General features: G+C 36.4%; 1 protein-coding gene and 1 pseudogene across 1 annotated transcript; both read right to left on the bottom strand.

Annotated features, from left to right (window-relative positions):
• Window positions 1–46,632: 46,632 nt before the first annotated feature.
• Window positions 46,633–66,053, bottom strand: LOC149254989 (endoglucanase 2 pseudogene; annotated as a pseudogene).
• A 118-nt stretch (window positions 66,054–66,171) lies between these two features.
• LOC149254988 (endoglucanase 8-like) lies at window positions 66,172–127,305 on the bottom strand. Its single transcript, XM_089454906.1, has 7 exons — window positions 127,087–127,305; window positions 126,628–126,725; window positions 78,515–78,535; window positions 66,993–67,069; window positions 66,646–66,857; window positions 66,458–66,535; window positions 66,172–66,333 (listed from the first exon to the last, which is right to left on the bottom strand). The coding sequence occupies exons 1-7, from the start codon at window positions 127,303–127,305 to the stop codon at window positions 66,172–66,174; spliced, it is 867 nt and encodes a 288-aa protein (XP_089311032.1).
• Window positions 127,306–144,179: the final 16,874 nt, after the last annotated feature.

Here is a 144,179-nt window from a genome sequence, read left to right as displayed (position 1 = left end):
TTTCCCGATCGAGGAAAAAATCTGGTTGGTAGTGGAAATGCTTCACCGTCGCAAGTGCTTATGTTATCGATATCGAAGCAACAGAATGATGCTTTGATTTCGACAAGGAACAAAGATTACGGGAATCCACAGGTGTCGAACGATAAAGGTAAAGATCAACCTAGCAGTTCGACAACAACTTCGGCAGAAGTTGTACCCCCCATCACACATGAATTAACAATAAAACCGCCAAAGGGAGTAGTACACAAGTCGAAATTTAATCCTCGTGCCAGAGCGGCACAGCATTATAATATAGTGGAAGATTTGGCGCAATCACCGTCTGCTATGTCGACTCTTGAAGTACTACAAAATTGCCCATCCCAAAGGCAGGCATTGTTATCAGCAATTGGTGGGGTGGATCCTAAAGATTCCAATCTTGTATCCTTTGATCACAAAGGATATGATCCTCAGTTACCAGCTCAACTAGCTTTCCTCGTCCAAGTGAAAGCCCTCAACAAAACTGTTCATCGAACAATTATTGATGAGGGGGCATCCACATGTATTATGTCGATGAGTTGCTGGAAAACTTTAGGATCTCCAACCTTGTCGCGATCATCGACAACATTAAAAGCATTTGACAGAAGGACATATACCCCTTACGGTATCCTTAGTAACTTGAAAGTTGAACTAGGGGGCAAAACAGTAGAAATAGATGTTGAAGTCATCGATGGCAATCTTGACTATAACATCCTACTGGGAAGACCATGGATTTATGCCATGGAAGCTGTTGTGTCGACCTATTTTAGGAAAATCGCATTCCCCTTTCAAGGAGGGATTACGATCATTGACCAACAAAATTTTCTCCCTAATGGTTCACAAGTTACAGGAAGCATTCCTATGATCCATGGAAGCGACCATTCGTTTCAAAATATCGGAGTAGGCCTACTAAAAGATCCTACATTGATGGGAACTTTTGCCCTTCCGCCACCATTCATTGTGGGAGAAGTGGCGACGGTAGGGGCCTGCAATATGATATCTTCCGCACAAAAGATGTCAGAAAACGATATCAGCATGGATCATGCAAAGGTTTTGTCCCCAAGCCCAATGGAAGTATTGTAGCAATCAATTTTCTTGGCCTGGGGGGCAACCCCAAATCAACGCTCATCAAGCGTTTGGATAAATAGGTCTAGAGAATATGGCACCCCTTTAAGTCTTTGGTCGCGAGTGCATGGAATCGGCAAAGGAATAGTCCGATCAATGGTAATTGACGGGGCACCATGGAATGATTCCCACCATTGTTCCCTTCTCCCGGGTTGTGGGGAAGATACTCAAAATAACCTTTATCATCCTTCAGTTTTCGATTTTCTATCGAGTACTGTAAATACAGTGGGAAATGAGGATAGTTCTTTTACTATGTCAACCTCATTAAAAAATGAAACGATCCCCTTTCCAGATCTCAATGGTAAACCTTCATTCCAACCAACAAAGTTGAATGCAATGAAGCTTGGGGGGCATGCACCTCGATTTGCGTTATTATGTTGGGGGCATGCAAACATATCATCGAGCAGTTTTAGCAATGTTCATGCTCGTTAAAAAATAAACGCAAGAATCGAGCAGTTTTGTACAAAGTTCATGCTCGTTAAAAAATAAACACAAGTTGTGAGCAATCTTTCCCTAGCAGTTCAAGCTCATCCAGAAAAAATGAACCGGTAAATAACCTGGAGAAATGTAACCTTTGAAAGCCATATTAAAAGCCCTTGGTCGTGTTTATATGCCATCACCTCCATCCGTTCATTTGGCCAATCGTTCACCTCCATATGTGTGTTTACCCATTTTGAGGAACAGCTGCGAAGAGTGATTTCACTTAGCCATCCTTGTGACACTGCCATGATTGGAGAATTCCAACCCGTACCTGGAATCTACTGCTATCCCTATTTATCACTCGTTCCTCAAAAGACGAGTCTTCTTTGAGCTCTTTTCACTGACTCGTAAAATATGAAAAGTTTGCCGAGTTTTGGCCTTCCAGCTCGTTAAAAGGACCGGAAGAGCTATCCCTCTTCTAGATTTTAATCTTTTTGGACCTGAGGGATTATTGCACAAAAAGATCGAGCGCTTGTTTTGTTCGGCTCGTTAAAGAAATCAAAAATTCATCCCTTCTGTATGGTTTTATACTTTTTCGGACTTAAGGGATTAGAAGACGAAAAAGGAATTTTGGAGTTAACTTTTCGTACCTTTTCAGACTCTCTAAAAATGAAAAGGACCGATTTTTCCTTGTCGTTAGACTCGTTAAAATGATTAAATAGCGACAAACTTGTCTTTAGACGAGAACGAGTTTCCCTATCGCTAGGCTCGTTATAACATAGCGATGGGCTTGCCCGAAGGGCAGGTTATAGAACAAGCATATGTTATCCTCCTCAAGCTTGACAAAAATAAAGAGGTACTGGTCAGCAATGACTGGGGAAAAATTGGGAGAACCTCACAGCATTAATGGTAGCAAGTCACTCTTGAACATGACACTTTGTCCTCCGTATCACATCGGGTTGGGTTGTTTCATTCACCGGTCTCATAACCATGGTCCTCGCCACACCATCCACAATTGGGGTAATGCTACCAATCCATCACATCAGTGTCGTTATATGTTCAAGAGATGTGGTTCTGTAAAGAGTCAACCGTGTTCCATCCACTGCCATACATTATCCTTCATCCACTTCATGATCGCCACCCTGAATCATACATCAAAGTTTGTTTTCACCTCATCACAATCACTAGCTCCGTTCCATGTCACTGATGTGGGATTCATTAAGGCCCTCCTTTGACGGATCGCTCCTTGTCGACATCAGCTCATTATCCAAGGAGTTGATCTAGGAACAACCCCCTCAGTACTTTGAAGCTTGCATGCCTCAATGGCAAGTTTCTCACTTCCGGCGACAGGTATACATCAATGACCTTCGACCAGAAGATTTTGCATGGTGGTCGACGCCAAGTCCTTTATTTCCACCATGTGGATTGTACTGCCGTACCTTGAGGGTCATCATCCTTATCGGTGATTCCTCTCGCGCTTGTTAACGGTTTACATCATTGACCGGTAATCAGGCGATGTCTTTCCATGTTCGACTTCAAGAAATTCTCACATGGATCGACTTGTACATCGAGTGAAGATCGGAAGAGATTGAAGACCCCGGATCTAGTTTCATCCATCCGGGCTACGATATATATTCAGGACATAAAGACATTTGATATGTACATCATTACAGCAGATGATCATCCTTCTCAAAGGATGATAATTTCAGCAGATAATTATCAGTCTACAATCAGACGATCGTCTGTTCTATGTACCAAAATGTATTTATAAAGCTGAGCATGGGAATGCCCGCCTCAGCTAGATCATGAAAATGTATGAAAAAATAATGTATTGTATTGTATCTTATTACAGGACACTTCTCAGCAGATTGAATGAACTTCGGATCCTCTCAATAAAGCATTTCACCCGATAAACGACCTCATACTTTAGGGGGCATCTGTTATAGACAATTTTGTGCCTTACAGCAATAAGCATGAATTGTCAATAATCCAAGGGATCCAAAGTTCCCTAAACATGATGTTCCTACCCCTAGAGGAACAAGGTCAGCAAACCAACAGCTCTCAGATCAGTTCTCCACCTGAAAACACTCAAAAACAAGCAATCCTGAAATCAAAGCAGGTGCTCCACTAGGTTTCTGCGCTGAAACTCAGTTGCTCCATGGTGTACCTGCGTTGCAAAGCAAGTGGAACAAAGGCCACCTGCACTGAGCGGGATGGGACAAGTGGCACAATGAGTCATTGCTTTGGAATCTTCCAAAAATGACACTTGGATCAGGGATTTCGCCTTGTGATGAGTCAGAGGCTCTGTTTCTCCAAGTGGAAGCAAGGTTCTCCAAGTGGACTCAAGAACTGAAGATCAACTAAAGATTAACTGAAGAGAGAGAGGACACAAGGCAGCTACACATCAGTTGCAAGCTGACTCATCCTTTCTCAATTCATCTATATATTGAGCTCTCTCCTATGAGCTCAGGAGGCTGGAATTTTGTGCAAAGTAATGATATGCTGTTGGTTTCACTATTGAGTTATTGGGTGATTGTTTGAGAGAGGTGAAGAGGAGCAATTCTTTCTGCTGGGAGGTGTTGCTGGGTTGGAGCCTTCAATGGTTGTAATACTCTCAGAACCTTTTCTTCTTCATTAATAAAAGCTATTAAGGTTCTTCTATGTGCTCTTGTTTCAATAATATATTGTGATGATTTCATGTTTGGTTTACACTAATCCATGAACCAGTTATGATTGCATGCCTCTTGTAGTTTCCTTCTTTGTTATTTTGCAGGATCTCATTGTAGCTGGGCAAGCAAAAGAACAAGGAGCTAGGAGCAAGCGGCCAAAGAGAAGAGTTTGGATTCGACATTAAGCGCAAGGCAACGGTTAGTGCATTTCTCCATTCTCTTGTGCTTTCATAAAGAAGTAAACCTTAAATAGTTTGTTTTACAGTTGTTGCTAAGGAACTATCACCCTTAGAGTGGGATAGGGTCATCCGAGTCAGATACTTTTCCCTACAACATATAGGCGAAGAACCTGAAATATCTGAGCCTGTTACTCCAACTTCTAGTGTTCCTGATTCACCTAGGATTGAAAGAGTCATAACCGAGAATCTTCCTTCTGGTTTGATAGCTATTGAAGAACTTACTCCAGAAGAAGAAGTAGGCCCTGTTCTTGAAGATCAACCTACTCTTGACTTAAGAGAGCGTGAATCTATCTTTTACAGTCCACCTAGGAGTACTACTTGGTATCTTTCATTAACTAATTATCTGGACAACTCAGGGATAAGTTTTTCTCCACCTCGTACTCCTTATCCATCCGGAGGTATTTATACTCCTATAAATATGTCTAGTTCGTCGTCCGTGTCTACTCCATCTCCTGAAACTTTCTTGTATGGTGGTCCTTCTGTTCCTACTAGGTATTAATCACTTTCTGGTACCTTTGCGGGAGCATCTCCTCAACCATTTGATCATGGGCTATTAGCTGGAAACAATGGTAATATACAATTGGGTGTAGGAGACATTTACATGATGTCAGGTTCAGTTCCCGCTTCTCAACCTCAAGGTGGTCAATTTCCGCCTGGGGGCAGCCTCAGTTAACGCCTGGGGGGCAACCTCAAGGTACACAAATTGTGTCTGGGGGGCAACCTCAAGGTCAGTATGTACCTATGGTGCAATACATGCCTCAAGGCCAACCCCAGCCTCAATATGTACCCCAGGGTCAACCTCAGTATCAATATCAACCTCAAGGGTATTTACCTCAAGGGTATCAACCTCAAGGTCAAGGTCAACCCCAGTATCAGTATTTACCTCAAGGTTATCAACCTCAAGGTCAATACTTGAGTCAAGGTTATCAACCGCCTCAAGGTCAGTCATATGTTCAAGGTATGGGAACTGCACCTTTCAATTATCAATCCTATCCTCAATCCGGTTATGGATCTCAGTATCCTCAACCTGTTACGGGTCAATACCCCGGAATGATAGTGTGGAATCCCTCACAAGGTCAACAGGTGTTGCAGCCAAGTATACAGTCGTTACCTCAAACTGGACAACCTGTAGTTTCTGGTCCACCCCAGCAACCGCAACCTGTCCAGTCAAGTGTTCAAACTTCTGTAACTTCGGTAGTTACTCAGCCGCCAATCGCACCTAGTACTCCATCTCAAACGGCTGCTGCAACTACCGCAACATCTACCACACTTACTTCTGGAGTATCGACAGCTCCGGTTTCTACTGTCTCTGCAACCACCCCTCAGACATCTGTACCGTTGTCTGGATCCACGATTCAAACCACGGTCCAGATGCCTGTAGGGCAACCTGGTTTAAGTACTGTTGTAACAAGTCAACCACAATATACGTATCAACAGCACCAGGGACAGTACCAATACGGGCCTGCTGTCCAACAACTGGTTTACCAGTATCAACCGTATCCTGGGTATACTTATCAACAACCTCAGCAACCCTAGTACGGTCTGGTTAATCCTGGTTTTCCAGGAGGGTATAATATCCCGAATGTGATTCCTGTTCCAAGTTATCCTGGATATCCTCCTCCTAGAGCTGGTCTTGTGACCCAGAGTTTTAGAGATCCTAACCGGCAATTGCCGTTTATTGCAACTTTGGATTTACCCGACTTGACGCGCCTAACGAACGATCCAATAAATTATCTTTCGTTCTGGCCGCCAATGCCAAATAAGTTGCCCAGCGATATACCCAAGTTCGAAGGTAAGTCTGGAGAGGATCCATCAAATCACGTGATGACTTACCACCTCTGGTGTGCTTCAAATTCTATCTCGGATGATTCGATCCGTTTACGTCTTTTCCAGCGTACGCTCATTGGTCTCGCGGCCAAGTGGTACATTGAGTTACCATGGGCCTCTTTTTACAATTTCAGCCAGTTAGCTACCTCGTTCTTAACTCACTTTCAGTTGCCGGTCAGATACAATAACGGCACAGAGTTATTAACTTCACTAAAACAATCGACGTCCACGTATATTTCTGATCACATTCATGAGTGGAGGCGTCGAAGAAGGTTAGTGAAAGTTTTTATCCCGGACCAAATCTTAGCTGAATGGTTTGTCAAATCATTATTACCGAAGATGACTGAAGATGTAGCTAAGGCCGGAGTAGTTACTAAGGAGCAATTCATTGCTCAAGCCCAGTATCTTGACTTAGTTTATACTCAGTTGGGTACGTTACACGAGAAGATTCCAGATCTTCCAAAATCAAATCAAATCGTTGCTGCTCCTTTGGGATCTCATGCTGTTGATGGTATGATTGGTACGGTGAACACAAAGAGCAAGAAGAAGTCTTCCAAGAATTCTACTACTCCTATAATCACCTTGCCTGATTCCCCGACAGGAGAGTCTTCTCCTGAACTTTCCGCTGATATTCATGCTGTGGAGTCATCTACGGCCAAATCAAAAAACGGTGGAAAGAAGAAAGGAAAGAAGAAGGCTAAAGCTGACAAGGCTCCAAAGGAGAAAACAGTAAAGTCGAAAACCAATGACGAAAAGCGCAAACCTCGATATCCTTGTCTTATTTGTGAAGAAGATCATTTTACAAGAGATTGCCCACATCGGGCCGAGGTTGCGAAAATAGTCAAAGGTTCTTCCACTCCTGCTGTGTTGAAAGATCCTTTTCCGAAGCAGGAGAGTAAGATGATAGGTTCTTCCTCGACTACCAGTGAAGAACCCATTTTGATGGTGTCTCATGTGAGGATTGCGACTCGGTCGCAAGATTATGGTAGTAAGAATCCTGTTGATGGTAAAGAAGCAGAATCTTCTCATTCTAATCCATCAACCTCAGCTCCTGGTTCAGATCCACTACAGATCAAAAAACCTAACCCGGACTTAGTAATCAAACCGCCCGCCAAGGGTGTACTTCGGAGGTCTGCTTTCAATCCACATGCGAGAGCAGCCCAGAATTACAACATTGTTGAGGATTTAGCTGTTTCACCCTCAGCAATGTCGGCTTTAGAAGTGCTGCAATCATGCCCAGCACAACGAAAATTACTTTTGTCGTCTATAGGAGCTATTGATATTCAGGACCCGAATCTGATAATCTTCGATCTAGAAAATAGTACACTGCGTCTCCCTCATCAGATGGCTTTCGAGATTCCAGTGATAGTCAAAAACAGGCCTATTCATTGCACTGTGATTGATGAAGGAGCGTCTACGTGTATTATGTCAATTCAGTGTTGGAGATCGCTTGGTTCTCCTTCACTGAACCAATCCCCGACCATCCTTAAGGCCTTTGATGGCCGTAGGTTCCGTCCGTTTGGTATTCTACAGGAATTGCCTATCGGGGTAGAAGGTAAAACCGTTAGTCTAGATGTGGAGGTGGTTGATGCCCCTCTAGACTACAACCTTCTTTTGGGTCGAAGTTGGTCATATGCTATGACAACGGTCGTGTCATCGGTCTTCAGAGTAATCAAGTTTCCACATAATGGCAAGATCGTGACAATTGATCAGCTGACATACTTTTCATCCGACACAGCCTCTTCAGAGAGTATCCAGCATGTCGGTAAAACGACAATCCCCTATAGGGACGTTGGCGTAGGTTTAGTTAAAGATTCCGGTTTACTGAGAACTTTTCCTTTCCCTCCAATCAACGCAGACCCTTCATTTGCATCAATTCATATGATTACATCAGATAACGTTATTTACGACGATCCTTGGATTGTCCCATCTGAATCTGAGATAGAATCATTCGGTGATGCTATGCCTTTGAGTCCATATGAGATTGCTTATGAAGTCGTCGTGTCTTTTACCGACTCACGTTCACCCGAAATCGACCAAATGAATGTGGTCAGTGAGGAATCACTTTTCACACCAACCTTAGAACGGATAGCGTTTCCCGAAGTCGTGTCATCTGACGAGCAACTTCGCGAAATCCTAAGTGTAGACGATCTACCATGGGAAGATCTTCATCATAGATCTTCGTTTTTACCTAAGGATGATGTTTTTGAAAATGATTTTTCATTAATCTTTACCGATGAATATGTCAAAGAAGCTCAAAATCCAACGAAACATCCTGATTCAGAGTTGAATTTAGGGAATATTTCTCGCACTATTCCCATTGATATTTCAGTGAAGCTCGGAATTGTTGAGAACATTCATATAGGTGCCTCATGTACAAATGAGGAAATTCAAAGTTACAAGGCCCTATTCCAAGAATTCTGCGATGTGTTTGCCTGGTCCTACGAGGAAATGCCAGGAATCGATCCCGCTATTGTTGTCCATGAAATCAAGACCTACCCGGACGCTAAACCCGTTCGACAACGGTTGCGTCAGATTCACCCTCGAAAAGCAGCTGCCATTAAAGCAGAAGTCGAAAAGCTGTTGAAAGCAGGTTTCATTTATCTGATCCCGTTAACGGATTGGGTATCAAATATTGTTCTGGTTAACAAGAAACAAGGAACAATAAGAATCTGTATCGACTATAGGGATATCAATCGAGCTTGTCCAAAAGACAACTATCCTACGCCCTATATCAATCAAATAATTGATGATTGTGCCGGAAGTGAAATGTTTTCCTTTATGGATGGTTTTTCGAGCTATAATCAAATTAATATTCTACCTGCTGATCAACCAAAAACGGCATTCATTTGTCCATGGGGGACATTTGCTTATTGCAAATTACCTTTTGGGCTTAAGAATGCCGAAGCCACTTTTCAACGGGCGATGTCTTATGCATTCCATGACATCAAACACATTGTGCAACCGTACCTCGATGACTTGCCTTCTCATTCTTTACATCGAGCTGATCACCTTGTCCACTTACGAGCAATCTTCATGAGGTGTAGGCATTATCGTATTCGGTTGAATCCGCACAAGTGTGTACTTTGTATAGAGGCGGGTCGATTGCTGGGATTTGTTGTTTCAAAAGCCGGCATTCGTGTTGATCCCTCGAAGGTCGAAGCTATCATCAAATTGCCTCCTCCTTCGAGCTTGCACCAACTCCAAAGTTTGCAAGGGAAAGCAAACTTTTTACGCCGATTCATTCCAAACTACGCCGAGGTCACTAAGGGTTTTACATGGTTGTTGAAACAAAATGCTCAATTCTTTTGGGACGAGATTGCCCAACAATATTTTGATGCACTTAAGCACGCGTTGACCCATGCACCGTTGTTGCATCCTCCCAACTACAACCAAGACTACTTCTTATACCTCACGGCTTCGCATTCCACTATTGGAATGGTGTTAGTTCAAGAAGATGAATTCGGAACGGAACATGTGATATATTATCTTAGTAGGACATTAAACCCCACTGAGCTAAAATATTCACATGTGGAGAAATTGGCCCTAGCAGCTGTTCAAGCTGTCCAGCGTTTTCGTCACTACATTCTTCTCCGTAAAACTATAGTTATTTCGGATTGCAACCCTATGATTTATATTTTGACTAAACAACTGCTAGGGGGCAAGTACTCTAAATGGATCGTTATCCTGCAAGAGTTCGATTTGGAGTTTGAAAAGTCCAAGTCTAAGAAATCCTTAGTTTTTGCGGAATTGATGTGTGATTTCCCACATGCTGACACAGAAACTATGGCAGAGGAGTCCATTGCGGACGAATCTTTGTTTCTTATCAGTACTTTAGATCCGTGGTACGGGGATATAATCATCTATCTCCAAACCCAAACCTTTCAGCCTGAAGCTTCAAAGACGGAACGTCGAAAAATTCGGTTTCAATCCCAGCAATACAAGATTATTGGAGATACACTTTATCGCCGGGGGGCAGACTTGGTTTTTCGACATTGTTTAACCCACGAAGAGGCTGAGAGAGTTTTGAATGATTGTCACTCTGGAGCGTGTGGCGGTCATATGTCTGGGTATGCCACAGCTTAGAAGGTGTTGCGTGCTGGCTATTTCTGGCCGTCCATGTTTAAATATTGCATCATTGCGGTCCGAAAATGCCACAACTGTCAAGTGTTTGATCGCAAGATGCGCGCACCACCTGCTCCTCTCCACCCTATAATTGCCGTTGGTCCTTTCGCCAAATGGGGTATCGATTTTATAACTTGTAACCCTCACTCGGCCGGGGGGCATGCGTATATCATCCTCGCGGTTGATTATTTTACTAAATGGGCCGAGGCGATGCCTACATTCGATGCAAGCGGCAAAACAGCTGCAGTTTTCGTATTCAATCACATTGTAACTAGGTTTGGTGTCCCACAAGCGATTATCACTGACCATGGGAGCCATTTTCGAAACATCATGATGACTGAGCTTACAAGCCAGCTTGGTTTGCACCACGATAGCTCTACTCCTTATTATTCACAAGCCAACGGTTTGGTTGAGTCTATCAACAAAGTTCTCGTTATCATGATCCAACTAATCATTGGCATTCATCGGTCGAATTGGCACAACATGTTATTTTCAGCGCTATGGGCATATCGAACTTCAGTGAAAACTTCTACAGGGTTCACTCCTTTCCAACTAGTTTATGGTTTGGAAGCCGTGTTACCCATTGAATGCGAAATCCCATCACTTCAAATGGCTGTCGAATTACTTCCAGCTACTTCTGAAGAGGAGAAGCGTTTATTATACTTAGCTAAATTAGATGAGACTCGACATGACGCTGCATTGGCAATCGAGACTCACGCGAAGCGAATGAAAGCTCAGTATGATAGAAATGTGACCCCTTGAAGTTTTTCGGAGGGAGACCTAGTGTTATTATATGATCAAGCTAACGATAAGCTAGGTGCTGGAAAATTTGTTCCTATGTGGCATGGACCCTACATTGTAAAGCGAAAGCTAGCAAAAGGGGCCTATGAGCTAGTAGATTTCGATGGGGACTCTTTGGGTAAACCCAGAAATGGACTTTACCTAAAGAGGTATTATGCTTAAATGGTGGGTATGGAGAATTTTTAGTTAGGTTAGGTTTTCTTTCTAGCTAGTATGTTTGTTAGTTTAGATGGTGTGCTTAGCTTAGATAGTGTGTTTTTGTCGTTATTCTGGCTTATCTTGGTTTTACTCTTGATATTGCAGATGTCGACGTCTCTCCAAACGTACATTGGATTTGCTGATGGTGCTTGTCATAGTACACGGAATATCTCTTCCGCAACTTGGGTTATCTATTCGCCCTCTGACGAACACCATTGTAGAATACAGTGCAGTGGTTGAATTATTTTCTAAATCTATCTCATTCGGAATTCGACGTTTGATAGTGAGGTTAGATTATGAACTCATTGTATTACAGCTTAACAGAGTATATGCCATTAGAAATCCTGTGTTATTAAGGTTGTTTTTGAGAGTGCGTCTCTTGGAATGTGAATTTGATTACATTGAATATCAGCATATTCCAAGGTCTTTAAATACATTAGCAGATGGAATTGCTTCTCGAAAGTTGGACAGACATTTACAATAATCATGCAAGTAAATTTAAAAACATTTCATCACATATGTTAAACAAAATAAGCCGGTAATAATGATATATATATATATATATATATATATATATATATATATATATATATATATATATATATATATATATATATATATATATAAGTAGGAGTGTGTCAAAAAATATACATCGTCTTCGATCATAGGTTGAAAAACACCTTATGATCGGCAAAATGATAAGTACAAAAAACCAAAAATGACATATGTGTCTACAAAGTGACTAGCCAATCACTGGTGGTGCTCTCTATACGAGACCACTTCCCGCGCTACCCTACACAGGAACCCTCTGATAGGTCCTGGGACTGCAACCACATAGCGCTGAAGTCGAATAGGAATGTCATCTATGGTGGTCTCTGGTATATCCGCCGTCAGACGCTCTAGATCCCGTTCCAGCTCGACTAAGGCCTCTGCGGCCGCATCCTGTGGGGCGGGTGCTGGTACAGCTGGTACTCTTCTCTCAAAAGCCCGGAGATTGGCTGGACGCCGTGGACCTACATCTGCATTTTGAAAATTTGCCACTGTCAGTTTTGAGACGATATATATAAAAAACAAAAAAAAGTAGATAACTTAAAACTTGTGAAAAATAAAGTACCTCTGTCATCCCATTGTTCTCCCGGTGGAAGAACCATGTCCGGATCATTCCGAAAATCCACTCCGGCATAAGGAAAGTCCTGAATAGCAAAGACCTGGTCCTCTAACCAGTGAAAATAACCAGCAGGGAATCGAACAACTGCCGCGCCCTCGTCAGGATGCCGGGCCATCACCGTAACCCATCGTATCAGCTTTGGCTCTCGAGGACCCAAGATATCAATAGTGAGATGCTGAGGGATCAACATCGGAACTCTCTCTAAGGCAAAGCTCACAACTAAAGGCCCATATCCAAAGGTCTTCAGTTGTCCGTTCTTTGCCCTAGTCAGTTGAGCCTTTATATTGGCTGACACAGCATCGCACCAGTTGAAGATGGTGCCTCGAAAACAGTCAATCGCCATATGCATTTGGGACCCGGTGGTAATATGTAGAGCGGCTGCACCGCAAATTCTGGTAACCGTGAAAGCTATAACCTTGAGTTCACGCCGAGAGATGTATTTGATTTCTACGCCTTTCGCATGGTTTTGATTGGGTATGCACCAATCTGCCCGGAGACTAGCAAGGGATTGGCCACCCGGCCTAGTCCCGGCTAGATTGAGTTGCTCGCCCCTATTTGGCAAGCCAGTGAGAAAGTATATGTCAGAGGGCTCTATCTCGAGCTGGTGCTCTCCGATGTAAAAGCATTTCTCATGAATGTTCCATCTCTCAACCAGCCACTCCAAGAATCTCACCTGAGCCCTCATGCCAGGTATGGCCCAGTATTTATATAATCCGCATGCTTTTAGGGCATCAATGGAAGGTTGATGATTGATTGCAGCTAAATCAACGTCCTCGTGCTCTCTTTCTCTCCAATCCAACATGGTGAGTGCCCTACACACCAAGAAATAAAGATTAGAATTAATTTGGGAAAATTCAAATGGTTATTTTTGGGGTTTGGGGTTTCAAATTCCGCCCTTCGCGGGGGACGCACCCCACATTTAGGACACAGAGCGTCGGGACGCAGCTGGCCTGAAGGTGGGCTACGTACCCCAACCTTTTTCCTATGTAGGAAAAGGTCGGGGGACGCAGGTCACCCTTGGGGCACCTGCGTACCCCGCAGAGCGGTTTTTAAAACCTAAAACCCCCCAAAAAACCAAAACTAAAACCTAAAACAAAATTTTAATCGGATGAAATTGAAGAGGAGGATGTTGTGAAATACCTGGAAGGGACGGCGTTCGATTCTGACGGTCGGATTCTCCGCAACGACCACGGGAAGTTTCTTGCCAAAAGCCCTTTTCTCAACCTCAACAGTAAAATGGTAAAAATGACATGGTAAAAAGTCTTTTTATAGGTTTTTTGGATGAATGAATGCTAGGTTTGTTTATTTTTCACCATGGAAGGATATTTTTCAATGTATTTTTGCCTATCTTAAACATGTATGAGTAATGTGTCTTTTTTGTGCAGGACAAAGGGATTTAGAGGGAAAATTGTCATTTTTCACCAACCAAAATATCAGAGTCATCTTTTAAGCCCTTTTCTGACTCCTAAAATATGAAAATATTGCCGAGCGTTTCTTTTACACTCGTTAAAATGGAATTAAAAGACGGTCCCCTTATAGCCCTTTTCTGACCGTAAAAACAAGAAAAGGTTGCCGGGTTTTTGTCGTTTCAAACTCGATACTGGAAATAAAACGACGTGTCCTTGATCACTTTTTAATTTTCAGGTCAGTGGCACTAATTATGAAAGTACTCCTTGGTCGCAAGATCAAGCGGTTCCCCCAGGTATTATTTTATACTTTTTCGGGCTTGAGGGACACAAATCTACGAAAAAGTTCAACTTGGAGTCTTCTTAAGTTTTCCAGACTCTCTAAAATTGAAAAACACCGAGTTTCTCCTATACTGGGCTCGTAAAAATTTCACAGTGAAGGACCTGTTCAATTACAAATAGGAACGAACCACTCCTTCCTAGGGTTCGAATCAAAACTAGGTTGGACTCGTCCGAAGGATGAGCTTATAATCAAGCATATGTTATCCTCCTCAAGCTTGTTAAAAATAAAGAGGTACTTTCCAGAAATGGTGGGGGAAAAGAGAGAAGAATGAGCCTGTTTGCTATCCTTTGTCCCAAAAGAAACTTTATTACCACTCTTGGACACGACACTTTTCATTCACCTGGGTTGGGAAATCCTTTACCTCACAGTTGATCAAACCACTTTGAAAGTCTTCAGCCGGGTTCCGGGGATTAACTTTGAGTCGTTTATCACCAAACCATCTGTTGTGTCGTTATGTGTTCAAGAGGTCTGCAAGCAAAACTTTCATCTGCAAAATACTTGTCATCCATTTGACCATCCCTGAGTCAGTCCTTACAGCAACATTTCTTCAACTTGAACAAATGATTTCGTGTTGTGGGCTTTCCTGCAACGGGTCGCTTTCTATCGACATCAGCACATTATCTAGAGAGTTGACTTAGAAATCGTCAGTACCTTGAAGTCTGCATGCATCAATGGCAGGTTTCTCGCCTTTGACGTCAGTTTACATCATTGACTTTCGATCGAAGGATTCCGTGAAATGTTCGACATCAACTCATTCATTCACATCTCATGGATTGTACTGGGTACTTTGAGAACCATTGACATTACTGGTGGTCTCTCTCACACTTGTTAACAGTTTACATCATCGACTGGTAATCAAGTGGTTTCTACCATGTTCGACATCAACTCATTTAATCGCATGGCTAGAATCGTACCAATTCGAGAAGCAGAGATGAAGACCCTGGATCTAGTTTCCACCATCCAGGCTGCGAGGAGTTTTGTATTCATTATCTAAGTAGACTAATCATAAACAGATGGCTGCGCCCATACTGTGTCTACAAAAGTCTATGATTATGATGTATTGCAAGATCATTCCTATATCAGAGTAGTTAGTATGTTAGTTAAAGTTTTGATCTGAGTATGGGAATGCCTACCTCAGTGATGATATAATCTTATACATGTATTTTGTGTTGAAAATTGCAGGTTCTGACCAGGCTCTCCACGAGATAATCCTTGAAATGATAAAGCGCTTCACCCTTCCTAGATTTACAAAACCCTAATCTACTACAGGCTTCGCACTTTAGGGGGCAATTTGTTACACTAAAAAATGTCACCATGGCTATGTACAGTTAGTATGGCTCTATCAACAGTCATTCTATCCTCCTGGGCAAGTCTTAAGCCTATGATCTCCATGTCAAACTTCAAAAGAGAGAGAAAGTCTTTATAAATGTATTTATCTCTGGGTACGCAGGTTCTCTCAACCTTGCCTGCGGGTACGCACCTAATGTTCACAATAACTGCGTCCTTGGACGCTCTGTATGTAAAGGGGCAGGTGCGTCTCCCTGTAAAGGTCAAAATGCGCAAGTTTCATCTTTAAAAAGTTACTTGTGGTCATTTCTAGAGCATTCTAGAAGGTTTTTTGATGAGTATGGAGCGCCTCCAGATGGTTCATGTATCCCTACCAAAGAGGAACTTATCCCATCAAGAGAGGAGCTATCCCATCCAAAGAGGGGATTATCCCATTGATGGTGGACCTGATTAACTTCCTCTTGAGCACTATAAATACAGGCATTGGGCCAGAAGGAGGGGAGGTTGAAAGCTAAACATTTCTAAGGGTAGATGCTGTAGGAATTAGGACTCCCATTTAGAAGCTTGTGAGGAGAGATTGTCATCTTTGCTTGTTCTATTTGGAAGTGGGTGAGCTTTGTCAAAGTAAAGGAGAACTCTTGATGGACCCTGGGAGGGACTTGCACAACACCAAGGCTCAGGTTGTAATTGTTCCTTTTGTTTCCTATTAATGCAAATGAGTCCATTCTTCTCAATAACTTGTTGTTTATGAGTTGTTTCATATACTCCTTGGTCTATATGTTAAATATGTTTTATCTTATGAGATTATCAAGTGCTATTTAATCGTTTGATTGTTAGTGGATGCAGGTTTCGAAGTGAAGGAGGAGCTCATCCGGATCGGCGAGGCTGGACTACTACAACAGCGCTGGACTACAGGTAGGATCTAAACACTTGATTTCTTGTATAGTAAATGCATGTTTAGAGAAGGATTGCTCTTGTTTGTCTTGTTTCTCACTAGAGAGTCTTAGGCTCCTAGGGAGGTTGATTTGTGTCCGCACTATCGACTCTTTCCACCTGATAGGAGGACGACCAATTTTTCTACCAACTTAACTGTAGGTTAATTAGTGAATAAAGAATATTAATTAACAATAAACTAGTGGTTAACGCTAATACCGTGGGTTTACTAGCATTTAAATCATAAGCAAATAATTTAAGGGGTAGTGGACACATGTTGTGGGTAATGCTACAATTAAGTTTGGTAGTTTTTGGTTAACCATAAATTGCAGCTTCCGGATGGTGGTATTCACATCGGAGGGGGTTGGCCTACGGGCTGGCCCCCTCCTCCCCTAAACCACCAAGTGATAACACAATATTTACAATATGTGACCATTAACTATTAAGTCACAACACGATGATGTAATGGTGGAACTTGGAGTTTATTCAAGAAAGGTTGTAGTTTTGACTCCGCCAACCTGCCCAAAAGTTTTCCACTACAACATTGACACTGGTCCTCTGGGGAGGGACACGTGGCGGCCTTCGGGCTTGCCACCTTTCCCCTCCTCATTGGCCCACCTCCGACTAGTAAAAACATGCCACATCACCAACCTGCAGACCAATAAAAACATGAAACTTGGTGAAACCTAATTGGACATTGACCAATTCGTTGACCTTCTCAATCACCTACCATGTCAGTAGTACACACTATTGATTGTGCAGTGACTGTACTTTTTTTTGCAAAAATTCCTCTATTTGGCAAAGTGGGCAAAACTTGATATCTTCCTCCTATGAACTTGGTTTTGAGTGAAACGAGTTACATTGGGATTGTATCACCGAGACGAACACGGTCGTTCATGTTTCAAGCAATTTTAAGAACTTTTATTTTTGAGCTAAATACTGAGCACCTGATCATTCCTCCCCACTAGAAGCCTTTTGGACCCCAAAAGATAGTATCAATTGTTCAACAGGTGAGAATACAACTCCCTCACCTTCCTGATGTTCAACCATTTGGCCTTAGAAGGTTTTTGTCCCTTGAGTCCCACTCTAAGGTATTCAACATTCCCTCTCTTCGAAGTTCTGGTTCTTTTGTCAAGTATGAGATCTTGTTGAAGTTCATCAAGATATTCTGGCAATAAATCATCTATTTATGGTAGCTGAATATGCTCTCCTTGATCATCAATCAAAGGAGTCTCAAACAATCTCAAATTCTCAACATTAACAACATAGTATATTTGCATATAAAGAGGCAAAATCTAGCTTAAATGCATTGTTACCAATATTTTCTAGAATTTTAAAAGGACCATAATGGATTGGCTTCAACTTTTTACCTTCCCTTTGAAGTCTCTCTTTTTTAATATATAACCAAACTTCATCTCCAACTTGAAATTTATGATCGACACAATATTTGTCATGCCTTGCCTTGTAGCTGCTCTGACTCTTTTCGAGTTGTTCTTGCACTGTGTGATGTATCAACAGAATTTTCTCTATGAACTTCCTTCCCTTATCGATGTCACTATGACCATAGATGGCGACATCTTTCTCAAAGATGACGTCTAATGGCGATCTTGGCAAGTACCCAAAACATGCCTCAAATGGTGATGTGTTTGTGGAAGAGTGTTTTACCTTGTTGTATGCATGGTGTATGTAATGCAACTGTTCATCCCACAACTTGGGATGTTTGCTGCAATATCCTCTAAGAAGATGAATGAATGCCCTATTGACCACCTCGGTTTGTCCATCTGTTTCTGGATGAAAGCTTGTACTCTTCTTCAACTTAGTTTCCATCATATCCCACAAATTTGACCAAAAATTTCCAACAAATCGAGAATCTCGATCACTTACAATGGATGTAGGAAGACCAAAATGAACCCAAATATTTTGAAAGAAAAGATGAGTTATTTTTTCAGCCGTAATTTCTTTTTACATGGTGTTAGAATACACATCTTGCTAACTTGTCTACAACTACATACAAGTAATTATGACCTTTCCTTGAAAATGGAAGACCTCCTGCAAAATCCATTGAGATACTCTACCATGGACGTGAAGGTACCAGAAGTGGAGTGTAAAATCCTAGTTTTCTATCGCTAGGCTTACTTGTTGCACACAAAGAACATCCTCTAATGAAACGAGATACATTATCAAACATATGTGGCCAATAACAATACCTTTGGAGATTCGCTACTATCTTGCCTACACTAAAGTGTCCATCAATCATTGAAGTGTGCGCCTCCCTTATGATATTGTTTCTTTCTCCCTATGGAATACATAAATTTCCCAAGTGATACAACAAACTGTTATGTACATGGTAATCTAACTCCTCAATTTGGTTACCTTTGCTCAAGCTTGCATACACATCTTGAAAGTCATTGTCATATGCATATTTCTCAATGTAACTTTCATGTAAAACAAAATTGTGCTTGAGTAAAATAGATGAATTTACAATAGGCCTATAAATCATATCAACTGCCTTATTGTAGATTCCCATTTTGTACTTGGTAACCAAATGAAATTGTTGTAGAAAACCCATCCATCTGAAGTGTTGCAATTGCTGCAACTTTGATTGTGACTGTAAGTACTACAATAGTTGATGGTCGGTATGGATAACGGTCTTGTTCCCCATCAAGTAGTGTTTCCATTTATTGACACTTTGTGCCAATGCGTAAATTTCTTTGTCATAAGTGGGATAGTTAGTCACAACTCCATTAAAAATTTCAAAACGAAATGAAATGGGCTTACCATGTTGCATAAGAACTGCTCCCATGGCATAATCACTAGCATCCGTTTGAATCTCGAATGGTTTTCTAAGATCCGGAAGAGATAATACCCGTGTTGAACTGATCTTTTTCTTTAAAGCATCAAATGCTTTCTGCTATACATCTCCCCAATGGAAGACTTTCTTGACACTAGTCAATGCACATAGTGGAGGTGCAATGGAAGAAAAATTAGCAATAAATTTCCTCCAATATTGTGTCGCCCCTAGAAAGCTTCTTACCTCTGTAACTGTATTAGGCTTGGGCCAATTCACAATGACCTCAGCCTTAGAGAGGTCTATCTTCAGCTCACCTCCTCTAACAATGTTTCTCAAATACACTAAATAAGTCTTGCCAAATTCACACTTTGACATCTTTAAAGACAACTATTCTTCTTTGAAGACATGTTCATCTCTGGATTTGATGAATATGAGAATATCATCTAAGTAAACGATGAAAAAATCATCTAGAAATGGTCTCAATACATCATTCATAACACTCATGAAAGTAGTTGGAGCATTTGTAAGACCAAAAGGCATAACAAGCCACTCAAACAATCCTTGTTTAGTTTTAAATGAGGTTTTCCAAATGTCCCCTTCAGCTGTTCTAACTTGATGATAACCACTTCGTAAGTCTAACTTAGTAAAATACTTTTCATACCTCAATTGATCAAGCAAATCATCAATTCTTGGGAGTGGATAACGATTATTTACCGTTATTTGGTTCAGTGCACGGAAATCCACACACATGTGCCAAGTCCTGTCCTTCTTTGGCACCAAGACAATGGGTGAACCACATGGAGAAGTAGATGGGTATATGATACCTTTGTTTAGAAATTCTTGAATTTTCTTCTTGGTTTCCATGCTCTCCATAATCAACATCTGATACATGCTAATGTTTGGAAGTGGAACATCCTGTTGTAGCTATATCTCATGTTGAATTTCCCTCTTGGGAGGTAACCCCTTTGGTTACTGAAACATATCGCCATGCTTACTTACCACATCAGACAAATCAAATTTTAATTTTTCATCACAACCTTCAAAAGATTGATAATCAATATCATTATTTTTCTTGATCATGAGAAGCACAAAATTTTTACTTGCATTTACTAGTCTCTTCATCTGCCCTGCATTAACCAAAGTAAGTGTTTAACTTTTTGGGATGGGCTCTCACAATATACTCCACTCCATTCTTGAGCAATAGATATTTTTTTTCATGGTGATAAAATACTGCTTTCCTATCATACAAATAAGGACTTCCCAAAATGATTCATGAGATGTCAAGTGGAACTACATCTAACTCAACTTCATTAATGAATTTTCCAGTAATGGCAAACCTGAATAAGAATTTCCTTGTAACTTGTAAATTTGCATTATTGACTATCCAACCCAAGGGATATGGCTTGTGATGAGTTATAATTTCAAGGTAAATCTTTTTGATCAAGTCTTCTGAAATTAAGTTTGATTGTGACCCACTATCAAATAATGCATCAATCTTTGTATGATTTGAAATTACCCTCACATGGAACAATTCTATTCTTCATTCTTCATTTGGAGGGTTGTTGTGACTATGTGAGGAAAGAGTGCTTGCAATAACTTATTTTCCTTTTGCGACCATGGATGAAATCTTGGTCTCATGACCAGAATTTGATCCAAGATCATGTTGTGTGATAACTGTCGTCTTTTGTTTTCCCTTATTGTTTGGTTTCTTAGGCCTTAGTTCGGGATGCAATTTCCAATAGTGAGTTTCATCATGCCCTGATTTGTAACAATGTTGGCATATAGTTTTCTCCCCTTCTTTCTTCACACTTTCATTCTTCTTTCCCTTCCATTTTCCACCCTTCTCTTTCTCGTTACCCTTTAATGCCTTCTTCTTACTACCCTCTTCCTGAATGTTCATTCCTCTTGCTTCAAGGTGTGTGGCTTGCATACATACCTCATCCAAATTTCTTGGATTGAACATAAGGATAATATGTTTTAAGTAGGAATGTAAACCCCTAATATATTTCAACAGTGTATCTTGGGAATTCAAGTTTATTCCTAACAACAAAGCCCTCTTCCTAAAGTCCTAGGTATAGTATTGAACTGTTTAGCCCTTGAGTTGCCTAAAATTTTGCCAACTCATAATGGTTTTTTTGCATATAAGATAAAGGATACACATGTATTTTAATTGCATAAACAAATTCAACCGAAGAAATGGATATCTTACCATGAATTCACATTTCCTCTTGGGTCATTTCTTCCCACCAGACTAATGTTGCTCCTTCTAGCCTCAGTGAAGCCCAATGGATCTTTATGTCATCTTCTTAAAGGTTCTAAATTATGTAATAAACCTCCAATTGTCGAATCCAATTGTCTAACATTTCTTCATTGACCTCTCCATTGTACATGGGAAGTTCAAACTTAATTTCCAATTTGAGTAAGGGAGTTTTTTCCTTTGGGGTTTTTGAATGAGTATGAACAGTTTTTGTGGTGGAAGTGGAAGATGATGTTGTTTGAGATGCCGAGGATGATGAAGATGATGAGGAAGATGAAGATTATGAAGATGGAGGAGGATTTCCTCCATTACCCTTTGAATCCTTCTTTTCATCTTTTTTATCTCCTGAGCTTCCCTCTCCATGTGGGGACCTAGAAATCTCTCCAACCATTCTAGTATTCCTCTCTTCATAGAGGAATCTAACTACATTAGTTAAGTCATAGAAAGCTTTCTTGAATGCTTCCTCTTCTAAAATACCTTCAATCTCTCTTGCTTGAGACATGATGGCTTTGGATTCAAGCTCAGCTTCTGGTATTGCTTGTACCTCCTCAATCGCAATTGAAGGTAAAACTTGAGGTGCTTCACATGCAGCTGGGATTGAAACTTTGGCTAGAGATTATGGCCTTGTGTCTCTCCTTCTTCTGGGCATTACCTCAAGAGTTGCAACCAACAATTTCTTGTAAGCATCACAAATTTGCAACCATTAAAACCCTACTTGCACAAAACTCAAGCAATCAAGAAAATAACCTTTTCTCTGATACCAACTTGATCTGTTGTTGAATGTTATTTTTGTTGTGCTAATTTCAACTTCAAATTTAAAAAAAATGCTTATCGTTTGCTTCATGTGCATAGGTTTCCTTATAGTGTATGTGAATGATAACAGGTAAAGTTATCAAGTTGAATGTTAAATTCATGAGAAAAATAGCATGAAAAGCAAGTGTTGAACAGTAGCAATCAAATGTACAGAAAACCATCAAAACGAACACTTAACACAGTGCTTTTATCAAGGGGTTCACCCCTCCTGGGCTACATCTCCTTGGTTCAGCTTCCATGGCTTGGGCCTTTGTATTAGTTCAATAATTGAAAAAGTGATGTTTACCATGATCTACTACTCCTGAAACCTACTTCAATATGCTCAAAACATAAAATTCATCTAGGAACACCTATTCCTGATCCCAATTTGGTCGAATTTTGCAAAAGTTATGGCAAAAAATGTTTCTCCTAGTAAAACTCCACTAAAACTGGAGGAACTCCAATTAACTCCACTAAAACTGGAGTTACCACTGAGTTTGGAGGACCACCGATTTTTTTGCCAACTTAAATGTGGGTTAATTAGTGGATAATGGAGATTAATTAACAATAAACTAGTGGTTAGTGCTAATACCAGGTGTTTAATGGGAAACCATTAGCATGCAGTTTAAGTGGTAGTGGACACATGTTGTGGGTAATGCTACGGTTAAGTTTGGTGATTTTTGGTGAACCACAAACCGTAGCTGCCAGATGGTAGTGTTCACATGGGAGGTGGTTGGCATGCGGGCTTGCTTCCTCCTCCCCCAAACCGCCATGTGATAACATGATATTTACAATATGTGACCATTAACTATTATGTCACAACGCGGTGGTGTAATGGTGGAACCTGCAATTTATTCAGGCATGGTCATGGGTTTGACTCTGCCAACCTGCCCAAAATTTTTCCACTGTGCCATTGACACTGGTCCTTTGGGGAGGGACACGTGGTGGCCTCTGGGCTTGCCACTTGTCCCCTCCTCATTGGTCCACCTCTGACTAGTAAAAACATGCCACATCACCAATCTACAGACCAATAAAAACATGACACTTGGTGAATCATGATAGGACATTGACCAATTCATTGAACTACCCAGTCACTTGCCACGTCAGTAGTACGGACTACTGATTGTGCAGTGACTGTACTTTTTTTTGCAAAAAATCGTTTATTTGGCAAAGTAGATATAACACGATATCTTCCTCATACGAACTCGGTTTTGATTGAAACAAGTTGCATTGGGATTGTATCACCGAGATAGACGTGGTCATTCAGATTTTGAGAACTTTTATTTTTGAGCTAAATTATGAGCACCTGATCAATATAGGACGATGTGTGAGAAGTTGACAGGACAAACCTCGTTCAGGTTGGTCTATGAGATAGAGACTTTGATTCCCATGGAGTATATTCTGCTAAGTTTGTGAATTACAGCATTGACTGATATGGCAGACCGTGAGACTATGAGGAGCACCTCACGCAGTTGTTAGAGTTAGAAGAAGACAATTGTTTAGTAGGATTTCACCAACAGGTGCAAAAGGAGCGTGAAAAGGCATGGCATGATCAACATATTAAGTTGTGCACCTTACAAGTGAACTATTTGGTCTTACTTTATGATAGAAAGATCACAAAGCTCCCTAGGAAGTTTCAAATGCACTGGTTGCGACCCTATGCCCTCAAGGAAATTACAGATGGTGACACAGTTTAGCTCGCGAAGCTGAACGGGGTATTATTTACAGGAAGAGTTAATGCAAGTCGACTGAATTTATAACAAGGGGATCCTTCCCTTACGTAATGACTACATGATGGTTGGCAAATCTTAGTACTCTAGGTAGCTGCAAGGAAGTACGGGACTATAAACTACACTGACTAAAGACTGGGAAAACGAAGTAAGGGGGTTGCGCGAGGTAAGCCAGAAGTGCGCCAGGAGGAATTGCCCCAAGAGAGTTGTGCCATTGAGGATAGTGTCACATAGATGAATCTAAAAATAGTCGTTGGATGCATTGTAGCTGATTGGATGGTGAAAATACCATTAGGAGGATTGGGTAGGTTGCATTTATGGCGCAAATATTTATCAATTTTTCACCAAAGATGCATTTCTTATTAGAAATTGGAGGGAATGGTCAGATTTGAATTTGAAATCACCTATAAATCTGACATGTTGACCTACAATAGAACACTTTTTCTTTTGAAAATCACTTGTGAATTTTCTTGCCTTAAGTCTATGAACCGAGAAGATTCGGAGGAACTTCTTTCACAGTCAGAGTTCACAAATTTTCCTGATTGGAGCCATAAGATCATCCTTGAGAAAATGACTGATCTTATAGAAGTCGTTGTCTCTGAAGTTGCAACCCCTAAAATTGCATCGGCAATGGAAGCTACACCGTCTGTGTTTTTGGCGTCAAGGTCAACTAGGCCTAAACCATCTGTTGCTAAGGAGAAACAAAATAAACCACAGTCTGTTCTAGTGAGGCAGTCATAGAGGAAGAACCCTAATGAGGTTCAGTAGAAAGGGAAGATGGACAAGTCAAAACAGCCACACGAACCCATGGATCTTGACGAAGATGAGATTCGCGAAGGGGTTGAATAGTTGGATGCTGAGGTGGGAGAGCCTATCACTAGGCTCCCGAAGTATATCCCTCTGCGAAAGGGAAAAGTGAAGGTACCCAAGGATCCCGATAATGCTAAATTCATAGTCTCTACACCTCTATTTCCAAAGAAAGTGCCATTTGAAGGTGCACTCTTAGGGCGCATTCCCACACTCAAAATGGAGGATTTGAGATCTAGTTGATCATGAGAAATTCCTGCATTTGGTGACAAACAAATATTTGGCGAATATATACTATGAGGAGAGCGGAGTCACGCTATGGGAACCCATGAAGTGGGTTATGAGGGTTGAGAAGGCTGGGTTGCTAAATATGCTATGGGTACCACATTTTAGTAGAACCGCTATCAACACGGTGTGCATATGCCAATTTCTTACACTGGTTCATAGTGGGAGTATTTGGTTGGAAGAGCCCATCCCCATCATAGATATGATGATCCACCATATCACCAGGTTTCCATACCAAGGGGTGGATCCCACCGAGGAGTTTGGAGGCAAGAGTAAAGAAAAACAACTCGCAAATAGAATTAGGAACAAGTTTGGCTTAGTGAAGAAGTCACACAGATACTCTATCTGTTCCACCATAGATAAGGTGTGCAGTTATCCACCCATATTTTGGCTTGCAAGGTCATGAGAAAGTGTTGCAGGGATGAGATGTCACCCCTAGTCATTTCATTGGCTGCACAATGCGCAAAGGGGTGCAGTATCTTTGCAAAGAGTTTTTATTGAATTTTCGTGAAGCAAAAGATGACGACAAGGCATTCCACTGTGTCTGGTTGTTGTTGTTAATTGCCCTAGTTGTGTGGAGACTTCTAGAAGACAGTCAGTTCCCTCAACAGGATGCTGATTTACCTAAGGCCATGAAGTTCACTTCGCTGTGGGCTACAAAGGATCCGTAGAGGGTCATGGAGACGAAGATATTTTTGGTGTTGGTCGAGATGGACCTCCGCATGGTGATCGGCCAGAGGCCGAGTCTCTCACCTACCCTGTTTGAGTAGTTGGAGGCCTATGAAGAGTTTAAAGTGGATTTTCACAACGTATCCATTCACACGAGATGAGGTCCTAAGAAATTATGGTACAAGTTAACATACCTAGTCAATGAGGGCGATGTGCGGGAGATTGTGGGAAAATGGCCAGGTGAGTGGCGGCAACCATCAGATCTCAGCGCACGAACAAGCATAGGCAAAGAAATCTCCTCTGCGTAGGCCACAATAGTGTAGAAGAAAAAGGAAGATGCGTTGGTTTCCACTCGAGAGAAAGCAACGCAGAAAAAGAAAGAGTCTGAACAAGCAGCAGCCCAAGAAAAAGAAACACAGAAAAAGAAGGAAGTTGCTTCTAACAAGGAGTGCGGTGCGAAGGAGGACATAGTGGAGGTAGAGGAGTCTGCTTCTCAACATACTACGAACAAGGAAGGATCCGAGGAGGAAGGAGATGGTGGTGAGGAGTAGAGCACTCCTTTCAGAATCACAAAGCACCAGAAGGAGACCACTTTCGGACCTAGGAAGAGGCAAAAATTGGACAAGCATGTACATGCAGATCCAATGGTCCTCACTGAGGGGGAATTGGATGAGATCGGAGACAAGGCCCACGACACAACGACGGAGCTATGGACATAGTTTGAACAATAGTACATGTAGACATTGAGGAGCGTGCAGAAAGATCTGCACAACTCACAGAATCAAACAAGTTGACTTCAAGCGAGCGTGGATAGGTGAGTGGGATTCAAGCGAGCCTGCAGCAAGCGAGCATGACTGTGATGGAAACCAAATGAAACTCTAGACCTCATGGTCATCCCATTACCAGAGAGATCACTGCGCATAGAGGCAGATGAAGCAAACACCCATATCAGATAGATCAAGGATGTGGGTGTCAACTTAGTCACATTGCCTATTCATACCCTCCATGCACTTCATCAAGGGGTATTAGACGAGCCCGGTATCAGGGAGAAACATACACTATCAGTTATTAGTGAGGTAAAGATGAACAATGAGCATGTTTTTGCAGAAAAGGATTAGGCACAAAAGGAAAAGGAAGAACTGGCCACGTGAAGCCAGAGCTTGGAGGCAGCAATTACACAGGCATGTTAGATGCTGCCAAAGCTTCACATTCCAAAAGATGTAGCACCAGCAGCGAAGATTCGGAAGTTAGTTGTCGGAGTTAGAGAATCAAAGGATGAGATAAGCTGAGTAACATTTGATTTCCACATGAAGATCTCAGAGCTCGAGTTGAAATTGCAGTCAACCACTCCACTAGAAGTCCCAGAGTAGCGCAGAGTATCCATCAGGGAGAGCATGGCCACTTTGGATGCAGCAGTCATAGGCTACACATTGATCTTTGAGCAGGCAATGGAACTATGGAGGACTCTGCAAGAGGACCCAAACCTGTAGAAACTTGGCACATATATCCGGGAGATGCAGTAAAATTTTGATGAACTCAGGGTGACTATGTGCACATTGGCACCAATCCAGTGCTTCACTCACTTGACAGAAGGAAAATAACTTCAAACGCAGATTGAGGAGCTATAAAGGAAAGAGTTCGTTTTAAAGGCCATAATATATCCATAGACAGAGGAAGCAAGTCTGCTTACTCTGTCAGTCCAAGATAAGTTGAATACACTCTAGAAGACACAAAGGACGATGCGCTTTGTGATGGAAGGCCCTACAACAGAGAAGCTGGTAGAGGAAGTGTAGCAGGCCATAGTGTAGGGAACTGCTGACTTGCAAGTGTTGAAGGTGGAGTTTAGCGACCTCCACAACAAGATAGATGCACCAATTAAGTGACTTGAGGGCGAGTCACCCAACTTGTGTTGGGGGGCTGTTGGGATGGGGTCCCTGGGATCAATTTTGTTAAGCTTTGGGAAAATCTTGTAATATCTTTTGTAATAAATGTAAAGTCTCTGTGAAATGTGGAAGTGGAGTGCGAAGCTAGTAGAAGTCAAAGGGGATTTAGTTCCTTAGTTGGGTAGGTGATAGAGTTGTTTTGAGATCCTCCCATGGTCTGCAGACCATGGTATTGTAAAGCAAATGCTATATAAAGTTGAGTCATAACGAGTCTTAGAAGTTAATGTTTGTTGAAGAATCATTGTAAGGGAAAGGTGCTAAGTAAGGAAAGGTTTGTTTCTAGTATTTAGGCAAAAGGGGAAGGCTCCTGCAACTAAGTGTGTGAAGACCTTGGTAAGTCCACAGGCTGAGTGCGTGGGCCCCTACAGTTAAGTGTGCAGGGAGAAGAAGTCTGTAATTGAACATTTATACTTAATAAATATTGTTTTAAGCTGAAATTGATGCGTCTATGTCTTATCATTTACTTCTGCAAAGTTTATGTATATTCGCTTTGTGATATATTTTATATGAATTAATTCTTGTTACTACGCAAAAGTGGTAGATCTGTAATCTCTATGCATGATAAGTACAATTAAGTACCTTCATGAAGATCTGAAATTCGTTTAGATAGATTTATAGTAGTTATCTATTCAGAAGGGTTAGCGTTCTGTGAAGGTAGATCTAAGCCGTAAGGATATCAGGAAACCATCACACAAGCCTCTGGATGCAGAGACCTAGTTCTAGCATCCCCCAATACTACTTCAATTGATACTGCAGCTTGCGCTATGCAGGTTGTAGCCAAAAGGGCCAATAGTTAGGGTTTTGTTGGTTGGTGTAGTTAAACCTGAACCTGGGTTAGGCCCCATCAAGCCAACAATTACGCAAGGAAATAGGAGTAATATGGGGACTTGAATTGCCTAAGTGTTGGCTAGAGAAAGACAGTCAACATGATAACAGGTTTAAAGTGCAGGGTGTGCTTCTAGATTAAAGCAAGATATTATAATAGTTTCTCATTCTCATTTGATTAATGAAAAGTGGTGGAGGGGATTTTTCCAATTGGGTTCCCCTGTAAATAATTTTGTTCTTGTGGTTTCGATTGTCGCATTCCATTACATGTATTTCTAAACTTTGATTTACATTCTGCACAATTGTAGAGGAAATTTGTAATCTCTTGTTTTTAGTTCGAATTCATCAGTAGTAGCAAATTTTTATTAATTTATAAATAGTATTAGAGCCTAAAACCACAATAGAAACTAGTCAATAGATCTTCTCCTTTAGAGATTCTGATTTGCAGATTCAGTGAAGAAATTTTATTCTATGCGGGAAAATTTCTTTCAACGGATTGAGATTAGAGTATTCGCTAGAGGGAACATCGAATTTCATGTCTTGGAATGATAGGATGGAAGTTGTACTCGATGATAATGGAGTGTTGTAATATACTCAAATATATATTCTTCCATAGTAAGCCTAGTGGAAGAAGGTTACCACAAAAGATAGGAAGATCATCCTATAGGGTGTGAGAGACCACATAGTCTCAAATTTACATGGAACAGATACTCTATTGTATACGTTGAAGAACCTCACTGAATTATTTAAAAATAGTAGCGATGTTAGGAAATTGACATTGAGGGACAATCTCAGAAACATCTGCATGCAAAAAAATGAAATCATTACACACTACCTCTCTTAATTCACTCATGTTCGAGATGAACTTGGAGGAGTAGGATAAAATGTCCCATCCTCTGAGCTACTGAGCCTAGCTCTCCTTGGCCTTCCCAAATCTTGAACAACTACCAGAACTTTGTAAATGGAAGGGACAAAATACCAAATTGAGAGAGGATTTGGTCTAATTTGGTGCAGGAAGAAATTTGAAGGAAGACTAAAGATGGAGTAACATCCAAATCTGAGGAGAAATATGATTTTTCCTTGGTTAGGAAGGGTAATAAGGCCCAAAGCAAGCTAGAGCCTAGTTAGAAAAATGGCAAGAAGAACAACCTAAGCAAGATAAAATGTTTTCGCTACCAAGAATTTGGGCACTATGCAACAAAGTGTCTGTAAAAGAAGTCTAACAAAAAGCCTTTAAGAGGAACAGGAGGTGAAGCACTTGCCTCATAGTTTGAATTAGACTTCACCCTGATTTCATGGATGGTAAGCATTGTAATGGAGAGTGTGTGGTATCTAGATTAAGGTGCCTTATTCCATATTACAGGATGCAAGGAATCCTTCAGTAACCTAGAGGAGAATGATCTCCAGATGCACATAGAACTTGGGGATGCTGGGGGGTACAGTCCCAAAGGAATTGGAACTGTAACATTTAAGAGGGATTCAGGTTCCCATCTTCATTTGAAATATGTTGTGTATGTACTTGGGCTAAAGAAGACTTTCATCTTTGTAGCCGTATTGGATGATAGAGGCTATGATGTTGTTTCTAGTAAAGGAAAAGCCTTTCTGAGAGTAGCTACTGGGAAAGTGAAATAGATTGGAGTTAGAGTGAAAAAAATATACAAACTTGAGGTGGAATCTTGTGTTGCATTGAGAAATAAGGAAGAAAATGTGCAGAGTTGAGATGTTGGAGAATTTTGGCACAGGCGCATGGGACACTTACACCATGGAGCCTTAAAAATCATGCAGCTAATTAACACTGGTCATTAAAGAAATTTTGAGCTCTAAAATTGGCCTCCTAAGAAGTATCATAAAATAATAATGGAAATAATTAAATAATATTAGATTACATCATAAATTTTTAGAGCGAAAAAAAGAAGAAGAAAAAAACTACTTTTTCAAATTGTATTTTCAACTTATCTCTCTATGGTTTTACACAAATTTTGAGAGGGAGCACTTGTTAGATTTGGAATTTAATTATTCATATAAGGAGCAGCCATGTTTCACACTTTCAATGAACCTTGCTATAAAAAAATGAGAAATAGATGTTCAAAGTGTGATTGCAATCACACTTTTCATGTATTTCTCATTTATCATGTAGAAGGGTCCATCAAACGTATGGAACATGGGTACTCCTTGGATAAGGAATTAAATTATGCATCCAACGAGTGCTCTCACTCAAAATTTGAGTAAAACCATAGGGAGATATGTTGAAAATGTATTTTTTTCAATTTTTCAAATTTTTAATATTTTTACCTTTTTACTCAAAAAATGGTGAGTCATGCCCCATGGTTGAAATCATCATCTTGAATCCCATTAGTTCTTATAAACTTGATTTTGGTTGTACAATTTTGTTTTGAGACCCATTTTAGACCTCAAAATTTCTCTAATGCTCCCGAAATGTACCCTTGACCAACATGATGTCTGCAAGGGATGCACATTGGGGAAATATGTCAAATCCACCTTCCAGGGCCGATATAGAAAAGCTGGACTAATCTTGGAGCGAGTCCACTTTGATTTATGTGGACCATGTTATATAGCCTCTACAACAAAACATAGGTATTATGTAATTTTTGTTGATGACATTTCTAGAAAATGTTGGATCTTCTTCATGCAGAAGAAGGGTGAAGTTTCCTCAAAATTTGTTAAATTTAAAGCATTGGTTGAAAAGGACATTGGCCAGAAATTGAAATCCCTGATAAGTGACAGTGGAGGAGAATTTATTTCTAACACCTTCAAGGAACACTAGTACAAAATGACTAATTAGTTACTAAAAAAAAACTAAAATTTGCATATAAACAACCATTTTTCAGTAGGTGACCAATAATAGCTAATTTACAGTATCTTATAACGCAACCAATTTTTAGTCATTTTTAGCTTATTTATTAATTGGTTTCCTCAATTTTACCATCTAGTAGTATATTTATTCATTAATTTTTCATTGATTTAGTCATTAATTGTCGCAATTAATGACCAAATATATAACAAAATATATTATTATATGAATCCTCGAAAAAACCAATTAATGACCAAAGAAATATGACCAAAACGTTGGTCGTGTTATAAGATACTGTAAATTAGCTACTAACATTCATAAATATGCAAATTTTAGTCATCATTTAAAACCAATTAATGACCAAAAAAATATGAATAAATTTTAGTCGTGTTATAAGATGCTTTAAATTAGCTAATAATAGTTGTATATATGCAAAATTTAGTCATCATTTAATAATATAAAAATTATCATTTGCAGTAGTCATTTATCTTTTTTTGGTATTTTCATATTCATTATATAAATGACTAATTTAGTAGTTTCTATTCATTTCATTTAATTTCATTCATAACAATTATAAACGACTAATTTAGCCATATATTCATTTTATTCGTGTTCATCATTAATTAATATAAACTACTAATTTAGTAGCTTTAGATTGATTTTATGTGTTTATTATTAATCACCATAAATTAATTAGTATGATTTTGCGACTAAATTTTAAGTGTCATACAATGTGCATGTTTATCTAATATGATAACGCAAAGTTACATATGTTAATTACAAGACTAAATAATATCAAGTGCAAATAAAAATAATTTCAACCATATAAATTTTATTACATAAAATATCAAGTATTACAATATGAGTTTCCAACTTAATATGGGTTGGACTACAATTTACACATGAAATATTGTTTCATCATTTCAAAACATTATCACTGTGTTGCCAAAACATTGCAAGTGAATTCACCAACTCTAAAGGCTTGGCCATCAGTCTCTATGAGTGTGTCTTATGCAAGATTTTGGCTCTAAGGGTATAACTAGATAGATTCTCTTCTTTCTCTCATTTTGCATTTGTCACTCGAGTGTTATTATTCCCCTCTTTCTTCAGTTGTTACTTCTTACCATCAATATTGAGTTCCTCTCCTAAGAACAAAAGAAGATACAATCTAGAGTATAAGACATGAAAGACGATGAATACTTGAATATAAAATAGAGTAGAGAATAAAATATTTATATGACATATACCTCAACATTCGATAGTGGCCACTATGTGGCTATATGACCTGTATAAACAAAGCAAATAAAATGTCACTATAGAAAATGGAATTGGAGGGGAATTCATCATGCATGCTAGGATTTTTTGTGTGTACACACATCATATTGCTCACTTCTAATTGTATCAAAAACAAAGAGTATGCATAATGACATGTAGTGACATGTGGGTGTCTATTTGACTCAATGATATGCTTTATTTTTTAACCCATTCCAATCATACCACTATGAAATTAAAAGAGACACAAACACAAGAAGGACTATCAATAAATCAAATTAGAGACTTTAGAATGAAACTCAATTGTACCTGAATGCAACGATAAGTATTTGTAGCTTCTTGGTCACCGATGAACATCAAATCACACTATTAAAAATTCCTTGCATTATGATAATTTAGTTGCACTTGCACTAATCCTCTGTAGTAGTCCCTTGACTTGCCTATAGATATAATTTTAGAAACAATCCTACTCCTACAATTATTCCCTATATGGACCATTTTTTCCCCCCTATTGATAGTTATTTTTCAAGGAAACAGAATAGAACTCTCCAATTGCATCATCACCTTTCAAGCAATGCTTGAGTATTTCTAGGTGATTGTTGAACCAGTCTCTACTCAGGTCCATGAAATCCTTGAATTGTCTCCATCACAAAAACCTATTTTCGTAATAAAATTATAAATCCCACGTCTACTTTTCTCGTCCCTGACATACCAATTCTTTACAGTGGAATACTTTATCATTTCTCCCTCGGTGCAATAGATATCCACTTCTGTGGCATGGAGATGATTGGTGTCATAAAATGGTATAGTTGATCCTTCAATATATGTCACAAAAATCCTCTCACCTTACAAAACTCCTCTCATCTACAAAAATAAGAGTCCTCTCAAAATTCCTGGTCTCCATCTCATTCATCCTGAAATAAGTGGGTATTTCCATGAGTCACAAACTGTGCTTGGAGATTTAATAGAAGGAGCTATCACTAAAAAAATAAAAATACAATGCAGCATAATAGTTATCAATAGGAGCAACAACCCTGCCAAGCTACTTCCTAACCAGATAAAGATACTCCTGAATTAACTCTTATAATGAAAAAAGATAACCTCAACTACCTATATAGTCTACCTATGCATGGTAGCAATGAAAACAACATCTACAACAACGTTGGTCAATCTATTCTTCTAGTCAAGGGCATGCCCAACTTTTGAAAAGTATCAAGTAGGTCAGGGTCCACCTAATACAGGCTCCTCTTCTTCTTCTACTCTCTATGTTTAGGTTCAAAATAAAACCAAAGGTCTTTGAAATTGATGGGTGGGTAAAATTTATCAGACCATTGAGTTCTTCCATTTTTAATCATTGTCTGTAAGAATTCAATTTAAATTGCAAAAACCGTTCAGGTTCTTTTTAGCTTAAATTAACCTAAGCTTTGGAGAATTGTAAGCTTTAATGGATCTAAGTATATTCTACTTAAAATATAGTAACATGGTTTAAAACTATAGGCATTGAGATCAAAATCTAGGGATGAAACATAAAATATTTTATGTTCATGATTACAAGAAATTTTAATTTCATGTAACAAAGTTTGAAGAAGGTCTAACATTTGCATCCTACCAAAAAAATTTCTTGCATCACTTAATCCCTTTTAATTTGGGCATGGTAGAGTCCATTACAAAAACAATAAACCACTAAAAAAAAGGTGAAAAGAAAAAATAAAATTTCATGCATTTTGACCCTATAAAAGTTAGGGAGGAGCAAATTGATTTGTACAATAAGGACATGCAAAATAATTACTTGTCCATTGTCTTTTGATGAATTGTTAGCCGTAATCAAGATCTGCATTATCATAATCATTAAACCCTCTGTACAATAAGGACATGCAAAATGCTTACTTGTGCATTGTATTTTGATAAATTATTGGTCGTAATCAAGATTTACATTATCATAATCATTAAACTCTCAACTCTAGATAAAATTTATGATTTTATCATATAAACCTCAAAATTATTTACCCATAAGAACAAAAATCCTCTTTAGTAAAAGGAAGAAAAGAGTCCAAATTCATACCCATGTACAAATTACCAAAATATCATAAGCATTAAACCCTCAATTCTAGATAAAATTTATTCTTTGATCATATAAACCCTCGAAATTATTTACCCATAAGAACAAAAATCCTCTTTAGTAAAAAGGAAGATTAGAGTCCAAATTCATACCCATGTACAAATTACCAAAATATCCACGCCCAATGACCTTTCCCTTATCATAATCATTAAATCTTCCACTGTAGATAAAATTTATGCTTTGATCATATAAACCCTTGAAATATCTGCGTCCAATGACCTTGCCCTTATCATAATCATTAAACCTTACACTCTAGGTAAAATTTATGCTTTGATCATATAAACACTCGAAATATCTTCTTTAGTAAAAAAGAAGAACGGGTCCAAATTCATACCTATATACAAATTACCAATATATCCACGCCCAGTGACCTTGCCCTTCCTCCATCTAATCGTTGATGTTTTCCTAAGTTGTTTCCCATGCAAACTCCATCTGGGGTGGTTCGAATCCCATGAATTCCATAGATTCGGATGATGGTCTTCCTTCTTCTCGAATTTCCACGCAGATATAGACAAGGTATAGAAAAATATAGTGTTACAATGTGATGTTGTAATATGTGAATATTTCATTTGAACCCAGCGCTAAACTGGAAATGAAAAAGAAAAGAAATATTTATAATATATATATATATATATATATATATATATATATATATATATATATATATATATATATATAATAAAATATATAAATTTCAATTGGGTTAAATGATTTATTTTTAATAAGAATTTGTTATTTTTTCCTAAGATGTTAAATTAAAAAGAAGAAGAAAAAGTTAAAAATGATATTGGGATCAGTGTAAACATTTAAATATGACCTCAATTAACAATAAAAAGTTAAATTAATAAAAATAAAAAAATTTCTTAACAATATGAAAAGGTTCTTAACAAGATGTTAACCATGGATATTCACCCTCACTTTACCATGGATATATATTTTATTTTAATTTAATTTTACAACAATTTTTTAATTGAATCTAAAAATATTCCCATAGAAATTAAATTAATGTTTTAATAAAATTAAGTATGATGGATCTATTCTGGTTCTTTATATATATATATAGAGAGAGAGAGAGAGGGAGAGAGAGAGATATATCCATTTTAGCTAAGGATCCAAAGGATGAGAGCAAGCAGTATATATATATATATATATATATATATATATATATATAGAGAGAGAGAGAGAGAGAGAGAGAGAGAGATATCCATTTTAGCTAAGGATCCAAAGGATGAGAGCAAGCAGATCCATCTTAGCTAAGGATCCAAGGGATGAGAGCAACTAATTATAATAGATTAAATATGGTTTAATATTTTACAACCAATACCATGGCTTATCAATAAAGTGCAAAAACCATAACTTATTTCACAACTAAAATATTTTACAACAATATGACAAGATTCTTAATGGTAGATATTCACCCCCACATTACGGTAGATATTATTAACTTGTAAAAGATAGCCTTTGTTACAATACCATGGGTCAATACCATGGATTATCAATACTACATGCCCAAAAAACATAAAATATTTCACAATCAAAATATCTTGTAACAATACCACATGCCCAAAAAACATAAATTATTTCACAACCAAATATTTTATAACAATATGACAAGATTGTTAACCATGGATATTAACTTGCAAATCCACTTTGTTACAATACCATGGGGCCAATACCATGGATTATCAATACCACATGCCATAAAGCTATAACTTATTTCATAGTGAAAATATTTTATTTTAATTTAATTTTACAATATTTTTTAATTGAATTTTAAAGGGAAAATGTTACAATTTGAGATATATCTAAACCCTTTATCCTCACAACTACTAAAAATATTCCCATAGAAATTAAAATAAGGTTTTAATAAAATTAATCTAAGATGGTTCGGTTCTTTATATATATATATATATATATATATATATATATATATATATATATATATATATATATATATATATATATATATATATATATATATAAAGAACCGACATCCATCATAGCCAAGGATGCAAGGGATGAGAGCAAGCAAATTGACTTATTATAATAGATTAAATATAGTGCATGATTTTTTAAAGTTTTTCATTATTTTATTTTCTTTGACATGATTGATCCAAACTATAGGTTTAATATTTTACAACCAATTAAGTTTTTCTAATTTAGATAATTTCTTAAACACAATACAATGTGATGAAATTTAAGAGAGAGTTAGGGAGGGGGTGGAGAGAAGGAGTGAGACGGTGAAAAAGTTGGAGGATAGAGAAAGAGAAAGAGAGAGTTATCGGGGGGAGAGAGAGTGAGGTGGGAGAGAGGGAGCAAGAGGAAGGAAGAGAGAGGAGAGAGAGAGAGGATGGAGTTTGAGTGGGAGAGAGAGGGAGGAAAGAACAAAGACATATAGAGATAGAGGTGGAGAAAGAGAGGAGTGAGAAGTGAGAGATGGAGAGAGAGTGAGGGAGAGAGGAGAGGAGGGAAGAGAAAGAAGACGAGAGGATAGAGATAGGGAGAGAATGAGAAGGAAGAGAGATTGAGACATAGAGATGGAGAAGGACAGGGAGGGGGGGAGATAGTGATAGAGTTGGACAGAAGAGAGAGAGAGAGGGAGGTGGGAGATAAGGGATAGAGAGGAATGAAGATAGAGATGAGGAGAGAGAGATGGAATTGGAGAGGGAGGGAGCAAGAAAAACATAGAGGGAGAAAGGTGGACAGAGAGAGGGGGTGACAAGGGATCCATGGAGAGGGAGTGAGGGAGATAGGAGAGTGGGAGGGAATAGAGAGAAGGATATAGATAGAGAGGGAGAGAAGGGGAAGAGAGAGATAGACAGAGAAGGGGAAGAGAGGTAGAGTGTGTGTGTGTGTGTGTTTGGTGGGTGAGATAGAGAGAGGGAATAAAAAAGAGACACAAATACAAATATAGATATTATATGGTATTATATAACCAACCTAGATCCATATTAACCCTATAACTATCAAGTGTCGAGAGGGATCCAATCTCTCGAGGTGAAAACATTACCTCAAGTTTTGCACTAGAAAAAAAAGTTTGCACCTCGAGAGATTGGACCCCCCTCAACGTTTGATAGATCCGGGGTTAAGATGGATGTAGGTCGCTTAATATGAAATTAAAGTAGTTTTTATTTGATATTATAGTCTTAAAAATTAAAATTTCCTTATTAATTAATTTCAAATTAGAACTAGATCCAATTAGATGCAAGTACACAATCATGATTATAGAATACTTTATTAGATGGATAAAGCTTATTCCATTGACACTTGTGAATGGTGAAACAATGACCCAATTCTTGGAACAACACATTATCACATGTCATGTTCATGTTCGTATTTGATAACATGTCATATTTTTCATTTATGGATTTAACTAAGTTGTCTTGGAGAAAGTGATTGTTTTAAGCTATTTGCACAACTATTAATCTTGAGGAAATGATATTGTTGAGTAGAAAAACAAGAGGTTAATTTTAATTACCAATAACATTGTGGTTGACCGTGATTAAAATTAGCACAAAGTTCTCTAAAATACATTGTGGATGGATCGTGTTTCACATAAGGTAGTAAATTCGGCACATCGCCAAATTTTTCCATCTGTGGAAAAGAAGCAAGTTTACCATCAAACATCTCCTTATCCTCTTTGAAATAATCTTATGTTTGGTACCAATCATAATTAGTCGAATATTTCCATGATTTTAGTTCCTCCCTTTTGTTGTTTTAAATTGGTTCGTTTAAATGTATTCTACTAGAGAGGAAACATAGATAGGTTATATTAGAAATAGAATGAATTACATCTTTCATTTTCACAGTAGTTGCATATCATTCAAATCATGATATACCAAGAATGAACCAGGATATAACAATAAACCTTAGGGAACCAATGGAAGGATGAGTCATTACGAGAGGATTATCCCTTGTAATGAAAAAATATTTTAAGAAAACAGGGTATTCCATACATGATGAACAACATAAGTAACCACTCTTACAAATAGATCAAATATCATAATGTCAATATTTGTACATGGTTAAAACCCTCAAAGAGGGAAACAATCCATGTCCCTAGCCAATGTGGCTAGTTTAGGTAGGTTTATTAATGAAAAATAAAAAACATTGCTTAAGAGAGTTCTACAAAATGCTCATCAACCATGACTTTCTATGCTCTTTAAATATATATCATGGATCAATCAGGTTTTAATCCATGGATCAATATCATTATTATCAAGGAGAATATGATTCTTCATATCACTTTATGTCTAGAACATATTGTGACCATTGGATCACAATGCAACTAATGCATACTAAGGAAACACACAATGAAACTCATTGTTACCTAATAGACATATTAAAACAAGTCGAACTTAATTGACTCTTAAGTGTCTAAATATCCTAACATCACCCTTAAGAGAAACTTGAAATAGGATTTAAGGATATAAAAACATGATTAATATGGGAATGAAGGAAACACTACAACTCATCTCCCCTTAATCACAAATTCTTGAACTCCTAACATAGATTGAATTTTAAAAAGCTCTGCTTCTATAAAATAATTCATTAAAATATATGTAGCTAGATCATTTGTAATGAAAAAGCGCACATCAAGATAACTTGATCATGAATGATCTTTCCGATGAAGTGCATTTGTAGCTCAATGTGTTTCCTATGCTAATGTTGAACTAGATCTTTGGCTATCTTTAGGGCATTGTGATTGTCACACCAAAGGGTGGTTTGATGATGTTGTTGGAAAACTATGAAAATATCTGTCAAAGCCAAGATACTTCTTGAATTGCATTAATTATTGCTTAACACTCTAATTTTTTGAAAAATGAGTGATATTCCTATGCCTTTTACAATCCTAAGTGATATGTCTGGAACCAAGATTGAAAACATAACCCACATTAGAATTATGATCATTAGGGTTTCCAAACCAATTTGAATTGGTGAAACAAACCAATAAAAGGGTTCCCCCTTATTAAGACACAACCACTAAATCAAACTTCTAGACTAAGAGATTTTCATCAAATTTAACATATATTCTAATGATTATTTCATTGAATCGAGGTTGAATAAGTCTATAACCTTTTACGTCTTTAGAATATCCAACAAAAATACAATTCTCTCTTTTAGGTTGTAAATATTTCATTTTTTAATTAGGAGTGTGAGTGCATTCTGGTGACTACCAAAGACACAAAGTGGCTTACATCTAGCTTAATTTTAATCCATGCTTCTTTTGGTGTTATATTTTTTATATCCTTTGTGGAAGTGAAATAATTTCTGAATTTATTGTTGACATATTCACCTGAATTATTTGTTCTTAACCTTTGTAGTTGATTTCTATATTGTTTTTCTACAAGGACCTTTTAGGCCAAGAACAAGTCAAAAACGTATCTTTTATGTTTTAAGAAATAAACCCATGTTTGTTTAGATAAGTCATCAATGAAAGTTAAGAAGTAATTGAACTTGAAGAAAGAAGTAGAACAAAGTGGACCTCAAAAAAACTATGGACAAGCTACAACGGGGTTGTAGTGTGTCAAGAGACACAATTGTGAAAACTATCATACTGATTTTTTCCAACATGACCAGCATAAATGTCATCTCAACAAGAAACAAGAAGAAGACCAATCACCATATCTTGATTACAAGGTTTCTGCAATAAGTGATAGTTTAGATAACTAAATCACTTATGCCAAAGTTTGCTCAAGTTATCACTGTGAGAAATAAAAACTGAGGGAAAATAGGATGACCCAAAGTTGCCAAACTTGTACAGCCTGGTAATATCAAACTATTCCAATGGAAAGGATGTGCTTAGGATCTTTTAAATCCTCAGTTAAAAATTGGTGAGGTGAAAACTTTGTTTTTTCATCTTCACCTTAATGAGTGATATGATTTTAATAGAAGTTTTCAAGAATGACTTGAAACACATAATAAATCATTCAAATGATAATATCTACTTGAATTGTTCCAAATCCTATAAAATTAATAGGTATATCATCCATAGTTTTAAAACTCTGACTCCGACCCCGACTCGGCCGAGGATCGACTCCGACTCCGACTCCGAAACGGTAATGACTCGGCCGGCTCGATTTCAATGACTCGGTCGTTGTAAAAAATACATTAAATATTTACTTTTTTTATAAAAAACATAATTTTAAAGATTTTAAACATAGTTTTAAAGATTTTCATTCATGTTTCCAAACACACAGCATTAATATAGATGGAAGACAACATATGATCAAAGTAGGCTCATGAACCGATCCATTATATCAAAATGGTACCCAATGGCAATACATAGTCAACTATCATACATGATCAAAGACTCAAAACAAAAAACACATAACCAAGGAGGCTAGAAATCGCCTCTACAACAAAGGTAAACTGTGACCAAACTCCAATACTAGTACTACAACTACTAGCTAGTAGCTACTGGCAAAGGAGCCAAGATCATGTCAATCGATCTCTGGATCATCATTAGAGTCAGACAGGGGGCCCCATGGCTCCTCCTCATCATCATCATCTCCAACTGCAACTGTAGAAGTGGTACCACTAGCAGGTTGTGCAATTGCAATAGATGCAAGTTGATATAGAGTAGATATGCAGCTGCGCTTCTGTCGTGGCTGAGCAGAGGAAGCACCTATAATTGGAGTCCTTGCTAGTTGTGAGACTGAGGCTGGTGGATCGGGATCTGCATTCAACTGAATAACATGTTCAAGTTCAACTAATTTCTCTACATCTAAATCTAAATCAAGATCCTCATCAGGATCAAACTCTGTTGGACAACTCTCCACTACCCAATCTGATGTTGGATCAATGTCTTCCAACACAACGGGATCTGAATCAGGTCTTTTGTTCAGCAAATGGTTTCATCTAAGCCGGAGGTTGTATTGGACATAAATTAGATCATTTAACCATTTTTGATCCAAATGGTTTCTCTTCTTTGTGTTACCTGGGAGCAGCAGCGAAAACGGGAGTGGGAGCGACATTTTCAGAAGCTCCTGGTTTGGGAGCGAATCCTAGAGGAGTTCGACAACCAATGTCACTAACATCAAGGTAAATAGAGGGATTGGTGCTCTTGAGTAAATATGAGTTCCATACCCTAATACATGACAAAATTCAATGGAAACATTGCAATCCTCCAATCGTGAAATCCTGAAAAACTGATAAGTCTGCTGGATTTTGAATGAAATCTAAAATTCTACTTTCTCCATATGAAATCCAATGAGGCCGAAACCACTCTCAAACATCTTGATTCATTTCATGGTAATGTTAAAAATTTAAGTAAAAGGATGAAAACGAAGATTAAGGAGAATGTCACTTTTACTTTAAGGATTTAACATTACCATGAAATTTGAATAGCATATAAATAGTAGAGTACATTTTAGTGTGTTAAATAGGGTTTGGAAGGGGGAAATGGACCCCAAATAACATTTAGCTAATTCATAAAACACCTTGAAGTCCAAACCAATCAGCAAACCCCTTAAAATTTCATTAAAATAATGTTAAATCATTGTTTTAGTGGGTTACAGGCCACTGTTTGTGACTCAGCCGAGTCAGTACGGGAAACGACCGAGTTGGCCGAGTCATGGCTGACTCGGCCAACCGAGCCGTTTTTTGTACCGAGTCACTCTAGAGGGCAATGGAACGGACCAACTCGGTCATTTCCGTTTCGAAATGGTCATTTTTTAAAACTATGATATCATCACAAATAAGTATCTCTTAAGTGTTTTAATCATTAAGAGTAGAAAAAAAGGCTTTATTCTTAGCCATATGATAAGATTCTCTACAATCAATAAGCCACTCATTAGAAGAAGAAGTATAGATTGCTTTAAGGAGAAACCAAAAGCATAAAGTGCATGTCCATGAGAGGAAATGTTAGAAGAAGAATCAAGATGTAGGTTGTGCTTCTTTATTGCTTCCAAGGTCTCCATCACTTTAGAACATTTTAACTCCAAATTGACCATTTTTCCCACAATCATTGCAATGTCTATCAATCTTCTTACTCTTTTCATTTTGGTCCTTTGTGACCATTGGCAGTAGAAGATGTTTCAAAGGGTTTGGGGCCCTTGTTTTGCTTGTTTTCGCAAGGATGTTGCTTCTTTGGATGCTTGGTTATATATTTCTATTAGGCCACCATGGCCTTGTTAGATGTACCTATAGTGCTAATCACTCCAATATGTAAGAGCTTGTATTACTATCTAACCATAGAATGACAAAAAGATTCAAGAAAAGGTTTTTGATATGAAACCCTAGAGCTTCTTTAGTGGATAACATGTAGATAAAAAATATATGTAGAACCAAGCTTGGAAAGAATAATATATATGTAGTTCTCATCATATAGATCAACTTGATAGTCTTTATTTAAATTTCTAAAAGTTTTGAACTTATATATATATATATATATATATATATATATATATATATATATATATATATATATATATATATATATATATATATATATATAAATAATTTTCAATGCAAGGTAAATCATTAGGACTTAATGTCATGATTTGATTTTCAAGTTGATGAGATCTAATCACATTAGGTTCACAAAATATATTTTTCAACTTTTCTAATACTTCTTCAAAGTCAACCCTGAAGGTTAGCTCAATTGATCAAGTCCCCGACATTAAATCACCTTTGCTATTGATATGTCACGGGTTCAATTCTCTCAACACCCCTGAGGTCATGCTTTGTGGTTGAGCAAGTAGGAAGTGATCCCTAGAGGAGGATTTGCCTAGTGAAAATATTGCATGGAAATAGGGGTCACTGATATCCAAAGTCCATGAACCACATTATAAAACAAACAAACAAACAAACAAAAACTTTCATCTCAGTAATCAGTTTCTTGAATATGAAACCACAAATCAGGATAAATGGACATTTTCATCAATCCACATGATTCATCATTCCTCCCATTTGGCTCTCTTATCAATACTAGTGGGAGATTTTTCTTTTCCCAACGTAATTTGATATAATTCTTTACTTCCTAGTACAACCTCCATGTGATATTTCCATAAATAGTTGAAATTGGTAAGGAAAAGTTGAGTTGGAGCAACTATATATATATATATATATATATAGATATATTCAAATGTTGAAACTGATTATCTAAATAGAAAGCTCTCTCAAAAAATAGTCTATTTAAAAAATAACAACATGAAAGATAGACTTCAAATCTGAAAGTTATGCCACTTTTTGAAAAAAGACATTAATTTGTAACAAAGAACCGCATGGCACCTTAAATTTTGCCGACATGATGATGGATATTGTAGAGAGACAATTTTAAAGGCTGCCGATGTTTTTTTCCTAAAAAGAGATTCACCAATTTCTAATTTTTCTACAAATGATTCATCCAAAATTTAAGGTATAAAATTATTATACCTCAAAAATTACCAAAATTTTACAGAATTTAATTCTTTTACAGACAAATTGCAAAATGTTTTACACTTTGCATATTATGAAATAGTAAGATTTGCCAAAATTTCTAAACTTTAAGATAAATTCTCATCCTTAAAATTTTCCTTGATGTTATGAAATATATATATATATATATTCCCTCATTTAACTTTGCATATAAGTTCACTTATACAAATAAAAAATCGCTCTTACAATAAAGTTTCTTTATAAATGAAAAATGTAAGTAAAAAAAATAACTTAAAAACAATATTAAAAATATTGCATAGTGAATAAAATACACTTTATACCCGAATGCGGGTGCTTTTACTTGCCATTAATCATGGCACTCGCCACGACACCTGGGATGAGGATGGAAGGAAGACACATGTACGCGGAGGCCTGCAGCGGAGGATATCAGTTAATGCAGAAGGCAATTGAATCCAATTTGAAACAGAGCCGAGGGGACGGCGCATTCAAGTCGAGCATGGTAGCTCTGGACTCGATGCAAACCAGGATTATGGATCAACGCTCTCCTCCTGCGGAGATATCGGTCGCTACTCCTTATATTGGGACCGCCATGCCAATTTATGACCAGAATTTTCCCATTGCTGCTGGTGTTCTGAGAGGGGATACTCTGCCTTTTAGAATTTGAGGGGTCGAAAAGCGTTTGGGGTCTCTGGCCTTAGGCACCATGCCGCGAAGCAGAGGTGTGCCAAGACGGGGAGGGAGGTCCGGTATCCGAGTTGGCCCTGAACTTGAAGAATTGCATCCAATTTCTCCCATGGCCTCTGTTCCCCCATCGTCCCCTAGCTCAAAGCAGGAAAGCCTTGTTCCGCAAGGCACTTACCAAACTTTTCGTCTCAGGTTTCCTAGCCGGCTCGTCAGACCAGAGGTGGTAGTTAATCTCACGTGTACATTTCTGAGGAAGAGCCTGGAGATCCCACATCGACCTCTCCTGCCTCTGCAAGTGTTCAGGACAGTGACATGCTCCTGGGGGATATGAATGGCCTGGTGTATAGAGCTCACCGCAACGAGGAAACCCCGGCTCAGGACGCCCTGGTTCAGCATGCCCCGGCTCAGGAGGTCTCGGTTCATGCTACTTCGGTTCAAGAGGTTCTGCCGCCACCTAATTCTGCTATGGAAAGGGAAGCGCTCAACGACCACGCTCAGCCTGGATTGGGAGAGCTGTTTCAGGACGGGGAAGGGCTTGTCATCTGGCTTGACTCGCCCAGTCCGGAGAAGGGAAAGCAGCCAGCGTCGCCCAGCCGGCCAACCTAAGCTTCAACGGGTTCTTCTATCTAGTTTTTTGCAATTATGTAGATGATTATGTTGTCTTTTCCTTCTGTTCATTTCAGTCCAAGGTCTCAGTTTATCTACTGCTGTAAGTCACAGGCTATTACAGTATGCTTTCTATGTATTAGAGTCAATGGTGTAAACTGGTTCTGTCCTGCCAGTATCAATGGTGGTTTTGTCAGTTCAAGTCCATGTTATCTGAAGTCCAGGGAAAATCACTATGGACTGTGTTTTGTAAATCAGTTTAAGCAGATAGATAGTATGGTCCAGCTTCTACTGTTTGAGGAATGGCCCCGGCCTCCTCGGAAGGTCTAATCCATGTACATATTTTTACTTTCTTTAATATAGAACTAGCCTTAGAAAAAAAAAAAAAAAAATACACTTTATAATAAAGTTATGAAATAACTTAATTTTATATGAAATTTTACCAAACATAATTTAAATAAAACCCCTAAACAAGTATACTAGTGCAAAACACATACTAATAGTAAAAATAAGAGTGTTGGTGTAAGTATAAGAGTATTGGCGTTGTTATTGGAACTTTGTGTAAAAGTGCATGTTTCAATTATTATTATTATTATTTTTTTAATAACAAAAACCAAAAATATTAATTATATATATAAATCTAATATTCAATAACAAGAAGGTTAAATCTCGATTAACCAACGCATAAAATGAATGTTGCATGTAATAGCTCCGAGACTCCCATATACTCTCTGTTTTTTCAAGTAATACAAATTTATATTCAATAAAGCAAAGGAGGAGAGAATTGACCAGCCATATTAAACCCTATTCGTACAGGATCCAAGACGTAAAGTCTCTCTATTTACAAGTGATACAATTTTACTTTATTTAAAAGGAAAAAGCGATTTACAAAGCCTACTCTGCATACAGGATCCAGGATGGAAGTAGTAGCGACAAGCCTTCAATCTGGCCATGGGATCCAACAAGCTAAAATGACCCAAAAAATAATTCTAGAGCCCAAAATAAACAAAGTTCATACACTTTCTTCCATTGGCTAATTAACCTAGCCACAACGAAAAGCAAACTTAGAACAAAGAATGAATTAATAGCATAACCTTTCAAATTTAAATTGGTGATTTCATGTTGATATTGTGGAGCTTAGCTAGGACTCCCACGAGAGGGGCATTGATATACGTTGTGGGCTCAAGCTTGCTCGGATCGGCCCTGCAATCCTCAAACCTTTCATGGTGATCAGGCCCTCCTAGAACTGCACCTGTTAATTCATTTGGGTTCGGTGCTGGTCTGTGGAACAACACCATGAAACTTTTGGTACATGATATCATTGTCGACTCCACGTATATTGAAACTATTGAAGACCCTCCGTGATGAGCTTGTTGTGGATATTTGTCTCCAAAACCCATCATGAAAGACATGCCCACAGGATTTTTACCCAATATGTAATCAACCTGTAAATTTTACAATATGAAACGCAATGTAGTCGAAAGCTAAATCATTATTGCATCCAGATAACCAAGGTGGTCTCAGCTCAGATGCAAATGCGTAAGAAAATACTTTGTTGGTTTTTTTAACCTAGGTAGATATGAAAACTAATTAAATTATAATTTTGAATCTCTCAATGGAGATTTTGTTGGAATATTAATTCCAACTACTGTGCAGTGACAACGATATGGGACATTACCGATCAGCAATCGCCGATGGGCATATCGGCGAGTCAGCATATCGGCGGTAGGATTGCGATATCGCGTCGCCGATATCGCATCGACGCTTTCAAAAGGTGGCAAGCCCTTTGCACAAACATGTTTGTGATCCAATAGCCGGACCCGACGGGCATATAGCATTACGCTGTATAATATTTCAGTTCCGCCTGCGTCCAACTTTCTTGTGTTTTTTAATGTTTTTTTTCTCAAGCTTAAGTTAAAATGCATCGCATCGATGCATATCGCATCGACGGGTCGTAAATCAGAATTTTTTTATGTGATAGTGCAATATTGTGATAAGCCTGCATTAAATATAGATAGGATATTTTCAGCCGAGTAATCAATGCTATTTACTGCGGTTGGTAAACACCGGTAGGATATTTTTTTTCTTATCACTTAGAATCAGATATGATTTTAACCTATATAATGTGTAAAGAACAACAGTTCTATAATCAAGTGAGTAAGAGAGAAGTTGTTGAAGAATCTGAGAGTTTTTTGTAATTATCTGTAAACGCACAACAATGCTAAGATAGTTGAAAACAGATTCTGGAACTGGAGCATTCCTGTTGTAACCCCTCTATAGAGGAAGACTATTTTGTAACAATTTTTTTTTTATGATTAAAGATCCTGTATTGAAGTCAGTGAGCGTTGTTCTCTGTGCATTTCTTTTGTGTTTGAAATTATCAGAAATTTCCAACATGGTATCAGAGCTAGTCTAGGCACTCAGTGAGTCAAAAACAGAGTTTGTTTTTCACTGTAGGAGCTATAAGAAGCTTAGTGAGCGATTTTCTCCAGCAAAGAAAGTTTTTTTTGCTTGTTTTAAATATATACAGTCAGTATCTCTTCTTTACTTATATAAGTTAAGATGGCAGATGCTGGAACTAGTTTGACAAATTCCCAATTGCCACAGTTTAATGGGAAAAATTACAGTTATTGGTCCATAACAATGAAAGCATTTTTTGCTTCTCAAGGAATATGGGAGCTGGTTGAATCTGGCTATGCTGAACCTGCAAATGCAACAACATTGGCTGCTTTGACAGTAGCAGAAAGAGACTAGTTGAAGAGCGACAGGAAGAAGGATGCCAAAGCCCTCTTTTTCCTCTTCCAATTAGTACATGAAAGTGTTTTTCCACAGATTACAGCAGCAACAAAATCCAAGGAGGCATGGGATATTCCCAAAACTGCCTATCAAGGCATGGAGAAGGTGAAGACTACAAAGTTGCATATGTTGAGGAGAGACTTTGAAACACTCAGCATGAAGGAATCTGATACAATAGATTCATTCTTCACTCAGGTTATTGGGTTGATAACCGAGATAAGGTCTCATGGTGAGATTCTTGAAGAAAGAAGGATTGTAGAGAAGATCTTGAGATGTTTACCCTCACGGTTTGAAGATGTTGTGGTAGCAATAGAAGAAACAAAGGATCTCTCACAGTTCACAGTAGATGAACTGAGTGCTTCTCTCATATCTCACGAACACAGACTGAGTAGAGGAACAAATTCCTCTTTTGAGCAAGCATTCAAGACTCAAATGTCTTTTGGCCAAAGAAAAGGTCAAGGAAGAGCAACTAACAGAGGTCGTGGAAGAAGCCAAAACAGAGGCAGAAATAATCCTGCAAGCACAAGCGGAAGGAGCTGCAATTAGAACCAAGATGAAGGTTCACGCAAGCAGCAAGCTCATAGACAAAGGTATGACAAATCCCAAGTCCAATGTCATTATTGTAAGAAATATGGGCACTATGCCAATGAATGTAGGAAAAAAAAATGACATGAACAGTAGGCAGAATGTTAATTTTGCAAATGAAGAAGATAAGAATCCAAAGATTGTGTTGTTAACATGTAATATTGCACAAGACAAACAAGAAGATTTTTGGTTCTTAGACTCAGGTTGTAGTAATCACATGACTGGGAACATTGAAATGTTTGCCAATCTGGACGAAAATGTGAAATCTGAGGTAACAACAGGAACTGATAGTAAGATATCTGTCAAGGGTAAGGGCAGAGTGAGTATCCAAGCGAGAAATGGAGAACAAATGATTGTGCCAGAGGTATACTATGTACCTGGTCTGAAATGCAATCTTTTGAGCATTGGACAGCTCATTAACAAAGGTTACAATGTGTTCTTCAAAGACGATATGTGTACAATTAGAGACATTCCTCCAAGTAAGAAGATCATTGCATAGGTGCAGATGACCAGCAATAGAATGTTTCCTCTCAAACTTAAGGCAGACTTGAAGGAAGCAAGAACTATTGCAGCTATAACACAAGAAGTCTTTCAGGAACAAGTGAAACATGAGAATTGGTTGTGGCACTTGAGATTTGGACATCTCAATTTCGGAGGCTTGAATATATTGCACAGAAAGGGAATGGTAAAGGGATTGCCATTGATCGAGAAATTGGACAGTCTTTGTGAAGGCTGCATCTTGGGCAAGAAACACAAAGAAATCTTTCCAGCAGGAAAGGATATAAGGGCAAAAGCACCCTTAGAAATTGTTCACTCTGATGTGTGTGAACCGATGCAAATACCATCATTTACCGGAAATAAATATGTTTTAACTTTCATTGATGATTACACCAGAAAGACATGGGTGTATATGTTGAAACAGAAGAGTGAAGTGTTTGAGAAATTCCGCCACTTCAAAACTCTTGTTGAAAAACAGTGTGGGCATTTTATCAAAGTGCTCAGAACAGATAGAGGAGGAGAGTACATCTCCAAATACTTTCTGCGATTTTGCAGAGAAAATGGCATACAAAAGCAGTTCACCATGGGGTATACACCTCAGCAAAACGGTATTGCCAAAAGGAAGAATAGGACCATTCTTCACATGGTCAGAAGTATTTTTTGGTCAATTTAGTGATATCTAAGTTGCAACTTTTAAATGTCAACCCGGGGCTCGTAAGCTGATGAAGTGAGGTGTACTATATGTACTTAGATAACCTTTTCTTAATCTTTTGTCGCTTTTATCTTTTTGGTTTGTTTTTAATTTATCTTTCCTAATGTGATGTGATGGAGATGTAATCAAGCGAGTGAATGTGTGTGTTTGTGGAAACTTCTAAATGATTTCTTGAAATTTAAAGAGTATTCTAAAGAAAGCTTGAACAATAACTGAAATGAAATCAAAGCTTTAAAGGAAAGTAAAGGCATCAAATAAAAGACCAATGGCATCGGCCCAGTACCTCTACTGCTGATGAAAATGAAAATGAAAATGACATCTACATTAACTCAATTAAAAACAAGAACAACTACTTTAACTCTTCAATTAAATCTTAAGCAATGTAAAATCTAGGTGACAAATCACACCACTTAATTTTCCCTTAACCTTTTTGCCTTCAGCTGGATTGATCATGTAAGAAAGAGTTATGAGCAAGTTAGCAATGTGAGTCTTAAAACAAAATAAACCAAGCTGCACTAAGTGATATTTTGGCTCTACTAAAGTTAGTTGATTATGATAAAAAGAGCCATCAAAAGATGAACAACTTGATAAGCTATGAGCAGAAAGTAAAGTGCAAACTAAAGCAATGATACTAATGAAAATAAAAAATAAAGATCAGCAGTCTAGATAAGACGATCACAACTGCCACTAGTTGTAAAAAGAGAAGAAAGAAAACTATCCCGGGCTCCTAAGAAATCTGCAAAAACACACTGATCAGTCATGAACAAAAGTGTAGAAATGTAAATCAGCATAATTCAAAGTTTATGTACAATAATATACATGTTAAAAGGAAATAAAATGCAACAATTCAAACTGTACATTAATATACATGAAAATCAGAAAGAAGAAATGCAAGAAAATAAAGTAAAGACTACTATATAGTGGTTGTAGCAGACAGGGGCCCTCCGCCTACTTCAACCAATCCAAAAGATCAGTTACACGCTTAGAAACAGAATGGTCTTCTCATGTATTAACAGCACATATGAAAAATACGGTGGGGAGCTCACAAAATGCTTATAACAATATGTCTCAACAAAGTTTACAACTGATTACAAAGACTAAAAGACTAACTATCCAGCGTTTAGAGATGCTTTATTTATAGCAGAGAAAGCAAACTAACTTAACGCAAACTGGGCTATTCTATCAGCTGTGTAAAAACACGTAATCTGGCATCGTCCTTAGATTTAGGCAACGGTCGTTATGGGCTATCAGTCTTCTGTTGGATTCTTGTTTCCCACAGTCCTCGTGGCTGAGGAAGAGGCCAGCTGTTCTTTACGTGCTCCAAACCGAACACGCAGAGCCGTGCCACCGCTAATGACCTCCGTTTGACCGTTTTTACTTCCGCGTTGACCACGGGTTTATATGACCAGTTTGGGTGAGTTGGAAGGACACACACCATGTCCTTGGTTCCACGAACTTTCCCATGTGGCTCTTCTACCCGGAGGACACCTGGAACATAGCATTTAAGAAAACAGCTGCGGAATCCTGGGTTGGCTGCGGAAACCGGGATCAGCTGCGGAAACCCTGTGTGAGCTGCAGAAACGCAACACTTTGTACCAAAATTCTAAACCAACAAGAGTCGTTAGCATAATTATCAAATCATGTAAAAAGTCCTATAATACAATGATTTGAGCAATTTGATGAAGGAAATGAGTGGCAAAAGAAGGAAATGAGTAGGAAAAGGAGGCTGAGAGGATGTGTAAAGAAGTGCAGGTTTGAGGCTCAACATAACCCCACCGTGAAGATGTTGCATGTCCTCATGCAACCAAAACTTTGTCATTTTTCAATCCATATGCTCAGATGCTTCTGCCAAAACATCCAGCCTTCTTCTCTTTCTTCTTGCTGCCAAAATTGTCCTTGGTTTTCTGACTAAACACTTGAATTTCAAATTGATCAAGGCCCTGCTCAGCTTCTTACATTTTCTCTTCAATTTTCTGTTCTCTTCTGCCAAAGTCCTAAGTGAAGCATGGTATTGTCATGGACAATTTTTTCCACCTTGCTTTGTTCTTTCAATTCTTCGTTTTCTTGTTTAATATGCTAGTTCAGGACTTCTAGCTCAAACACCTCCTGTTTTAAAGATTTGACCTGTTCATCAAGGGGCAATATAGTGCTCAGACCTGCAACTGATTGCTCTAAGGTCTCCAAATAATTGTATACCTCCTGCTGGTCAGGGTCAATGTCAGGTGTTCTTCTTGGGCTCTGTTCAAATTCAAATTCTGTTTGAGGCTCTGGCTGAAAGGGACTTTCTTCACGTGGAGGAGTGGACTCAACACGTGGGGAACTTGATTCTATAACTTGCTGAGCTGGACCTTTTTCAGGTGTTCCTAAGTCAATGAAATGTGATTGTTTAGTCACACTCGTTTTTCCTTTAAGTCTACTGCTTCTTCTCACTTGTGCACTAGTGCTCTTTTGCTAGGCACTTCGTTGTTCTTTTTGTTTCTTCTTTGAGAGGGCAACAACTTGAAGTTGTGCTAGTCTATCAGCTAAGGTTTGAGAGTCTTCTTCTACTGAAGGTTCAGGTGATGGATGTGATTCTTGAACAATTGTTTTCCCTTTATCCTTTTTCTGCTTCTTAGTTCTGGCTCCCTCCTCTTCTTCTTGAGAAATTTCTTGGGTTTCTACTATAGGAGGATCTTGGGCTGCAACATCTTTTCCTCTTCTCCTACTTCTTTTTGGGATTCTAGGGGAGCTGCTAGAGCCTTCAGTTACCTCTTGGAAATGGTTTCTGATTAGAAACTTTTCCCATGTATCCTTGTTATTTTTCAACTACTCTTCAATCAAAATTCTAATGAGCCCGTGATGATACAAGTGGGGTTCAATATGTCCTACATGCTTTTGGACAGTGGAACTCATTTTCTTTAGGCTTATTAACAAAAAATAGGGTAAGTTGAGGGCATGGCCTTTCATGAAATTCATCATAATTCTTGCATGGTACATATACATAGTGCCAAAGCGGCCCTCACATGTGATAAACTTTTGAACAAGAAATAACAATGCAGACCACTCTTCCTTAATTATATGCACAGGAATCCCTTTAGTGAATATTGAAGTGTCCATACCTGGGTTCTTAAGCATGTTTTTCCATTCCTGATCTTCCACTACTCTGTTCTTGAACCATCGTTCTCCTTGCTGAGGTAAACCGGTTGCTGTGGCTATGGTGGTCTCTGTTATTGTGAACTTCAGGTCCCCTACTTCCACGATATTTCCATTGAAGGACCGGGCAAATGCCTTCATTACCTCTTTATGATACCCTTTGAATTCTTGAATAAACTTTAACCATTTTGCTTTCTGTAGTGCCTCCTTCGTCTGTGGGTACCCTTCTAAATACTTTGGACCCTCAGGTTCTGCTCTAAGCAGCTTCCCCATCTTCGGCTCTCAACTTCGGCTGAAGCTTTGACTGTGTATGGATGCTCAAGGAGGATGTTCACTGGAAAAATGGGTGGATTACGGCTATAAGTGGAGTAGTCGATGCTTACGAGAAAAAACACAGGTGGATTACGGCTGTAAGTGGAGTAGCCGTAACGAAATGTAAGCGTATTGCAAACTGTAATCGGGGTTTGAACAGAGATGTGGAGTTTGCAGCAGAAACGAGAGTGGAAATGGTGTGAGTACGAGATATTAGAAGACAAACATGGGAAATGAGTTCCTGCATGCGGTGAATGGAGTGATAAGTAGATGGAATAACGGCCGAATCCTTAAGAGTCTGGTGGCTTGCACACGTCTTCAATCGTTGGCTGCGGAAATGACGGTAAGGAGAGTCGTGGTACATTGGGTTACGTCACAGAGGTACGGCCAGTAATGGAGGAGCAACCTCGTCTCAAGTTTTGAATAAATGATGACTAGGGGACCGTTAGAGAGGTATGAGGTGGATTAAGCATTACCGTGGAAGAGGAGTGGGGTGATCTTGCCAAATCATTGTATTTAGTGGCTCTTACCACGATTCAATAATTATGAATAAAACGACATTAAATTGTTGTTCGGAAAAGAATTTTGATCATACCTTCATGAGTTTGCCGTGTGTTGATTAAGGTTGCTGATCCACTATTGCTTTCTGACCTTGCGGGTGCCTCATATCCTTGCTGCCCTTTGGTGATGATGATACCTCTGATTGTGATTTTTTTTCTTTTGAAAACAGAGTGGTCATGGTTGTAGAGACAGAGTGTTCTGGCTGCGGAAATCGTTTCGAGCTGCGGAAACTGGTGTTAGCTGCGGAAACGGTTCCCAGATGCGGAAACTGAGACAACACTCTGTTCACTTCACAAAATAGTTAGAAAAAGAACTAACTGAATGAAATAGTCCCGAGGGGGACTTTTATTGATGGAATGGAGTGAGATGAATGAAATGGAATGAAAAAGAAGTGGAATGGAGATGATGGGATGGATGAACTGAAATGGCGAATGAGATGGAAAGAGAGAGATAGAGATTTTTTTTTGGAATATACAAAGTGTCAGGTGCCCCTGATTTTCACCTTATATTTTCTGCATAAGATTGCCAATTCAAGATTGGATTTCAGGCTTATACAAGAGACTTTTTTTCTTTTTTCTTTATTTTTTTCTTTTTTTTTTTTTTTTTTTTAACTGAAAGAAACAAAGACTAGGTTGATGGAGGAGAAGAATTCTTCTCCACCAGCCTCATTGCAGAATCTTCTTGGAACATTTTAACAAATTCCTCCTTTGAGAGTGGCTTGTGGTAAATTTTCAATCGGTGGCCATTCACAATGAGAGGAGTCTGAAACTCATCAATGGTCTTTACTCGAACTGCTCCATTTCTAAAGACATCATCAATCTCATATGGTCCAAGCCAATGAGTTTGAAATTTTCCTTTGAAGTCCTTAAACTTGGAATCAAACAATAGTACCCAATCTCCCTTCTGAAACTTTTTCTCTTTGATGTATCGATCATGCCACTTAGTTCTTTGGTGCTGAACTAGATCAGTCCTTAAAATTGCATCTTGTCTTATCTCATCTAGCTCATTCAGCTGCTCCATTCTGTGCTTTTGGGCTTCTGATAGATTCATTCCCAACTGAACTGCCATCTTGAAGGTCTTGATTTGAAACTCAATGGGGAGCAAGACTTCTTTCCCATAAACAAGTTCATAGGGAGAATGTCTCGTTGTGTTCCTCCATGTAGTTCTATAGGCCCATAAGGCTTCAGGAAGCCTTTCTACCCAATCTCTTCTATGGAGATGAACAATTTTGGTGATGATGCTCTCAAGAACTTTATTTGTGGATTCCACTTGACCATTTGCTTGCGGATGGTATGGAGTAGATTTTCTATGCTTAATTTTGTATTCTTCCATCAGCTTCTCCATCAAGTTAGATGTAAATTGGCTTCCCTGATCTGTTACAATTTCTCTTGGGACACCAAAACAAGTAAAAATATCCTCAAAAAGAAATTGAACAACTGAATTTTCAGTGCCAGAAGGCAATGCCTTGGCTTCTACCCATTTAGTAACATAATCAGTGCAAACCAATATATACTTCTTTTGTTTAGATGGTGGATTGATAGGTCCAATGAAATCTAAAGCCCATTTTTCAAAGGGTTCGATGAGTACCTGTGGTTGTAATGGCATTTCATTTGAAAGAGTTGGTCTCCCACCTCTTTGGCAGCTGTCACACCTTCTAACATATTGTTTTGCATCTTTGAAGAGAGAAGGCCAATAATATCCCAGAGAAAGGATTTTATAGGCAGTCCTCTTGTCAACAAAGTGTCCACCGCACGGTTCATCATGACATGCCTTAAGGAATGTCAGGCATTTCATCTTCCCGAACACATCTTCTGATCACACAATCTAGCCCTGTTTTGAACAATTCATTAGAAATCCATGAATACTTTGAACTTCCTGAATGATTTTCCTTTTCTCATTAGGAAATAAGTGTGGAGGTAGCTTCCCTATAACCAAATAATTAGCAATGTCTGCATACCAAGGGGTTTTAGTAGTTATTGCAAACAAATATTCATCTGGAAACTTATCCTCTACAGGAGAATCTTCATTAGTATTTTGGATTCTAGACAAGAAATCAGCTTCTGTATTTTGTTTCCCTGGTCTATCTAACACAGTAATATTGAATTCTTGTAAAAGTAAAATCCATCTTGTAACTCTGCCATTAGTAACAGGTTTATTCATGAGATATCTAATTGCAGAATGATCAGTATGGACAAAAGTTTCATAGCCAGTTATATAATGTCTAAACTTGTTGATTGCATGAACAACGGCTAAGAACTCTTTTTCAGTCATAGGATAATTTAACTCAGTGGGAGTCAAATTTTACTGGTGTAGTAAATGGCATAAGGGACCAAATCCTTTTTTCCCAAGACAACTCTTAGAGCTGTATCTCAAGCATCTGTAGAAATATGGAAAGGAAGTTTCCAATTTGGCCCTCTCAGAATGAGTGCTTCAAATATCCTTGTTTTTAAAGCTTCAAATGTAGATTGGCATTCAGGATCCCATTTGAATTCACAGTCTTTTGTAAGTAATTTGAAGAGTGGAGATGCTATCTTGGTGAAGTTTTCAATAAATCTTCTATAATATCTAGTAAACCCAAGAAAACTTCTAACATCTTTCCGACAATTTGGAATAGGTAATTTGGAGATGACTTCAACTTTTGATCTATCAACTTTAATTCCATCTCCTGAAATATGATGTCCTAAAACAATCCCTTCAGTAAACATCATGAAGCGCTTTTCATGACTTAATGAAAGATTTGTTTCTTTACATCTTATAAGGACTTTTTCGAAATTTTCTAATGCTTCTTCAAATGAGTTACCATAAACTGTAAAATCATCCATATAGACCTCTACACAATCATGAATTAGATCGGAAAAGATTCCTAATACTGCCCTTTGAAATGTTGCGGGTGCATTACATAATCCAAAAGGAAGTACTCAGTAAGCAAAAGTCCCCCATGGATAGGTAAATGTGGTTTTGTCCTGATCTTCAGGTGCTACCTGAATCTGATTGTAACCACTAAAACCATCCAGAAATGAGAAATACTTTTTACCTGCTAAAGTATCTAATACTTGATCAATAAAGGGCAAAGGAAAGTGATCCTTCAAAGTTGCTTTATTCAATTCCCTATAATAAATGCAAACCCTCCATTTACCATTCTTTTTAGGTACTATAACCAAAGGAGAAACCCACCGGCTATCTGAAATGGGGTAAATGAAGTTTACATTAAGTAACTTTTGGAGCTCTTCTTTCACTATTTCCCTAAGGTTTGGATTCATCCTTCTTTGAGGTTGTCTGATTGGTCTACTATTTTCCTCAATATAGATGTGATGAATGCAAGTCTTCGGGTCAATACCTTTCATATCTGTATATTCCCATGCAAATGCAGTAGAATGATTTTGCAAGACTTTGGTTAGCTCTTCCTGTTGTGATTTTTCCAAGTTTTTGTTGATATTCAGTGTTTTTCCTAGAAAAATATCAATGGCAGAACTACCAAACTCTTCCATAGAGAAAAGAGACATTTGTCTAGATGATAGACACTCAATGTCAGAATCCAACTGAAATTCTGTGTGGTCATATTCTGAAGATGGTTCAAAATTTTCTAATGTGTTCAGAATTTGACTATCTTCACTAATCTCAGAAATGGTAAAGACAGGTTGTATAGTATCTTCATCATCAACCCACTCATTATCCCCTATTTCTGTAATTGCTTTTGCTGGAGGATACAGATTGAACTTCTTTGTCGAATTACCATCAGAAATATACATATCCCCAGACCTACAACTTATGAAAGCATCAACTGTGGCTAGCTAAGGTCTTCCTAAAATAAGAGGATGTCCTCCAAGATTACTCTTGGGGGTTAAAATCATGAAATCCACTAGATATTCCCAAGAGTCTAGGGAGACTGGAATGTCTTCTAATACACCATCTGGTTTAATAATTGATCGATCTGCAAGTTGCAATAAAGTAGGTGTAAAAAGAAGATTAGGAAGTTTTAGCTGGTCCATAGTCTGTCTACTCATGATGTTGATAGCAGCCCCTAAATCAATCAAAGTATTTGGTATTTCTACCCCATTGATATGTGTTTTGACAATTGGACTACCGGGATCTACATATTTCTGCATAGTAATATTTCCCGTCATGATATCTGCAATTTTTCCTACCAGATGGATCCTTTTGGTATCTCTTGGTTTCCTTCCTGGTCTTTTAAGACTCAACTCCTTTATTGTTTTTGCTAGAATAGGAATCTCTTTAATGGCTTGTAACAAGGGAATCTTGATACAGAGATTTTTCAATTCATCTAGAAAATTATAGTCAAGCAACCAAATTTGTTTTTCCACTCCTTTATCAATTTGTAATCTTTTGGGGAAAGGAGGTGTGGATAAGGATGCAGGTTGCTCAACTATGGGAGTTGTGGGGGTTAATTCTTTTTCTTTTTCTTTTTGAGTGTTTTGGTTTTGAAGAGATGCTTCAGAACCCTTATTGGCTTCAAGAGACTCTTCCTCAAAAATGCTTTGCTTTTGATCATTTATAGAAGGTTTATCTAAGACTCTACCTGATCTGAGTTGTACTTCATTGAGAGGAACAATCATATAGGTAGGAAATTGCTGACCTTCCATCATGTAGGCATTTTGAGGGTTTTTATTATTGGGGTTTGGAAATGGCTGAGAAGGAAGTTGATTTGACTTTTGTTGGAATGGAAGCAAGAGTTGAGAATTTGGATTCTGTTGGGAAGGTTTTTGTTGTGGAAATGGCAATGATAGTTGTGGATTTTGATTTGGAAGTTGTGGAGCTTGTTGGTTTTGAAAAGATGGAGGATATTGGTAAAACTGAGCAAATCTTCCATAAGGATTTTGCATACCTTGTACCCATGATTGAAAAGAATTTTGAGGTTGGGACCAAGGTTGTTGCCAAGGATTCCAATTTGGTTGGGGTTGAAAATTCATAGAGTTGTTAAACCCTTGATTTTGTTGCCCCTGCCAAGGTCTCCTTGCAACAAAACAGAGAGATTCAATTGTATTTGGATCTTCTTGAAAGACAGCTTTGAGCCCAGGAATTGAAGGACAATCCTTGGTCTCATGGTTCTCTGAACAGATTACACATGTTTCTACAACTTTTGCATCCAAGGGACATTCCCTTAGAGCATGTTTCTTTCTACACTTTGGGCAAAAGATGGCCAAAGCCTCAGCTTCTTCTTTCTGCTTATTGTGAATCTTAAGGGTGTCTAGTTGCTCACTAAGACTCCCTAAGATATCAGTTTTGAATTCATCAAGCATGTTGCCAATCTCAGCCCTACTTACTGATCCAGTTGTAGATTTATTTGCTCTGATGAGAGAAGGATCTCTAGGCCCTTTTTGAGTTTTGGATTTCCCTCTTGAGAGATGGACACATAATTCTGCTATATCAGAAAGTGGAAGTTGAGATACATCTCCTTTTCCCATCATATTCAAAAGATCTATCCATTCATCTCTAATGGCTTTTAGTAAAAGGGCTTTCAAGGTCTCCTCATCCAAGTTACTCATTTTTGCTCTTTTCAGATTATATTGAAATCTTTCAATTAATTCCTCCAAGTTTTCATCTTCTTTTTGCATCATTTTGAATACCTCATCCTTGTGATTGGTGGGCATACAATAGTCCAGGTACCTATCCAAAAATGTCTATTTCATATCATTCCAAGACCTAATGGATTGAGTGAGTAATCCCATGAACCATTTCAAGGTTGATCCTTTCAATGTTGAAGGAAACAATTTGAGTTTTTGAGAGTCATCCAGATAATCATAAGTTCGACACACTACCTCAAACTCAAATAGAAATGTTTCAGGGTCCTCATTCCTAAACCCATGGAAGTTTGGGAGGACAGATGGTGAGATGTTTTTCATTGTAGCTCGGGAGTCCTCATCAACTATAGGAAACCCGAATGAGTTATCCCCATCCCTATTTCCTCCATTGTTACCTCTACCTCCTCCATTGTTTCCTCCTCCTCCTCTACCTCTACCTCTACCAAATCCAGTTGGTCCTTCCTCTGTCATGGTAGTTTCCCTGGAGACTTCAGAGTCTTCTGGTTCTTCTACTAAGGGTGTATGAGAAGGAATTTCTCCCTCTTCTTCAGGTGATTCTACTTCTTCAATTACAATTTGTCTCTCTAGAGAAAGAAGGAAAGGATCTCTCTCTAATTCAGATTCGATGGAAGGTATGGGAGAGTCGACTCCTGCTTCTTGAATTTAAGGAATCCTAGGGCTAGGAGTGTAAGTTGGAGATGATGGAGGTGTCTCTTGTCTATTCCTTGAAGTAGATGGAGTTGTAAAAATCGAAATTTTGGCTCTAGCTAAAAACCTTCCCCTAGAATCTCTTGCCCTATGCATGTCATTTTTTTTATTTTTTCTTCAAGTCAGGCTAATAATTCTCTTTCTGATCTTCCAGGTCACTCTAGGTGCAAGAAGAGAGCATACTCAAGAAACTATTAAACCAATAACTCTCCCTTTTCTGATCCTCCAGATTACATTAAGTGCAAGAGGAGAGCATACTTTGAGATGTTATCAATTTCCTTCCTTGAAATTTTCTTATTGTGTTTTTTTTTTAAGAATCTGGCTACCTAATTTCACTTCCCCGGCAACGGCGCCAAAAATGTTTGGTCAATTTAGTGATATCTAAATTGCAAATTTTAAATGTCAACCCGGGGCTCGTAAGCTGATGAAGTGAGGTGTACTATATGTACTTAGATAAACTTTTCTTAATCTTTTGTCGTTTTTATCTTTTTGGTTTGTTTTTAATTTATCTTTCCTAATGTGATGTGATGGAGATGTAATAAAGCGAGTGAATGTGTGTGTTTGTGGCAACTTCTAAATGATTTCTTGAAATTTAAAGAGTATTCTAAAGAAAGCTTGAAAAATAACTGAAATGAAATCAAAGCTTTAAAGGAAAGTAAAAGCATCAAATAAAATACCAATGGAATCGGCCCAGTACCTCTACTGCTGATGAAAATGAAAATGAAAATGACATCTACATTAACTCAATTAAAAACAAGAACAACTACTTTAACTCTTCAATTAAATCTTAAGCAATGTAAAATCTAAGTGACAAATCACACCACTTAATTTTCTCTTAACCTTTTTGCCTTCAGCTGGATTGATCATGTAAGAAAGAGTTATGAGCAAGTTAGCAATGTGAGTCTTAAAACAAAATAAACCAAGCTGCACTAAGTGATATTTTGGCTCTACTAAAGTTAGTTGATTATGATAAAAAGAGCCATCAAAAGATGAACAACTTGATAAGCTATGAGAAGAAAGTAAAGTGCAAACTAAAGCAATGATACTAATGAAAATCAAAAATAAAGATCAGCAGTCTAGATAAGACGATCAAAAATGCCACTAGTTGTAAAAGGAGAAGAAAGAAAATTGTCCCGGGCTCCTAAGAAATCTGCAAAAACACACTGATCAGTCATGAAAAAAAGTGCAGAAATGTAAATCAGCATAATTCAAAGTTTATGTACAATAATATACATGTTAAAAGAAAATAAAATGCAGCAATTCAAACTGTACATGAAAATCAGAAAGAAGAAATGCAAGAAAATAAAGTAAAGACTACTATACTGTGGCTGTAGCAGACAGGGGCCCTCCACCTACTTCAACCAATCCAAAAGATCAGTTACACGCTTAGAAACAGAATGGTCTTCTCATGTATTAACAACACATATGAAAAATACGGTGGGGAGCTCACAAAATGCATATAACAATATGTCTCAATAGAGTTTACAACTGATTACAAAGACTAAAAGACTAACTATCCAACGTTTAGAGACACTTTATTTATAGCAGAGAAAGCAAACTAACTTAACGCAAACTGGGCTATTCTATCAGCTGTGTAAAAACACGTAATCTGGCATCGTCCTCGGATTTAGGCGACGGTCGTTATGGGCTATCAATCTTCTATTGGATTCTTGTTTCCCACGGTCCTCGTGGCTGAGGAAGAGGTCAGTTGTTCTTTACGTGCTCAAAACCGAACACGCAGTGTCGTGCCACTGCCAATGACCTCCGTTTGACCGTTTTTACTTCCGCGTTGACCACGGGTTTATATGACCAGTTTGGGTGAGTTGGAAGGACACACACCATGTCCTTGGTTCCATGAACTTGCCCATGTGGCTCTTCTACCCGGAGGACACCTGGAACATAGCATTTAAGAAAACAGCTGCGGAATCCTGGGTTGGCTGCGGAAACCGGGATCAGCTGCGGAAACCCTGTGTGAGCTGCGGAAACGCAACACTTTGTACCGAAATTCTAAACCAACAACAGTCGTTAGCATAATTAGCAAATCATGTAAAAAGTCCTATAATATAATGATTTGAGCAATTTGATGAAGGAAATGAGTGGCAAAAGAAGGAAATGAGTAGGAAAAGGAGGCTGAGAGGATGTGTAAAGAAGTGGAGGTTTGAGGCTCAACAAGTATTCTAAAGGCAAAACACTTGCCACATGAGTATTGGGCAGAAGCTGTCACTTACACAGTTTACATCTTGAATAGATGCCCAACTAAAGCTGTCACGAACAAAATACCAGAAGAAGCATGGAGTGGTCAAAAGAAAACTGTCACTCACATGAGAATATTTGGTTGTGTAGCATACGCACATGTACTGGATCAGCTAAGGAAGAAGCTTGACAGTAAAGGGGAGAAGTGTGTCCTCATTGGCTATTCTGAGGAGTCAAAAGCATACAAACTCTATAATCCATCCACCAAGAAATTGATAGTAAGCAGAGATGTGCAGTTCATTGAAGATGAAGCTTGGGATGGAAGCTTAGAGAAGACAGTGAATGTGAAAACAATTGTGTCTCATGAAGAAGATGAGGAAGGGACAGCAGCAAATAATCCTTCCTTGGTGGCTCCTCCTCCACCACAGCAAGTACAAAAAACCACAGCACAAGCTGGAATTCGAACAGCCTTGAGAAGTCAAGGTAGTGCTTCTCCAAGCACATCACAGGGATCATAAATACCCTCAAGTTCGGATGGAACTCCAAGCACACCAAGAAGACCAAGATTCAGATATCCGAATGAGATTTATGAACAAGGAGAGGTAAGTAACAATAACGGTATGAATTCATTATTCACTTTGTATTGTCATGTTGATGACCCAGTTCATTTTGAAGATGTTGTAAATGAAGATAAATGGATTGAAGCAATGAATGAAGAAATTAATGCAATTGAGAAGAGTAAAACATGGGAGTTAGTGGACCTCCCTGTAGGCAAAGATGCCATTGGAGTTAAGTGGGTCTATAAGACCAAAAGCAATGCTGAAGGAAAGATTGACAGGCACAAAGCAAGACTTGTTGTGAAAGGCTACAAGTAGCAACAAGGCAAAGACTATGATGAAACCTTTGCACCAGTAGCAAGAATGGAAATAGTTAGAACAGTTTTGTCTATTGCGGCACAACAGAAATGGAAGATTTATCAGATGGATGTTAAAGCTGCATTCCTGAATGGAGTGTTAAAAGAAGAAGTTTATGTTGAACAACCTCCAGGCTATGAAGTTGAAGGCCAAGAGCATAAAGTCTGCAAACTGAAGAAGGCTCTTTATGGGCTGAAGCAAGCTCCAAGAGCTTGGTACAACAGAATAGATGCTTATCTAATTGAGAATGGGTTTGATAAGTGTGATGGTGAACCCACACTCTACATAAAGGAGAATGACGGTAAGATTCTTATTGTTGTTTTATATGTAGATGATTTTATTTTTACCAACAATGGTGCCTCTCTCATTGTTGATTTTAAAGCAGTCATGAAAAGTGAATTTGAAATGACTGACTTGGGCTTCTTAAGATATTTTCTTGGAATTGAAGTAGACCAAAGTGAAAATGGTGTTTTCATTTCTCAAGTTAAATATGTAGAAACAATGTTAAAGAGATTTAACATGCAGAACAACAAGGCAGTTGTGACTCCAATTGTAATAGGGTTGAAATTGACCAAAGAAGACATCAACAAAGATTTTGATCCAAAATTGTACAAAAGCATAGTTGGCAGTCTTATGTACTTAACTGCAACTAGGCCAGACATTATGCACGTTGTGAGTTTAATCTCCACATTTATGGAAAGACCAAAAGAGACTCATTGGCAGGCAGCCAAGAGGATTCTAAGTGTTGATGATAGGAAAAGTACATTGGGATATGTGTTTCATATGGGATCGGGAGCCATCTCATGGGCTTCCAAGAAGCAACCAGTGGTGTCTTTGTCAACAGCAGAGGCAGAGTATGTGGTAGCAACAGCAGCGGCATGCCAAGCAGTGTGGCTGAGAAGAGTTCTCAGAAATTTGTGTCATGAACAAGAAAAGGGCACAACCATTTACTGTGACGATAGCTCGGCAATAGCATTGTCTAAAAAATCTGTCTTTCATAAAAGGACAAAGCATATTGACACCAAATTTCACTTCATACGTGAATTGGTTAACAATAGTGAGATTGTTTTGCAGCACTGCAAAACAGAGGATCAATTAGCCGACATCTTCACAAAACCATTGGGAAAGAAAAGCTTTGATCATTTCAGGAAATGTCTGGGTATGATTGAACGCCCAGTAGTTGAAATTAAAGGGGAGTGTTGGAATATTAATTCCAACTGCTGTGCAGCGACAACGATATGGGACATTGCCGATCAGCAATCGCCGATGGGCATATCGGCGAGTCTGCGTATCGGCGGGATGGAGCATCGGACGTATCGGCGGTAGCATTGCGATATCGCATCGCCGATATCACATCGGCGCTTTCAAAAGGTGGCAGGCCCTTTGCACAGATATGTTTGTGATCCGATAGCCGAACCCGACGGGCATATATCATTATGCTGTATAATATTTCAGTTCCGCCTGCGGCCAACTTTCTTGTGTTTTTTAATGTTTTTTTTTTCTCAAGCTTAAGTTAAAATGCATCACATCGATGCATATCGCATCGGCAGGTCGTAAATCGGCATTTTTCTATGTGATAGTGCAATATTGTGATAATCATGCATTAAATATAGATAGGATATTTTCAGCCGAGTAATCAATGCTATTTACTACAGTTGGTACACACAGGTGGGATATTTTTTTTCTTATCACTTAGAATCAGATATGATTTTAACCTATATAATGTGTAAAGAACAGCAGTTCTGAGTAAGAGAGAAGTTGTTGAAGAATCTGAGAGTTTTTTGTAATTATCTATAAACGCACAACAGTGCTAAGATAGTTGAAAACAGATTCTGGAACTGGAGCGTTCCTGTTGTAACCCCTCTATAGAGGAAGACTATTTTGTAACAATTTTTTTTATGATTAAAGATCCTGTATTGAAATCAGTGAGCGTTGTTCTCTGTGCATTTCTTTTGTGTTTGAAATTATCAGAAATTTCCAACAGATTTTAATTTTGAATTTCTCAATAGAGACTTTTGTGAATAAAATTATTTAGATATTGTCTTCAAGATCCATCACAAATGTATATATGTAATGTGATGGATTAGAGAAAACAGATATCTAACTAACTTTGAATTTCTTAAATTCTGAAAATGTGGAAATAGATACACTAGTATGATAAGTTGTTATGGTCCTTTATTAAATATTTTGCAAAAAGGAAAAATCCAATATGTATATGTACTTGTTTTTTGGCAAATGCAATCAGGTTGCTTGGTTCATAGATTTTATCGCCACATTGCAGGGATTGCTTGTATTTTGATAACAAATCATTGTATACTGATACAAGGAATGATATGGTTGTAGCGTATTTGCACAGTCTCTGACATATAACAATCCTCCTGTCCAAATGCAACAGATTAAACATTGTTAAGGAGCTTAACTTTGAAACCCATAGCATAAGGGGAAATTTTCAATTACCTGGTGTTGTGGAAAGTTTGAAATGAGCAGTTTCTGGAAGAACTGATTAGAGAAATGCTTCTGCTTTCTTTCTGTAAACTTCCAAGTTGGATTCTCCAGAGAAATATAGCTGCCATGTTTTATTATTTGTTTTATGATAATGTGGGTAAGTTGAAGGTCAAGTGACAAGATTTCAAACTTTTATCTCAATTCACTAGCTTGAACATTTGGTAATTAATATGATTTATGTAGATATCAACTTACACGAGACATGAGGACTTGAACACCTGGAGATTTGAGATCCCAGCTGAAGTCAGATTCAGTGGAAGTAGAAAAATTCTGCTGAAGTATGTATTTGGTATATTTTGACAATCCAGTTTCCCCATACAGCCATGATGCTGTCCATGCAAGCTCGTCCTGCATATTGACCGAGGCAGAAGAATAAGGGATCATGAAGTTACTCATTATGTACTTTTAAATAATGGTGTGTTAGTAATGTGTATTTAATTTGAAAAACTGTGTCATTATGGGGAAAGTATACATCATAGCCTGAGCCAGAGCAATAGAAAGGGCATTCTCCATCATATGTTCCACGGTACTGGTCAGAAAAACGAAAGATCTGCAATAATACATTACATATTCAATTATGTGAATGTTATAAAAAATTGAAGGGGATACTGCATTTTTAGATTAATTTAACTTTCAATTTGGAAGAGATTAATCTTATACCAATCTAGCTCTTTTGAGGAGGCGATGGGAATAAGGATTGTCAACGGTTAGAAAGACAATGGAGGAAGCAGCCAATGCTGCAGCAGTCTCTGCTGCAATTTCTGTCCCTGGAGTGGATTTATCTATTTTGTACAAAGTCCTTGGAGTGTCCATTCTCTCTGGGTTCTGCCAACAGCTATGGTCTGCAATAGGATCTCCCACCTGAAAAAAAACAGTTAAACATATGTTCTATGTAAATCTAATTATAGTATTTTCTATTCTCATTAGTTAAAGTTTTCCCCTAAAAATCAAAATCATTAAAAAAAAGCCTTAGTGTGATTTAAATGCTATAATAATTAGTTTATCTAGCTGGTTTTTAGTGGCACTTGCTTTGATGAAATAATCAGTACCCCACCTAATGGCATTCCTAACGTTCTCCAATTCTCTAGCTGCTGCAAGTTCAACTTCATAGTGAAGGGCTCCCCATGCCAACATGGTAACTGTGAATGCCATGCGAAGTCCATACTTCACATTATCCCCAGCATCGTAGTAACCTCCCACCAAATCCACCTACACAAAAACACAGTAAAAACCATGCGAAACATCATTGTATCTTTCCAGACTTGTTGAGGATCTGGACTACATATTGGATGCACAAATTATTTGGATGGAGAATGTTGATGGTACCCTAGCAAACCTGTCACTTTCAAGGAAGAGTCCTTAATTCAAATTAAGTTGTGGTGAGTTATCTAATGTACCAAGTTATCAGGAATTGGTAGGATCTGGACTAAATATTATATTCACAAAATTATTTGGAGAGTGTTAATTGGATCCTTTAAAGCGTAGCAAACTTAATTTAATTTAGAATTCATTGTTGGGTCGGTATTTAATTTACCATTGCATCAATAATCGAGAGGACTTGCCAACCAAGACATGGATTTGACCGTTCAAATTTTTATGAAGAATATCACCACCTTACTTTAAAGACTTAACAAACTTGGTGAAAAATATCATTATCACGTTTTATCATTCCATCAAAATTCATTAGCCAGTTTTCTTTTTAACTTACAAAGCTACAGCTCTCTTTTAGATTTTTGCCTGGCTTGGGACAATAGTTTGTAATCATGGAAAAATGAAAATTGCTGAGTAGCCATAGAATCTAAAACACGTATTGATCTGAAAGTAGAGCAATTGAAAGTAGAGCGATTGGAATTGAAATTGTAAATGAGCGTGGGATACATTGTACATTCAAAGAACAGAAATAATGAAATATTTTCACAGACAATATCTATTTCAAATGTGCTGCCAATGCCCAGATCTCAATGATAATACACAATGTTGAAATACCTGCACAGACAATAATCTCAATTGAAATTGTAATTGAGCGTGGGATACATGGTACATTCAAAGAACAGAAATAATGAAATATTTTCACAAACCCAATTTCAATTGTGCTGGCAATACCCAGATCTCAGTGATAATGTAAAACTCATCACTCAGATCGAGGAGTTTAAATAATAAAAAGGGTGAAATTTGGTCGGCAAAGTGCTCATCATGGGAAAGGAAAAAAATATAGTTATTATTTTGTAATGATAGTCTAAACCCCCACTAGTAAATCTAGACAATAAGTTTAAGTAAAGTGATGGAATTTAATCGGATAACAAAAAAACTAATTACTGTTTTGAAATGATAATCTAAATCCTTATAAGTAAATCTCTAAATTTAGACCATAGGTTTAAAGAACGGCATGGAATAGGAATTTGGTTACCAAATTAACTGCATCTTAATATATATATATATGGTGGTTTTTTTAGTAGAGTTATTTAGAGATTTGTTTTCGGAATTTATCACATAAATGAGCCACATTAATTGTTTTAAAACTTACTAATATAGTTTTTCAAGACAACTAAATGAGCCACATTAATTGATTAAAAATAAATTTAAATTTAAATGATTTATGTAATGGATCCCTAAACAAATCTTTAAGGTTTTTTTAATTTCTTTGAACACACAAACACTTTCATTTTTTTAATTTCATTTTGAAATTTTTATTTTTAAATATAATTATAAATAAACACGGAATGAATTTCATTTTGAAATTCCTACCTTTTAATCATAATTATAATTGAAACACAAGATACATTTTACACGGCATAAGTAATGACAGAACAGAAATAATGAAATATTTGTACAGACAATACCTATTTTTATCAGTTTGCAATCATAGTCAAAATACCCCAAACGTAAAACAAATAAACTAGAAATCGCTTTAGCCATTAGGGTAGAGCAGACCATAATGATAATGAGACCAGTTTACAGCAACACTCCACTAACTTCACCAGTGAAACAAATCTGATTTAGCTTGACCATGGCCAGCTCAAAATATAAAAATCTAAGGCAGGCAACCCGTGTTTTCTAATTGAAAAGGCTGCAAATTTTCATGTGAGTAGTCTCTAGACAAGTTTATATGAACTATAGCATCCATTAATATTATTTTCTCATTGTGCAAAGCATTCAGACTTAGATGGCAATACCAAAAGGAGTAATTATATTACTACATTTTGCATGTGTCCATCTGTGAGAGCAGAATCTCCTCTCCAACTGATCCTGTTCCTACTAGATTTATGCAGAGCATCTTTGTAATCCAACTCACCCCTGACAGCACTGTAGCAAGAATTATGCAGACAAACCTTCCAACAGTGAGCCTATAACCCATTGCTGCTGCAACTGATTGCTAAATCCCAACGTGCAGCCAAAGCTACCAAAATTGGTGGGTATATATATTTACTTCTCCAGGTTGGTGTAATGATGCATAGAACTGATTTGGACTCAAAGAATAAAGTGAAAAAGCAGTGGAATGTTTTACGTGGGGTATCTGCAATTTGGAAGGACAAGATATTGGCTCATTTCAAGGACTAAAGGAAGTTTGTGAGTGTCGGTTGCCTGAGATGGGCCTGAGATGGGTAGCACGTGGAGGAAGAAATTTTTTTTACAACATTAATAATTTAAATTAAATTATTAAGAAACTTTGATTTCCCTTTATATAATAATAAAGAATCTATTCATAAAAGCATTATTTATTTCGAAATTTATTAACCTCACTTATAATAATTATTATTATTATAAAGTATATTAATTTTTCATTATCTTACTTATGTAATTAATTACAATTATAATTATTTAAATATTCTAATGTAATTATCATTTTTAATTACAATTATAATTATTTAAATATTCTAGTGTAATTACCATTTTTTTTTCCTTCATTCTATATGAGAGTGTCCAGAATTAAAATGGCTATCATTCCATATGAGAGTGTCCAGAATTAAAATTGCTATCATTCCATATGAGAGTGTCCAGAATTAAAATCGCTATCATTTAATCATGTAGATTATTCGTAATATTTTCTTTTTATATTAATATAATTGAAACTATATCATTAATATATTTATATACTAGTGATGTTGGAGTATCTCTTTAAGAGTCCACAGACTTAAGAGGTCTTACCAAATTTACTAAAAAAATAAAGTGGATTTCTTTAATTTAATTTAAGATATGATTAAGGGATTTGTTTTCATAATTAAGATGTAATAATGATTGATTTGAGAAGTGGAGGATTAATTCACCATATACATAATATTCACTATTTGAAGTGATTTATTGGAGTTAGAGATTTTAGGCCTAGATTGGATATTTCTATGTAGGGATAATTTGATCCATATTTAGTGAATCTCAACAAAATTGGCATCTTGTATATAATAGAGTCCTGAAAACAAGGGTAGAGAGTGAGATAGACAGAGAGAAGAGAAGAATAAGATAGAGAGTGGGTGTAAGAAAAGGTTTGAGAGACCAAGAAGGAAGATTGTAGCAATATTTAACAACCCTCAATATAGCAATTGATTAAAATTGATGATTTGATTTTGAATGTTATTCACAAGATTGTATGGATATTTGTATCTCATCTCTTGTGGGAAGGTCTCTTCAAATATTATTGAATATCAATGTTGGTCATGTTAATAAATGTTGAGCAAGAATACTATGAGATGGTGTGTTGAATTTGCAGTGGAGTCTCTCTCACACAATCTCTATGTCATGTTTTATATGAATGCTTGGGTTTTTACATTCACTATGTAATGTCTAGATTGGCGAGAATGTGAGAATTGTGAATGTAAAACGAGATCATTTTTAGCCTTGTTGCAAGGAAAAATTGATATTTCATAATGAATGATCAAGAATTGCTATCGTCGGCTCTGATTCAAAGTTACAGAGTAAATTGTGGTTACAGCACAATTTGGGGTCGTCAGTCCAGACTGGAGTCAAGTGTTATAACATTATCTTTTTGCAAGTCCAAATTCATTTTATAAATAGTTTGTTAGATGGAAAAAATAAAGAATTGTTTTTTCAACAATCTTCGTCATCCAGACTAGTTTGCAACATAGTATCCCAGTCAAGGAGCATCTAAGCTTCATAATTGTTGGTAATGTAGATTTCACCTGAGTCTAGATTGTAATCACATCCCAAACTTGAGTATCTAGAGTGTACCCCACAACAAGGCTTTGAGGTTCATTCCATAAAGAAATGTGGTTCAAGCCTCATCCAAGCCTTCCCAAAGTGTGTCACATGCAACTGATCTGGATTCCTAGATTTGTAGATTGCGAAGTTATATTCAAATTAAAGTGAAGGCATGTGAATTGAAGCGATAAATATGGGCTAGGACAAAGATATTTGTATCAAGGTTATATTTGAATTGGAAGGAGATTATTTGGGTCACAACATATCTGGATTAAAGCAAATGAATTCGGTTCGGGGCATATATCTAGGTTAAATAAAGTATCCATATCATTAGAAAAAAATCAGGTGTGGACCCTGTAGATTTTGGGAAGTGCACCAAAACGTTATTTGGGTTGAGACATATCCAGGTCTAAAGAAATCCAGGTCATCGGCAAGGAACTTATTAACAAATTATCCTGAGTACAAGTGGAACTTTGGAAAAATGCTAAGTCTTAGTGCTTGGTTATGTGGATAGTGCATATTACGCCCTTGGAGATTAGGGCTTAGAAATTTAGTGTTTTAATTTAATATAAATTTCAGGATTACACTAAGAAATTTGGAATGAAGAAAGGTTAAATTTGGGAGATAGATGCATTGGCATCAATTAGATAGATGATAAGTATTTTCAATAAAAATAAAAATAAATATTATAAAAATATATCATTGATATTTATATAGTATAATATTATTTGTATGAGGTGAATTTGATGAAAGAAGGACAAGGGGTGGGGTGGGATGACAAAGTCCTGCAAAGCTAGGTCATGAATTGTCTTCTACCAACCCATGACATGTAATACTAGGTATTAATGGGATGATGAAAGTCCGCAAAGCTAGGCCATGCATCATCCTTTGCCCAACTCATGACATGCAGTACTAGGTATTAATGGTAGCTTTCTAGTCCTATATCATGGTTCCTCCATTGTAGCAATGTCATGTTCATTTATCGATTAACATGGATTTCAAGATAATTATATAAGGCAATGATACAACGATTTGTTTAATCAATTGGTCTTGGATGTGGGGAATGTTTATTACAATAGAATCGACCCTTGCATGCTCTAAAATATGGCTCTTCTCTCTCTACTGCAAGTTGATATATCATCTCCTCTTAATTTAATTTAATTTCAAAGGTATTTTCCCTTTTGAAATTTCTCCTTAACCCGGCTACAGAGGGAATTGCAACCAGAGAGCTTGCTCAGGATTTTTTTAGCTTTGCCTCCCCTACAACAAGAAATGTGATAATGCAACAAGAAGTTGAGGTTAAAATTAAGCAAGAAGTGGTGAATTATGAAGAGGTAATGAATGAAGCTACAGATATTGTCCCATATATGGGAACCAGCCGCACTCGTGACATGAAGTGCCATAGAATATTGCAGCTATACTAGCATACCAAAACATTGATTTCTTATCCCCTCACCAAATAGAGCACAAATACTTGCGAGCATGACTAGGTAGAGTAAAGAAGCAAGGGTGCCTTCTTCTGGCTCTAAAAGTGGAAGGAAAAGAAGTAGTGAGGATTCCTTATCTATGAGACCAATCTAGTTTCTAGGGTAGATCCTATTTACATCCAAGGATGCTTCGACAACCATAGCTTACAACCAGGTTTAATTTTACTATCTATAATTTTATTTTTGTTTTATGTATTTATACATTTGATCAACTCATAAAGATTTTTTATTTTTAGAAATGTTAATATCTCTTATCAAATTTTGGAAATTTTTTATATATGGCAGTGATGACCTTGTCCAATTTTGATGATGCCTAGTTTCTTTATGGGTAGGCTTAAAATAGCAGGTCACACGTTAGGGCCATCTAGTGTTATGGTCTTATCCATTAGCTACTAGCATTGGCTTTGTAAATATGGTATAGGAATTATATATATATATATATATATATATATATATATATATAATTTAAATTTTGAGTGCAATGGTATATTGCAATATCTATAATTTGGATAATTGGGAAGATTGCTTGCTCTCATTGGGTCAGAACTCAATTTTTTGAAGTGACATATTAGCATGTTGTGATAAGGATAGAGAGTCAGACACCCTAAAATAATAGTCACTTTAATGCTCTTTAATTTTGATTAAGTCACAGATTATTTATATATCTAACCTCAAACTATTATATAAAACTTTGAATTATAATGATAGCCATATATTAATTTATAACTTAATCTAATTCATTTCAATAAATTAAGCATTTTAATGATTAAAACCATTATTAAAAATATACATACTTCTATTCTTTTAAATAAGTTTAAAATATATAACATATGCGTGTGTGTAAAATTCAATGAGAACACTTTGTTGTTTGAAATAGTGCAAAATTTTCAAAATAAACAATGTGATTCTTTAAAGTATTGATTTTTTTTAATTTAAATAAATTTTAAATTATGAAATGGTTTTATTAAATATTAATATTATTAATTAGTTAATAAATTTTAAATTTTTAGAAGAAATTTTTTTTTGGAGAGATCACATCGAATTTGTAACTAAAGTTTCGAATTCTCTAGTGTGATTCATTGTCAGAGCAAAAGGGGAGTATATGATCTAACATTAACAATATATATATATAGGTGTAGATGTTTCAGAGAAAACAAATTCATCCATTAGAAAGTCAAAAAAAATGAAAACAATTTTTTTTATTTTTTTTATATGTTAAAAAGTCAAAGTAAAATGAAATCAAACATTCAAAACAATCCTCATGTATTGAAAATAATAATAATAATAATAAATAAATAAATAATATATACAAAGATGAAATGCTAAAATTATGGAGAAAATAAAGGAAGTCAAAAGAAGGATCAATACAAATTATTAAAAACAGGACCAGTGAAAAAAAAATTAAATAAATAAAAATGAATTATAATAATAAAAATTAAATGAATAAGTAATAAAATTAAATAAAAAGGAGACTAAAGAAATAGGCAATTTCCCAAAAAAAAATAGGAATAGAGAGCAGGGATCAGTCACTGCTAATTTTCCAACCTTCATCCCTATTCAGATTGTTATCATGCTTCTCAATTCCTAAAGCCTCCCTGAACTTCCTATAATGGAAGTGATCAATTTTGGCTAAAACACAAGAATATTCAATACATATGTGGTGTTTAGTATTATATGCATGCTCAACTAAGGCAGACGAGTGGGATCTATTATGCCTAATATCCGCCGCATGCTCTTGGATCCTTTGCTTGATGGAACAACCTATTTCTCCAATATATGGTGTTCCACATGAGCAAGGGACTAAGTAAACACCTTTCATATCTTTGGGGTCAAGATGATCCTTGATTGAATTAAGGGAGCTATGGATAGTGCTGAGGGGCTTAAAGGAAGCATGCACCTTATTCTTACATAGAATGTGTGTGATATTGTTAATGGTTCCCCTTATGAAAGGAAGTTGCACGTAGTTTGCAAAACCAAGGGGATCCTTTTTTGGCTTAGGTCTGAGGCTAGCTTTTCGAAAAGCTTTGAGACCTAGGTGTCTATTATAGCCATTATCTTCAAAAAAAAATTATATATATATATATATATATATATATATATATATATATATATATATATATATATATATATATATATATATATATATATATATATGTCTTAAATTAAATTAATTTTATATTACATTTTATTTAGTAAATTAAATTACTTAAAATTATCTATATTAATAAATTTTAGATAATATTTTATTTAATATTCCTTGACGAGGTGTTTAGGGCTGAAGGTGAAGTGTCAGTTAGAATTCGGGCTAGGGTTCAAGGCCTCTCCCCCTCCTAACACGATAACTGATTTGTGAGTACAATAAACTCAGTCTTGGTAGTGATGCCTCCCTCCTTGCAAGATATATTGCATTAAACTCACTCATGTCAATGCCTCCACACACTTCGTGAAGGGTGTTATCTCCAAGCTCGCTAAAATGATTTTCATTTTTTCTAATTCCTCCCAATTGTTTCCACCTCCTAACATGACTTTTGCTTGCAACTCCTCTTTTCTTGGTTCTACTTTTGATAGCTTCTCTCTAACTTTCCTCGTGCCCTGATTAACACTAATGGATGATGGAGGACATGCATAGGTGATCATAGACATAGCCTTTTTCCTCAAGGAAGTATTAATCGCTTCTTCGGCCTACACTTCATTCATCATTCGATTTTGAGTCTCCTTTGACTCACTCAGTTCTTTCTTCCCTTAGCCACTATGACGTGACAGTCTACATGTATCTGACAGGGTGCTATAGGTTGTGGGAGTGTTAGAGGCTCACGGGCTCATTTTTGAGCTAATACTTTTGCCTGCCACTATAAAGATCACACTCCCCTTAAAATCTACTAAAAAATTTACGCAGTTGAGGATGAAGGCATACTATAATCTGAGGTTATGAACAATATTGTGGATTGGGATCTGGACATTGGAAACACCAAAGGCCATCAAAATCATTCATTTCTTATTTTTATTGGCACATTAAACTACTTCTACAAAAGCTATGGTTAATATACGGGATGCTCGAGACAACCTCACACACAAGTTGGAGGAGTTAAAGTTGTTGTTGATGGATTTGGTGGGCCATATTGCTTGCCTTGAAATGGGCTTGCCTCCAGGTTTGATAGTGATACCACATTCCAAGGATTCATACCACCCAATTGAATTAGACACCTTCTTAGCTTCATGACTCAAGTTTTTCTTAATTTTTGTTCTATTCATTTTGTCCAAATTTTTGGATTCTTTGGTTGTAGTGTTCTGGGTTGGTTTCCCCACTTATGGGACAATTTCTTTTATTTTTAGACCAATGCTATTAGTTCTTTGCATACAATCTCAAAATTCGGTCTATAATTTTGTTTTTCTTTTAGCTAGTTTTCCCCTCAAAGGGATAGGCAAATTGTACGTCTATTGGGTGCTCTTTTCCTCATACCATTTTGGACACTAACTGACCAACAATTATCTTATCTCTGTTGTGGTTTACCATGTGGCATACCAAAGACAAATAACAACTAGTAATAACTGCAATTGTTTTATTAACAATAGAAATCTTAACTTACCAAAAACAAAAACAAAAGCATTTCATTTAATATAAGTTAAGTTTCATATTTAAAATAATATATAGTTATAATTAAAAGCGTGAGAGATATTTATTATATTATTTTTTTTTAAATTATTTCAAAATGAGACTTAATACCCCTGATGGGGGTGACCTTGATGTTAAGTGAAGGACAGGGAGGGACATTTAACCCCATGCCACATGGCATTAAATGACATGAAGTGTATTAAATACGCCCCATGTGGCGCACGAGAACAGATAGTTCTCGTAGGACATTGTGGTATATGTGATATGTGGGTTCTGTTGGAAAGTCATTGGATTTGCATGGTAATGGGAAGAGGGAAATTGGTAGGTAATGTCTCCATTGGAGTGCAAGGTGGATTGTTATCCTTTTCATCCATGGCTCCCCAAATTACAATAGTTAGAATAGTCGTCGTTTCAAAGCTTGGAGGCTTATCCCCTATCACGATAGAAACTCGGTTGAAAACGGCTTGGGACCCAGGCTCATGGTGGTCTGCACAGACAGACGACAGGAGTTGAGAATTGATTCAAAGTAATCAACAATTGGGGTTGACGATTATGGTGACTTTGAGAGTGGCGACCTCATTTTCAATCTCACTAGTTAAATTATCCCCCCCCCCCCCCAAGTCTTCAATTTTGCTCATATTCTTTCTCTTTTCTAGAATGTTAACTTTTGTGATGGAACAGTTATTCGGCTTGGGATAGTCGTGGTTGAGTTTATGGTTGTTGGGGATAGGCCCCTCTTGGTCTCTATCTTACTCCTTTGTTGGTGTTCATTACTAATATTTCATCTTTTTAAAAGTAAGTATAAAGTACGGAAATAATTACCATAGGAAATCTTCTTGATCTTAAAATTCTTAGTAAAGTTTAGAATTATTTTAGTGTTGATAATTGGGTCATTTTTAGTCTTTTCGTTTATCCTCTTTAAAAATAAGATACCTAAGTCCCTCTTAGGAACAAAAATATTTTGGTGGGTATGAATTTTATCCATTTTTTTATTGTTAGGTCATTGATTAACTATAGAGTGATCACGCTATTGCATTATATTTTCTGTATTAAAAATATTAAAAAAAAATTATGCATTTCCTAGATTAAATTTTGGTTTCAGATCATTTGTATAATAAATTTGGCTGGTGTATTTTTCGCAGCCTTGGTAGCGGCTGAGGAATACATCAATATGTTGTCTTGTTTTTCTCTTTCTCCCTCTTTCTATTCGAGCTGACATTATTGAAATGGACATTATTTTTAAGAGGGAACAATAAGATGAGAATTTATTTTAGTGGGTATGTTTTCTAGTTATTTTTAGAGAACAAATAAAATAGGAATTTACTTTAATTTTATTTATGTTAATTTTTTTATAAAATAATTAACACATTCATATAAGTTAAATGGTTGATAAGGTATCAAAACACTTATTTTAGGATTAATCTCACATTATTTTCAAAACAAATTATCAAAATTAAGTAAATTATATTATTATTATTATTATGATTATTATTAAATTAATTTATGAGTTAAATATATATACACTTAAAAAGCATGTAACAAGGTTATTAATCACCGAGATTCATACTTTACTATTGAAGTTCTTAACCTATAAATAAGCTTTGTTACAATACCATAGCTTAATAATATCACATGTCCAAGAAACCATAACTCTTGTTCATATGACATTTTTTTAATTAATCATTTTAACTAAAAGGTTAGAAAGAAATAAGTAATTTTGAAACAAATCAAAGCCTTTGATATGTGACAACTACTAAAATATTCTAGAATATCCCATTGAGGTTAAATTGCTTCCACCCACCTAATAATTACTAATAGTTAAATTAAAATTCTAAAATTCATATTCCAAAATATACATGCATATTAGCATAACAAATTAATTTTTAAGTGTCTTTCTTATTGTTTCACTGTATATGGCTATGGAGGAATCATATTCTAAAGTGAGTGATTATATTATTATGCACCCTTTTATCATATAGGTTTATACTTTTGTTTTGAATATTTTATCTTATGGTGATATGTATTAGATCATTATAATATTTATCATTCATTTTGATGCTTTTATAGTGGAATTAGTGGAGGAATCATCAGGGCACAGAACCATTTTTACTAGCAGGACCTAGTTTGGTAAATTGGGTTTTTACTAGCAAGACCTAATTTGACAAATTGGGGTCTGAAACCTTCAAGGAGTAGTTTGAGGCATAAATTAATATTTTGTTGGAGTAAAAATTTATTTCTTAAACACCTCATCTGCTTTTATTATTCTACACACATAAACTTTTTCAACGTGCAGCCAAAGCTACCAAAATTGGTGGGTATATATATTTACTTCTCCACGTTGGTGTAGTGATGCATAGAACTGATTTGGACTCAAAGAATAAAGTGAAAAAGCAGTGGAATGTTTTACGTGGGGTATCTGCAATTTGGAAGGACAAGATATTGGCTCATTTCAAGGACTAAATGAAGTTTGTGAGTGTCGGTTGCCTGAGATGGGCCTGAGATGGGTATCACGTGGAGGAAGAAAATCCTCTCAAAAACATAAACCAAATACCAAATAGTGACACTGTCGGCTGCCTCCAAGGACATCATAATCACAATTTCAAGCACAAGGTAGGGTCATTAACACTTAATTTTAAAAATACAAAATGTTACTACAAAGTTTGTGCACTAATGAAAATGTGATCTAAGTTTTACAACATTAATAATAAGAAACTTTGATTTCCCTTTATATAATAATAAAGAATCTATTCATAAAAGCATTATTTATTTCGAAATTTACTAACTTCACTCATAATAATTATTATTATTATAAAGTATATTAATTTTTCATTATCTTACTTATATAATTAATTACAATTATAATTATTTAAATATTCTAGTGTAATTATCATTTTTTTTTTCCATTCATTTCATATGAGAATGTCCAGAATTAAAATGACTATCATTCCATATGAGAGTGTCCAGAATTAAAATGGCTATCATTTAATATGTAGCTTATTCGTAATATTTTCTTTTTATATTAATATAATTGAAACTATATCATTAATATATTTATATATTAGTGATGTTGGAGTATCTCTTTAAGAGTCCACCAGACTTAAGAGGTCTTACCAAATTTACTAAAAAATAAAGTGAATTTCTTTAATTTAATTTAAGATATGATTAAGGGATTTGTTTTTCATAATTAAGATGTAATAATGATTGATTTCAGAAGTGGAGGATTAATTTACCATCTACATAATATTCACTATTTGAAGTAATTTATTAGAGTTAGAGATTTTAGGCTTAGATTGGATATTTCTATGTAGGGATAATTTGATCCATATTTAGTGAATCTCAACAAAATTGGCATCTTGTATAATAGAGTCCTGAAAACAAGGGTAGAGAGTGAGATAGACAGAGAGAAGAGAAGAATAAGATAGACAGTGGGTGTAAAGAAGGGAGATTATAGCAATATTTAACAACCCTCAATATAACAATTGATTAAAATTGATTATTTGATTTTTAATGTTATTCACAAGATTGTATGGATATTTGTATCTCATCTCTTGTGGGAAGGTCTCTTCAAATATTATTGAATATCAATGTTGGTCATGTTAATAAATGTTGAGCAAGAATACTACAAGATGGTGTGTTGAATTTGCAGTGGAGTCTCTCTCACACAATCTCTATGTCATGTTTTATATGAATGCTTGGGTTTTTACATTCACTATGTAATGTCTAGATTGGCGAGAATGTGAGAATTGTGAACATAAAACGAGATCATTTTTAGCCTTGCTGCAAGGAAAAAATGATATTTCATAATGAATGATCAAGAACTGTTATCGTCGGCTCTAATTCGAAGTTACAGAGTAAATTGTGGTTATAGCACAATTCGGGGTCGTCAATCCAAACTAGAGTCAAGTGTTATAACATTACCTTTTTGCAAGTCCAAATTCATTTTATAAATAGTTCGTTAGATGGAAAAAATAAAGAATTATTTTGTCAACAATCTTAGTCATCGAGACTAGTTTGCAACATAGTATCCAAGTCAAGGAGCATCTAAGCTTCATAACTGTTGGTAATGTAGATTTCACCTGAGTCTGGATTGAAACCACATCCCAAACTTGAGTATCTAGAGTGTACCCCACAACAAGGCTTTGAGGTCCATGCCATAAAGAAATATGGTTCAACATCCAAGCCTTCCCAAAGTGTGTCACATGCAACTGATCTGGATTCCTAGATTTTCAGATTGAGAAGTTATATTCAAATTAAAGTGAAGGCATGCGAGTTGAAGCGATAAATATGGGCTAGGAAAAAGATATTTGTATCAAGGTTATATTTGAATTGGAAGGATATTATTTGGGTCACAACATATCTGGATTAAAGAAAATGAATTTTGTTCAGGGCATATATCTAGGTTAAATAAATTATCCAAATCATTAGAAAAAAATCAGGTGTGGACCCTGCAGATTTTGGGAAGGGCACCAAAACGTTATTTGGGTTGAGACATATCTAGGTCTAAAGAAATCTAGGTCATCGGCAAGGAACTTACTAACAAATTATCCCAAATACAAGTGGAACTTTGGAAAAATGCTAAATCTTAGTGCTTGGTTATGTGGATAGTGCATATTACGCCCTTGGAGATTAGGGCTTAGAAATTCAGTGTTTTAATTTAATATAAATTTCAGGATTACACTAAGAAATTTGGAATGAAGAAAGGGTAAATTTGGGAGATAGATTGGCATCAATTAGATAGATAATAAGTATTTTCAATAAAAATAAAAATAAATATTATAAAAATATATCATTGATATTTATATAGTATAATATTATTTGTATGAGGTGAATTTGATGAAAGAAGGACAAGGGGTGGGGTGGGATGATGAAGTCCTACAAATCTAGGTCATGCATTGTCTTCTACCAACCCATGACATGTAATACTAGGTATTAATGGGATGACGAAAGTCCGCAAAGCTAGGTCATGCATCATCCTTTGCCCAAATCATGACATGCAGTACTAGGTATTAATGGTAACTTTCTAGTCCTATCATGGTTCCTCCATTGTAGCAATTTCATGTTCATTTATCGATTAACATGGCTTTCAAGATAATTATATAAGGCAATGATACAACGATGTGTTTAATCAATTGATTTTGGATGTGGGGAATGTTTATTACAATAGGATTGACCCTTGCATGCTCTAAAATATGGCTCTTCTCTCTCTACTGCAAGTTGATATATCATATCCTCTTAATTTAATTTAATTTAATGTCAAAGGTATTTTCCCTTTTCCAATTTATCCTTAACCCAACTACAGAGGGGATTGCAACCAGAGAACTTTCTCAGGATTTTTTCAGCTTTGCCTCCCCTACAACAAGAAATGTGATAATGTAATAAGAAGTTGAGGTTAAAATTAAGCAAGAAGTGGTGAATTATGAAGAGGTAATGAATGAAGCTACAGATATTGTCCCATATATGGCAACCGGCCACACTCGTGACATGAAGTGTCATAGAATATTGCAGCTATACTGGCATACCAAAACATTGATTTCTTATGCCCTCACCAAATAGAGCACAAATACTTGCGAGCATGACTAGGCAGAGAAGGGTGTCTTCTTCTGGCTCTAAAAGTGGAAGGAAAAGAAGTAGTGAGGATTCCTTATCTATGAGACCAATCTAGTTTCTAGGGTAAATCCTATTTACATCCCTGAGGATGCTTCGACAACCATAGCTTACAACCAAGTTTAATTTTACTATCTATAATTTTATTTTTGTTTTATGTATTTATACGTTTGATCAACTCATAAAGATTTTTTATTTTTAGAAATGTTAATATCTCTTATCAAATTTTGGAAATTTTTTATATATGGCAGTGATGACCTTGTCCAATTTTGATGATGCCTAGTTTCTTTATGGGTAGGCTTAAAAGAGTAGGTCACACGTTAGGGCCATCTAGTGTTATGGTCTTATCCATTAGCTACTAGCATTGGCTTTGTAAATATGGTATAGGAATTATATATATATATATATATATATATATATATATATATATATATATAATTTAAATTTTTAGTGCAATGGTATATTGCAGTATCTATAATTTGGGTAGTTGGGAAGATTGCTTACTCTCATTCGGGTCAGAACTCAATTTTTGGAAGTGACAAATTAGCATGTTGTGATAAGGATAGAGAGTTAGACACCCTAAAATAATAGTCACTTGAGTGCTCCTTAATTTTGATTAAGTCACAGATTATTAATGTATCTAACTTCAAACTATTATATAAAATTTTGAATTATAATGATAGTGATATATTGCTTTATAACTTAATCTAAATCATTTCAATAAATTAATCATTTTAATGATTAAAACCATTATTAAAAATATACATACTTACTTCTATTTTTTAAAATAATTTTAAAATATATAACATATGTGTGTGTAAAATTCAATGAGAACACTTTGTCGTTTGAAATAGTGCAAAATTTTCAAAATAAACAATGTGATTCTTAAAGTAATGATTTTTTTAATTTAAATAAATTTTAAATTATGAAATGGTTTTATTAAATATTAATATTATTAATTAGTTAATAAATTTTAAATTTTTAGAAGAGATTTTTTCTTTTCAGAGAGATTACATCGAAATAATTTTTTGGAGCTAAAGTTTTGAATCCTCTAGTGTGGTTCATTGTCAGAGTAAAAGTGGAGTATATGATCTAACATTAACGATATATATAGGTGTAGATCTTTCAGAGAAAACAAATTCATCCATTAGAAAGTCAAAAAAATCAAAAAACAATTTTTTATTTATTTTTTTATATGTTAAAAGTCAAAGTCAAATGAAATCAAACGTTCAAAACAATCCTCATGTATTGAAATAATAATAATAATAATAATAATAAATAAATATATACACAGATGAAATGCTAAAATTATGGAGAAAATAAAGGAAGTCAAAAGGAGGATCAATACAAATTATTAAAAATAGGGTCAGTAAAAAAAATTAAATAAATAAAAAAATATAAATAAAAATAAATAATAAAAATGAAAATTAAATGAATAAGTAATAAAATTAAATAAAAAAGAGACTAAAGAAATAAGCAATTTCCAAAAAAAAACTAGGAATAGAGAGCAAGGATCAGTTGCTGCTAATTTTCCAACCTTCATCCCTATTCAGATTGTTATCGTGCTTCTCAATTTCTAAAACCTCCCTGAACTTCCTATGATGGAAGTGATCAATTTTGGCTAAAACACAGGAATCTTCAATACATATGTGGTGTTTAGTATTAGACGCATGCTCAGCTAAGGCAGACGAGCGGGATCTATTATGCCTAATATCTATTGGATCCTTTGCTTGATGGAACAACCTATTTCTCCAATATATGGTGTTCCACATGAGCAAGGGACTAAGTAAACACCTTTCATATCTTTGGGGTCAACATGATCCTTCATTGACTTAAGGGAGCTACAGATAGTGCTGAGGGGCTTAAAGGAAGCATGCACCTTATTCTTACTCAAAATGTGTGCGATCTTGTCATTGGTTCCCCTTATGAAAGGAAGTTGCACGTAGTTTGCAAAACCAAGGGGATCCTTTTTTGGTTTAGTTCTGAGGCTAGCTTTTCAAAAAGCTTTGAGACCTAGGTGTCTATTATAGCCATTATCTTCAAAGAAAGATTATATATATATATATATATATATATATATATATATATATATATATATATTAAAATATTTTTATTAAATTAAATTAATTTTATATTACATTTTATTTAGTAAATTAAATTACTTAAAATTATCTATATTTATAAATTTTAGATAATATGTTATTTAATATTCCTTGATGAGGTGTTTAAGGCTGAAGGTGAAGTGTCAGTTAGAATTCGGGCTAGGGTTCAAGGCCTCTCCCCCTCCTAACATGATAATTGATTAGTGAGTACAATAAACTCAGTCTTGGTAGTGATGCCTCCCTCCTTGCAAGATATATTGCATTAAACTCACTCATGTCAATGCCTCCACACACTTTGTGAAGGGTGTTATCTCCAAGCTCGCTAAAATGATTTCCATTTTCATTTTTTCCAATTCCTCCCAATTGTTCCCACCTCCCAACATGACTCTTGCTTGCAACTCCTCTTTCCTTGGTTCTCCTTTTGATAGCTTCTCCCTAACTTTCCTCGTGCCCTCATTAACACTAATGGATGATGGAGGACATGCATAGGTGATCATAGACATAGCCTTTTTCCTCAAGGAAAGTATTAATCTCTTCTTCGGCCTACACATCATTCATCATTCGATTTTGAGTCTCCTTTGACTCACTCAGTTCTTTCATCCCTTAGCAACTATGACGTGACAGTCTACATGTATCTGACAAGGTGTTATAGGTTGTGGGAGTGTTAGAGGCTCACAGGCTCAATTTTGAGATAATACTTTTGCCCGCCACTATAAAGATCACACTCCCCTTAAAATCTACTCAAAAATTTACGCAGTTGAGGATGAAGGCATACTATACTCTCAGGTTATGGACAATATTGTGGATTGGGATCTGGACATTGGAAACACCAAAGACCATCAAAATCATTCATTTCTTATTTTTATTAGCACATTAAACTACTTCTACATAAAGCTATGGTTAATATACGAGATGCTCGAGACAACCTCACACACAAGTTGGAGGAGTTAAAGTTGTTGTTGATGGATTTGGCGGGCCATATTTCTCGCCTTGAAATGGGCTTGCCTCCAGGTTTGACAGTGATACCACATTGCAAGGATTCAGACCACCCAATTGAATTAGACACCTCCTTATCTTCATGACTCAATTTTTTCCTAATTTTTGTTCTATTCATTTTGTCCAAATTTTTTGGATTCTTTGGTTGTAGTGTTCAGGGTTGGTCTCCCCACTTATGGGACAATTTCTTTTATTTTTAGACCAATGCTATTAGTTCTTTGCATACAATCTCAAAATTCAGTCTATAATTTTGTTTTTCTTTCAGCTAGTTTTCCCCTTAAAGGGATAGGCAAATTATACGTTTGTTGGGTGCTCTTTTCCTCATACCATTTTGGACACTAACTGACCAACAATTATCTTGTCTCTGGTGTGGTTTCCCATGTGGCATACCAAAGAAAAATAACAATAGTAACAACTGCAATTGTTTTATTAACAATAGAAATCTTAACTTACCAAAAACAAAAACAAAAAGCATTTCATTTAATATAAGTTAAGTTTCATATTTAAAATAATATATAGTTATAATTAAAAGCATGAGAGATATTTATTATGTTATTTTTTTTTAATTATTGCACAATGGGACTTAATACCCCTGATGGGGGTGACCTCGATGTTAAGTGAAGGACAGGGAGGGACATTTAACCCCATGCCACATGGCATTAAAGGACATGAAGTGTATTAAATACGCCTCATGTGGCACGCGAGAACAGATAGTTCTCGAAGGGCATTGTGGTATATGTGATATGTGGGTTCTATTGGAAAGTCATTGGATTTGCATGGTAATGGGAAGAGGGAAATTGGTAGGTAATGTCTTCGTTGGAGTGCAAGGTGGAGTGCTATCCTTTTCATCCATGGCTCCCCAAACTATAATAGTTAGAATAGTCATCGTTTCAAAGCTTGGATGCTTATCCCCTATCATGGTAGAAACTCGGTAGAAAATGGCTTGGGACCCAGGCTCATGGTGGTCTGCACAGACAGACGACAGGAGTTGAGAATTGATTCAAAGCAATGAACAATTGGCGTTGACGATTATGGTGACTTTGAGAGTGGCCCACCTCATTTTCAATCTCACTAGTTAAATCCCCCCCCCCCCTAGTCTTCAATTTTGCTCATATTCTTTCTCTTTTCTAGAATGTTAACTTTTGTGATGGAACAGTTATTCGGCTTGGGATAGTCGTGGCTGAGTTTATGGTTGTTGGGGATAGGACCCTCCTGGTCTCTATCTTACTCCTTTGTTGGTGTTCATTACTCAAGGTCAATTGGGGAGGTAATGGTGTTCTTTATGGGGTTTCCCTTCTCTTTTCTTGGGCCTATGAGTCAATTATTGTTCCAGGTATGGTTATTGTCTGGAATGTTTGTGTCAACCCCTCTCTAGTGCATAATTTTGTAAATGTTCTTAGTCTCCTTGTCTCAGGGTGTGGATGCCGATTTCTTTGAGCATAGGATGTGGGATTGGTGACCTTCAATTGAAATTCCACAGCCATGCAATGCCAGTGAGTTCATGTTCACAAATGCATGGGGCCTCACGGCTAGGGAGAAGACCATCAGGCATAAATTCGAGACTTCGGGGAGGAGGTAGACCAATAACCACCTCCATCTCCTAGTGGAATTGATCTCCCACCTCCATTTGATTCACTGGAAAACCAAATTCAACTGGTAACCACCATTCTAGAGCAATTCACACGCAATTGGCATGATGACTAAAATGAAATCATTACTTTCATGAATGACCTTCAACATAACCAATGGCACATGATGGATACACTATTATCCTTGCATTGTGGGAAGAAAAGGATCTAGGCGAGGTTGGACGGATTAGAGGGCAGATTGGCACATTTGGAAGCACACATTCATCAGGGTCTTCACCCTCCTCTACCTCCCGAAAATGGACCAAACATTCCAGGTGTTCGGTAATCTTATTGATTGGGGATAAATATTGGATGCATTTTGGTTCTTGGGGCCCTTTACATTTTTTGGGTGATCGACATATGATCTCTGCGTTTATTATTGTTATTGTCAAACTATTTTTTTCATTATCTTATGATCAATAAGTTCAGGAAAAATAAAATTAGCAATAGATTAATAACAAACTTCTCATATTATATTTTTATATAAATTAATAAAAATCTCGATTTCAAAACAAAAAAATAACATTATATCTATCTTACTATAAACTAAATTATTATTATATAAATTTTTCCTATTTTAATTTTACTATATAAAATAAAAATAAAAATAAAAATAAATAAATTAGGTTCACTTTAAACTTCAAAATTCTTTAACAACACTAAAAATAAAAATTATATCTATCTTACTATAAACCCTATTATTATTATATAATTTTTTCATATCTTAATTTTACTATATAAAATAAAAATAAATAAAAATAAGTTAACTTTAAACTTCAAAATTCTTTCACAACCATAAAAATAAAAATTATTAAATTAAATTAAATTTATATTTTTACAAATCTATCACATGACACAATGCAATAATCACGAAATTAACTATTACTTTTTTAATCTAAAAATTAAATTTTTTAATTTAAAAATATATGCAATATCGCATTTTTAATTATATCACACCAATCATTGTACTCTTATAAATCTATCACATAAGTAAATCGCGAAATAACATGATTACTAAACAATTATTTCCATTTCCTTGCTTTTGCCCTTTTTGAAATATGAACTCACCACAAGTCATTATTAATATTTCATCTTTTTAAAAGTAAGTATAAAGTAAGGAAATAATTACTATAGGAAATCTTCTTGATCTTAAATTTCTTAGTAAAGTTTAGAATTATTTTAGTGTTGATAATTGGGTCATTTTTAGTCTTTTCGTTTATCCTCTTTCAAAAATAAGATACCTAGTCCCTCTTAGGAACAAAAATATTTTGATGATATGAATATCTATTAGGCGTTTGGTGGGTATGAATTTTATCCATTTTTTTATTGTTTGGTCATTGATTAACTATAGAGCGATCACGCAATTGCATTATATTTTCTGTATTAAAAAAATTTTGGTTTCAGATCATTCGTGTATTTTCCGCCGCCACTGCCAAGGCGGCTGAGAAATACGTCAATATATTTTCTTGTTTTTCTCTCTTTCTTTCTATTCCCTGACATTATTGAAATGAACATCCGCTGACATTATTGAAATGAACATTATTTTTAGAGGGAACAAGAAAATGGGAATTTATTTTAGTGAGTATGTTTTCTAGTTATTTTTAAAGAACAAATAAAATGGGAATTTATTTTTAATTTTATTTATGTTAATTTTTTTTAAAATAAGTAACACTTTCATATAAGTTAAATGGTCGATAAGGTATCAAAACACTTATTTTGTTATTAATCTTATATTATTTTCAAAACAAATTATTAAAATTAAGTAAATTATATTATTATTATTATTATTAACAAATTAATTTATGAGTTAAATATATACATTTAAAAAGCATGTAACAAGGTTATTAATCACGAGATTCACTCCTACTTTACTATTGAAGTTCTTAACCTATAAATAAGCTTTGTTACAATACCATAGCTTAATAATATCACATATTCAAGAAACCATAACTCTTGTTCATATGACATTTTTTTAATTAATTATTTTAACCGAAAGGTTAGAAAGAAATAAGTAATTTTGAAATAAATCAAAGCCTTTGATATGTGACAACTACTAAAAATATTCTAGAATATCCCATTGAGGTTAAATTGTTTCCACCCACCTAATAATTATTGATAGTTAAATTAAAATTCTAAAATCCATATTTCAAAATATACATACATATTAGCATAATAAATTAATTTTTAAGTGCCTTTTTTATTGTTTCAATATATATGGCTATGGAGGAATCATCTTCATCTTCTAAAGTGAGTGATTATATTATTATGCACCCTTTTATCATATAGGTTTATATTTTTGTTTTTGAATGTTTTATCTTATGGTGATCTATATTAGATCATTAGATTGTTTATCATCCATTTTTATGTTTTGATAGTGGAACTAGTGGAGGAATCAGCGCACAAAACCATTTTTACTAACAAGACCTAGTTTGGCAAATTGGGGTCTGAAACCTTCAGGGAGTAGTTTGAGGCATAAATTGATATTTTTTGGAGTAAAAATTTGTTGCTTGAGCACCTCATCTACTTTTATTATTCTACACACATAAACATTTTCAACGATGCAAGAATTGCCCCAATCAGAGTTCATATGCAAAAGCTATGTCACTTTCGGAAGTTGGCTTTCTTGTTTTAACCACCATAAGTCATGTTAGCGCCCATTATTCATGGAAAATGGGCTAGCCACATGATCATGATGAAGAAGTTTCTAGAAGAGTCAATGTTGTAACACTAATTAAGATTTGGGGAATCAAATTTAACAACCAATAGGCTATCAAGTTGTGTTATAATTGGGTCGCTGGCTGGAAAAGGAGTTCCATCATATTCGAGTGCATTTTTTCATAGATGAGTATATAGCTAAGAGAGGATAGGAAAGAGAAAACATAGAGGATCAATGCATTGCAATATCCCACGGGTCACACACCTCGCTTCTTTGTACTTGTATCCATTTTCCATTCAAGGAAAGAGAGAAAAACAACCACACTTTCTAATTGAATTGTCTCCTCAAAAAGTTTCCCAAGTTATATCTTGTGTTAATTTATGGTTTGTGAGTTTTATTTCATTGTTCTCTATTTTCTACATAATTATAATTTCCATGCATATGCAATAAATAGTAATTTATCGATCCATAAATCTAAAGAAAAATATATCTTCAAATATAAATTTTGAATTTTAAACATAATATTATTGAATTTATTGTAATACATTGTACTTATTATAATACATTGCACTTATTATAATACATTGTTTAATAAAATATTCATAACACTTTACTAATCATATAAAAATAGTTTTTAATCACTTAAAAGTTTTGTTCCCAAAGTAAAAAAACAACACTCTTGTGATACATTTTTCACACCCTAAAACAAATAAATAAATAAAAATTTGACATGTTTCAACTATTAATTTTCGGATGTTGTAATAAGATGAAATGCAACAAATATATATAGAGGGAGCTAGCTTTTGTTTTAAAAAATACTATAAAACTTGATGAAACTTTATCTTTTCTAACCATGGAATGTCTAACTTTATAATGTAAATGATGGTATTTTTTTATAAAAAAATCTACTCATATAGAGGACCATTCATATTAGTATAATAGCATTTTTGAATTTTTTTAATAATAATTTTTTCCAGTTATTAAATTCAACAAAATCCTAATGGAAGGCATGTGAGGTGAGGTCATTCTTGAATCCGAAGGAAACATGGAAAAAGCCTTCGAGCGATAATTTAGAGAATGAGAATGGAAGTTGTTTGGTTTAAGTGTTGAGTTCTTTCATATAAGGTTGCTCAGCCACTAAAAAAATTGTTTATTCAAGAAAGTTTCGAGGTAAGGTCATTCTTGAATCCGAAGGAAACATGGAAAAAGCCTTCAAGCGAGAATTTAGAGAATGAGAAGGAAAGTTTTTAGGTTTAAGTGTTGAGTTTTTTAACCACTAACATTGTTTATTCAAGAAAGTTTCTTGTACAGTGATTTATGATTAAAAAATGGCTAGGTATTTTTCCTTTCTCATAAATATCAAATCATAGTAATCAAATTACTTTGCATAATAAATAATTGGCATGTCAATAGAAGGTTAACTAGCATTTGCACCAGATGTTGCAAAGGAAACGCCGTAAGGCATAAATTGAAGAAAGCAAATAGAGCAAAAAAATACTTTGATAAAGAATAAGAATATATTGAACACTCAAATAAATGCCCCATTAACTGGAACCACTTAGTATACATTCCATACAAAATGGGCATATGATCCAAGAACATTGGTGCATAAGAGAGCCAATTAGTCAGGTAACATAAGTATAAATGGTTTCATAAATTAAAATCCACAAGTCTAACAAATCTTGCTTAGCCATTTAAGATATAGAAGCTATCTTGTTTAGCCATTTAAAATATAGAAGCTTCGAAACCTTTGTATATGAGCTATTGTCAAAGGACTGCCCTTGTCCTCAGAAGCATTATCGCTAGTACCAAGGAGATCAGGACCTTCAAGCTGTCGAACCCCATGTATTTCATTGCATGATCTTAATGATTTCATTTGGTTATGTAAAAGACCCATGTATTTCATTGCTTGATCATTATGTAAAAGGTTACACCTTCTCTGGAAATTTAGAGTTGAAAATTTAAAGGCTATCATCATATTTTGGTCTTCAACGTTGATTAGCATGCCATGAATCTGTGGGGTTTCTTTGGGAGTTATCCAGGCAACCTTGCCCAATTTTTGTTTGAAATCCCGTTAGTTTTTGTTGTTGGGGTTTCTGTTTTTTTTTTTGCTGGTGCGCCCTTTCGGGTTTCTTGGCCGGCCTGCGTGTTCTGCTCACTTGTTGGCCTCTTAGCCATTTTTTTGATTCGTTGTGAGACATTAAATGTTCAGCCTAACTAATGTTTTTAACATAGCACGTTCCCATGAATAAATTTACGAGGTGGTTGTTTTTTTTTTTCTCAGGAAAAATAAATTAATTTAAAAAAAAATGCATTCATTTGAGATATAAATTAATTTAAAAAAATGCATTCATTTGATATATATATATATATATATATATATATATATATATATATATATTATTATAATGTTTTTTAATTATAATAATCATAATTTAATTTTAAAATTATGATTAAGTTAGTAATCAAATTACTAACGTTTATTATATATAATAATAATATATATAATAATAATAATGTTTTGTAGTTATAATAATTATAATTTAATTTTAAAATTATGGTTATGATATGTATAGACTTTTTGGTTTGTGAAATAAATATATTCCTTTGTGTAAGATTTGGTTACAAAAGTTTATAAAAATATAAGAATATAAGTGTTTTTCATTTTAGATTGAAATATATAACCTCTTAAAAGATACATATTCTTAAACTACTAGTATTTTTTTATTTTTTTTAACTAAAACGGTTGTATATTTTATTTATATGTTAAAAACAGAGAGGGACTTTGCCGAGGCAGCCCTGCTTACATGGCTGTAATCCTACTTTTGGTGCCTTAGGAAAGAGGCAGTTTCACAAATTATGATAAAGACTTTCCCTATTTACATTTAAGATTCCTTTGATGAGAGTGCTACCTAAGTTCGCCATGTGATCTGCTTCCTTGTTGGAATTTCTGAGAATATGATAAAATTTGTATGAATCAAAACTCTGTAGAACCATCTTCAGTCTGTCCATTATTTTGAAGTATTCCTCTTTGATTAGCTTTTTGATTAAAATTTCTGAGTCTCTGAAAACTTGAATATCTTTGGCTCTTTTCTCTCTGGCAATGTGGCAGGCCTTAAGCAACCCCAGAATCTCCGCTTGGTTGTTTGTTTTCTCTCCGAGGCCCCATGCAAAAAAAACAATGGAGAGCCCTTCCGTGAAGTAGATGATCCCACCAGCACCTGCAGCTCCAGGATTCCCTTTGGATGCTCCATCAAAGAAAATAGTAGTTACATTTTGTGCCCTCCACCAACTTTGAAAGATGTCATCAGTCTCTTTTTTCTCCAATCCGGATTAGTTTTCAGGGGTGAGATTCTATACTTTCAGGGATGCGGATCTAGAGCAAGCCACCTTTTTTCTTCTAGCCTGAGCAGGGGGTCTTCTTTGGAATATCGCTGCTGAGCCGCTTCCAGTAGAAGGGCCTTAGCTTTTGCAACAACTTGAGATGGGGAGTTCTGCAAGTCTTTGAAAACCTGCTGATTTCTAGTTAACCACAGCTGCCAGCATACAAATTTGGGCAGCGCTATCCAAATCCTACGCCAAAAGGACTTGGGGGGGATGCTTTTGGGGTATCTAGCACACCAAGACGCAAACAGATCCGAGACAGAAATTTGTTGAGGGAGAGAGATCTGGAATTCATGGAGAAGAAGCCCCCATACCTCCTTGGCAAAGGCGCAGTCTAGAAACAAGTGCTGGGCAGTTTCTAATTGACATCTACAGAGAGCGCATCTATGAGGCCCTTCAAACTTTCTTTTTGTCAGATTGTCCCCTGTCAATAACTTGTTGTGTACCAAGGTCCAAAAGAAAAAATTTATTTTTGGGAGAGCTAATGGCTCCCAAACCTGCTTCCAGAAGGCTGGAGTATGGTGGTTGTTCTTGTATCCCTGAAGAGTCCTATATCCCTCTGCTGAGGTATATACTCCAGACTTTCCCCATCCCCATCTATTCTTTTTTAATCTAATGACTCGGGTGGCATCTTCTAGAAGGTTCTCAAGCTGAATCAGTTGGTCCCTTAGGCGCTCTGGGACTCCATGGAAGTCCCATCTTAACCATTCTCCACGGTCATCCCAGCTTTCCAGATCATAAACTCTGTTAACTCCTACTCTTTCCAACCAATTTCTGAGCTCTGTGATGTCCTCTCTTTCCGCCAACGGGTCTTTTCCCATAATTCGATCTTTCCATAAATGTGTAGACTTACCATTTCTGGGAATTCTGTACATGTGTTTTTTGAAGAACTCGTTGCTCTTACAACAGAGCATCCATACCTGCGAACTGGTTGCTATAGACTGTAGTGGCATTTTCCTTAGTGCTTCTTTGTCTGAGTATTTCGAATGTAAAATTATGTTGATAGGATGTGAGGGGTCCCTGATTATTTTCCACAACAGTTTGCCGCCCAGCGATTTGTTGACAAGGGCGGGGTCCCGAATTTGAAGTCCTCCCTCATCTATTGGCCTCTTGACCATGTCCCATTTAACTAAGTGCAACTTTTTATCGTTACCTTTCCCGCCTTGCCATAGCAAATTCCTGAGCAGGGTAGCGATCTGGTCCGTGACATATTTGGGGGCGAGGAGAAAAGTTGCCTGATAAATGGGTAGAGCTGACAGCTGCGATTTTATTAGAATGGATTTGCCGCCTTTTGTTAACCAATATCCTCCCCAGGCAGCGATTTTGGATTTAATTTTGCTGATTATATGAGTCCAAAGACACCTCTTGTTCACCCCTGAGGAAATGGGAAGACCAAGATATCTGAAGCTGTCCCATTTGGCCTGACCTTTGAACCTGAGGATCCTCGAAATATTGATGATCTCTTGCTGTTCAGCGTTCCAACTATAGATTTCGCTTTTTCTCTCGTTGATAAGAGCTCCAGTCACCCTGCAGTAACTTTTCAGTACATTGTCAAAGGCTTTCGCTATTCTGGTGGAAACGCCTCCAAGGAGCAGAGAATCATCCACGAAGAGGGCATGATTTATAGAAGTTGCTACATTCAAAGGTTTGAGCCCCGGGAGGGAGCTGGCGGTTTTTTCAACTGCTAGCTTTCTACTGAGAGAGTCAGCCATGAGGATATACAGGAAGGGAGAGAGAGGGCATCCCTGCCTGATACCTCTCTGAGCTTGGAAGAAGTTAGTAGGGCATCCATTGATGAGAGGGGCAATCCACGGGGATTCTATGCATGCTTTAATGAGCTGGAAAAAGTGCTGAGAGAAACCAAAAGAAAGCAGGACTTTGCATAGAAACATCTATCGAATGCATTTGCCATATCGAGTTTGATCAACATACCTTTCTCACCCCGTTGTTTGCTTGAATGGATGGTCTCCTGAACCTGAATGACATTGTCCATAATAGATCTGCCTTCCACAAATCCGCCTTGGTTGTTGGAAATCAACTTTTTGAGCAGAGGCTTGAGTCGATTTGCTAGGAGCTTGGCTATGATTTTGTAAGAAGCATTACACAGCGAGATAGGCCTGAATCTTGCAAAGGTATCTGGATTGGTTTCCTTTGGAATTAAAGCTAGATAGGTGGAGTTGATACCACCTCCTATTTTAGCTTTTCTCATAAAGCCTCTGATCATTTTGAGGAGATCAGTTTTGATTACTTCCCAACATGATTGATAAAAATGGATTGTGAATCCATCGGGCCCAGGGGCCTTATCGGCTTCCATTGACCAGATAACTTGGATAACCTCCTCAATTGTGATTGGTCTGCATAGGTCTGTGTTTTCTTCAGCGTTAACAAGTTGGGGAATGTTAGAAAGAAAGTCAAAGATTTCCTCTTCCTCGCCTTGAATGCCTATGTTGTATAAATTCCTAAAGTGTGCTTCAGCAACGCCTTTCAGCTGGTCGAACCCTTTGCAGACATGTCCCTCCAAGGTTTTAATTTCCTTTATATGATTCCGGGACAGTCTAGCTCTGTATTGTCTATGGAGGTAAGAAGTGTTCTGGTACCCTGCCTTTAACAATAAACTTCTGGACTTTAATCTCCAGTATCCTTCTTCAGTTCGGAAGGCCTGGTAGGTGGATCATTGCGTTTTGACTTCCTCATCTAGAAGCTCTGCTGTAATATCTTTATTCTCCATTTCCGTTTGCATTGAGTGCAGCCTCTGAACTTCCTCTTTTCTTTGGTTGGTTGGATTGGGGTCTCGCTTTTTTATCCACTCCTTCAACGCAAATTTTGTTGCCTTCAGCTTCTGTTCCCAGATGTAGCTAGGGTAACCTATGATGGGTTTGACCCATGCAGCTTTCACTATCTCGATAAAACCCGATTTCTCGATCCACAGTGGGCTGAATCGGAAGGGAATGGGGCCCAAATCTTCTTCATCTTCCAATAGAAGTTGTATTGGCTTATGGTCCGAAGTCAATTTGGGCAAGATTTTTGTGTTGACAATTTTTTTATTCAACAAAAGGCCGCTTTGAACCAGAAATCTGTCCAGCCGGGCAGAGATTTGTTTTGACCCGACCCGGTTATTCGACCATGTATAAAGCCCATGGATTGGAGGGAAGTCTAAGAGGTTCCAGCTCTGTACGAGCTCCTCCACCATGGCCAGCATGGAGTCTCTGGTACTGGAGCCTCCCCTCTTCTCCTTTGGCTTCAGAACTATGTTTAAGTCTCCTGCTATGATAATATTGTTTGGGGAATGCTCTTCTAGGTAAGTTGATAGAGAGTACTAGCATTCTCTTTTTTCTGCATAATTTACCGAAACATACAAATTGAAAAGAGAGACAGTCAACTTACTAACTTTGTGTGTCAATTCAGTTTATATCCAGTGCTGGGTTTCATGATAATTATTGAGTTGGAATGTGCTATCTGACCAAAGAGTAGCCAGTCCTCCGGAGGTTCCCCTTGCGCTTACTGCCTTGCTTGTATTTTTATTCCATTTTAGCCTACTAATATCAAGAAGGGAATGCCCTTCAATTTTGGTCTCTTGGAGCATGAGGATGTCTGAGGGTTCAACTTTAAGAAGATCATTGACTGCTTCTAGTTTTGCAGGGCTCCCCAGTCCTCTACAATTCCAAGAGACAAACTTCATTATTTACCTAGTGGAGGGGTGGGACCTCCCTTGGAAGGTCTCGGCCTCGTATTCCGCCCAATGGACATTTCTATTGTGGCTTGACTCCCTTGGGTTTTAAGTCTCTCGGCATCTTCTTCTCTCATTTCTTTACGGGATTTTCTACTAGCTCTTTTAGTAGGATGCTCATAGGCTTCATCTTCCGATGATCCTGAACTTTCTATTATTTTTTTCTTTGTTACTTTTGCATATGAAGGGTTGCGCGGGCTACCCTGTGTGGCTTCGACCTGCTTTTCTTTCTCACTTTCTTTGCATGGAGGGGTGCTTTCTACATGCACCAGGTTTTCATGCTCCGGATCTGTTGGGTTGATCTGTGTGCTTATTGTCCCTTGTACATTTGCTTCCTCTTCTTGGATGGGTTTGGAGCTGCTTGGCATCCCTGTTGTCTTTCCTTTGCTGGGGCCTTTTTTTGGGTGTGTTGTTTTCTGGACTAGAGTCCATTGTTCCTCTTTCTGTTTTTCTGTTTGCTCTTCTGTCTTCTTCTTGCAGTACTTCGCGAAGTGTCCGTGCTCGTGACAGTGCCTGCATTTGAACGGAAGTTGTTCATAGTCCAGTTCTTGGATATGCACCCAACCTGCAACTGTAAGTTTGATTGCTTCCGGTAACCCCTCCTCCAGATCGACTTCAACACATATTCGAGCGCATGAATACTGATCTTTTCTTGCAGCTTTGTCAATGTATTTACCTAGTGCATTGCCGATGTTTTCAAGGGATTTTTGGTTCCAGCAGTGGAGAGGCAAGTGGGGGAGTCTCACCCATACCGGGACTGCTGAGGGGACATCCTGGGAGGGATCGAAGTCTGGGGACCATTTATTCAGATACAGGCCCTGCGGTCCCATAAAATATGGGCCATTTCTGAAGATTAAGCTTCTGTCTTCCGGGTTTTCAAACACAAAGACAAAGTATCCTTTCCCAACAAAGTAGCTTTTCACACCCTCCTTGATCAGGGGGCTCCAGTTTCTCTGAGTCCAATCTTCTACTGACTTTAGAGAAGGCTAGAGGCCTGTGAACTGGCCGATGAGGCCTCTCTCTGCCAGGTTCAGTGCTGCTTTACACGTCTCTTCTTCTGAAAGGGCAACTGAGGGGATCTTGTCCATCCTCTTGATAAACTTTTGCTGAGCCACCGATGGGGCTTTATTTGGGCAAGCTTCGATCAGTGCTTTGAATGCCAGGACCTTCGAAGGAGGGGGAGCCGAGCCCCCGTTGGAGTCCATGATCTCAGAAGAGCGCCTCAGGACTGGGCGCAGAGGCGCAACAGCCTCAAGGGCGCGAGAAGAGTTCTCGGCGAACAGCAGGAAGAAGGACAGGCCCTCCACGGCAGACAGGGGCCAAGGAAGCCAGCAGCCTCTTGCGCAGCGTCGGCTAGGTCAGGGCCGCAGCGAAAAAAATTTCAAATAACTACTAGTATTTTTTTGATAAATAATTAATTATTAATTTAATTTATAAAATTTAAATTAATTAATCATATAAATTTGATGGGTATTTGATGCCCATCAAAGTATTTGATAATGTTCAAATCTTATCGAGAAAAACTGAGAATGCAAATTAATTGTTAAAAACATCCAAACTGGATTTAGTTTTCACAACCTATATAATCCCTGATTCCTGGTATATTCAGCTGCTGACCGCCATTACGAGGTGCCAGAGACTTTTCAAATCCCGTGATGGTAAGAGCAAGTCTAAGGAATATGTCATCCTGCTTCATCAGTGGCAGGGCCTGTTGTGTTGTCTTTCCCAATACTTTCCCATATAGTGCAATGGCAAGGCTTTCCATCATGGCACTGGTGCTAGCTGAATTTGACAGAATGGAGAGGAGAAGAAGCAAGTGGCTCCTCCTTTAAAAATATTTGAACAGTGGATTTTAGTGAAAGCTATTTTTTCAATGGAACGAAATGTAGGTAGAATGTGCAGATGCCTTTTTGGTTCCTTGTTTGTTATGGGTCCACTTCTCTCTGCTGCTTAAATGAAGATAAACTTTACGATGGAAGATAAGTCAAATTTAGATATAAATTGGCTTTGAACCAAGCTTTGTATGATGTGGATGGAACATTTATATTCTGGGAAAGGGAAATTTTTCATCATTTGTGTGTGCATCTTTTGAACATGGACATTTTGTAGTCTCTATATCCTCAGGGGCCTCGGTAACCAAAACAGGTTGATTATGCTGGGGAGGATAAGAAGAAGATGCATCAGTTGTCGAATCTGATGTGCTGGATTCTGAGCGGTCATATCTCTCAGAGGCATCCGCAGTTTCCATGTCTCCTGCTGTTTTGTATCTTCGGAGCAAATGCAATGGAGAAGATCCATGGATTGGAGTTGTTTTTCAGCTTTGAAATCCTGAAAACACAGTTGATCTGCGTGTAAAACCAGGGGAAGAATGCTTTGACTTTCTGTCTCGTTTTGTTTTTTTTCTTAGTATTTTGTTGCCATCTGTTCAAAGCATTTGCCGTCTGTTCTTCAAATATTGCCTTCTTCATGTGAGATCCCATCTGCATAAAAATATCCCATCATATTTTAAGAGCATATTCCTTTATACATGATATTTAACCAGAACAGAGTGTTTTTTGAACGATACAAAAGCTCACTAAAACATTTGTACATATTGGAAAAACAAAATTTGCCCCAAAAATGGATGTTCTCTATCTATCAACAAACAGGGTAAAATGAATGTTCTCTATCTACCGACAAACAGGGTTATATCAAGAAATAAAATTAAAATGATTTAAAGAGAAATCATCATTTCTATTTCTCTGCTTTTCTAGAAGGCTCCAGACTGCAACAAAATTTAATTTAACAAACAAAAGGAAGCATATTTTAGAGTGGTCATACTTTCCATTCGAAAATCCTCTGAGGCTTTACCTGAAGCTCTGAATAGAGAGATAACTGTTGTTCAAAAGAAAAATTAAACTCCACTATTTTCTATCTCCTGATAATTTGTCTACTATGAGTTTAACTATTTTTTAATGAGGTGATTTTTTAACCGTTTCACCAAAATGTGATGATACGATTTTTGGTGAGATCACAATGTTTCATTGTATTTTTTAGTACAAAAATGGATTCAATGTCCTGAAAAATCCCTTAAACATTTGGATTGTGCAAATTCAACAACTTAAAGCTAAAATTTCCCCTATTTCTAATCAGAAACTATGGTTTTAACAATTTCTACTCATATTTTGGGCAAAATCAACCAAAAAAAAAAATCAAAAGTGGTGTCATTAAACAACTGTGTTAATGCATTATCAGGTCACACCTTATCTCTAATTTTATCAGTACAAGTAAGATATTTAATATCACAATGTAGGGTTTGATTAATCTATTTCTGTACAAAATAAACCAGGTGAATATACTAAGTGAATACTTGGACGATGTAACTCTCCTTTTTTGTTATTATATAAGCCAACATTTTCTCAAGTTCAATCGATCCTGTCAAACACCTAAACTGATTGTATTTTCAATGAACATGGAGTAGACTGACCTGTGTCACAAGGGCATAAAGTGGAAGTGTGATGTAACTACATAGAAACTGCACAACAACCCTAGACAAAAACAGAAGCAACCCAAGGTAATCCTTATCAGATGATGATGGTATTGTCACCTAATTTACCTGAAATTTATATACGGAAGAGTGACACTTTTAAATATTCAAATTATAGAATGTGTCACCCTTAAGGTGGACAATGAAGGCTGGGTTTAATAAGGAAATTAAAGACTCAGTACAAACTGAGAGATAAGGTTCCATTTTTGCTGATGCCATTTGACATTGAAATTTTTGGGCTGAAAAGAATTTTGAGTAGACTTAGAAAGCTTCAAAACCGCGTGAGTCTTCCAAAAAGACTTTTCCATAAATTCAGGGCTGCAAAACCTTTTTCATGTTGGTTCTTACATTCATTCTGATCTTGCATACTGTTTTTAAACATATCAATATTTATTGTATGCATACATTTCTTTTAGTCCATGAAAAAATAATTGCAGTCCTACTCTACTTTCATTTGCAAAGCCAGCATTCCAGGACTTGGTGTAATGGCCATTTGATGATGTGGTAGAAAGTTAGAAGAGCAGTGTTGATATTGTAGGTAGTGGTTATATGCACTGGTTATAATGGACAAATCTCACAATAATGGTCTTGTATTTCTATAACTCTATTCTTGACATATTTAGGAACCTGCAGTTTCATGGCAATCTCCAAATTATTCTCTAGAATAGAGGTGAACTGAAGTCCATCTTTCTATATTCTAAAGAAGGAGGTCCTATCCCAGCTCGGTCAGGGGGTGACGGCATCAGTTCAATGGTCAGGGTGGAAATCTTGGCAGAGTTATAGGCTCTTGGAATTGCTTGGAGGTGCAGAGGAAGAAAGAGACACAAAGAGAATCCTGTAATTTGGGTGCAGAGAAAAGAGAGAACCACACAATTGGGCTGCAGAGAAAGAAGTGAAGGAAATGGAAGTCATTGTGTGCATTTGTGTGTTGTTTTTATAAAATGAATGTTCTCTATCTGTCAATAAATACGGTAAAATAAATGTTCTCTATCTATCAACAAACAGGGTTATTTCAAGAAATAAAATTAAAATCATTTAAAGAGAAATCATCATTTCTATTTCTCTGCTTTTCTAGAAGGCTCCAAACTGCAACAAAATTTAATTTAACAAACAAAAGGAAGCATATTTTAGAGTGGTCATACTTTTCATTCGAAAATCCTCTGAGGCTTTACCTGAAGCTCTGAATAGAGAGATAACTGTTGTACAAAAGAAAAATTAAACTCCACTGTTTTCTATCTCCTGATAAATTTGTCTACTATGAGTTTAACTATTTTTTAATGAGGCGATTTTTTAACCGTTTCACCGAAATCTGATGATACGATTTTTGGTGAGATCACAATGTTTCATTGTATTTTTTAGTACAAAAATGGATTCAATGTCCTGAAAAATCCCTTAAACATTTGGATTGTGCAAATTCAACAACTTAAAGCTAAAATTTCCCCTATTTCTAATTAGAAACTATGGTTTTAACAATTTCTACTCATATTTTGGGCAAAATCAACCAAAAAAAAATCAAAAGTGGTGTCATTAAACAACTGTGTTAATGCATTATCAGGTGACACCTTATCTCTAATTTTATCAGTACAAGTAAGATATTTAATATCACAATGTAGGGTTTGATTAATCTATTTCTGTACAAAATAAACCAGGTGAATATACTAAGTGAATACTTGGACGATGTAACTCTCCTTTTTTGTAATTATATAAGCCAACATTTTCTCAAGTTCAATCGATCTTGTCAAACACCTAAACTGATTGTATTTTCAATGAACATGGAGTAGACTGACCTGTGTCACAAGGGCATAAAGTGGAAGTGTGATGTAACTACATAGAAACTGCACAGCAACCCTAGACACAAACACAAGCAACCCAAGGTAATCCTTATTAGATGATAATGGTATTGTCACCTAATTTACCTGAAATTTATATATGGAAGAGTGACACATTTAAATATTCAAATTACAGAATGTGTCACCCTCAAGGTGGACAATGAAGGCTGGGTTTAATAAGGAAATTAAAGACTCAGTACAAACTGAGAGATAAGGTTCCATTTTTGCTGATGTCGTTTGACATTGAAAGTTTTGGGCCGAAAAGAATTCTGAGTAGACATAGAAAGCTTCAAAACTGCATGAGTCTTCCAAAAAGACTTTTCCATAAATTCAGGGCTGCAAAACCTTTTTCATGCTGGTTCTTACATTCATTCTGATCATGCATACTGCTTTAAACATATCAATATTTATTGTATGCATACATTGCTTTTAGTCCATGAAAAAATAATTGCAGTCCTACTCTACTGCTATTAAAAAGTGTTCAAATTATACGAAATAGATTAAGGATTCAAAAATCTCCTTAATTGCTAGCAATAATAATCAAACTAATATGATGACTGTCAGACCTGACTTTCATGACAATATGTAGCAGTGGTCAAACAGTAAAACTTATGTTACATGTAAGATCTTAATAGCAGGCCATATACAAGTACTTGAAGACTAAAATCATCGAACTGGTCAGGAGCACCAACATCTAGAGAAAAGTAGGTGACAAGAGATTGTCCAAAATGATTGGCAGAATGGGCAATAACCACCAAAGAACAAACACTTCAAGCATGGGTAGATAACCAGGGCATTGGTCCATTGATGAGATCAAGTGAGTGTTAAGCAGAATCCACCGGGGCTGCCTTTTTGCCTGGATCTGCCCCACCAAACTGTATCATTTTCAAAGGAGTAAAACCAAATGTAAGGCCCATGCCATTTTGGTAGAATAGCAACCTCTTGGACTGGGCAGCCCCTTTTGCGGTATGTTTCTCAAATCACTTGTAGAAAACACATTCCAAGATGATGGTGAAAAATCAAGATCACTCAAAAACTCGGGGAATGGTACCTGATGGGATCAAGGGAGTGCTACGCTGTCAACCAACGTTATATTTTCAATCAGATCTGCAACACCCAAATAGTATTAGTTTCAAAGAGATGAAGCCAACTGCAAGCCCTGCACAATTTTGGTAGAATAGCTACCTCACGGACCTTGCTCGTAGCACCTTGGCAGAAGGAAGTCTGCTCTAAACAGGGCATCAACCTTTGGTAATTGTTTCTTAAAGCACTTCCAAAAAAAAAAATCCTGAATGAGGGTGTAAAATCAAAGTACTAAGAGACTAGAGGAATAATAGTCACATCAAACAGCAGTACAAAGGGCCTATTAAAACGAAGTGGTCAACCAGCAACTGCGATCTATCATGATGCCAAAAGTATATAAACAAATTCCTAAAACCTTGAACTATATTGGGAAGATATGTAGATCACCAAATAATGCAAACATATTTTTACAATCTAAATACTGAAATGGGAAGATGGATAAATCCCTAACTCTACAGCTTGAGGTGTGTGATCAATGAGGCAGTAGCTAAGATGAACAACGCACTCAAAAAATGACCTTCAGTGAACCAGGACTTACAGCTCTGCCGCATTGACACAGAACCAGAGTTTATGATATTAACACGATTTCTCACACTTCGGGAAGACTTGGTTGATAGCAGGACGCACGCCACCTCTCAATTCGCGTAGAACCAGTGCTTGAAGATTTATATGGGCGTTCTCCCTAGCAGTGGCCAAGAAATCGCAGTAGCAGTGGCCAAGAAATCGCAGTGAAATGCATAACGAAAGTGTTCAGATAGGGAATGACAGGGTTAGTGGGACGCATGTAGCACTGGAGCCCGGTTCAGCTGCGCGGATGAAACTATTCGACCCGATGCCAAATGAAACGATGAAACTATTCGACCCGATGCCAAATGAAACGCCCAAACCATTTGGGCAACCCCTTTGAATCAACGATCAATGGCTGAAATTGTTGCAATCGTCTAACATATAATCGTGTGGCTTACAAGATGATAGGTAGGCAGAGAGGGGAGTTGATTTTAGAGGGAAACGCCTTATGAAGTAACTAGTCCAAGACAAAAAAAATGACAGACATAGAATAAAATGAGTACATAAGTGAAATCCCCATCTCACTAAGTATCTAGAAAGATAAGTGTAAAAACAAGGCACCCTAAGTAAATAAATAAGACTAGCTGGCATGGATCCATTTTAACCCTAGATCTATGAAGCACTGAGAGGGATCAAATCCCTTCGGATGCAAACCTTGAGTTTTTGTATTATTGAAAGGTTTGCACATTGAGAAATTTGATTCCCCCTTAAAGGTCGATAGATCTAGGGTTGAGATGGATCTATGCAAGTGTAGAGGCATCTTGCAACTCAGAGACAGCAGAAAACTTAGCAAATAAACGAGGAGGAAAATATACTAAATTTCACGCAAAAAAAATCCCTTTTCCCAAGTCAAACTCTTCGTGTCTAAAAAGCTTGCCAAATACTCGCATGGGAAAACCATTGACTCAGGCCAGTTTTAGTGTGGCCCTGTGTATTCAGCCTGGTCTTCACATGGACCAGGTACGACTTGAGAGTCCAAATTATACCCAGCAAAGTACTGCTATTAAAAAGTGTTCAAATTATACAAAATAGAATAAGGATTCAAAAATCTCCTTAATTGTTAGCAATAATAATAACACTAATATGATGACTGTCAGACCTGACTTGCATGACAATATGTAGCGGTGGTCAAACAGTAAAACTTATGTTACATGTAAGATCTTAATAGCAACCCATATACAAGTACTTGAAGACTAAAATCACCGAACTGGTCAGGAGCACCAAAAATTAGAGCAAAGTAGGTGACAAGAGATTGTCCAAAATGATTGGCAGAATGGGCAATAACCACCAAAGAATGAACACTTCAAGCATGGGTAGATAACCAGGGCATTGGTCCATTGATGAGACCAAGTGAGTGTTAAGAAGAATCAACCGGGGCTGCATTTTTACCTGGATCTGCCCCCCGAAACTGTATCATTTTCAAAGGAGTAAAACCCAATGTAAGGCCCATGACATTTTGGTAGAATAGCAACCTCTTGGACTGGGCAGCCCCTTTTGGGGTATGTTTCTCAAATCACTTGTAGAAAACACATTCCAAGATGATGGTGAAAAATCCAGATCACTCAAAAACTCGGGGAATGGTACCTGATGGGATCAAGGGAGTGTTACGCTGTCAACCAGCGTTATATTTTCAACCAGATCTGCAACACCCAAATAGTATTAGTTTCAAAGAGATGAAGCCAACTGCAAGCCCTGCACAATTTTGGCAGAATAGCTACCTCACGGACCTGGCCCGTAGCACCTTGGCAGAAGGAAGTCTGCTCTAAACAGGGAAACAACCTTTGGGAATTGTTTCTTAAAGCACTTCCAAAAAAAAAATCCTGAATGAGGGTGTAAAATCAAAGTACTAAGAGACTAGAGGAATAATAGTCACATCAAATAGCAGTACAAAGGGCCTATTAAAATGAAGTGGTCAACCAACAACTGCAATCTATCATGATGCCAGAAGTATATAAACAAATTCCTAAAACCTTGAACTATATTGGGAATATATGTAGATCACCAGATAATGCAAACATATTTTTACAATCTAAATACTGAAATGGGAAGATGGATAAATCCCTAACTCTGCAGCTCGAGGTGTGTGATCAATGAGGCAGTAACTAAGATGAACAGCGCACTCAAAAAATGACCTTCAGTGAACCAGGACTTACAGCTCTGCCGCATTGACACATAACCAGAGTTTATGATATTAGCACGATTTCTCACACTTCGGGAAGACTTGGTTGATAGCAGGACGCACGCCACCTCTCAATTCCCGCGGAACCAGTGCTTGAAGATTTATATGGGCGTTCTCCCTAGCAGTGGCCAAGAAATCTCAGTGAAATGCATAACGAAAGTGTTCAGAGAGGGAATGACAGGGTTAGTGGGACGCATGTAGCAGTGGAGCCTGGTTCAGCTGCGCGGATGAAACTATTCGACCCGATGCCAAATGAAACGATGAAACTACTCGACCCGATGCCAAATGAAACGCCCAAACCGTTTGGGCAACCCCTTTGAATCAATGATCAATGGCTGAAATTGTTGCAATCGTCTAACATATAACCGTGTGGCTTACAAGATGACAGGTTGGCAGAGAGGGGAGTTGATTTCAGAGGGAAACGCCTTACGGCATAAATATTATGTAAGGAATAAATAAAAGCTAAATTAATCTAATTAATTTATCAACTATTTTGAATGGTTATTTCAAAGGAGTTGACATTTAATTGTCAAATTTATTTTAAATGTTTTAAAATATCCAATATTTAATAAAACTTAAAAGTTCATTTTAAAATAGATAATCTGTAATTTTTAACACAATTTTTAATCATTTTTTTAATATTTTATTCCTATCTATATCCATATGTAATCAATAAGACATTTAAAAGAAGATGTTTTTTGTTTTTTTTGAAATTTTGTTCTCCCTTATTTATTGTAATTAGGCTGAATTAAAAAATTACATAAAATCAGATATATGAGAATTCTACATTTTTATATTATATTTTTATTTATAATTTGTTTATTTTTATTTTTTTATTTTTATATGAATTATAAATAAATAAGATGAAATATAAATCTAAGGATTATTAAACTGATCATTAAACTTTGGTGTTTGGTATTGGTAATAAAATTCGAGTTAATAATTAAAAATAATAAACAAAAATGTAATAAAATTAGAAAAAAATATTAAAAATAATAAACAAAAATAACAACAATAAAAGAAAAATCCACTATAAATGATGGACGAGATCTAAAACCTAAATATAATCTTGTAATCTTAAAACAATATTGGACACAAAGGAAGGCCATCTCGACTAAAAAAAACCCATCTTGTTCAAAGGTCAGAAGAGATAACCCTAATCAAAAGACAACCCCTTCTTAGAACATAGAGAAATTATAGATAAAATTTCTGGCAAAGTAAAAAATGGTATATTGAAAAGAAAAATCATTTTGAAAAAGTCACAATCCACACCAAAAACATGTCGAAAAATAAAAGTAAAAAATGGTATATTGAAAAGAAAAAGCATTTTGAAAAAGTCACAATCCACACCAAAAAGATGTCGAAAAACAAAAGTCGTAGTTTAATTAGCTGGAGGAATTGCTCTGAAACTTATGGAAATTCCGGTCATATTTAGAGAAAATCTGGCAAGGATTTTTGGAGATCCAAGTTATAGTTGTTAAACTTCAAAATTTTAGGTGTCTTAGACGTTTTTGATGGTGTTTTTGATGGTGCTGAATCCATTTCCACCATCAAAAACACGATACAAATTCTTGGTCTTCTGCCGGTTTTTGAGCGGGTTTTCAGGAGGGTTCTACACGTCTTTTTTTTCAATTCTTTTCGAGCGAGTTGTTTGAAGGGAAGGGATATTCTCAACCCTTGCTTTGGTCAAAGGGCCATTTCTCTGTTAGAACACGTGAATGGCCCAGCAAGTCCTTTTACAACTACAATATCAGTGAACCTCTACATCCGGCAAGATAAGACTGGTACAAGGCACATCATTTGTCAGCAGATATGCATGGTTCTTCTAATCAGCCCACCCAATTTTTGCTGCAGTCTGCCGGAGCAGGAGGAGATGGCTTTATTCTAAGACTTAAAGTAGAGCGAGCCAAAAATAAGCGTGCTCAAAAGCACATAAAGGCTTTGACAACAATGAAGGAACTAACACTAGGTCAGGATGTCAATCTGGACAGGGTAGAATCGGGTAGAATCCCTATCTAAGAGAGCATTAGTGGGTAGGCTCAACTATATCTCAATAACCCATGACCAACTCCTAGACTGGGTAAGAAAGACTTGGAAGCCGCTCGTAGGCTATACCCCTATAGTAAACATTTTTGATCAACAAATGGCTGCATTTTTATTTTGTGTCTGAGAGCTATCTGGAAAAGATTCTGGCTGAAACCTAGGTCATCGGATGGGGCTCGCTCTAGCTATAACGATGGCACATGGCCTTCTGCCAACTAACTGAACTCCAGCCACAAAAACAGTTATGGGTAATGCTGCCAGGCTTCTCTCTTGAGTAATGGTCTAAAGAAATTCTCATCAGAGTGGCCAACTCCTTGGGAAACTTCGTCTACCTGGAAAAGGCTTCTTTATTAGCTGCAGATAAGCGCGTAGGTTGCGTTCTCGTCGATATGGACACTTCTAAAGGTTTTCCAGAGTCTTTGAAAATTCTTTGGGGCGAGAAAGAAATCGTCCAGCCATTAGACTACCAGAAAATCCTGTTCAGCTGCGCGGATGAAATTATTCGACTGATGCCAAATGAAACGATGAAACTATTCGACCCGATGCCAAATGAAATGCCCAAACCTTTTGGGCAACCCCTTTGAATCAACTATCAACGGCTAAAATTGTTGCAATCGTCTAACATATAATCGTGTGGCTTACAAGATGACAGGTAGGCAGAGAGGCGAGTTGATTTCAGAGGAAAATGCCTTACAGCGTAATTACCATTTACGTTGATCAAGGAGCATTCAACTTATGTTATCCTAGAACACTCAAAGGCTAATGTGGGATAAGCTATATTAATTATTTTAAAGGTTTGTTTTTATTATAATTAGGATAATAACTCTCCATGTAGGTTTGTTGTTTAAAGATTTGTGGTGCTTTCTAGTTTATGGTTTTTGGTTTTATCTTGATATGGTTCGAATTAGGGCTTTGAATTAGACTTTCTCTTTCTTAAATTATTCTAATGAGATCTTAGTCTTGGTATCTTTCTAGATTTGCGCTCTATTAGCCTTTCTTTATGGGGATTTGATAGCTCTCTATATATCCCCTATTTGTGGGACTTAGATTCCTATTGTCTTAGTGGCTTAGGTCCATGTAGTTTGGGTCATATTTGTTAACATGGCTCAGTTCTTTTAGTTTCTAGTTCATGTGGATTAGTTTAGTTTGGGTGGTCTAAGTTATATTATGTGGCCTTTTTGTTTTGGTATTGTTTATTTCTTCAAAAGCTCCTACTTCTCTCAACTTGAATTTGTAAAAGGTTAGCATTCTATCTTTCTTCTAATTTTCTAAGGGAAGGTTGCTATGTGAAGCTAGGATTGCTTATTTCAAGTGTTGTGAGTAGAGATAAGGGGTTCATTCAAGTGTTATGTTAGGATACCACAATGGTTCATGGGTGTAAGGTCCATTTCCATACTATATATATATATATATATATATATATATATATATATATATATATATATATATATATATATATATATATATATATATATATATATATATTGATATTGTTATAATCACAGCAAAATACCACCAGAAGAGAAACGCATTGAAATTTCAAATTTATTCAGCACTGTCTAACACTTTCCTGAAACTCATTTCAGGAAACATATCATAACATTTATATATATATATATATATATATATATATATATATATATATATATATATATATATATATATATATATATATATATATATATTGATAATGTTATAATCACAGCAAAATACCACCAGAAGAGAAACGCATTGAAATTTCAAATTTATTCAGCACTGTCTAACACTTTCCTGAAACTCATTTCAGGAAACATATCATAACATTTACATACTTTTAACCAAGATCAAATAGTAATGAAACACATATGTACCGTTCAACAAAAGGTGAGACTCCGCTTGCTCTGTTGTTACTGGTATTCCCTTGTTGCTGATCACCTCCGCAAGTGAATGACGACGTACTTGATCTGAATGTAAAGACCCACCGGTTAACCTCCCAGCCTACTCCTTGGGTACTCTTCTTCCCCGCGGACCCCCGATCTGCAATGGGGTTGTACAATGGAGGAATGCACTAGCTGGTAGAGAAGAGCACTCGGCTCAAGAGTCCCCTCTCTAAAATCCTCTACCTCACCAAACTCGCTATAGTTTCGTAATCACTGCTCTGACATCATGTCATCCATCCAACAATAGGGTTACCAAAAAAAGTCATTTCTCTCATGGCTTGCCCCTTCTTTTATAGGAGTCCTCATAGGTGATACTTGGCATGTCATGCATAATTAGTTATTTTTTATAATTCAATAGCTTGATTATTCACCCACCCAAGTGTCACTCTCTCATCAAGGGTCTCCCAAAATTATTTACTTAAATTTTAATTTAAAACTAATATTTTCCTCACCTCAACAAGATTCATATTTCTTCTCCTAGTTGCCTCTTTATCCCCCTTTTTATTCCTTAATTTGGGTTCATTACTAAATTCAATTAATGAGTCAAGACTTGATCCCCTATCTACTCCCTAATTTAACTCAGGTTATCTCTTAGATGGATATTCTTATGTTGTTTGTTGCCACATGGAGGTTCTTTACATTTCTCTAGATTTAATTTATTATTCTTATTTTAATTCACCTTCCTCTTTTCTTAATTAGTTTTAATTATTTTAGGATTAATCATTATCCTTACAATTATGTCCCTCTTTCCCCTTTTTACCTAATTAAACCACATAATATTCCTAGTATTTTCCAACATGGGAAGGGTAGAGTTTTTAAGGTAATATATTTTATTTCTTCCTATGATCCTCTTAACCCAAGTTTTATTTTAGATTTAATTACCTCGGTTTCTAAAATCATTTACCCTTGATGTAAATTTATCTAGCTTTCATTCCTTGATTATATCTATTATTTAATTTATTTTTAATGGTTCCAAGGGTGCCAAGTTTTGTCGTGCCCTTCAAGAACTTCCCTTGAAGTTCCAAGGGTGCCACGCCTAATAGTTATTTGTGATGCCAAGGGTGCCAAGTTGGTCGTGCCCTTCAAGAAATTCCCTTGAAGTTCCAAGGGTGCCACATCACTTTCCCTTCAAGCATTCAGTGATTACGAGGGGAAAATATAGGTGCAACGTCATAGACCACTATCATCTCTTATGTTGCCTGCTATAGTGAGACTAATGGTGTCGAGGATCAAGGAATCCGCCTTGATGCGCGCCCCTCGGTAAAATCCTCATGAGCGACCCAACTTTGGGAACTGCCCTCATGGCATCGTGATCTTCAAGGCGAAGGTGTTTCAACCCTTCCAGCCCAAGTCACGGTGGGAGTGCTAGTGGGTGAGATCAGGGACATTGTCCCACCCCTCCCATGTAGTTCCATCCACTTGTACAACCCCATCACCCATATGTGAGTCATTCAGCCAAGAAACTAATATGTGCCTGCAACCACTATCACTCATTAGCATATAGATAAACATATATAGCAAGCTTCAAAACTGACTTTGAAATAAAATAATATAATCTTTTTTTTCATCAAACCAGTTGTCATCAACTCGTCATATGTGAGTTCCTCTGGTGGTTTCCTGCCATACTCAATAATCATTAGTAACAAGGTTTCTCAATGTTAGTCATTGTCATAATAGCATCATTAACTACACCTAGTCATTCACATCATTGTTCATTGTAAGCCCGAACTAATGAAAGTAGGTAACATAGAGGACACATCCATCATGGCTATCATCATCATAACATCAATGGAAACATACATATCCATCAAAGCTATCAACATCGTAACATCAATCTAAACATACCTATCCATCAAAGCTATCATCATCATGATATCAATAGAGAGTATACATATCTTTTATCGCCATCATTATCATAAATTCAATAGAGACCAAACATAACCATTTATGCTACAATCACCATAGTATCAATAGAGAACATGCATAACCATTAATGCTACAATCATCATAATACCAATAGATACATACATAACCATTAATGCTATCTTCATCATAATATCAATGGAAAACATACATAAACATCACAACCACTAATAATAGACTCATATGTCTAGATCCTCAACCTGAGGTCCTCAAAGAATAATGTGCGGGCCTTAGGGCTAAATAAATGTTAGTGTCATATCACTATCAGTCGACTAGAGCGGGGCACTACAATGGGAATTATAAGAGATGCTCACTATGTGAAAGTACTTAAATCCTTAGTGTTAAGAAGAAAGGATGGTTACATCACTAATAATAGGAACTCAATCTTCTCAATTACTGGTAGATTGTATTCATAAGAAGAGGCTATAAATTTTGAAATTGTCTTGATATCGGAAACGATGCAAATTAAGGGAGACAAATTAAGGGAGACAAATTAAGGACCTTCAAGCTAAGTCTTGCTACTTTCCAACATCTAGTTTTGTGATTGGAAAGAAGTAGTACTTTAGTTATTTCGAATGCTAGGATGTCAATTGGGTTTGCAATAAAGTAATTTAAAGAAGATGAAAGCATACAATAGCAACAAAGGGATGTGAAAATGTTAAATGTGGACCAAACCTTCATGATAAATGTAGAGAACTAGAAAGAATCTTATATTCATCATGATTTTTTTCAATAATAGTGTATAAAGTTTTTTAAAGTTTGCTTAATATTAGGAGTATTTATCAAAACGCATACAAGTAGTAGTTTTCAAAAACCCTATACAAATGATTGTTTTGTCTTCATAGATAGGATTATTCAAATCTTGGACATTATTTGAATGTTTTTTAAACAATTACCATCTACATGTATTATCATGTTGACCAATGCAACTACAACAATTTATTGATACAAATTATATGTTCTTGATAATTAAAAAGAAAAAACATAAACAAAGACCTTAAAATTATTCTGTTAAGCATACCAGAAAAAGTTAAGGGTCTCAAAATATTCAGAAGTAAACACAAGAAAGAAACAATCAAAATGTATTTTTCAATTATTTCATTTACTTTATTACATTTAACTATATTAATGTTCCTATTGCAACATGCAACATAAGATAATATTAGCCCAAGCAGTTAACTCAACTAGTTGTTGTTAAAGTTACTAGGCATTTGGTTAATTATGTTCCAGCAAGTACCTAATTTAAATCTCCTTAGGTTGGGCGCACTAACCTATGAAATGTGTTTACTATGAATGTCATCCAAAAATGTGAGGAAGCATCCATTGGGTTTTCCTATGAGGTTTATCTGGAGAAAACATAATCCAATACTAGCATAAACATAAAGATCATAATATACCAACATTAATATATATAGATATACCTAGGATGAATTTTAATGATGGAATAAATAATTTTGATTTTAATGAACAAAGTGGAAAGACAAGTGATGGGATTTCTTTGCTTTCATGTTTTATGTGGGGCTTTTGCAATTTTTGAAAAATAAGTATTCACATATTCAAATACTAAATAAATATTGTTACTTTCATTCTTACAAGTAGGTATTAAATCAATTCCATAATGGATGGAAAAACAAGAGTGAAAATTTTCTCCAAAAAATTAACTTGCATTTTTCCATAAAGGTCATCTCTAAAACCTATTAATGTAAAAAAATTATCCCAAGTAAAATTCACACATGCGCTTGGTAAAAAGGCCCAATTGTGCCTTTCTCTATTGAAATGGAAAACCCCATGCCCATGCTTGCAATATCAATTATTATGCTTTAAAATTAAATGTAACTAAGTATGCAAACACAAGATGCAATTATTGTAGCCTATTTAACCATATTTATATTTCTTATGTAAAATTGTTTTCAAGAACTTATTGGAAATGAAATAGAAGAAAAAATACAAAAAAAAATGGAGAGAATAATCCACCAATCACCATGGAAAAGTACAAAGAGTGGAAAGAATATTCCACCAACAATTGCCAACATTGAACCTAAAGCAAACTCTAAGGATATATTATGAATTAATAAAAACATACCTACTTCATGTTAACTTTGATATAAAACCAAGGGATAAGTAAAAATAGTAGGTAGAATAATCAATCAACTATTTTTTGCATGAAACCCAAGGCCAACTACCATAATAGAGGCTAGCTTACAATTTGTTGAAAGCATAATTATGTCACATTAGGTAGTAACCAGTTCATAAGGTACATATTACAACATCCATCAGTAGAAGCTTCAAGAAAGGCCAGAGAAGAATCTACAACCATCCAAAACTTGTATTATTATAAGAACATGAGTTATCATTGTCCTTCATTCAATATATGAAGAGAACTTATGATGCCAAATAAGAACCATTTGCAAGAGCACAACAGATTTCTTTATAGAATGTCTTATGACTCTTGACCTTCCACCTAATTGACTCTTGGCCTTCCACCTTCTTGGCTCTTGGCCTTCCTAACATACTTTAAAAACTTTCATCATAATCCTAAATAGTATGATGATAAAATATTTAGAATAAACATATTTGAAATTACAATTTTCTTACCCATGTGCATATTCACTCAAACATTTTCCTCTATAACTTACAAGCCAACATGGCCTTATGCTTTATACATTGCATTTTGGTGATTTGCAAGATGTAAGACTCTTATCCTTTTCCTTGAAACTTGTACATTCTTAGATATCATCTCCCTTGTTTAGTCCTTGTGAATGGAAGTCAGATAGCCTTTCTCTCATTTGTTGATTGTACAAGCTCGTCTTGGATATATTATTTACAAGTTGGTCATATGTGTAATCGTTCACCCTTTTTCAAATTTTCATTTTGGCCACTTCCACACCTTGATGCCTTTTAACTAGTGAAATTTGCAAAAAGGAATCCTTAATGCATTAATTTTAAGGCTCGCCATCTCATGACATCTTTGATTGGAGGGATTTTTTTTTATTTTGTTAAAAATTGACACAATACACATGATAGCTCCATGTTAGTTATGGATGTCTTAAATGTTTCCCTACTCCATTAATAACAAGATCACTCAAACAATGTACATAAGGTTTTGGTGAGAGTTTTACAAAAATAAAATTTCATAAATCAACCTCTTTATAATCAATGTGAGTAACATGGCTCTTACAAGGGATTTCAGATAAGAGACTCTTCACATGTTTTCCTTACACACAAAATCTGCGTACACAACATAAGAATTTATGTTCCATTAATTCAATTGGATTTCAAAGGAAACTCCTAAAATGTCTGCATTGAATGAGTATTCCTTCAAATCAATTCCATCAAGAATTTGACTACAGAATTTTTCTGAAAAACCTTACAACAATGGAAATGAGAATTCCGTAGACATTCCACTTTGTAAAGCATGTTATTCAATGATACAATATTCTTAAAGCTTTCGTGAGTGCTCAATTATAGTAATGGTGAATATAAAAGGAATGAGGCATGAGCCATTTCATTTGTGTGAATGTTTTTGTTTAGTTATATTTGGTTTACCACTTAATATGAGATCCTTTTATACAAAAGAAGTAATCTTGAAATGAGAATCTTATTATAAGTTCTTTCCTCCTATTGGGTTTTTGTTTTGATATTTTTTTCACTTCTAGCCACAATTTCCAATCCATAATCCTTTACTTCTACATCATTATTACTTTTTTTCATATTATTATAGTTTTTATAAGATATATACATATGAAGAAGGATTTCAATGTATAAGTTGTCAACTTTATATTTTTCAAGTTTTGATATGCAAATAAGCTTCGATATCTTTTTACTAATTTATAAAAATAGTTTTGATTTTTATATAGTTCAAGAATCACCACTTGGATATGGTTCTTGATCCTTTAAGGATGGTTATGTATTTCTTAAATGAATTCTAGATCAAACAGGACAAGTGATAATGCATTGTCAAACTCCAAGTCAACGCAACCACCTATCTTGAGTGAATAGACCACGTGAAGAATTTCATCTATTCTATCATGAAATTCTTAAAATAGGAAAATGGTTAACGATTTTATTAACTACATTCAAGGCAAATTGGCTCCTCTATTTTGAATTTCCTTTGTGACCGATTAGAAGATTGTAGGTTATGGGATGCCTTTGTATCCAGAAGATTATTATAAATATGATATAAACAATGATTTGCAAATATCAACAGTGATATATCTCTGTTGGTATATATTGAAGAACAGTGTTGTAGGTTTATTGTAGGTATATATCTATGTTGGAGTATTATTATAATACTACTAATTTTCAAACTCGTGCATTGATTTCTTCATATTTTGTTGATCCTAATTTAACTTTGTAACTTTCCTGTAGTGTAGCCTAAGCTATTGGGTCCCTATAATACTAGTGATTACCCCATTACTATTGTAGTTATACCCCTTATTTATATTGTTGTGCCCCGTAGAATCCCTCTATTGTTATTTTTGTGGCTTTATATTATTATTGTTAGGTCGGCTGGATTATATTGTGACTCCTTAGACTCCTATATATAGAAAGTAGGTTTTGTCATTTGTATCATCCAAGAATTGTTCATTTATGTAATGTAAAGGAGGTTGCCCCCTCGAAGAGGCTGAATTCTAAGGCGTTGATCTTTCTTTTCTATCTTTTCTTGAGCTGGTTTCATAACATAAGCCGAGAAGGGCCTCCCATGCATTGGTATGTGTTGCATTGTCGTTATTGAATTAGTTTCATTTACACAGTGAATTAGTTTAATTTCATTTCATTTATTTCCTATTTTGTAAAGATCTAGTTTTCCGTTTTTTTAAGTTTCATTAAATGATGAATGTATTTTTCATAAAGTTACAAGGAGATCAATACACTTCGAAATTGTTTTCATTAAACATATTGTTTACATATTGTTTATTTATTGATTACAATAATATTCAATTCTCTGATGAAGGAAAGATTGTGATATGAAATTGTAGAATTGCAATTCAATATATGACAATTTTAAGTGGTCAGATTATCCCTGTAGCATTTGATTGATTTCACTTTAAGGTTATTCTTTAGTTAAAATCAATATTCTTTTTATTAAAATAGCATTCATTAGATAGCTAAATCCTACATATACAGTGCATGCATTTCACATTAATTCATCCCTGGTTGATAACTCAATGTCATTGAATTTAAAATATATAAATTGTTTAACATTTTGGCATCATTGCTAAAAGGAATTAGTTTCTTTGTAGTAACAGTTTTAATGTAGTTATAGGCAATTTTACTGAATTCAAACCATGATAAATATGATACATGAGTAGATGTCCAAATCATAGAGGTATATTTATTACTGGAAAAAAATACTCCACCCATTACTCCATCTATTCCAATTCATGGTGCAGTAAGAACCACACCATCCACTCATCCGTATATAGGTAAAATTACAAGAGGAAGATGATCAGGAAAAATTGTGGCTTCTCAAGATAGAAGAAAAACCAAAGAAAAAGAAAGGGTTCTAGAAATATCTAGTCCATAAGAAATTGTAATACTTTCACCTTGTCAAATGGATGAAAATTTTATCATTGGACGACCATTATAAATACCATTCATAGATAATCCTATAGAAGAACCCTAGTATTTATTTCATCAAATATATATGAGGTAATATGGTTTAAAATGAAGGACAAGTATGAATAGAACAAAAATAAGGTATAAGGACATCAAGTTTTAAATATGACTTTGGATTCCCCATTTTGGATCCAACAACAAATGTCCAAATGAAAATATTCCACCATCAGCATTACCTATTTCTCGTGGAATGAGAAATGAAGATCCCAAAACCTTCCTTTTCGAATTTGATGTATTATGTCACAGTTCTGATTATCCTTTTAATGCCTAGAAACTCAAGTTGTTTCTAGTTACTCTTAAAGATGCAACTTTGCATGAATTTATGTGGCTGGGAATTAATACTATCAAAACTTGGGATGAAATGCATCATTTTTTTCCACAAAATATCAAAACTATTGTATAAATCAATATTTGCAAGAATAAATGTTTAAAGTGGCACAAAAATAGGATGAAAGCCTTGAATATTATATAGAAATATTTCATTATAATGTAAAAAGGGATAACAAGCAGTCAATTGGGGTTATCTTGGGTGGTTGGACGAAATGGTTATTACCTTTTCCACCTAAGTTCAAATCCTTGTTAATGAAATGATGAGTTATAATACCTTGATATATATTATTGTAATGGCTTGCCTATGAATATTGTTGTTTGGCTTCGAGCCTTGTGAAATCTTAAGTGAGTATACATGTGGGTTGGCCTGCTATCAACAACCTCGCTCTAGTTCTCGGGTTGAGAGGGAGGTTGATTTCTTTCCTTGGAAAAATGGGGTGGGGGTGTGGCTAAGAAACATAAATATATTTATATATTCTTGAAATCTTTTTTCTTCACGAAATTAGAGATGAATGGATAGATATACTTAATATCATGGGAAAAGGTGATATGTCACAATTATGCTATCCAGAAATCTGTGAAATTTGCAAGCACATTTCTGAAGGAAAAACTAAATATGGTTAGAGACCTAGAGATACCACTTATAGATTCAATGGATCAACAATTGATGGGGTAAATAGAGTTTAAATTGGAAATTTATTGGAAATTTTCAAAATCAATATTCTTAGTACTCTTAGCTCACAATTAGATACACTGAAAATTAAGCAAAAGAAAGAGGAAGAGAAAGCATATTTTTCTATTTTCTGTCCAAAATTTAGAAAGAAACATCTTTTGAAAAAAAATCCTTTAAATAATATGAACATTGTCGTATTGGTTTAGGGAAACGTGTAGAAGGAAATTTCCCTTCAATACCGAAACTTAAAGTAGTCTATGAAAAGACAAAGAAGTTACAGAACAACTTTTTTTTGTTGCACCAAAAATACATTGGTAGTCATGAGCATCAAGTATGTCTCAATACCCTACACAACAATTTAATTCTTATTATTCAAACCAACAATACCCCCAACAAAATTGGATTCGTCCTAGGGAAACATGGTCACCACGCAAACTCAAAAATCAACTTGGAAACAAGGATGGTGAGGGTTTTCCTATGGGAAAATGCCAAATTGTCCATATTTTCCATAGCAATATCCACAATATCCCCTACAAACCAAACATCCCCAGCAAGTTCAAGAATCCTATCGTACCTAACTTCAATAGCCACAAATTCATAATCACAATAATTACAATTACCATCAAACCAAATTCCTCCATAACCTACCCAGTTACTTGCATAACTTGTTCCAAACCCCAACAATAAAGTAGCTCAACATGATTACAATGTTGAGCTACAAATTTTCCAACTTATATGATTACCCCTCTTGATTTAAATGATATTCATCTTATATTAAGAAAAGCAATTCATAAATATTATCTTATTATTATTGAAGAACAAATTGAGAAGGAAAGTGTTAATCGATCAAAAGATAATAATAGTTCTATTGCATCACCTCGATAAACAAAGAGTGTTGAAATTCGCCTGGGGCCTAAGGATATTGACTAACAATCAGGCAATGTATTTTGCACTATGGAAGGAATTGGAATCAATCTTTGCCAACAGAATTCAACAATTGAAGGTGTTTGGGGAGTCCAACAGGTTATCAAGTGTCGTGAGAAAGATGACCCATTTATCCCTGCTCTCTTGCAGTGGATCAAACTATTAATAGAGAAATTTGACATATAGATTTTTGTCATATTAAAATGAACCTGAATGAGGAAGCCGACTACATGGAAAATTATGTAGTGCTATTAAAAACCTGGGAATTAAAGGTAGACGATGAGAAAATAATATTTAAGCCGCTCCCTTAATGTTGAGCAAGCAGTTAGAAATAATTGGGCTTACGATGCACATTAATCTTAGGATCAGGCATCAAATTTTGTTATTAATACAGGACCTCTCGAATCAAGCTCCATATTAATTAAGACCCAAAAGGGTGTCATATTAACTTGGAGAATCATGCTTTCATGGCCACATGGAGCAGTGATGTAAGCTTGGAGTTGGCACTAGACAAATGGATTAGCAATGATTTGATTAATGGGGAAATTCAAATGTGTGAAACCATAATCTCTACACCATAGTACATGTTTGGCCATGGACAGTTCTTTGAAATTCAGAGGTTTTGTGCTCAATCCTTAATGGACCCGATGCAAGTGGCTTTGATGAATGCATCACGCTTCAATGCAGCAGGTTTCCGGAATGAGGGAAGTATCAACACTATATATGGAGAACGGGAGCTTATGTTATCAATAAGAAGGTAGTTCAATTCCTCATCACATTGATTCATCAATTTCGAGGATTACAAGCAGAAATGGAAAGAATTGAGGGTGAAGTCGGTGAGGAGCTCGACGTTCACATGTTCAGGATAGCAAGGGAATTAGATTTCCTGATCGCACTAATCTCCTGTAATGTAGAGATGCAATTGATAGAAACTAGAGCAATCAATGAGTTGCTCTCCCATTAGCTCGAGTTGCTGAAGAAAAATATGGATCGTCTGCAGTTGGTCGTCGAAACGCCAGAGTTTTAGGTCAACAATTTAGGGAGGAGAGTGGAAGAGAATGGCATGCCACGCAAATAGGAGAACAACAAAAATAAGTACTTAGCTATGAACACGGAGCAGATAGACGAGGATATCACGACTCAAGGATCAAAATTGAACACATCACAGCCCTTCAAAGGGTCTCTGGCACGTCAGAGAAGTAGGGAGAAAATTTTACCAGTCAAAAAAAATTTAAAAATTGATTTTTGTCATTTAAAAAAAAAATTGGAATAATATCTTAAAATTTTTTAAGAAGTGTTGTCAAATTGTCAACTTTTTTTTTAAATTTCATTTTTTCTGAAATTAGAATTTTAGGAATGTTGAATTTGTAAATTTCTTTTCATGTTAAAACTTAAATCCCATTTCAGAAACCCCCATTTCAAAAACAACAGTTTCTTTTTGAGTTGTTTTTTCTAATTGTGCATATGATGCAAGTTCTTATTAATTATTATGTCACAATTACCTTTTGATACCATTACATTTGGCAGTTTCTGAGTTGCTCCCATTTCAAAAACAACAGTTCTTTTTGAGTTTTTTTTTCTAATTGTGCATATGATGGAAGTTCTCATTAATTATTATGTCACAATTACCCTTTGATACCATTACATTTGGTAGTTTCAATTGAGAGCGAGCCATGTATTAGGTATGTAATTTCACTGGGTTGTGCCTAAAGGCTGCCCAAAGAAAGGTTTGACGATGATTTAAGCTGGAGAGGAGCATAGATTCATCATTCAGCAAACGCCTGTCAAGCAAGGTTTAAGCACGATTTATGCTTGGAGAGGAGCGCATTCAACAGGTATTCAACAGGGTTCCTAACATACTGGATTTGATTTGTTTGTGGATTCCCAATTCCTGGTATGTTTTCATATTAAAAAAGAAGATACCAAAAACATATACACCTTTGTACACTCTTTTGTTGAATCCTAAACCGGTTTAGAATTTTACTGAATTTTTTCATTCATGCAATAAACTTAAATTTGATTGAGCTACTTGTATATTCTGGTCACATAAATTTCCTGCAAAATTAATCATTATCTGAACTCGAGCAGGAATATACGTCTCGTGTTTATCCATTATTGGTAAATGCATCTGATATATTAGTTGCGGCTCATATCAGACCTACCTTATACACAACATCCATGGGGTTGTTGTTGTTCCACCATTCCCCTGTGAAAAAATAAAAAGAAATTTGAAAATAATTTACTGTTGTCAATTGAATTGCTCCTTTTTTCTATGGTTTTCATTATAGAAGTGCGACCTGAATATGTGCCCTTCTAAATGAAATTAAGACTTGCCCTTCAAATTTGATCACTGATCACGAGCGATGATATTCCACGAGAGAGCCACGAGCATCCCATCGAGGATGATGACGGAGTCCAAGTCACTCTAGCTAGGGAGGACTTGTAATGTCTTTTAAATTTTAATTTGGTTATATGTTTTGTCATTATGTAGTGCTTAATGGATATTTTGGAGAGTTTATGGGAGTAATGTTTTCAGTACAATAGTATGTAGTCTAAAAAAATCTTTGATGTAATGTGGTAGGAATGGTGGAAAACAAGTGAAAATATCATGTCACATGTTGTAAAAGGTTTCGGCCTTTAAACTAAATTATTATAATGCAAAATATAGATTTTTTTTTTTTTTAAATAGTTCTATAATTTGCAATAAAACAAACTTCTTCTCATGCAAATATCTTCTTTTTCTAGAAATGTTGAATTTTAATAAGAATATAAAACAATTTGAATATGATTTATGGGGTGAATTAAAGAATCTTTGTATTAAAACTCATTTAATACAAGAAATAAGAGATATTCCCATCCATGCTAAATAGTTAGGAAATCATGCCTATGAAAACCAAGAAGAACAAAAAATACCCACAAATAATATAAGCAATTGGCAAATTAAAAGATATAATGTCGCTTAAAATCTTTATAGAAAAATGTGTTGATCCTTGTAGCCTTATTATTAAAATTCACAACAATAACATTCTAATTGCAAACATGTTAATCAATCTAGAGTTGCAACTAATGTCATCACAAAGGAACTATGAATTAGTTACAGTTATCTAATCTTCATCAGCCACCTACAGTTTTACAATTAGCATATATATTTACAATGAAACTTGAAGGAACAATAGAAGATGTTATAGTCTCTTTAAATTATTTCAAATATCCTATGTATTTTAAATCTAATTTGGGTTGTCATCATTTATCTTAGGAAGACCATGGTTAACTATAGTTGAGGCTTTAATCAGTTGTAAATATGAGACATGAAATTTTCATATGGAGATTTAGATAAGAAATTTATTTTGTATCCACTTACAAAATCATTAACTGAATTAGAAAATACACAATAGCTTGATGATGCAAATAGTGATGAAGAAATAGTACAACCAATCTTAACAATTAACCAAGCTATGAATTTAAAAGAGGATCTTGAAAAACTTCTAATCACAAATTTTACTAATAATTTTGTGATTTAATTCAATATATTGGGGGAAGTTTCTTTTGATCATATCTTAGATAAGAAATTTTAGGAAAATTGTACTATATATACTCTATCAACACTAATCGGTTATACGTATTTTATTAATTCAATATTAGAATCTTATAGTACCCCTCTTGAGATTAAACAAGGAAAAACTTTAAACATAAATTCTAAATTTTAGGAATCTCATAAAGAAAGCTATTTCAAAAACTACAAAAACATTTTGGTGCATTTTAATGGGAGTATAATGATATGAATGGAATCCATCCTAACACATTTATATTTAGGAAATTTCTCGACCAATCAAACAACCCCAAATATGTATGAATCCACTTCTAAAAAAATTGTAATGGAATTAATGGCCATATATTATATTTTTTATAATCAATCGGTTTCACCTTTAGTAATTGTTCCTAAAAAGAATGGTGAGTGGTGAGTTTGCATAGGTTGTTGTGAATTAAATAAAGCACCTTAAAATACCATTTTCCTCTTTCATTTATAGATCAATTTTTAGATACCTTATCAAGAAAAAACAAAAACAAAACAAAACTTTTTCATGGATTTAGTGGTTATAATCAAATTCAAATCACTCTAGAAGATCAAGATTATACCACATTTACATGTGCATGGGGATATATTCTTATAGAGTATTACCCTTTGGGTTACATGCAATGCTCCTACTACTTTTCAACTTGTTTTAGATATTTTTTCTCACTTGACTCATAATTGTGTGGAGGTTTATAGGGATGATTTTACTGTTTATGGTAATTTTTTTGACAAAGCATTGGAAAATATTGAAAAAAATGATTAGGCGTCATGAAACTAATCTTTCATTAAGTAATGAAAAAATCCATATGTTACTTGCTAAAGGAATTGTTTTTGGTCCTTCTATATTGTCTACAGGAATCAACGTTGGTCCAACAAAGATAGAAGTCATTTCTAAAGTTCCAGTTCCAAAGACTAAAAAATATGGAAGGATTTTTTTAGGACATGCAGGTTATAGGAAATTCATAGAAAATTTCACAAAAATAGCATCACCATTGTTTAAATTGCTCATTAAATATAATGATTTTTTTAGAATATATCTTGTTGCACTACTTTTGAAATATGGAGAGAAAAAATTTCACAACACACCTATTTTAAGAGGGAGAAATTGGTCTCTCCATTTTCACATATCCATTAGTGCCTCAGATACAACTCTAGGATCAATATTAAGACAAAAGGAAAGCCAAATTTCTTATGCCATTATTTTATTAGCAAAAATTTAACACATGATAAATTAAACTATACATTATTAGAAAAAATATTTATCGTAGTTGCTCACATATATAACACCTCACATATATAACACGATGGCACAGGATCTTCTGAGACTCTCATACACCATGTTCTTCTAAGCTAATATCACTACTATTTAAAAATAGAAGAATTTTCAATCTGCATATGGGATCTCAGATGTAAAAATAAGTCTTCAATCTGATTATAGGATTCAATAGGATGAAATGAAAGAAGCACCAAAATTCATATATATTTCCATTGACTTAGATTTGCATATAGAATACAGACTTAGTAAAAGATATTACTAGCTTAACTTTTTGAACTTAAGTCCATGATTCCATGTTGATGCTGTGGATCTTAGCCAGGACTCCCACAAGAGGATCATTGATATAAGTTGTGGGCTCAAGCTTGCACGAATTGGCCTTGTTATGTTGACTATTCCATGATGTTGCTGTGGAGCTTAGCCAAGACTCCCACGAGAGGAGCATTGATATACGTCGTGGGCTCAAGCTTGGTGGAATCAGCCCTGCTGTCCTCAAACTCGTCATAGCAATCAGGTCCTCCCACAACCGCACCTGTTAATTCATTTGGGTTTGGTGCTTCTCTGTTGAACCACAAAGTGAAACCTTCGGTACATGATATCTTTTTGGAATCCTCGTATATCGAAACTATGGAGGACCCTCTGTGGTGAGCTTACTGTGGATATTTGTCACCAAAACCCACCATGAAAGACATACCAGCACGATTCTTTCCCAAAATGTAATCCACCTACAATTTACATATACAAAGTGGACTTGTTAGCTAATACTTTGTTGGTTTTTTCAAATTATGATATGAAAAAACAAATCAAATTTATTTAACTTTGAATCTCTTATACTCTGAGAAATCTGGAATGGATATACAAGTGTGCTCATTTCTTCTCCTCATTAATTAAATATTTTGCAACACTTAAAAAATTATAATATGTATATGTACTTGTTGTTTGGCAAATGCAATAAGAATGCTTGGTTCATATGTTTGATCGCCACATTGCAGGTATTGCGTAAACTGATACAATGAATGATGTGCCTGTAGCATATTGTGTATTTGCACCATCTCTAACAAACAACAAACCTCCTGTACAAGTGCAAGAGATACAAACACTATTAATGAGCTTAATTTTGAAACTCGACAGAACACTGTTAATGAGCTTAATTTTGAAACTCGGAGCATGACAGGGAGAAACTTCCATTTACCTGGTGTGATGGAATTTTTGAATTGAGGACTTTGTGGAAGAACCTTGGCCTCTAAAAACTTCCAGGTTGGTTTCTCCAGAGAAATATAGCTGCCAGGTTTATTAATTTTATGAAGGTGTGGTCAGTTTATGGTCAAGTGGCCAGCCTTAAACTTTTTCTCAATTGAACATTTGGTGATTCATATGTTTATGTGAATATGGACTTACACTAGACAGGTGGATTTGAACTCCTGCACATTTGATCCCAATTGAACTCATACTCATTGGAAGTACAAAAATTATGGTGGAGTATGTATTTGGGATAATATGGCAATCCAGTCGGTCTATATAACCACACCACACCGCTGCCCATGCAAGCTCGTCCTGTATGTTAGTTAGTAGAGGAATAATAAGAAGACTTCAAGAAGTTACTTACTTCGTGTGAAAGGAAAAGGAAGTAAAATTTATAATGTTAAGGAAAGACAGAGCAAGAGAAAGGGCATTCTCCATGATATGTTCATAATGTTAAGGAAAGACAGAGCAATAGAAAGGGCAGTCTCCATGATATGTTCCGCGGTACTGGTAAGCAAAACCAAAGAGCTGTACTAAATGACATATTCAATTACATGAGTATCATAAAATGTTGGAGAAGAAAATTCATTAAATTAATTTTCAATTTTGAATCTAACTCATGAACAAAAGAGTTGTACTAAATTAATATTCAATTATATGAGTATTTTAAAATGTTGGAGAAGACAATTCATTAAATTAATTTTCAATTTTGAATCTAAGAGATGAATTCTATAGACATGTTAAAATGGGCATTTAAAAAAAAAATGGAATATTTTGGAATCATAAGAACCGTAGGCAACCTCAAATAAGTAATTTCACCCATATTTATCTGATCCCAAAATATTCCAAAAATAGAAACATAAGTTATAAAAAAACATTCATCCACAAACAAAGACCCATTGTATGTTTTAATTATTAAAGTTATCTAAATTGTAGATTCTAAGAATAGAATAGAACAGAACAGTGAAAAGAAATTGTTTCCTCTCATATGTTTGTTTTAATTACTAAAGTTATCTAGTTTTAATTACTAAAGTTATCTAGATTGTAAATTCCAAGAATAGAGTATAATAGTGAAAAGAAATTAAACCATTAACCTTTCTGCTAACAGTAGGATTCTAAAATATCTCAATATCTCTCAAATCTGCAACCACTAAAATATCTCAATATCTCTCAAATCTGCAACCAATAAAACAGTATAAGTGATTTTAGAATACGATTAATCTTATACCAAAGTAGCTCTTTGGAGTAGGAGAATGGAATAAGGTTTGTCAATGGCTGCAAAGACGACGGAGGAAGCGGCCAATGCTGCAGCAGTCTCTGCTGCAATTTCTGTCCCGTGATTGGATATATCTATTCTGTACAAAGTCCTTGGAGTGTCCATCTTGGATCTCCCACCTAAAAACAAATCCATAACTAGATTCATAATTGCTATTTGTTGTGATCCTTAGTAAATTTTGTTGTGATCCATGACTAAATTTAGTTGGGATGGTAATTAATTCACCTGAACCCACAGCTGGTTTTCGGTGGCGCTTGCTTTCATGAAATAATCAGTTCCCCACGTAATGGCATCCCTAATGTTCATCTCTGTACTGAAGGGCTCCCCATGCCAACATGGTAACGGTGAATGCCATCGGAAACCCATACTTCACATTATCCCCAGCGTCGTAGTAACCGCCCACCAAATCCACCTACATAAATACACAGTAAAAGCCATGTTGAACATCATTGTATCTTTCCAGACTTCTTGAAGATCTGCACCAAATAATCAAGCTGTTGCAAACTCATAACTCATAATATTGGAGTAAGAATTCACATTGTAGGTGGGTTGCGGGGATCTTTATGTTAATAACTTAATTGTATATTTCCAGAATATCCTGGAAACTGATAGTGCTGAGAAATATCCTCGTTATTTTCGCATTGATAAGATCAGCGTCGTTATTTTGCCATTTTCGGTATGATTAACAACACTTCTAAAACATTCAGGAAACAACATTTCTAAAACAATCCGGAACAGATGGCAATACCAAAATGAGAAAATATTGTTGTTACATTTTGGATTTGTCCGTCTGTTAGAGCAGAATCTCCTCTCCAGCTTATCCTGTTGCTACTGCTGGACAGTTTTACTGAACGTTGAGCCTCCAGAAACAGAATAGATTTATGCAGAGCATCTTTGTAGTCAAACTCACCCAACACAAACTGATGATGAGCAGACAGCACAGTAGCAAGAATTATACACACAAACCTTTCAACGGTAAGCCTGAAACTCATTTCTGCTGCAATTGATCATAAATGGCTACAAAAATAAAAATCGTTTATGCGTATATATATTTGTGTCTCACGGATCCAACGTGTAATGACGAAGGGAAATCGATCTCTGGTTTGCATAAACATGGGGCTTGTACATGTTTTGCATGCATGGTTGATGTGGGGCTAGAGAAGTCCGTTGGATGTGAAAGGAGGAAAATTCCATGAAAACATTAACTAAATGATAAGTCACTGTATAAGGTCGCCTCGTCACCATTTCCTCGCAGTACTTTTAACGAGCAAATGTTAAATTTTCAAAAAACACAAGGAAGATAACGAAGTTAGTTTTTCTACGCAAACTGAATATGAACTGGCTGTAGTTTTTCGACACAAACTGAATATGAACTAACTGTTGCCAATAAAGCCGGCATGATCAGCGTTACTATTAATATACAAAATACCGGTAAAAATTAAAGAACAAATTTAGAGGTAAAGTAATTAAAGTTATTATTTTGTAAATTAAAAAAAAATAACAAATTTAATGCTGGATTGGTTTAAAAAATTATATAATTTAATGAAAAGTTTAGTGAGAATAGGTATAAAGTTTAATTTTAGAATTTAAAGCTTTAATATACATTCTATTGGTCTTGTAAGATTAGAGAGGAGGTATAAAGTTTAATTTCAAAACTGGAATCTCTTTCATATACATTCTATTAGTCTTATAACGCGGTCTTACAGAAAATGCCGATACCGCAATAGCTCTTGAACCATATTTTGTTTAATGTTTTTTTTATCAATTTTTATTTAATAAATTTTATGGTGAAACCATTTTTAGGCTTGGGTTGGGTTTTAATTAAGATGTAAGTTAGAAGATATTTAACCAAAAAACAATAATTTAGACTTAGACATTTAAGTACGAATATGTTAAATATTCATATAATTGTAAAGATGAAATAAACCATGTAAAGTTTAATAAAAACAAATGAAAATAGTTTCATTAAAGAAAATTGATTGTTTGATTGTTAAAATAAATAGCTCGGAAGATAAGATGAACGATGTAAAGTTTAATAAAATAAAATAGGAACAGTTTTACTTTAAAAAAATGTTTAATTGTTAAAATAAATAGCCCTTTATGTAGTATGAGTTAGTGAAACTTAAAATTTGAATTTCAATTCTGATTGTTTAATAATTGAAAAGAGAATATAACAAGTTATTATAAGTTTATAGAGATGTATTTTTTAAATATATTATAATCTGAAATTAATATATACAAAGATTATAAAAGATATAATGTCTTTTAAGCTTACCACTAATCTTTTTTTAGTAGAAACTATAAAAAAATGCATCTATTATCATTGAATCATTTATTAGGAAAGTAATATCTATTATCATTGAATTATTTATTATCATTTATTAGGAAAGTAATATCTATTATCATTGAATTATTTATTAGGAAAGTAACTGTAAAAGTAATTGGATTACAAGTAATTGGATTACAAATGTTGTCGCCATATGAAAGAAGAGTGATGAGACTAGTTTGTGAGTGGGCTTCCAAATATTAATTTAGAATTTGAGAAGAATAACTATCATGTCCCACTCATGGAACAAACTTTATAGATGTTCACAAGTTCTAAAATGTTATCTCTCCTTTATGGATTTTCAATGAACATTGATGTCGTTATCTTGGATGATGATCAATTGGAAACCTCTTTTAAGACTAAATGAGGTGCACATGCATTCAAAAGAATCCCAATTTTGTTGAATGTCATCAACATTTTTCAATGCATGATGGATATGGATTTTATGGCCCTTGTTAACTAAAGATTAGTTGTCTACATAGACAATATCATGATCTTCTCAAAAAAATCTCCAACCAACTACTATACTTTAAAGAAAACATTTGATAGGTGCAATACTTGTGGAATCTATTTAAATCCAAAGAAAATGATATTCCTTGTGGTAGAAGGAAATCCAAAGAAAATAATATTCATTATGGTAGAAGGAAAGTTACTTGACCATGTCATATTGAAAAATTCAATACTAATAGATTTGGAAAGAATCAAAGCTATCACATAAATGCCCCACCTCATAAGAAGAAATTTGTGCAATCATTATTTTGGAAGATTAAATTCAAATGGTTATTTGTCTTATATTCCTTTAAAATCATGAATCTTGTGTGAAAGGTCATTAGTGGACAAAGGTTGAGAGAAAGGCATTTAAGAAAATTAAATTGGCCAGTGTTTCCTTCCCATCCTTATCCAATATAAACATCATTAAGGATTTCCACCTTTATGTATTTGCATTAGATCACTCCCCTATTGTTATCCTCATTCAAAAAGATGAGGAAGGGAGTGAGTTTTCTATATATTTTACGAATATGGGTCTTAGGATTTTAAACTAAATTATCCAAGACTTGAGAAACAAATTTTCACCATGGTCAAAGAAATTGATTAATTCAAACCTTGCATCTTGAAAATCCCTAAAAAAGTAATCCTTCCTCATGTTGTTGTAGATCTCTCTTTATATAAAAGGAAATTGGTGAAAGGCAAAAAAATTAGATGAGTGTCATTCAAGTGTTAGATATTTATGTTAAACATTCCATCATTTTTCTTGGAAAAGGCCTATGTAAAGTAGTAGCTAACAGACAAAATCATGTGGACATTGAAGACGCACATTAAGATGTGAAAATAACAATATCATTAGTACTTAAATGTACTCAATATAAAATTTTCAATGGTATTATTTCTAGGGAATGCTATGTTGATATGTTATTGCGATGCCCTGAGAAAGACAAGGAAAAGAAAGTGTGGAATGATTTTCATGATAGTCCAACTAGTTATCACTTCTCTATAGATACCATTGCTCATAAATTCTTAATGGTTGGACATTATTGTCCCACATTTTTTAAACATGGGCATGAACAAATCAGTACTAATAGATATGGAAACATGCATAGATAGAAAAAAGAAGGAAATAAATCCCTTGTAAGCTATTGCTAATGAGTATCCTTTCAAGAAATGGAGCTTTAATGTCATAGGTGAGATAAATGCTCACTATTTAAAGAAATGCAAGTACACAATCATGGTTAAAAAATACTCTAAAAGAATATAAAAGATGGTTACAAAATACACTATTATGTACCATGATTATAAAAGATATGATGATTATAAAAGATATGATGCCTCTTAAGCTTACCACTAAGCCTTTTTGGTAGAAGCTATAAAAAATGCATCCACTATCATTGAATCATTTATTAGACAAGTAATTGGATTACAATTGTTGTTGTCATATGGAAGAAGAGTGATGAGACGAGTTTGTAAATGGATTTCCAAATATTAATTTAGAATTTGAGGAGAATAACTATCTTGTCCCACCCATGGAACAAACTTTATATATGTTCACATGTTCTAAAATGCTATTTTTCTTTCATGAATTTTCAATGAACACTTATGTCCTTATCTTGGACGAGGATCAATTGGAAACCACTTTCAAGACTAAATGAATACATATGCTTTCAAAAGAATCCCAAGATTGTTGAATGTCATCAATATTATCCAATGCATGATGGATATGGATTTTGTGTGCCTTGTTAACTAAAGAGTGGTTGTCTACATAGACAATATTGTGATGTTTTCAAAAAATAACTCCAACCAACTATGATACTTAAAATAAAATATTTGACAGGTGCAGGAAGCATGGAATCTATTTAAATCCAAAGAAAATAATATTCATTGTGGTATAAAGAAAGTTACTTGACCATATCATATTGAAAAATTCAATACTAATGAATTTGGAAAGAATCAAAGCTATCACATAGATGCCCCACCTCATAAGAAGACATTGTTGCAATCATTATTTTGGAAGATTAATTTCATAAATTATTTGGCTTAGATTCCTTTAAAATCATGGATCTCATGTAAAAGGTCATTAGTGGACAGAGGTTGAGAGAAGGGAATTTAATAAAATCAAATTAGTCAATGTTTCCTTCACATCCTTTTCCAATCTAAACATCATCAAGGAATTCTACCTATATATGTTTGCATTATATCACTCCCTTGTTGTTATCCTCACTCAAAAAGATGAGGGAGTGAGTTTTTGTTAAGTTATGGTATGTTCTATGGTTATAACAGTTTACTTCTTTTTCTTATTATATTCCACAGATTAGCAATCACATGTACATAAAGTAAAGTGCAGATAGAACATTAAACGATCAATAGAAAACAAGCCAAGACAAGAGACACAAGATATGGCGGCTAGCCAGGGACAAACCCCACAATGTGTGGGGAAACCCTTTGATCAAATCTTCTTTTATCTTCAATAATTCAGCAGAGAGAAATAGTACAATAAATCTGATTCATATCAATAGTACAAACCCTAGATCAACAACATCAGCATTAGCGGCTTCATTATCAAACTAGGGCAGACGATATCTCACAAACCGACCGTCGGATTGACTTCATTCCACCACCAAAAGTTTCGGCTTCCATAGGAGGTTGAGATGAACCTGTAGCGCAGTTCCAAAGAGGAGATCTTCTAGGGCACGTAGTTCAATCTTTACTTCTGCAGTTGCAGCTTCAGTTTCAGCAGTTTCCAGCTTCAAACTAGGGCAGTCGATATCTTGCAAACCGTTCGTCGAATTGACTTCATTCCACCACCAAAAGTTGCAGCTTTCAGAGGAGGTTCAAATGAACCTACAGTGCAATTCCAAAGAGGAGATCTTCTAGGCCGCGTAGGTCAATCTTTACTTCGGCAGTTGCAGCTTTAGTTTCAGCAGTTTCCAGCTTCAAACTAGGGCAGTCGATACCTTGCAAACCATTCATCGAATTGACTTCATTCCACCACCAAAATTTGCGGCTTTCATAGGAGGTTCAGATGAACCTACAATGCAGTTCCAAAGAGGAGATCTTCTAGGCCACGCAAGTCAATCTTTACTTCTGTAGTTGCAGCTTCAAATTCAACAGCTTCCGGCTTCACATGTGTGAGAGAGAGAGACCCATTTCAGCGTAGTAGAGAAAAGACTCATTTCTGTGCAGTAGAGAGAGAGAGAGAGATGTGATGATATGAGTGAGTGAAAATGAGGAAAAGTCCTCTTTCATTTATACACAACGTTGGTGGGTGAATAGATGTGACTGTTGGGTTGTTGAGCCTACATGAGTTGTAGGTTGGCTTGACAATAATTCCATAATCAAAATAAATTCATATCTCCATGAATACTTATCGGAATCAGATGATCTTTATATCGATCCTACACCTCTCGATGAGAGGAATCTAATAAAAATATTATCAGCCATGAATAAGATGACCCACATGAAGTTTGCCCTCGTTGCCAATTTTAACACTCCCTCTCAACCAGGGAGAACTTCATATGCAATCTGTCTATCGGTCGTTACTATTCATCCATCAAATGAACTGCCCTATACAGCCTGACCCTTGCCCTACTCTGCTTTATTCTGCTTGTTCTGATTGTCTTGTTCTGCCCTGTACTGATCGGTATTGTTTTGCTCTATTCTGCTCTGCTCTTGCATTGTTCTGTTATGTTATGCTTTTGTCTGAATTATGAAGAAGAAGAAATGATCGAGGATGTATCATACTGACTCAAAGTCAGTCTTAGAGTATGTACCACTGGTCCCAGACCAGTCTCAACCAACCCGAAGTTAGCATCATAGTGAGTACAACTCCACTGGTCCTAAACCAGTATCATCCTCCACTGACTCAAAGTCAGTCTCAGAGTGCGTACCACTGGTCCCAGACTAGTCTCAGCCAACCCAAAGTCAGCTTCATAGTAAGTACCACTCCTACCACTGGTCCCAGACCAGTATCGCATTCTTAGAGAGTGTACCACTAGTCCCAGACCAGTCTCAACCGACCCGAAGTCAGCGTCATAGTATGTACCACTCTCACCGGTCCCAGACCAGTACTGTACTGACACGAAGTCAGTCTCGGAGTATGTACCACTGGTCCCAGACCAGTCTCAACTGACCCGAAGTCAGCGTCTTAGTATGGTACAACTCCTACCACTAGTCCCAGACCAGTCTCAATTGACCCGAAGTCAGCATCATAGTATGTACCACTCTCACTGGTCCCAGACCAGTACTGCACTGACACGAAGTCAGTCTCGCAGTATGTACCACTGGTCCCAGACCATTCTCAACCGACCCGAAGTCAGCGTCATAGTATGGTACAACTCCTACCACTAGTCCCAGACCAGTATCATTGATCCCAGATCAATGGAGGTCATCCTAGCGTAGGGAGTATGGTAGATACAACGATGCATCCATCGGTACCTTGAAGCTTGTACATTCAAAACATGTACACCATGATTATCTGGAAAACCCCAATTGGGGAAAAACCAACCAACAATAGATCTATTATTGTCCTTGGCTAAAACACAGACAAGCCGACCAACAACCTGATCTTTCACCGCTCAAATATGGATGCCTATAATGGAGAATACACAAGCATTTTAAGGGTTTCAACTACATGTAATACCATGAGTCACCAATACTACATGGCCAAAACCACAACTGTTAACCATAACTGTTGACATAACCTCAACTCCACCATAGGGTCAAGTTTATCTAACATATTGAAATATTAAAATGTGAGACATCTCAGAGATCCAAGCTTTACCCAACCATAAACTCATCTTCCATCAACATGTGCATTAGGAATTAGTGCCACTTATTCATATGATGAGCTACAATTGACCCATCACTTGACCCACCACTCATCATTATTTTTCCTTGGAACTTTCCATCTCCCTAACAATCAATATAGTTGATCAATTCATCTGTTAGTAAACTGTGGAAATGATTACTAGAGGACCAACACAGATGTACACAAAATTAAAACTTCAGCCAGGAGAGAGAGACTTCAACCATTTAGGAAATAAATACAAGTTGGTGGCATTTGGTTTGGAGAGACCCCATAAAAGACCATACAAATTCTGGAAAGAGAGTTGGAGAGATATAATTGTCTTGTGGGGAATTTATTAGTGATGGAAATAGCATATCTATAATACATTTTTCTTTCTATTATTCTAAGAACTTGTCTGCCTCTTCCAAATGGCCAAAATATTATTCTCTACAAAATGTGAGAAATAAATCATAACCAATATCGTCTTTTGTTGTTTGGCCAAAATTGAGTTTTTTCATTCTATGTCACACTGAAAAATTGATGTTTTAACAACATTGTGGTAGCCAAAATTTAATCTTGGGAGATCTTACCCTGTGGGGAAGTTGCTACTCGAGAGCTCTTTTTGGGTGTAGGAGAGGGCTTTGGCTTAGGCTTTCTCTTCTGAGTTAGATCATGAGTTGGATCAAGGGATTATGAACCTAATCCAGACTTAGGAATAACAACTAGAATAAGAAACCATTAGAACACCACCCCTACCTTGCATTCTATGTCACACACAACAAAATTACAATTTTAATAGCATTGTTGGACTATTTTTATGAATTTTTTTGTCTATTTTAGTTAACCCCTAATGATAAACCCTACTTATCAGTTTTGAAAAGTAAACCATTTATGGAAAATTGTATTGTCCATGGATTATATTATTCATACAATAATTACACAAAATACAAATTCATGTTGAAGACAACTATCAATCAAATGAGGTGAAAACAATGAAGCCATATGGCTACATGTTTTTTGGCTAGTGAATCTTAAGAGATCCAATCATTCCAAAGAATACATAGTAGAAATTGTTTTATCACGCAGTTTAATCAAAACTAATCATGTTACAACACCAGTAAGAAAAAGTTCACTTGGAGTGGCCATATCAAAATATATATAATATGGTTTCAAAAGTTGAAATTGACTAGCTAAATGGACATCTCTAGAAAAAATTGAATTTTTAAAAAAGCTCTAAAAATGGGCTTCAAATATGAAGGTTATGTCATTAAAAAACGGAAATAATGATAACAAATAACCAAATGGTAAGTAGAAGTTCACACGTATGGTTGTAGATGATGTGAAAATTTAATAATAAAAAAACCCTCACTAACTTTACCTATAAGCTCACTTATACAAATACATTACTTTATGAAGTCACCTACTTTTATAAAACAAGTGATAAACACTTTTACAATGAAGTTACTTTATAAATGAAAGTTGCATGTAATATATATATATATATAGATAAGCAAATGCGTTTGGTCATGCAATTTAATCAAAACTAATCATGTTACAACACCATTAAGGAAAAGTTCACTTGGAGTGACCATATCAAAATATATATAATATGGTTTCAAAAGTTGAAATTGACTAGCTAAATGGACATCTCTAGAAAAAAATTGAATATTTAAAAAAGATCTAAAAATGGGCTTCAAATATGAAGGTTATGTCATTAAAAAAAAGGGAAATAATGATAGCAAATAACCAAATGGTAAGTAGAAGTTCATGTGTATGGTTATAGATGATGTGAAAATTTAATAATAAAAAAACCCTCACTAACTTTACTTATAAGCTCACTTGTACAAATACATTACTTTATGAAGTCACCTAGTTTTATAAAACAAGTGATAAACACTTTGACAATGAAGTTACTTTATAAACGAAAGTTGCATGTAATATATGTGTGTGTGTGTGTGTGTGTGTGTGTGTGTGTGTGTGTGTGTGTGTAGACACACACACACACATCAGCAAAATGCACGTTAGAATAAAGTTATAAAATAACTTAAGCTTACAAGAATTGTAAAATGTAACTTAAAAAGATATTTCAACTCAAGACCTCTTACTATAAGAAGTAACGTTTAACCAAGTGAGATAGTGCAAAACACATACTAATGGTAGTGGAGGATAGGATTGTTGGTGTTGGTGTTGTTGGAACTTTGCCTCAGAGTGCATGCTTACAAAAAAAAAAAACTTATCCAAAATCAAACAATTTTTTGTTAAAAACAAATAAAAAAATCTAATTCTCAACAACAATGGGGTTAAGTATTAATTAACTTGCCTAAAAAATACAAGTTTTCCCTTTATTTTTTTATTTTTTGAGATCACATAGAGCACACTACAAAGAGAATATGTAGTTAAGAAAATATTTTCAACACTGCTTCTAATTTTCCAAGATTTTATAGAGTGCGGGGAAAAGGGAAAATGTAAATTATAAAGAGTATCAAACTAAAAATATGTAAATTATAAAGAGTATAAAACTAAGAATATAAACAGAAAAATGGAAAACGAACTCTATAATTATTATTTTAAAGTGTAATTAAATTGTATATCTCATGACATAATGAAAAAAATTGTATCTTGGGAAAATAGACACCTTTTTTTATGAAAGGAAAGGTGTTATTAACTAAAACCAATTCTCGTAACATGGGTCAGAAATGAGTCGAGTGTCGGGTCAAACTTCCTTCCTAGAGACGGAGCGATGGAGAAACCTTGCACCTAGGGTTTAGCACTGTTCTCTGAACAGTTTTCACCAAAAGTTCTGGCAGCGCACAGAGATCGATTAACTTATCTTCTTCTCAGAGGCCAGGTTCTGGCCCGACATATGGCAGACGGGGGGTCCACTGGGACCCCATCTTACAGGGAAATAGTCATGCAGAAACTCAAAACTCACGAGGGTTTCAATATCTCTGGGTATGAAGCTCGAAAAGACAACTCTGGGACAAGTAGCGGCAGAGTAACCCAGGGGCAAAAAGATCCAAATCATGGATCAGAAATGCCAGGAAAAGTCAGCAACAGACAGGAGAAACACGGGCACACACCGAAAGCAGGCCAAAACAACTCTGACCCAATAATCACCCCCTCAGATGAGGAAAAGGAACACAGGGAGGGAAAACGCCCCATAGATAATGAGGATAGATTGGAAGCTTCCAACCTCAGCCCTAAAAATACCCTGCAAGGAGCCTGCAAGCCCAAAAAGAAGGAAGCCCTTAGAGTGGTCTTCACAGATCCAGACATTCAGGCCTACAGAGACCACATGATGGAGCATGCAATCATTTGTAAATTTATGGGTCTGTGGCCAACAGAAAGGGCTCTATGCCAATGGATCAAGCAACACTGGCGGCCAAAAGGTGATGTAAGACTTCATCTCGGAGCCAAAGGTTTCTTTACTGTTGTCTTTTCTAACTTAGAAGATAAGGATAGGATCTTCGATGGAGGGCCGTATTTCCTTTCATCAGCTGGCCTCTACATGAGGCCTTGGAAGGCAAACTTCGTTCCTGAAAAGGAAACCTTCACCCAAGTCCCTGTATGGATTCGCCTCTTCTCTTTACCTATAGATTACTGGGGCCTAGCAACTCTAAAGCGCATAGGAGACCGACTTGGTACCTTCATTAAAGCCTCGGAGGCAACGATTCAAAGGAAGTATACTTCCTGTGCCAGGATCTGCGTTGAAATGGATGTCTCAGGTGCCTTACACGACGGACTGTGGCTAGAGTTCAGAGACGAAGATTACTTTCAAGCTATCGACTACGAGCAGATCCCCTTCCGCTGTAGGAAATGCCATGAACACGGTCACCTTGTAAGGGAATTTCCATTAATCAAACCAATGGAAGAAGCCAAGCCTGAGCAGCCAGCTAAGAACCATGAGGTTTTTAAAAAACCAAAATCACGACAAAGGACCTACAGGAAAAGAGTAAGCAAAGCAGTGACAGATCCTAGCACAACTCTTAACCCCTTCAGCATTCTGGACCCAGAAGCAGACTTGGAAGGGCACAACAAAGAGACAAGGCTTCCAGAAGCTCCTCCAAAAAATAAGACTGACTACAGAGTAACAGATGCAGAGGAAACCATTGAAAACACAGCAATACACACGCATGAAGTAGCAGATGAACGAGATGAAGACACAGACATGCTAACAAGCGATGGGGGGAGTGAAGACCTGGAACTCAATGAAGTCCTAGGAAAAGAAGGGGTAAACCTGTCAGATATGGAAAAGCACTGGAGAACAAAAGGACTGGAAAATATCCCAGAGGAAGAAATAAAGAAGATCAGCGACCTCTTCATAGCAAGACAACAAGCGGCGCTAGACAAGCAAAAGAAAAGATTAGGAATCATGAAAGGCACAGGTAACCAATCCAAAAATCTTTTTCTTCATTCACTAGGACAGAAGAAAAATAAGAAAAGAGGCCGAAGGACGAATGGAGAAGTTCTTCATGATCTGGGTATCTTTCTGATCAATTCAGGCAAAATGAAGGATTTACATGCCTTCCTGTCCTCCCAATAACCTCATCATTATCAATGAAAATCATCTCCTGGAATACAAGAGGGCTTAACAGCCACGTCAAACAACGCCTTCTAAAGAGGAAGCTACAACAAGAAAAGCCAGATATTATGCTCATTCAGGAAACGAAATGTGCCACTGATCAGCTGGAGAATATCACTAAAAAGCTAGGGAAAACTATCAAATATATAGACATAGCCAGTCACGGATGGGAAGGAGGCATTGCAACCCTCTGGGACTCCAGTGTAATAGAAATCACCTCCATGGAAGCTACCAGATCATATATCGCCACAGAATTCCAATTAACAGGTAACTCTGAAACCTACCTCTATATAAATGTCTATGGGCCTCAGCGTATAGAAGATAAAATTTATTTCCTGAACTCGCTAATGAAGCTAAAGCTAAGATACAATTCTTCAAAGATCATAATGGGAGGGGATTTCAACATGATCACCTCCCTCCTGGAAAAAAAAGGAGGCCTTCGGTGTCTGAACAAAGACTCAGAACTCTTCATTGACTTCATGGAATCCGCCCAATTGGTCGACATCCCCCCCAAAAATGGGCTCTACACTTGGAGCAACCCACGAGGAGGAGAAAATAAGATAGCCTCTCACCTTGATCGTTTTCTGATCTCAGAAAACATCTTACTGGAAGGAACAACCGTTGATTCTGATATTCTCCCCAATGGGGGATCAGACCACTGGCTTATCGCCATGGAAGCTGCTTTTCTAGATAACTCCCAAAAACAGGCCTTTCAGATTTGAAAAATTCTGGCTAACTCACCCAAATTTTCTAGAGCTGGTGAAAAAATGGTGGGATGAACCCAGAAATGTAAGGGGGACCAAAATGTTTAAACTTCAGTCCAAACTCAAGTACATCAAACATAAAATCAAGGATTGGAATACAACCGAGTTTGGTAATATTTTCCAGGAAAAGCACAACATAGAAGACCGCCTAAGTCAAATTCATAAAGACTGGGCTTCGGGGATTAACAAGGAGGACTCAAATGATCAGGAAAAGATCCTTATGCAGCAATGGCAGCTTCGCTGCCAACAGGAAGAAATCTTTTGGAAGCAGAAGTCTCGTATCCAATGGTTGAAGGAGGGAGAGCAAAACACAAAGTTCTTCCATAGATCGACGATGGATTATAGGGGGGCAAATAAAATCCCAATGCATCTGGAGAAGTCATTCAAAACCACAATGAGATCTCAACGCTGCTTACCAGCCACTTTAAGCAAATTGCCCAGGAATCTAAAGAAGATCGTTCGGAAGCCAGAGAGGAAATAACACAGGCCATACCCCAAATCATCACTCCAGCCCAAAATGCCTCTTTGTTAAGAAAGATCTCTATGGAGGAGGTGGAGGAGGCTGTAAAGGACATGCCAAATGATAAAGCTCCGGGACCTGATGGTTTTACTATAAACTTCTTCAAAGCTTGTTGGCAAACTGTCAGAACAGAGATATGGGAAGTAGTTGAAGATTCAAGACAATCTGGCTCGATTCTTAAAGCCCTAAACTCTACATTCCTAGCCCTAATCCCCAAAGAAGAGGAAGCCAGAACTCCAGAAAAGTTTCGCCCCATAGCTCTGTGCAACGTGATTTATAAAATTATTTCTAAGGTCATTGCTAACAGGCTTAAACCAATCCTCCCTGACATCATCTCAGAGGAGCAATCAGGCTTCGTGGAAGGCAGACAGATTCTGGACAACATCCTCTTGGCTCAGGAGATGATACATACTTTACAATCCAGAAAAATCCCTGGTATGATGATTCAATTAGACCTTTCAAAAGCTTTCGACAAAGTAAATTGGAAATTCCTGGAGGCCACCTTAAGTGCTTTTGGATTCGACATTCGGTGGATCAACTGGATCCTCGCCCTTGTCAAGTCAACAAATTTCTCTATTCTGGTTAATGGTTCCCCTTCGGCCCCCTTCTCTCCTACCCGCGGCATAAGGCAAGGAGACCCCCTGTCCCCCTTCCTTTTTGTGATAGTCATGGAAGGGCTCAGCAGATATATTCACAAAGCCAAAGCAGAAGGAAAAATCAATGGATTGCACCCCTTCCCCTCCACCCCTGCAACCACCCATCAGCAGTTTGCTGATGATACCATGCTGCATGGCTCTCCAACAATCAAAGATGCCAAGGCTTTCAAATCCATTTTATCTAAATTCAGCAGGGCTTCAGGTATGGACATAAACCACTCCAAATCGACTATATTTTTCTTTAATACTCATGTTTCAATACAGAACCATCTTACCAGCATCCTAGGCTTTCGCAAAGGTTCTCTTCCATCGAAGTATTTGGGAGCTCCGCTCACCACTAAGCCTTGGAAAAAGCTTCACTGGGAAAGGCTCATAGCAAACATGGAAAAAAGATGCAAGCATTGGACTCACAGGGCTCTAAATTTTGCGGGACGCCTAGTTTTAACAAAAGCTATTCTTCAGGCCATACCTCAATATATGCTTTCTATCCTCCCTGTGCCAAAAGCAATTCTGCAGAAAATCAGATCCATTCAAAGATCCTTCCTATGGAGTGGCAATGCAGAGAAAAGGAAATGGGCTCTCGTGGCCTGGGACAAGGTCTGTAAATCAAAACTAGCTGGAGGTTTAAACCTTATCGACCCCGACACTAGCAACAATACTGGTGGAGCGAAGCTGTGGTGGCACTGGCTGAAGGAGACTAACCTCCCCTGGGCCAGACATTGGAAAGAGAAATACACTCCCAACTGCAGAGACCAGGACCTCATAAGACTTCAGGCTTTGCCAGAAGGTTCCCCAATTTGGAATTTGGAAAAAAAGAATAAAAATCTAATCCAAGAACACAGTTTTTGGGAGATTCGGAATGGGAACTCTGCCCTCTTTTGGGAAGACTCCTGGCAGCAGCAGCCAAAGCTTGAAAACCCAGACCTTGCAGAGTACAAAATTAACTGTCAGAACAATGGAAAGCACTCTGTCCATCATTACTGGAACCCTGATAACCAAGATCAGGAATGGAGAGAATGGGCCCTCCCAGCCGCAACAAACCCTAATGAAGAAAATATTAACCTTCAAAACCTGCTTCTAATCCTAAACAAAAGGAAAATCAGAATAACTGCAGATGAGGACTGAAGGGCAATGGCGATTTCAATCTTAAAGAAGCCCGAAGGCAGATGGAATTCATAGAGCAGAGGGAGGACGTATCTTGGTACATCAAGGTTTGGGACCCCCTCTTCTGGCCAAAAATTCAAACTTTTCTTTGGCTTCTCATGCGGCGAAAGACCCTAACTTGGGAAAACCTGCAAAAAAAGGGTTTTGAAGGCCCTTCCTTTTTCCCTATGTGCAACCAAGCCGCTGAAACCATGAACCACTTATTCAACACATGTGAGTGGGCAAACCTCATTTGGCAAGAGATAGAAGCAATTATGCAGCAAAACAACAGAGATTTAGACTCCATACACAATACTATTAACAATTGGCCAAGCAATTTTTCCGAAAACCCTCAAATCAACGATATCTGGAAAGCTCTACCAGGTTTCATAACTTGGACTCTATGGAAAGAAAGAAACAGAAGGATTTTTCAAAGCGAGCACAGGAATATGGAACATTTGAGAATTACCTTATTCCGGAACATCCGCCAATTAATTCTGGTTAAAAGTAAAGCCGACCCAGCCAGGCGAATCTCTCCTGAGGAACAGCGAATCCTAAACGCTTTCAACATTTGCACCGGCCAAAGTCTCATCCTCCAGGCCAAACAGAAGAACATTAACAGCACGCTAACAGGATGGACTCGGCCCCCTACAGGTTTTCTGAAGTTAAATTTCGACGGAGCCTCGAAAGGAAACCCGGGCCCAGCTGGTATAGGGGGCATAATCCGAAACCATTCAGGCGAAATACTACATCTCTACAACACAGCGCTAGGTGAGGGCACCAACAACGAAATGGAATTCGCAGCAATGAAAAAGGGGTTAAAAATCCTTCACAGAAATCATACAGAAAACGCAATAATTGAGGGCGGCTCTGAGATAGCCATAGCAGTGGCCAAGAAAATTTACAGGGGCACTCCAATAAGCAAAGTAACGAAGCACTGGCGCCTATCCATGGTCACATAAAACATTGGGAATTTGCTTGGAAGAATGAAAGGCCTCGTCTTCCAAGCAGTAAGGAGAAAGGCAAATTCAGTCGCCGAGCACTTGGCTAACCACGGGATCGAATACCCAGCTGAAATGGTGGACAACTGTTGGCAAATGGTGGAAAATCATCATTTAAAAGACCGATGCTCTCAACTCGCTCGCTTAGATTTAGTGGCTGCGGAAAGGGCAGGTCAGCATTCCGTTTAATGATCTTACACAGGTACATGGATAGGCCGACGGGACTGGGGCCATCAACTCCTAACAACTACCGCAGGACAAGCCGGTTAAGGGCATTCATGAATATAGCAGGTTACAGGGATTTGTACAGAAACATGATCCAGGATGACATAGCCCAACGCAGAAGCGCGGGACGGAGGGACACGTGGCACTCTCAAGATCGTGCAGGAGGCGGCGAAGGCAAACATTCCCAATCAATGGAAAACCCCTCCAATTTTTCGCACAATAACATTTATGGTGATCGGACAGGCAAGGATCACACCGCGATCCACTCCCCAGCCCGAAACCTCCCCGCCAATTTCTATATATTTGCTCCTGCTCTCCATTGGAGCATCATGTTTCATGCGCTCAGAAGGCAGAGTATCAACTTTCCCATTTGCATTCAGGAGGGTATCAGGCACGAAAGGTTTCTCATGGCGGGCAATAGCAGCCGAAATCAATCGGCAAACAAAGACCTGCAGACGGCCCGAGAATTGTTTGAGCGGAGAACTTCTCAGAGGAATAAGAGAAAAATTATAGACTTGGAGGCCTCTGCTCAAGAAGAGGAAGCAAAGCTCTCGGATCACCAGCTCAGCCAGGAAGTGGATTGGTTGCAGGACCCTGGTACGCCCAGCACCAGAGCAACTCAATTTGTCCGCACTCAAGCCGAAGCATGGCGGATAAAGACCATCGTCGCAAAAGCCATGGATGTTCAAGGGGAACAGGCGGAGCAACTTCGCACCCTCCAACAGTTCGCAGCCTAGATGACAAAGGAACACCGAGCTGTGGTCGAAAGCAGCGAATTCAAACTCTGCGCTCTGCATCAGGAGATGGATTCCATCAGCAAAAAGCTCTCGGTTCTGATCAAGCTCCTCCAGAAATCCATTGAGAAGGATAGCAAGCCCACTGATTCGCCGAAGGGAGGACCATCGTGCATCCACCAGGCCCAGGCCCCCAGGCATAGAGAGGCACATATAACCCCTCCCAACAACCATGATTAGTCTCCACTGTCCCTTTGCGGGACTCTGCTATATTCTCTGCTACTGTGTTTTTTTCAGATATGTGATAATCAGTTTTTTGGGATCAAGTCACCCTGCGTGGTGTTATTCTAGGCAGCTCTAGTTCTCTCTATGTCTTCTATAGCTCTCTCTTCTCTTTTCAATCTGTTGCTACTGAGTAAGGCTTGCCATGCAGCCAGCAATCTGCCTCGGCAGAAGTTTTGTAATATATGTTTTACTTGTTAATACAAAAGCTTATTTACACAAAAAAAAACTAAAACCAATTCTCTAGACATAATGGAATAAATTGTTTAGGAAAAAAATGTGTGGAAATAATTAATTTTAGAAATGGCAACACAAGCTCAAGATATTGATCAACAAAAAGAGTAGCTATTTTAAC

This window comes from Pinus tabuliformis, chromosome 7 (genome assembly GCF_031772625.1).
Source record: "Pinus tabuliformis cultivar Carrire ecotype Pingquan chromosome 7, CPIR1, whole genome shotgun sequence".
Classification (NCBI taxonomy): Eukaryota; Viridiplantae; Streptophyta; class Pinopsida; order Pinales; family Pinaceae; genus Pinus; species Pinus tabuliformis.
This window is presented reverse-complemented; position numbering and strand designations above follow the sequence as displayed.

What these genes read in the sequence shown, in the direction of transcription:
- LOC149254988 (XM_089454906.1), bottom strand. Translation starts at nt 127,305, where the DNA reads ATGAGTTTCAGGCTTACCGTTGAAAGGTTTGTGTGTATAATTCTTGCT. An exon ending in AAGTGCCACTAAAAACCAGC is followed by an intron (nt 66,858 to 66,992) that starts TAGATAAACTAA and finishes TATGTTTAACTG; the next exon opens with TTTTTTTTCAGGTGGGAGAT. An exon ending in GCTCTGGCTCAGGCTATGAT is followed by an intron (nt 66,334 to 66,457) that starts GTATACTTTCCC and finishes GTCAATATGCAG; the next exon opens with GACGAGCTTGCATGGACAGC.